Here is a 102500-nt window from a genome sequence, read left to right as displayed (position 1 = left end):
GGAATTTGGTAGAAAGAGGAAGAGAAGAGGAGAAAGATGAAAGAAGGAGGTGAAGAAGGAGAAGAAGGAGAAGAAGAAGAAGAAGAAGAAGAAGAAGAAGAAGAAGAAGAAGAAGAAGAAGATTGCCGAAAATTGCCGGATGATTTTGTCGACGGAAAGCGCTGATCAAGCAAATTTAGCAGCAGACCGAGATCTCAGAATGAGGTTATAATATTTCAGGCCTTCGCTTTATTATCATGAGGCTCAATTCAGTTTTATGGGTTGGAAGCTTACGTATCATAACTACTGTATCTTTATAACTTGTGTATCATTATGACTGTATCAAACTATAATTCGACTTACTATGAACTATTAGAATTGGTTGAATGGGGAGCATAGATGCTATCATTTTTTCTCCTTCTTCTTCTTCTTTTTCTTCATCTCCTTCTTCTTCTTCTTCTTCTTCTTCTTCTTCTTTTTCTTCTTCTTCACCTCCTGCCTTTTCCATCTTCTTCTGCCTTTTCTTCTTCTTCTTCTGCCTCCTTCTTCTTCGCCTCTTCTTATTCTTCTTCTCCTGCTTCTTCTTCTTCTCCTGCCTTCTTCTTCTTCATTTCTTTCTTCCTCTTCTTCTTCTTCTTCTCATTCTCATTCTTCTTCACCTCCTGCCTTTTCTATCTTCTTCTGCCTTTTCTTCTTCTTCTTCTGCCTTCTTCTTCTTCTCCTCTTCTTATTCTTCTTCTCCTGCTTCTTCTTCTTCTTCTTCTTCTTCTTCTTCTTCTTCTGCCTTCTTCTTCTCTTCTTCTTCTTCCTTTCCTTCCTTTTCTTCTTCTTCTTGCCTCTCTCCTCCTCCTCCCCCTCCTCTTCCTACTACTGTTTCTTCTTCTTCTCCTCCACCTTCTCATTCTCTTTCTTCTTCTTCTCACGCCTTCTCCTTCTTCTTCTTCTTCTCCTGCCTTTTTTCCTCTTCTTTTCTTCTTTTTCTCCTGTCTTCTTTAGTTTATTTTCCTCCTCCTTTTTCTTCATCTTCAATGCTGAGCTGATACAGGTTTATTGATGTAATATTTTTAGCTGTTAATTCTCGTTCAAAATAATCAATTATATCTTATTAAGCAATAAATGATATTTTCCAATAATTTCATAATGAATTTTCATAAAAAAGATCATTTTTCAATATCTCCATAATAAGGATAACATTTTTCTTCAATCAATTCATTATCAATTCTACATTGTTAAGAGACGATCTGGCAACAAAGCATAGCCAAAAAGAGATAACGCTATCCGGTTTGTTGAATGATAGACAAGGATAGCAATACCATTGCTAATCAAACACTGCCATTATAAGGTGGACCTCACTATATAGAAGAAAGAAGGTATAACAGCGTTGGGAATCCACTGCCTTATCACTGCCTTCTATAGGCGGTGGCTGATACAGGTTTATTTGAAGTAATACTAACTGTTCATTCTTGTTTACAATGATCAATAATATTTTATTCGTCAAAAACTATTTTTTTTTTAATGATTCAATAATGAATTTCTGTTTGAATATTCTCTAACTGATGATTATATAATTGAACTAGCCGTCAGGCTCGCTTCGCTCGCCATATCCGTCTTGCCAGGGGGCTTCGCCTCCTGGATCCCCGACTGGATCGTCCAAAAATGAGATCAGCAGGCTCGCTGGCATTTTCCATTTGTGAGACAATCATATGTTAGGACGATCCAGTCGGGGGTCCAGACTAAATGTCTGGCTAAACGGATATGGCGAGCGAAGCGAGCCTGACGGCTACTAATATAATATTCCCAGGAATAGCTCTGATTGAAGTAGCAATGCCCAATCAGTTTTCCGCGATAAATCCATTTCAATCTTCAACTTGGTGCCAACCTAACAAAGTCAACTCAACTTAATGCCAACCTGACAAAATTATTTTCTGGATCGTCCAAGAATGAGATCAGCTGGCTTGCTTCGCTCGCCTGCATTTTTCATTTGTAGGACAATCATATGCTAGGACGATCCAGTCGGCGGTCCAGACTAAACGACTGGTGAACGGATATGGCGAGCGAAGCGAGCCTGATGGCTAGTAATATAATATTCCCAGGAATAGCTCTGATTGAAGTAGCAGTGCCCAATCAGTTTTCCGCGATAAATGCATTTCAATCTTCAACTTGGTGCCAACCTAACAAAGTCAACTCAACTTAATGCCAACCTGACAAAATTTTCAATTTAGTTACCAGAACAACTGTTTCGAAGAGGTACTCTCTCTAGATTATAGTTCTATATCAAAATATGGTATGGCCTTTTTTAAATTATAATCAAGAGAATAAGAAGAACATACATGCTAAAAGACGAACTTCCAACTCTTAAAAACCACCCTTAGAGTTAAAATATTGCCAAAAGATTCCTTAGTGCGCCTCTAAAGGGCCAACTGAACATACCTACCAAATTTGAACGTTTTTGGTCCGGTTGATTTTTAGTTCTGCGAGTGAGTGAGTGAGTGAGTGAGTCAGTCAGTCAGTGAGTGAGTGCCATTTCGCTTTCATATATAGATATATCACTACTTTGTAGAGAGCAATCTGGCAACGTTAGGAGGTGGAAAATGATAACGCTATCCGCTATGTTGAATGATAGACAAGGATAGCAACAAATCAAATACTGTTATAACGTGGACCTCACTCACCATAGATTCAAGAGAAAAAATTATAAGGATGCAATAATTCAAAATGGAGTCATTACCAAAAGCCGCACCTCTAATCGAGAACCACTGATATTTGCACAAATGGAAGCAGACACTAGAAAGTCTGATCTCTGCATAATCCACGGGCCACCTCAGTCATTATATTAGCTGCTCTTGAATCCCTCGTGATTAGCCACGCAGTTAAATCCAACTAATTAACTGATCTCTGATTAGACTCGGATCCAGAAAAGCTTACAACTGCTAAATTTGCCAGGTATTATCCGTTGAACCCAGAGAGCATAGAATGTACATTCTCTATTATTGAACGAGCGTCAGCGAGTTCTCACTTTTGATTCACTAAAGACCAAGACCAAGGTCGTAGTCCATCTGTTTAAGAGTCAATAAGTAAAATAGTCAACAAACTTTAATGTGATAAAATTGAAGTTAATTCGATAGAAATAATTAATAAAATAGAATTTTAAAGGGTACTATAATTATAGTACCCTTTAAAATTCTATTTTACAGAAACAACAAAGTTGCCCCCTGAACTCATACATTTCAACGATAGAAATGAATAAATCAAAACGAATTAACAAATACACCCCATGTTCTACAGTAACTTCAGGAAAAAATCTGGTTTGGTGCACTCACACAACTTTCCTTGCCGTTATGAAAATAGATCACCTGACGCTAGTGTTCACGCGCATCTCGAGTCTACACTATTTAAAGATCTGAGCCAGCTGGTGACAGGACAATAACGCTGGAGACACACGAGGTCTGCTATCTCTTCATAGTGAATGATTTAATAGAATCAACAGTGTTGCCAACAGTTTGTAATTGAAATAATAACATTTTCTCAAATTTCGAACTTATTTAAATTTTAGGTGAAAATTTTACTGAACATAAATTGTAGATATTTTCATGCTCAATCTTTTTCACTTGTGATTTTTTGTTTAAATTGTATCTGAAGCCTGATCATTGGGAATCTAGAATAAAACTTTGCATTGATGGTGTGGAGCTCCTGGTATTTTTACAGATATGGGACTTGTGGCAGTTAATAGAGCTCATCAATATACTCTATTCGAGGTATGAATTTGATCAAAATCGTTGAAGTCGTTTTTGAGAAAATAACCCTGTTTTGACAACATATTCGCCATTTTAGCCGCCATCTTGAATTGCATTTGATCGAAATTGTTTGTGTCGAATCCTTATATTGTAAGGACCTCAAGTTCCTAATTTCAAGTCATTCCGTTAATTGGGAGATGAGATATCGTTTACACAGACGCACATACACTCATACACACACACACACACAAGCAATATTTTCCTTACCAATGGTAATAGGGCGAGGAAAGTAGAAATAGTCAACAAACTTAAATGTAATAGAACTAAAGTTAATTCGACAGAAATAATTTATAAAATATATTTATAGTACCCTTTAGAATTATATTTTATTAATACAAGAAAGTAGCCCCGAATTCATACATTTTAACGATAGAAATAAATATATTCAATACACCCCATGTTCTTTCCCTGGAGGAATTGCAAAAGCAAGAGTCAAACTCCTCTAAGCGAGCGAGAAGTGAAGAGGCATCACAGAGTCCAAAACAAGGAGAATGCATGGAATCCCGTGATCGTCAGGCAAAGAAGAAGGGGAAAAAGTCCAATGAAAAAACAGCAAAAACAGGATTCCTAACAAGAAATACTGATAAAACTAAAGAAGAAGACCGTCAAAACGAGCAATCGGAAGCAAAACGCGAGGAGGATTCAAGGTCAGAAGAAACAAAAAAAACAGGATGAATAGGAAAATGTGGAAACCAGGCTACCAACCAACAAAAACAAGAGGACAATATCTAAAGTAAGGAATTTAGGAAATAGTTATTCCCCAGAACGACTGGTCATCAAGGGGAATCAAGACCAAAACCTCCCAGGTTTAATTATAGGCACACTCAATGTAAGAGCACTCAAGACAGAAGATCGACTCATCGAACTAGAGGAAGCATTGAAGGAATCTAGCATTGTTATCCTTGGTATAGCAGAAGTAAGGAGACACTCCGAAAAAATAATTGAAAGGAGCAGTGGATTCATTTTCTACCATTTTGGTGAAACACCAGGTCATAAAGGTGTTGGATTCCTTGTTAGAAGGGAGTTGAAGACGAAAATCGTAGAGTTCAAAGGTATATCCGAAAGAATAGCATTGCTGAAGTTGAAAACTCAGGGAAAACTGTTACATATTTTTATTTATTTTTTTTTTAGTTATTTTTTTATTTAATTTATTTATTGTATAAAATACTATAATCATAATACAATATTATGACATTGGAGGTAAAAATATTTACCAAGTTTATGCTCCTACTTCAATGGCTGAGGAAGCTGAGCACGAATCATTTTACAATTCACTCACCGCAGCTCTAAGCAGGGAAAGAAACAATTGGAAACATATAACTTTGATTATTGGTGACTTCAACAGTCAGGTGGAAAAGCAGGAAGAGGGTGAGAGCCTTACAGTAGGGAAATATGGCTATGGGACAAGGAACGAAGCTGGACCAAGACTGGTGGATTTCTGTCAAGAGCAAGGATTAAGAATAGTTAATACATTCTTCAAGAAACGAGCTGGTAAGAAGTGGACTTGGATTTCACCAAATCAATTGTTTAAAGATGAAATAGATTATGTGCTGACTAGGCACAATGGAATTGTAAAGCAGTTTGAGGTTTCAGGGAGTCTGAAATTTTATACAGATCACAGACTCATATCCATTGAATTGACAAAAGATTGCTTCAAAAGGAGGCCAAAAAGAGAATGGAATGAAGAAGTAGTAGGGAATATTTTCAAAGCAAATGAACAAGGACAATTTGAATTAGAATTGCAGAATTGGCGTGAACAAAGAGGTGTATGTCTGCAAGAGAGCTACAATAGATTGGAAAGCATCATAAAAAATGCTTTTGAACCTATAATAAGTACAAAGATGAGGAAAATAACCAATGAAACTAAAGAATTGATTGTTGAGAGAGAAGAAATGAAGAAGAAAAAGAACAAAAGTTTCCATGAACGAATTGAGTTTAATACGCTTTGTAAATTAGCAAGATACCTTATTAGAAAGGATATTAGGACATTTGAAGACAGAATTATAAAAAATGTATTGGACACCAGTGGATCAACAAAGAAATTGAGGAAACAATTGTTTGACGGTGAAGAATGGAAAGTTGGAGTCAAAGATAGATGTGGCAGGATTGTAAGGAATAGGAAAAGTATTTCTGAAAATGCTACTGAATTCTTCAGAGAGCTATATCGGGACACATCTGAGAGCACTGTTGTATTGGAGCAGATTAATTTGCAGGAAGAAGTACCAACAATTGGAGAAAGTGACCTGAAGACAGTTGTAAGTACTTTGAAAAGCAATACCATGGCAGGAGGCGATAGGATAACAAACGAGATGCTGAAAGTACTGTACTCGATCTCTTCAGAAACAATAATCAGTCTGTTTGATAGAATCTTCAGTGAACATTCGGTACCTCAGCAGTGGAAAACATCAGACATAATTCTACTGTTCAAGAAAGGAGATCAATACGACATCAACAACTATCGACCAATAAGCATTTCATCTTGTTTCGGGAAACTCTTCATGAAAATGCTACAATATCGCCTACAACCAATTATGAATGAGCGTCAACCAGTCGAGCAGGCGGGATTTCCAAGTGCATTCTCAACGATTGACCATCTTCAAGCAGTTAGTCAACTCATAGAAAAATGTGAGCAATTCAATATAGGTGTCTACTTGGTTATACGTCCTTTATTGATTATAAAAAGGCATTTGATAGTTTGAAACATGCATTCCTATTCACGTCGCTTGAAATGATTCCAGCAACCTTCTTAAATATAATAAAGGACGTATCTAACAATAGTACAGCACGAGTAATATCAGATTCACCAGGAGAGATCTTCAGCGTGCAGAAAGGTGTGAAACAGGGTGACCCACTCTCGCCGTCTCTCTTCAATGCCGCTCTACAAAACATTTTTAGTGGTCTCAGGTGGGATAGGTGTGGTTTGAATATCCAAGGACAATATCTAAATCATTTACGTTTTGCGGATGACATTGTTCTCATCGCCAAATCTTCATTGGAACTAAAAATCATGATAACCAGCTTGGCTGCTGGAAGTGAGAAAGCGGGGCTCATTATAAATCCAGGGAAAACACATCTCATGACTAATAGGGAAACAGTAGACATAACACTTGATGGCTGTTCATTGAATTGGTCAACAGAGATTATTTATCTAGGACAACCGATTGCTTTCACTGACAGAACCGACAAAGAAGTGAAACGTAGGTGTGCAATTGCATGGAGGAAATATTGGTCATTGAAAAGTATTCTCAAGAATAAGGAGATTAGTACTGTTAAGAAGACACAGATATTAAAGACTTGTGTTTTTCCCGCGCTTATTTACGGCTCCCAAACCTGGGCGTTAAAGAAAGCAGTACTACAGAAAATAGCAAGAACTCAAACGGCGATGGAAAGAAGTATACTGAACGTAAGGAGGCTAGATAGAGTTAGGAATACATCCATCAAGGCGATAACAAAATTGGACGAAGTACTGAAGACTATCAAGACTCTGAAGTGGAAGTGGGCAGGTCACGTCGCTAGATTGGAGGATGGCAGGTGGACGAAGAGTCTAACTTCGTGGAAGCCCAGCTGGAAGGAGAAGGAAAATTGGACGACAGCGATTCAGATGGGAAGACGACATTGTGAAAGTGACTGGGGATAGGTGGGCAGTGTATGCAAAAGATAGAGATAGATGGAGGAACCTGGGAGAGGCCTATGTCCAATAGAGGACCTGGTTTCCACGAATAAAATGATAAGAACATTTTTGCATTTTCTTTTTATTTAATCTTGTATACTAATAATGGAGTTTGGACTATTTGAAAAAAGCTAGCTAATTCAGTAATGTTATTTAATATTTTCAGTTTAGCAAAGATGTTCATTCTTTCTACATATTATTTTGTATTATTGTATAGTGTTGGGAACCAATAAAGGCTTTTATTATTATTATTATTATTATAGTATTACAAATAAATAATATATAATATCTCGTGCTAAAATACCCCATTGGCGGCCTTCAATTTCAAGTAAGAGCTATCATTGGGAAGGCATAGGCATTGTTGGTCTATATCTCTTTAAGGTCTTTGTATAATTCTATAGTCTGATTTTTACTCTAATATTGGCGTATGGAGGAGGCTTTTTTCTCCTTTTATATTATCCTTGAAATGCAAAATTTCCAAAAACCCTGTACTGTATATACGTTGACGCTAAATTTAAAAACGAACATACCTGTCAAATTTCATGAAAATCTATTACCGCGTTTCGCCGTAAATGCGCAACATATAAACATTTAAGCATTAAGAGAAATGCCAAACCGTCGACTTGAATCTTAGACCTCACTTCGCTCGGTCAATAAAGTTATTGGAAAATTCAGGTCGGCATAGTTTATATTATAGGTCCACGTTATAATGACAGTATTCGATCAACATTGGTATTGCTATCCTTGTAGAAAGCAGTGAGAAAACAGAGAATCGGCAACGTTGCTCTCCTATCTTTCTCCACTGCCATTATAACATGGACCTCACTCTACTCAACTTCATCAAAAATCCGTCAATCATGTTAATCATATGACGTCACAAGGCAGGGAATCAGCATCACTGTTCTTCCATCTTACTCCACTGCCATTATAACGTGAACCGCACTATACTCAAACCAATCACGAATCTGCCAATCATGTCAATCATATGACGTCACAAGGCAGAGAATCGACATCACAGTTCCCCCATCTCACTCCACTGCCATTATAACGTGAACCTCACTATACTAGTAGTTCTGTGAACAGTAGACCTCACGCAGTATTCTCATCCACAAGTACCTGATTGAAACTATAGACCTTATGGAAAAACAGCAATAGACTAGCTTCTCCACACATCTGTGTAATCACTTGTCAGCTGAATTATGATGAATAATTCTATAGTCTGATTTTCACTCTAAATATTGTCGTATGGAGGAGGCTCCTTTTCCGTTTTATATTGTCCTTGAAATGCAAAATTTCCAAAAACCTTGTATATACGTCAACGCGCAATTAAAAAAGGAACATACCTGTCAAATTTCATGAAAATCTATCATCACATTTTGCTGTAAAACATTCAAAAATTCAAACGTTTAAACATTCAAGCATTCGAACGTTTAAACATTTAAACATTAAGAGAAATGCCAAACTGTCGACTTAAATCTTAGACCTCACTTCTCTCGGTCAACTAAACTCCATTGTAATACGTCAATCATATGACGTCACAAGGCAGAGAATCGGCATCACTGATCTCCCATCTTCCTCCACTGCCATTATAACGTGGACTTCACTATACTCAACCTCATCATGAATCCGTCAATCAAGTGACGTCATCGATTTATAGAATGTAGGTAATAGATTGATTAGCACACCCTCATGTCTTGTCTACTATATAAACCAGTTGAGGGATCCCTGTATATCGGATTGTGTTATATGGAGGCAATCATATTAACGAGGCAGTTTCCAACGATGATTGTCATTAACGTAATAAGCCAATTATAGTAATTAGATACTCAGCCATGCGAACTGTATTGCTATTATCTATTTTGGAAATTGTGGGTTGAGGGTGATTCAGGGGATTCAGTGGGGAAGATCTACTATAGTGGAGAGATTAGGGGAAATCTGGAAGCTCTGTTCGGGGGGTGAGTGGAAATGCAGTATAGAGTAGCATTGTTGGAGGGGTGGGTGATAATACACTGATCAGAAGAGGTTATTTATACAAAGCAATACAAAATTTTAGAACATTAGAAAATACTATTTCAAAATAAAATGCAATGCCAATTGAGTATTTGCATCTTGAGGTACTAAACCTGTTTGAGATGGTGATATAAAATCGATTACAAAACTATAGCGCTAAAATGTAGTTACTGAGGCCGACAGTCGCATATGAAGTGACACATATTACATGACAGTATCGATGATTTATCAATTTTAGCTTCGAAATATATTGTACAATATTATGATAATTATACAAGTCTACATGAGAATTCTAAAAAAGTATCTATATTCTCACATTCCATTACAAATCCCTTGACTTCTTTCAAAAACCTTGATCGTATCTTGCACTGCCTTATCTCCAAGGGCAGCAGGTTGTAGAACTTTGGAGCCAAATAAGAAAAAAATATCATGAAGTGACTTTTATTTGGTTTAGGTATACAAGCTTCGTATTCATTTCTCAAATTATTGTAGTTATTATTTATTATTTATGTATTGATTATTGTAATTATTTATTTATTTATCACATTGTGTGTAAATACATAACATGAGGAAAGGCACAACAGGCTCATGCCCAAAACTGTTCCATTTCCAATTTATACTATAGGCTACTGTCCAAATCAAAATGTTGCTTATGTCACTTTCACTTTTCAAAATACAATAACGCTCTTCAATACTCAGATAAACGAGTAAATTTTTAATCAAATAGGTACTATTAGAGTCTAAAATCATGAAAAAGTAGCTCACTAAATATTCTAAAAGTCGAAATTTCGAATGAAACTAGAAATTTTTGTGCTAAAAACTTCACACTTTATAGAAAACAACAGCTGTTTATCCCAATAAGAATATTCCTGGAGTAAAGATGATAGTTGGAAAACTATACATTAACTAGCCGTCAGGCTCGCTTTGCTCGCCATATCCATCTAGCCAGGGGGCTCTGCCCACTGGACCCCCGTAAAAAAAATGAGATCAGCGGGCTCGCTTCGCTCGCCATATCAGGCGATATAATATTTCCCAGGAATAGCTCTGATTGAAGTAGCAGTGCCCAATCAATTTTTCCGCGATAAATGCATTTCAATCTTCAACTTGGTGCCAACCTAACAAAGTCAACTCAACTTTATGCCAACCTGACAAAATTATTAATTCAGTTGCCAGTTAACAACTGTTTCGAAGAGGTACTCTATCTAGATTATTAATAGTTCTATAGTAACATATGATATGGAAATTTCAATTATAATTAAGAGATTGGGAGAAGAAGAATATACATGCTAAGAGACGAACTTTAAACCCTTAAAAACAACCCTTAGAGTTAAAATATTGCCAAAAGATTTCTTAGTGCGCCTCTAAAGGGCCAATTGAACATACCTACCAAATTTGAACGTTTCTGGTCCGGTAGATTTTTAGTTCTGCGAGTGAGTCAGTCAGTCAATCAGTCAGTCAGTCAGTGAGTGAGTGCCATTTGGCTTTTATATACATATATAGATTATTTTTTTATTCTTTATCACAAATGAAAATGAATTGCCAGGTCCTACAAGACCCATTGCATACTATCACTACATTATAATGGAAACAAATGAAAATTTAATGTATTCAAAACAGAGAATAGATATGTAGATGAGTAGATAACTTCTAGAAACAAAGAGTAGAACCTATTAAATGAATACAGAATATAAATAACATTACACCTGAAATTTCATCAATACTAAGTAAATAAAATGACTCAACTTTTCTAAACAGATACACATTATATAAGAAGAATATATAGACAAATATGAAAAGAATGGAAGGTACTTCAACTCAATGGTTAGTGGAAAATATAGATTTCATGCACATTACCGATAAAATGTACCGCCATTGTTGTAAGTAAAAAAATAATAAATAAAATCCAGGTTGAATTCGATTGCATAAAATTGTATCAACACAAATACCTGCATCTCTGTGCATCATCTCTCAATCATAGAATTTCCAAAATATTTATCAAAAACTTCAAAAAAATCACTCTCTCAATAGAGAAGTCATCTTAGGAAATATTAATTTCCCCCTTCGCAACTTAAAGAGAGGTTGAACAGACTATGAGATCGAGATATACAGTAGTAGTAGTTCTGTGAACAGTAGACCTCACGCAGTTCTCTTATCCACTAGTATCTGATGTCACCTGTTCTGAATGATTCAGTTGAATCATAATTTACTCTTAGAAACTGTTATTTGTTTTCTCCAAGATCAAAAACACACTTATGTTAATAAACACAGTTCACGTTTGAATTTGTATCCCTTATGATAATTTTCCCAGTTCCGTGATTATCTTTCCATCTGATAAGAATAGTTCTCAACTATTTTAAAATGATTTTTTTTCAATTGAGAATATTATAATTTCTTCAGCATCATTTAGTTAATTCAATCATTTCTCATTTCATCTTCAATCACCTATTGAATTTGTTTCTCAAATTTGATAATATTGATACTGATGGGCACGCATCATAAAAAATATTGAAACCCCACCTTAGACACGGCCAGACATCTGTGTAATGTATGCAATGAATACTCCACTTGTCAGCTGATTGATTATGAATAATTCTATAGTATGATTGATCCTATCTTCAAAGTAGATGATATCATAGAGAAACAATAGCATTAGTAGATATCCCATGGTATGGGGCGTTTATGTCGCAACTTTTACTGTTATCCCAAGCCGATAGTTCACGTAGTTCTTTCCCATGCAGCTGTGTGACGCTTGTAGTCTCTCAAATTGTGCCGTTCATACACTATCACCCCAACAAAACAGTAAAAAATGACAATAATCGACAGTAATCGGCTTGAGATAACAGTAAAAGTTGCGACATAAATCCCCTATACCATGGGATGGATATCTACTTACGCTATTGTTTCTCTATCATGATATATTATATAGTGATATGAAAGTATGAAGGAGTTTCTTTTCTTTTCATATCAACCTTAAAATGCAAAGTTTTAAAAAACCTTATGTATACATAGACGCGCAGTTGAAAAAGGAATATTTCTGTCAAATCTCATGGAATTCTATCAACGCGTTTGGCCGTAATCGCGTTACATACAGACAGACAAAAGAAAATCCGAGTTAAAACATAGACCTCACTACGTTCGGTCAATAATGAGGCTAAAACGTTTGGTTGAAAATAAGCCGAGTTATATGAATTGCCAATCAACATTACACTTATGGACATGGAAATCCAACATGGCCGCTCTACTGCCTAGCCTTAATGCACCCACTAGGTCTACAATCACTATTTGTGAATACAGCAGACAAACTTCAAACACAAACTAAAAGTTTCAAATAGAAAGGAAACTTCAAACAAGGTCTTACACAACAAACGGTTTCACATAACATTGATTATATATACGTCAACGACAAGTTTAAATCAACGAAGTTTAAATCAACGACAAGATTTAATCAACGACAAGTTTAAATCAACAAGTTTAAATCAACAAGTTTGAATTAACGACAATACACTCCCGTATTTGTTCCTATGGTCAAGCAATGTCTGCAATACCTCTGTATAGATACACATTCCTCTCATAGTGAGGTCCACGTTATAATAGCAGTATTTGATCAGCATTGGTATTGCTATCCTTGTCTATCATTCAACAGCGCAGATGGCGCTAACCTTTTCTAGCTCCATAATGCTACCAGATCGCTACTCAACAATGTAGAAATATAATTACATGAATATAATTCATTCTCAACCATGGGAATTTATTGTTCGTTTATTGAGAAATATATCCTCATGGTGGATGAAATACAGTATAATTGATTATTTCAACAAACAACACTCAGTCATGATTGCACAAAACCATGTTAAATTTTAACTGTGATTAATTGTGACGAGAACTGATCAGAAAAGCTTTCTTCTCGTTAAGCCTTCTCTGATTGGTTCTCGGGAATTCAATCATGATTGAAATTCAACCTTCCGGCAGTCGCGCTGTTGTAAAAATTACAACAGTGTCAGTTTTTTTTGCTGCACAAAACTATTGAATGGGGTGGTGTCAGTGAATGAGTCACCTATGCATTCCAAAACTTTCTCCTCATCACTCCACTGAGTTGCAGTATCAACCGAGCAATGGTTCAGTCTTTAGGTGCCATTTAGTCGCCACAGTGCATAAGTCGCACTATGCATAAGATAGGGAAATACTGTATACGGGGACTGTAAACTAACCAATAAGAAAGAATTGATGGCTTTGCTTGATGTACCTTATTAGGCTTTGAAATGGTGATCATTAAAATGTTCATAGGCATAAAAAAATCCGAGAAGATGGAGAGAATAATTAGGTATACAATTAATTAATATGTTTTGACAGTAAACAGAGTACATAACACTTGGAAAATTGGATGTTGTACAAAATACAACACGCGACTGCTCGTGTGATTGAGTAGGGCGCGACTACCGGAAGGTTAACAGGCTTCTGTGCAACTGAGCCATGATATTACATCAGATATACTGGTAACTTGAAAGTAGAGCTTTTTTGCCTGTGGTAGAACTCCTGAAGTTACCTGGTGGAGGACAACTTTTTATAGATAAGCTTTTTACACTTTTTTACTAGTGTGAGCTATCATCTATGGAGGGCAGTGGCAAGGAAGGGAATCGGCAATGCAGTTCCTTTATCTTCTTCCACTGCCATTATAACGTGGACCTCACTATATACTGTTGGAGTAAACATAGTACAGTGATACCTGTATATATAAAGGTGCTTACAGATTTACGCGCCGCGAACATGAGCAATTCACTTTTAATCAGCTGATAAGTTTTTTTGCAACTCTCACCAGCGGGAAAAGATTTTCTCTTTGCCCTGATGCCTAGATGTATGAGTAATTATGTTTATTTATTCATATTTTTAATGATATTATGTCATATTATAAAGATTTTGTGATATGTTTTGAATATTCTAATTATTGGCAATAAATGAAATTGATGCCAAGAATTTTATATGGGTATCTTACCGTTTCTGTGAAAATACAGATATAATCAGCTGATTAAAAGTGAATTGCTCATGTTCACGGCGTGTATATCTGTACGCACCTCTAGACATTAAACAAAACTGCTCCATATATTACAACTCAGCTACATAGCAGGGTACTACAGTAGGTATATTTTTGTTCAAACATGTTTGTACATGCATGTGGGCCAAACATGTGTGTTTTTGCAGACATTATGAGTTTAGGCTCTTGTGTGTGCGTGTGTGTGTGTGTGTGAATAAGAGTTTGCGTTTAGTATTAGTAGGATTGTAGTTAGGTTTAGGGGGGCGTGTAAAAGTGTATATATGTGCATAGTACACCACTAGTGACCCATTATGTACATAGTCTACATATAATATGTAAGTGTGTACATGTTCTATGTAAGAGTGTACTGGGGTTGTATGATGTGGGTGTAGCAAATAATCCCTGGACAAATGTTTGAAATAACTGCAAAAGCTTTAGTTACCTTGTCTGGGTATTTCTGCCACTCTCTCTCTTTCTTTCTCTCTCTCTCACTTTCTCTCTTTCTCCCTCTCTCTTTTTTTACAATACTTTTACAATATCTTCATTAATAAATAAATCCTTAGTTTAAATAACGAAATTAACGTTTTGGTAGAGAGTTAGTGGGGAGGATATTTTGAATATTCTTTCCGAAGAATGGACATTGATATGTCCAAAGCTCCGCCAATTTATGTAGATGCATAACAATATAATTATCTATAGTTATTATATTACAAATTACTTTTTCATATCATATACAGTTCAATAATTATTTTCTTAGTCTATATTATGTAGATTCATCTATAATTTTGCTGTATTGTAAGCTATTGTATATGAGTGTATAAGCCAGTATATATTGTAATCTACATAGATAAAGTACTCAATCAATCAATCAACCATTCAATCAATCAACCATTCAATCAATCTCTCTCTCTCTCTCTCTCTCTCTTTCTCTCCTGGTCGTGTGTTGATGGGGAGGATATTATTTTATATCCTTCTTAAAGAATCGTCAATTCTTTGTTGAAACACCGCCGATTTATGAAGTTACAATTTTATATTATCGCTATTCTAATTGCATTCAATCTTTATCCTCATTGATTAATCATCTATACTTTGTAAAATTCGTTGAATAATTAGCATTAACGTTATTTAATGTAAATTAGTGTATAAGCCAGTAGATATTGTAACATACATAAATAAATAAATCTAATCTGATCTAATCTCTCTTGGATTGATTCCGTGATAATCATGAATAAAGAAGTCCAATCTAATCTCTCTCTTTTTTTTTCTGTCATATAATCCCTCTCTCATCTGTTTTTTTCTATTCTTGTCATCCTCTTGCTTCTTTCCTATTGCTCACTTATTCACTCTCCCTTATTCTCCTTCATTTCTCCAGTATTTGCAACGATTGGTTCATAGGACAGGGTAAGCAATTCAAATACAGAACTTTTTGAACAGCTTTGCCGATTCTCTGCCTTGCCACTACCTTTCATAGAGGATAGCTGATACCAATGTATCTGATGTAATAATAACTGTAAACGTTATTAAAGTATCAATTAGGTACATTTTATTAGCCAAGAAAATAGTTTTTCCAATGATTTGATATTTAATTTTCATGATCGATAATTAATATTCTGTTTATTCTTTATATTTCTATATTGTGATAAACGAACCAGGAACGTTGCAAAACTAGAAAATAAAAGCGTTATCTCCTTTATCTCGCTACTATTGAAAAATATTATTTGCCAGCCCGTGAATCGAACAGGTCTTATAATTTTTGTATAGTAGCGCTCATCGAATTTCCATCTAGCTGTTTACCCTGTTGTCAATATTTGCAGTAGCTGAAGTCTTCGGGGTGAATTACAGCATTTGATTGGGATTTTCGTTTGATAATAATTATTAACTCATTAGCATTTGAATAATTGCAATATATATAGAATGTAATTGTTCTGATAATTATGTTAGTATTTCAGTTTGTTGTGTACAACTGTGTTGGTGTGTAAATCTTGTCACACACACATCGATTTTTGTTCGTACGATTTTTTACCGTCCTTATAAATTCTATCAAATTGAACAGATGATGTGGAAGAGATAAGTGTTTGTCAAGTTCCATTTGATCTTATAGAATTCTCAAGGACGGTAAAATATCGTACGAACAAAAATCGATGTGTGTGTAGCTAGCCCAACCACCGCACACACACATCGACTTTTGTTTGTACGATATTTTGCTGTCTCTATAAATTCTATTAGATTAGACAGATGTTGTTTGTCAAGTTCCATTTATTCAGATAGAATTCATAAGGAGGAAAAAAATCGTACGTCCAAAAATCGATGTGTTACTAGCTAGCCTAAAGACAGTTACACACATCATTTTTTTTTCCTACAGTTACCTTGAAAAGTGGCCATTGCTGCACTGATTACAGAACGCAAAGGATCACTTTTCCGCTCTAGTGCGGGAAAAATTTTTCTGCACTCCAGATTTGCAACATGGCAACGCAAAATACTTAGTAGGTTATATGGAGCAACAGTGCAGCAAAATCAAAATGAAGTTGGTAACAGTGACTGCTGTGGCTGCTATAGTGAGCAGAGGTGCAACCAAGCACAACGCGCTAATTATTATTCATTATATATTATAACCAAGGACAACGAGGACTTTAGGATTTTAGGATTAAGGTTTTTATCAATAATAAAATTACACAGAAAAACATTTGATGCATTTCAGGCAATTTCATCCATAATTACCCACTTTTCATATTCAATGGTAACTGTAGGAAAAACTTAATGTGAAATACGTGCACAAAGTTCCTCTGCCGCACTCAAGAAACCATTCCGCCCTCGCCTACGGCTCGGGCGTAAACGTTTCTTTCGGTGCAGCAAACTGTCACTTTGCGCACTAGTTGCACAAATAACTATTTCTTATGGTATTATGTTGTCCTTATAAATTCCATTGGATTGAAACGGATGATGTTTGTTAAGTTCCATCTAATCTGGTGGAATTCATAAGGACGGATTCATTTACGTCCAGAAATCGATGAATGTATAACTAGCCTAATACCCTCCGCACACATACATCGATTTTTGTTGGTACGGTATTTTGCCGACCTTATGATTCCATTAGATTGAACAGATGATTTCAAACAGATGATGTTTGTCAATTTCCGTTTAATCTGGTAGATTTCATAAAGACGTCAAAAAATCGTACAAACCAAAATCGATGTGTGTGAAGCTAGCCTTACCTTTGTGTTAGTGTTCGAGTGTTTGACTGCGTTGGTGTGTTAGTGTGTTAGTATCACAGTGTTAAAGTATGTGAGTGTGTGAGTGTAGTGCGCCCCAGTGATGGATTGTGAGAATACAGTTGGAGGTGAATACAGTTGGAGGTGAATACAGTTGCGAATACATTTTCACAGCTGTCTGTTGGAACGCCGTGTGCTGAGGATACAAAGCGGGTGACACATGTGTTGGGTTAAGAGTCGTTTCACACGGCTCAAGTCGCCTGTCACTGCTTTTCACGGCAAGTAAAACGGCTCAAAATAATGATATGTAGTCGAAATGTAAAGCTGTATGTTCATCTTCAGTATTCAAACTTTCGCCAGTTACAATTTGGTACTACAGTTTATGTGGTCCACGTTATAATTGTAATACTTGATTAACATTGGTGTTGTCGTTGTCATCGTTCTCTATAGCGCTCATCGAATTTCCATCTAGCTGTTAACCCTGTTGTCAATATTTGCAGTAGCAGAAGTCTTCGGGGTGCTTTACAGCATTTGATTCGGATTTTCGTTCAATAATAATGATTCATTCTATATTTAGATCCATTTTATAAAGGCAGTGTAAGCACAGCATATCAGCCAACTTGATTTTTCACCTTCATTAGTGGATAGCTGTGATTTTATTCTTCCCGTATATCTGCAATAATATTTTCTTTTATAATATTTAAAATTATTTTTTTGAATGATAGTTAATTATTCATTTATATAATGTGGATTCTTGTTGAATTTTTCTCTAATTTTTTTTCAAATGAAACTTTATATGATCTACAGTATATATATGTTGATTCCTCGTTAAAAATGATCAATCATTCATTCTTCATATTCATCAGGAAAATGTATATTCAAATAACCTTCAGGAACCTGCTTCCTGATATCAAACCCCAAAAACGTTCCTTACTCTCCCACACCCCTTAAAACCCCCTCCAGAACCCGTTAAAACACCTCGAAAACGCCGAAAATGCTCCCAAACCACCCTTTCAGCTCACTGCATTCAGACATCACGTGGTGATAAACGACTACAGAATACTCTTTACGTCATTGCGTCACATATGCCATGCTCACCCCCCACCACCCTACACCAATGTCGATTCAATGCCACGTTTGCTAAACGGTTTCGCTTTATTATCTCACTCACTTCTCCCCCACTCTCTCTTCCACATTCAAATCTCTCTTTCACACAATCAACCACTCTTGCTCATACATACTCTCTCTTACTCAAATACCCTCTCTTCCTGGAAGAGAGGACATGGAGTTCTAACTCCGCTCTTGATAAAGGAGATTATTCAGTCCAATTGAATTCTCTCTCCCTCTCTCTTTCCCTCATCAGTCTCTCTCTCCCTCAGTCTCAGAGGGCGCTTAAGCCCTCTCAGTCTCTCTCTCTGGATTTGGTAGATTTGGTAGAGAGTTAGTGGGGAGGATATTTTTAATATTCTTTCCGAAGATTGGACATTGATATGTCCAAAGCTCCGCCAATTCATGTAGATGCATAACAATATAATTATCTATAGTTATTATATTACAAATTGATTTCTCATATCATATACAGTTCAATAATTATTTTCTTAGTCTATATTTATGTAAATTCATCTATAATTTTGCTGAATTGTAACCTATTGTATATAAGTGTATAAGCCAGTATATATTGTAATCTACATAAATAAAGTACTCAATCAATCAATCAATCTCTCTCAGTCTCTCTCTATTCTCACATTCCTCTCCTACTATATTTATTCATAGAGAAACGATAGCATAAGTAGATATCCCATGGTATAGGGCGTTTATGTCGCAACTTCTACTGTTATCCCAAGCCGATAGTTCACGTAGTTCTTTCCTATGCAGCTGTGTGACGCTGGTAGTCTCTCAAATTGTGCCGTTCATACACTATCACCCCAACAGAACAGTAAAAATTGACAGTAATCGACAGTAATCAGCTTGAGATAACAGTAAAAGTTGCGACATAAATTCCCTATACCATGGGATATCTACTTACGCTATTGTCTCTCTATGATTTATTTTACATCTCTCAATTCCCCAACAAGCCTTTCTCAAAATTCACTCATAGTAGCTCTCTTCTCTCTTACGCTTTCTATCTCACTCTCTCTCTCTCTCTCACTCTCTCTCTCTCTCTCTCTCTCTCTCTCTCTCTCTCTCTCTCTCTCTCTCTCTCTCTCTCTCTCTCTCTCTCTCTCTCTCTCTCTCTCTCTCTCTTCTCAAATTAGGCAACAGAACAAGATTGATCTGTTGTTGGGGGATTGCAATGTAGGGATAAAATTGATTGGGGAAATGCATAGAAAGTGTCGGAATGTTATCGGATTGATCTAGAATTTTCGAGTTTTTCACGGGATGTGTTTATTGGACAAGATATAATATGAGAGAAGAGAATAAATCGATACTACAACATAATCCAATTCTAGATAGATATTTAATAGAAGCTGTATCATAACCATTGTCCATTACATTATTATCTATATCTTAATATATAGTTGGGTTCGTCACTTGTTAATGTTATGTCACGACTGTTTTACAAAGGAGTGATATTATTTATATCGTTCAATGCAATTCAGGCCTGGTTGCACGAAAGCCTAAAATTCAATTTTTGATTTGATTTTAATCTATCTCTAGCTTGACAATAGAATAGAATGACTTTTTAATGTCCACTCTACCACTTAACCACTTGAATTGGTGTTTTGGTTGAATTTAAACTGTGATCAACTTCACAACAACCAATATTAGAGAAGGCTAAAGTGAAAGAAATTGAGAAAATTAGAGGAATGGAGCAAGAGAATTAAATAAAGGAAGAGAAAGGAATAGAAGAAGAAAAATAAATGGAGAAAGGGAAATAGAGAGATAGATGAATAGAAAGAAAAATAAATCGTGAAAGAGAAGGAGAACGAAAATGAAAGAAATGGAGGAAGAGAAAGAGATAGAGAAATGTAGATAGTCTCATTAATCAAACACTCAACAGGGCCCAAAAAACTGACAGTCTTTTACCATAAAATGTAGGTGAGTTTCCTCCCAATTTCAAATATAATATCCCGTCCTCTTCAGAATTTTGAGATCTACAATTTTTATGATCACAGTTTTTTCGATAGAATAAGCCGTTTTTGAGTTATTCATAGTTCCAAAGTGATGATATAAAACTACATTTGAACTAGTTTAACCAGATGATCATCAATCGTATCGTAGATAAACACTGCACCTAAAAATTCTCCAGTTTGTTTTGAAGAGATTGACACCAGAAAAATCAGAATCGGTTGAGAAACAACAAAGTTACAACGATAAACGTAAACGCTTGCACGGACGTAAATCTGTTGAAACCAGACTGAGATGAAAATAGAGCTGAATAGGGCTCAAGAATTGGGGAAGCAACCGGCTGAAGAAACGAGAGGAGCGCTCACGCCACCTGGTGGCTCAAAATGCAACTAAACTTGACAAAAGGAGCCGGTTGTGGGACCGCTAGCGCTACCTACGGTTGAAAATGTAACTAAACTGCTTATCATAGAACATGGGCTCAGTTTTTATTGAATAACTTCTTTAAGGTTATCCTTATCGAAAAATGGCAAGAGAGACGAATTGTAGATAATGAATTTTCGAATCGATTGGATGTAGATTTCATTTTTTACAATCGTTGAGTAATTTATTACCGATTGCGAAAAAAATGACGGAAATAGATACCACTAATTCCTTGATATTCTTAGATGCAGGACTTTAGTTCTCATTGAATAACTTCATTAATCTTCATTGTATTGAAAAATGTTAGAAAATGAAATTTGTAGAAAATGAATTTTTCTATCATTTATCATAATGAAAATTGTTGAAACTCGATTCTGTGATTGACAAAAAATGTTCAAATATCAGAAACTGAATAGAATCGACACCTTTTCCTACTGTATTCCCAACCTTTTTCAATTGAAGAAGAAGGAGAAGAGGGAGAGGAACAAGGTAAAGAAAAAGAAAGAGAAGAAGAAGAAGAAGAAGAAGTAGAAGAAGAAGAATGAGAGGAAGGACACAAGCTGGCGACTTGCCAAGGGACCTTCAACCGTCACTTACTCTTGTACTTAGAACATCCCCAGCTCCTCAGCCATATATACTAAGGAACCCTATAATGGTCAACAGTGTTAACCAGTTCACTGGCTTTTCAAATTGTGACAGACATTCCGAGAGAAGAGTGCAATGCTTCACCAATTTATGTAGATGCATTACAATATTATATTATCTATAGTTATTATATTACAATTGCTTTTTCATATCATACACAGTTCAATAATTATTTTCTTAGTCTATATCATGTAAATTATAAGACAGTATATATTGTAATCTACATAAATAAAGTACTCAATCAATCAATCACAATCTCACTCTCACTCTATCCCTCTATATCCCTCTCACTCTATGTCTCTCTCTCACTTACTCTCTCACCCTCTCTCTCTCTCTCCTCTCTCTCTCTCTCTCTCTCTCTCTCTCTCTCTCTCTCTCTCTCTCTCTCTCTCTCTCTCTCTCTCTCTCGGTATTCTCTATGAGAAGTCTGTTGTCTCAGCAAATGACTGAAGCTGTCAATCGTTTTGCTGTTTAAGAGAGTGGAAGGAAGAATTGGAAGGAGAAGTGAGGAAGAATTCCAATTTCACCGTTTTTTTTGTTGGTTTGCTGTTTGTTAACATTATCCTTCTTGGAACATTTTCCTCAAAATGTGAAAATCGAGATAATGTTTCAAGATGTATCATTACTCACGGGATGTTGAGATTCAAATCTGAAGGGGAAAATGAAAATAGCTGAAAATTGATTTCAAGGATGTGTCCTTAATTTTCCAAATGCTGAAATTCATATATGGATGGTAAGGGATCAAGTGTTTTCGGATTTATAAGTTCAGTATAATTTTGGAAAAGATATCTTGTTTCGAGTTTTGTTCGAACTCAGAGAGTTTTCTCAGTACATTGAATCAATTACGAGGAAATGTATGTACTTGATTAGATGTAATTTAGCAAAAGAGAGAACATTTCATAAGGTGCGTGCAGATATACGCGCCGCGAACATGAGTGATTCATTTTAATCAGCTGATGCCAAGCTTTTTATAATTAACCGAGCGAAGTGAGGTCTAAGATTCAAGTCGACTGTTTGGCATTACTCTTAATGTTTAAATGTTTATATGTTTATATGTTTTGCATTAACGGCGAAACCCGGTAATAGATTTTCATGAAATTTGACAGGTATGTTCCTTTTTTAATTGCGCGTCGACGTATATACAAGGTTTTTGGAGATTTTGCATTTCAAGGATAATATAAAAGGAAAAAGGAGCCTCCTTCATACGCTAATATTAGAGTGAAAATCAGACTAATGAATTATTCATCATAAATCAGCTGACAAGTGATTACACAGATTTGTGGAGAAGCCAGTCTATTGCTGTATTTCCATAAGGTACTTGTGGATGAGAATACTGCGTGACGTCTACTGTTCACAGAACTACTAGTATCTGTATCTTACCGTTTCTGTAAAATATACAGATATAATCATCTGATTAAAAGTAAATTGCTCATGTTCGCGGCGCCTATATCTGTATGCACCTATACAAATCTAGAGTCTAGTGGTCTATGTGTGATGGAACGGTAAAGATTATGAGATGAGAACAATGATCTAGAATAAGTTCTTCTCCTTTCAAACAGGAATTAGGCTATTGCCTGGTCCAACTCACATCCAGCTTGTAATTAGAATAATAAAAAATAAACGTATAAGTTAATAACATCAATATAATCTAATAACATCACTTTCATTATAAGCACCACTATAATCTACTGTTTTTCAGATTATAAGTGATAATCATTGTCATCTTTTTCGTAGCCTGCATTATGTCTCTTTTGCATACCAGTTTATTCTTGAAAATTCTATAATGAGTTAAATGAGAGAATTGAGTGCAAATAATGGAGAAATGATCCACTAAATATTCTTTGAGCTATCACAACCAATTTCTTTCACAATGAGGGTAGCTGGGATTACTGATTTCTAATATTGTCCAAATATGAATACATAGTTTCATGCGTGTTGGATCAACATTTGAATCATTCAAATATTGGTTCAATGTACTTGCAAATTCCCAAGAGAAAATTGAAAATTGTCTTCATTAGTCTCAAATCTTAGAACAATTTGTGAAAATTGTCTTCGTTAATTTCAAATCTCATGAATGAGAATGATTGGAATTAAATAACATTCCATATTTACCACATCATGGAACAATTCTTATCCCTTAGCGTGTCAAACTATGGAAGAATATCATCCTTTTTCCCCGATAAAATGACAGCTCTTTGACATATTGACATCTCCCTGAGTTGCATGTTGGCAAGAATTCTATTATCTACCCCAATCTCAGCTTCTATCCACTCCTTGTACGATTTGGTGAGGGTTGTGGAAATCAATGAGAATGCACTGGTAATTCAGATTTTCTTGAAGAACCAAATCTACACTCACCTTGATTGTTTTAGTATTTATTAATTATTAATTCTACATTGTTAAAGATGTATTTATCAATGTTCATGGAAAGATGTATTTATTAATGTTTGTTTATTTATTCCAGGTAATGGAATTGGAATGAGAGACAATGACGACCATTTTCTCACAAGAAACAATATATAGCAGTGTTGAAAGGTAACACCATGAGAAAATCTAAAATTAGAATAGTTATTTGTGCAACTAGTGGGCGAAGTGACAGTTTGCTGCACCGAAAGAAACGTTTACACACGAGCCGTAGGCGAGAGCGGAATGGTTTCTTGAGTGCAGCAGAGGAACTTTTTCCTACAGTTACCATTGAATATGAAAAGTGGGTAATTATGGGTAAAATTCCCTGGAATCCATCAAAAGTTTCTCTGTGTAATATTATTATTGATAAAAACCTTAATTTATTTAAAATTGAATAATAATAATGTGGTAAATGAATGAAGGCGGCTGTGTGCTGAATGTTGTTGCTTTCGCTGTCATCCACTGTTGTCCACTGCCTCCATATTATTATAACGTGCACCACAACACTATACCACACTATACCACAGTTACCAACTAAATTTTGATTTTGCTGCACTGGTGCTCCATATAACCTACTAACTATTTTGTGTTGCCATGTTGCAAATCTGGAGTGCAGAAAAATCCCGCACTAGAGCTGAAAAGTGATTCTTTGAGTTCTGTAATCAGTGCAGGAATGGCCACTTTTCAAGGTAACTGTAGGAAACAACTTTTATGAAAACCTTTTATCATGGATCTTCGAATTGTTTGATGAAACTCAGGAATTTGAATCATTTACATATCAGCTCCATGATAATAAGTTATAAATAGTGTTTTTGTCTTTCCGGTCCCAAAATGTTATAGTTTTCCAATGTTTGGAATTTTCTAATTATTTGTAGTTAATTTAATTCTATTTAGGAGTATTTTTTCAATTGAAAATGATTTTTGTGTGTATGGATTGTGAATATATATAAAATAGATATTTTATAAAACACTAGATAGATATATAATACCTCTAGCTATATTTGGACTGTTGTATAAATTAGAATTGGAACCGTTTTGGGCGTACGTTAGCCTGTGGTACTTTTCTGTAAGTTGTATAATTCTCATTGATTGAATAAATGAATGAATGAATGAATGACCTGTACGAACTCGATCTCCCATTTCAATGTCGCATTGACGATTGAATCCCAACTCTTACTTACTTACTCCTCGACGCTACAGCTCATTCAGAGCCTTGACCTCCTTCAAAAAGCCTCTCCATTCGTCTCTATCGGCAGCCTTATGTCTCCATCCCCTGACACCCAGCTTCCAAATGTCGTCGTCCTCCACATCCTCCAGCCAACGCTTTCTTGGACGTCCTTTCCGCCCTATCCCTCCTGGGTTGTTTCTGGAGACCTTTTTTATAACTCTTGAGTCACTCATCCTCTCAACGTGTCCCAGCCAACTAGGAAATCCCAACCAACGTGTCCCTGCCAAGGCATACCTTCCAACTGGGAAGTCCCAGCCAACGTGTCCCAGCCAAATAGGATGTCCCAACCAACATGTCCCAGCCAACTGGGAAGTCCCAGTCAACGTGTCCCAGCAAACTAGGAAAGCCCAACCAACGTGTCCCAGCAAACTGGGAAGTCCCAGCCAATGTGTCCCAGCCAACTGGGATGTCCCAACCAACGTGTCCCAGCCAACTGGGAAGTCCCAGCCAACGTGTCCCAGTCAACTAGGAAGTCCCAACCAACGTGTCCCGGCAAACTGAGAAGTCCCAGCCAACGTGTCCCAGCCAACTGGGATGTCCCAGCCAACGTGTCCCAGCCAACTGGGAAGTCCCAGCCAACGTGTCCCAGCCAACTTGGAAGTCCCAGCCAACCTGTTCCAGCCAACTGGGATGTCCCAGCCAGCGTTACCCAACCAACTGAGATGTCCCAACCAACGTGTCCCAGCCAACTAGGATGTCCCAGTCTAGGTGTCCCAGCCAACTGGGCTGCCCCAGCCAACGTGTCCCAGCCAACTGGGAAGTCCCAGCCAATCTCAACCATGTGTCTCAGCCAAACGCCTCAGTTCAAGTCCCTACTCTATTCCCACAAGAACCACATAATTTTTTCATTCATTATCATTCCTATTTTGTAGTTTTTCATCCAATGAATGAATAAATAAAACATAAATTAAGAAGCACACCTACATTGAAATTCACCTTAATCTGTCAGTAATTCTCATATACTTAACATCAATGCTCCCCCTCCAATAATAAATGCTGACAGTGGATGTCACTATCGTGAGGTCCACGTTATAATGACAGTGTTTGATTAGCAATGGTATTGCTATCCTTGTCTATCATTTAACAAAGCGGATAGCGCTATCTCTTTCTTGCTTTGCTCTGTTGCCAGATCGCCTCTTACAATTCAGAATTTAAATTTAATTAACAAAATATTCCATCTCAATTATGAAAATCCATTATGGAATCATTGAAAAATATAATTTCCTGCTTATTAAAGTATAATTGATTATTTTGAACGTGAATGGACAGTTGATATTACATTAGTTAAGCTGTATTAGCCACCGTCCATAGAAGGTATTGACAAGACGGAGGATCGGCAACGTTGTTCTCTACTGCAATTATAACGTGGACCTCACTATAGACTAACTTGGTCTCTGCTTCCTTTGATAATAAATAATTGAGGGAAGAATTTTCATTTCTGAAAGTGTGCTGAAATAATAATGAGGAGTGAGAGATGACGGTTTGAGGTCCAGAAAAAAATCTTGAACCCTTTCTATGATGTTCGAAATGTTTTGAAAAGAAGGAGGAAGAGGGTGAGAGAAAGTAAGTATTCAATAGAGAAGGAGAATGTTTGAAGAGGATGTTTGATTTCATTCTAGAAAGAGAGAAAGAGGGTGAGAGAAAGTAAGTATTGAATAGAGGAGGAAAAAGGTGGAAGAAGATGTTTGAAATCTTTCTAGAGAGAAGGAAAAAGAGGGTGAGAGAAAGTTAGTATTGAAGAGAGAAGGAAAATGGTGGAAGAAGATGTTTGAAATCTTCCTAGAAAGAGAGAAAAAGAGGGTGAGAGGAAGTTAGTATTGAATAGAGAAGGAAAAAGGTTAAAAAAGATGTTTGAAATTCTTTCTAGAAAGAGAGAGAAAGGGTGTGAGAGAAATCTAGTATTTAATAGAGAAGGAGAATGCTTGGAAAGGATGTTTGATATCTTTCCAGATTGATTGATTGATTGAGTACTTTATTTATGTAGATTACAATATATACTGGCTTTAACACTTAATAGCTTACAATACAGTAAAATTATAGATGAATTTACATAATATAGACTAAGGAAATAATTATTGAACTGTATATGATATGAAAAAGCAATTTGTAATATAATAACTATAGATAATTATATTGTTATGCATCTACATAGATTGGCGGAGCTTTGGACATATCAATGTCCATTCTTCAGGAACAATATCAAAAATATCCTCCCCACTAACTCTCTACCGAAAGAAAGATGCATAGAAAGAGAGGGAAAGAGGGTAAGAGAAAGTTAGTACCTATCAAATAGAGAAGGAAAAATGTGAAAGAAGATGTTTGGAATCTTTCTAGAAAGAGTGTGAGAGAAAGTTGGTATCAAAAAGAGAAAGAAAAGGTATAAGGAGATTTTTGAAATCTTAAAAAGAGAAAGTTAGTTGAAAAGGATGTTCAATATCTTTCTAGAAAGAGATAGAGAGGGGATGAGTGAAAGTTTGTATTGAATATAGAAGGAAAATAGTGGAAAAAGATGTTTGAAATCTTTGTAGAGAGAGACAAAAAGAGGGTGAGAGAAAGTTGGTATTAAATAGAGAAAGAAAAGGTGAAAAAATATGGTTGGAATGTTTCTAGAAAAAGAGAGAAAGAGGGTGAGAGAAAGTTAATATTGAATAGAGAAGGAAAATAGTGGAAAAAGATGGTTAAAATCTCTCTAGAAAGAGTGTGAGAGAAAGTTAGTATTAAATAGAGAAAGAAAAGGTGAAAGAAGATGTTTGAAATCTTTCTAAAAAGAGAGAGAAAGAGGGTGAGAGAAAGTTAATATTGAATAGAGAAGGGAAATAGTGGAACAAGATGTTTGAAATCTCTTTAGAGAGAGGAAGGTGGAGGATATAAATAAATTAATGATAGAAAGAGGAATAGAAAGATGGGAAAAAGTATGGAAAAAAGTTGGTAATAAGGTTTCTGGCGAAGGTAGGTTGTTCTTTGAGCTTCACCTCTTCTCTATTTTGTGCTTCCTTTATAATTGGTCGTCGCTCCAACCTGTGCTGCTCATAATTAAGCTGGTGCTATTGAAGTTTAATTATTGCTGGCTTTGATGTAATTACCAGAGCAGTAATCAATGTTTTATGAGTTGCACAGAAGAAAGACAAACTGAGGGAGTTCAGATAATTTTTTAGTAATTTATTGAGGAGTCGCGTCCTTCTTCTGTAGTGAAGTCCAGAGTTATAATGGTAGTGGGGAAAGATGGGTGGATGGCGGTGCCGATTCTCTGCCTTGCCACTGCCTGCTATAGAGGATAGCTGATACCGGTATATATGATGCATTATTGACTGTTCATTCTTGTTTAAAATGGTCAACTATGTTAATATTTTATCGGTCAAAAATATGTAATTTCGAACGGTACAATGATGAATTGCATTGAATAATGTTATCTGTTCATTCTCGTTCAAAATAATCAATAATATTTACATTTTATTGGTGGAAATTATGTAATTTCGAACGGTACAATGATGAATTTCATTAAATAATGTTATCTGTTCATTCTTGTTCAAAATAATCAATAATGTTCATATTGAATGAAAAAGACTAAGAAATTGTCAAAAAACCACTGATTTATCGATAATTGGAAAGACCGGTTTCGGTTATTACACCATTGTCAATCTCTGATAAACAAGAATTTTTTGACAATTTCTTAGTCTTTTCCATTCAATATGAATAATTACCACAATATCAACTTCTCAACTACACAAATAATGTTCATATTTTTTGGTAAAAAAATATGCATTTTAGAATGATTCAATGATGAATTCTCATAATTCAGCTTGGATGTTTTGTTGATCAATCATATTTCCACATTGTTGAAAAACTATCAGGCAATGTAGGGGAGGTAGAGAAGGATAGCGCTATCTGCTTTGTCGAATGATAGACAAGGATAGCAACACCAATGCTAATCGAACGTGCCCATACTATACGTTTATTGATACTATGATGAAAACTCAAGATACAAACTAATATTTATTGATACAAGAATACTGTAACGAAAGAATCATTTATCTCTTTGAATTGATACATGAAAATCCACCCAAATGGGAACAGATTGATCCCTATTGTATGTATTGTATACCTTTTCCTATTGATACAAAGATAATATGGTATGGTTGCCATGACAAAATTGTAACACTTTTTTCGCCCCACTTGGATGTAATGAGCTGGTTTTCGTGCGTCATATGGAGGCCGAAAGTGATTGTTTTCTGACCAGGCCGGTAAAATTTTTACGGCCCTAGGGCTGTAAAATAACCTTGAAGTCAGCTGATTCTGATTTGATGTGAACATGTTTACAAAATAGTTTATGAAACGGAATCAGTTTATGCTTCTAGAATTGAATAAAGTTTTTGCAATAAGATACTATCATTTTATTTGGATGAATGAAATACAAATGAGATATTATAAACTATTCAAATTCAATTTTCAGAGTATAATAGAATCTAACCTCAAACCTCCTAGTAAAGCGTTTATCACGGAACATGGTGGATAAACGGAATCATTTTATGCTTCTAGAATTCAATAAAGTATTCTGTAATAATATACTATCATTTTATTTAAATGAATAAAATACAGATAAGATTATAAACTATTCAAATAATTCGATTTTCATAGAAGGATAGAACTTCTAACCTAAACTTCCATTGACATTCAGATCACATCGGATTGGCCGAATTTCAAGTGTGCCAAAACAGCTGATCAAAAACTTTTTCAAGTGTGATAAACCAGCTGATCAAAAACTTTTTCAAGTGTGATAAACCAGCTGATCAAAAACTTTTCATTATTTGTGTTATCATTCAATAATTAAAACATTTATATAATATCATCTTATTGTCATTTGGAAGAATAAAAAGTATAAACTCAACCTCTTACATAATTGAACATAATATTTTAGGTTATTTAGACAAATCAGAATAAAAAATAAAAATACTTGGACAATTTCTTGATATTCAGATTTGCTAGAGCTATGACCTTCCACTTTTGCTTTAGGAAGTGCTTATAATAGACAATGAGAATAATATTATTATTCTCATATATATATTGTTTATTTTTCTGTGTGGCGAAAAATTACGTTCTCACCATGAGCAAAAATGTTTTTCCGGCTCTCAATCTTTTCTAGTCCTCGGCCTACGGCCTCGGACTTGAAAACCGATTTCGAGCCAGAAAAGTCTCATTTTCGGCCCTAGGTGCGAAATATACTATTGTGTAGTTGAGAAGTTGATATTGTGGTAACTATTCATATTGAATGAAAAAGACTAAGAAATTGTCAAAAAAAACACTGATTTATTGATAATTAGAAAGACCGGTTTCGGTTATTACACCATTGTCAATCTCTGATAAACTAAAACCATAGAGAAACGATAGCGTAAATAGATATCCCATGGTATAGGGCGCTTGTGTCGCAACTTTTAATGTTATCCCAAGCCGATAGTTCACGTAGTTCTTTTTCCCATGCAGCTGTGTGACGCTGGTAGTCTCTCAAATTGTGCCGTTCATACACTCTCACCCCAACAACACAGTAAAATTTGACATTAATCGACAGTAATCGGCTTGAGGTAACAGTAAAAGTTGCGACATAAATTCCCTATACCATGGGATATCTACTTACGCTATCGTTTCTCTATGCTAAAACTAAATACAAGAGCAGCAGAATTTATACTAGTAGGCGAGTACTGCTATTGGTCGAGGGCATGAACGCCTGCCATTGGCCTAGCTAGACAGTCTCCTTCCCCTCAACGGTGTGACAAAATGGCGGCTTAAGCAACAGAATCGTCATGATAATAATACTCGCCTACTAGTATAAATTCTGCTGCTCTTGTATTTAGTTTTAGTTTATCAGAGATTGACAATGGTGTAACAACCGAAACCGGTCTTTCTAATTATCAATAAATCAGTGGTTTTTGACAATTTCTTAGTCTTTTTCATTCAATATGAATAATTACCACAATATCAACTTCTCAACTACACAAAAATGAAAAAAAATATTGAGGTCCACGTTATAATGGCAGGGGAGAAAGTTGGGAGAGCAACGTTGTCGATTGTCTGTTTTCTCACTGCTTTCTACAAGGATAGCGATACCAATGTTGATCGAATACAGTCACTATAACGTGGATCCATTATATACACTATGCCGACCAGAATTTTTCAATAACTTCATTGTACTTTATATGTTCATTTATACTTAGAGCAATCATCTCCGCGTAAAATTTATAAAAAGCCATAAATCACGCAACAATATTGATAAAGGCTGGATTACTTTAGGTTATTCGTACATCGTGTGCCTGAGCTAGGGAATTACACTCTCAATCCAGATTACTTGACTGTCCTGAACTCAGAGCATATGCGAGACAGTACAAAAGAATTCTAAATAGGTGCATTAGACAAGCTAAAATATTATACAACAGTAACAGAATACGTCAGGCTGATAACAAAACAAGAATGGCTTGGAAAATAGTTAAACAAGAGACACAAGTGGGAGGGAAAGAGTTGAAATTGTTAAAAGTATTCTTGTTAAGTAGTATAGTATTTTTCATTCAACAAAATTGTAGGGTGCTATAAATTTTCGGCTCTAAATTAATTGTCTAAATTCAATATTTTCTAAATTTGGCTCAGTGGTTTTGTGTTTTGTCTCGGTTTTGTATATGTTTGGACTTTTTATTAACATCAAAATGAACTTTATTCGGAAGTGAAAAGTGAAACTTCTAAGTATTGTGCTGACTATAACCTTAGTGTCCGGTTTCCCATTAGGGAAATTTGGACTATATACGGCGAGGTGGAACTACCCTGGGTCTCCCCACCATTCAAAGCCATACGCTGATAATAATAGTAGAAATACAAAGATAGAAATAGAAGATACGAAACTAATCTTCATTGATACAAGAGTACTGCAACAAAAGAAACGAATCTCTCCGAGTTTGATACACGGAAATTCGAGCAATATATTCCTAGGAACAGATAAATAAAATAAAGACCAATCTCAAATGATACAAACTGATCTCAAATGATACAAACTAATCTCTATTGATACAGGAATACTGTAACAAGAGAAACAAATCACTCTTTGAATATTGATACACGAGAATCCAACCAATATACTTCTGGGAACAGATAGATCACTATTGTATACATTGTATACCTATCTCTATTGATACAAGGATAAAAACAGAAGATACAGAACTAATCTTCATTGATACAAGAGTACTGCAACAAAAGAAACAAATCCAACCGAATTTGATACACGGAAATCCGAACAATATATTTTTTGGGAATAGATGAATACAATAAAGACCACTATCAAATTGATACAAAACTAATCTCTATTGATACAAAAGTACATCAACAAAAGCTACTGATCTCTTTAAATTGATACACGAGAATCCGAGCAATAAATCGTTACTGGGTATAAAAAATACAATATAGTTCAATCACAATTGATACAAGCAAATCTTTATTGATACAAGAGTTCTATAACAAAAGAAACTAATCTCTTGGAATTGATACACGAGAAACCAAGCAATATATCATTTCTGGGAATAAAAATAGTATATTTCGCACCTAGATCAGAAAATAAGATTTTTCCGGCTTGAAATCAGTTTTCAAGTCCGAGGCCGTAAGCCGAGTACTAGAAAAGATTGAGAGCCGGAAACACATTTTTGACCGTGGTGCGAACGCTATTTTTCGCCACACACAAAAATGAACAATTTATATATGAGAATAGTTGTTTACTAAGCACTTCCGAAAGCAGAAGTGGAAGGTGATAGCTCTAGCAAATCTTAGGTAATCTGAATATCAGGAAATTGTCCAAGTATTTTTATTTTCTATTCTGATTTGTCTAAATAACCTAAAAAATGATGTTCAATTATGTGGGAGGTTGAGTTTATACTTTTTTATTCTTTCAAATGACAATAAGATGATATTATTGTAAATGTTTTTATTATTGAATAATACACACAAATAATGAGAGGTTTTCTTATCAGATGTTTTTTGATCACCTTTATTAGCTCCATGTTAGCGGCTGGAAAGGGCTCTCTTTCCGGCCTAGGCCGGAGAGAGACCTGTTCTGACGTCAGACGAGAGTCGTCTGCAAACAATGTCTTTCAGATCTAGCCTACGTAGGGACTGGAAAACAGGTTGCTTTCTGTGCAGTGTGGCGAAAATACAATATAGTTCAATCACAAATGATACAAACTAATCTATATTGATACAACAGTAGAGCAACAGAAGAAAATAATCTCTCCGAATTGATACACGAATATCCGAGCAATATTTTTCTGGGAACAGATTTGATATCAATCAGAAATGTGAACATGACTAGAAATCCCCGATTTAGTGCGGCTTTTGCGGTGAGCTTTTCAAAACATTGAGACGAAAATAATTGGAGCTGTCCTTTTTGGTAGCTTGTTCTCTGGTAATTGGAACTGGATACTGGGATTCCACATTCGTGCACTTCGTGATTCATTCCAATTTTCGGGTTTGGTTGACAAATTTTAGAAGCTTCTATGGAACAGATTAATTTGTGATTGAGGATAGAGTTTCTTAGATTATACAGATTTGTAATTTTTTGAGATTTGAGAGTGCAAATCTCGGCTTTTGAGCAAATTTGTGATTTTTAGAAATTTCAGAACTCTCATATTTTATTGAGATTTGAGATTCCAGAACTCCGATTATAAACAGATTTTCAATTTTTGAAGATCATCTGAGATCGTAGAACTCTCGTATTTTTCTGAGATATGAGGTTTCAGATGAAGGAAGAGAGGAAACAGAAAATAGGGAGAGGTATATCAGAAGTTAAGGATCAGGAATGAGTAGGAGGAGCAGAAATGGCAGAAGAAGAAGAAGAAGAAGAAGAAGAAGAAGAAGTAGAAAGCACAGCATTATGAAGGAAAAAGGCCTCTCTCTTTGTAAAGTTGCTCACACAAGCTGAGCTACAGAAAGCTTTTGCTTTTGCACTTACATTACAACTCAGCTCACACTCTTTCTCTCTCTCTCTCTCTCTCCACAGCAATATAAACTCCACTTCTATTGTAATATAAACCCTTTCTATGTATAGGGTGCTACAACAGAAGTCAACTGTGTTCCAGAAACAGCAAGCTGAAAAAAAACGCGGCAGAAAATGACGGAGAAGAAGAGAGAGATTTGTGAGATTTTGCAGAAAGAGTTGGGGAATCTTAATTTGTGGGAAATATGGAGTGGATCAAGATACCAGAGATACCAATCATTCAAAATTTGTTTACAGATTTGCTTCAGTTGCACAGATTTGCGACATTTGCTCCAGTAGAGGAGATAATATTATATCTATCTATTATTTATGATTATATCTTGGACAAGTTTTGAGTATTATTACCTTAATAAGCATGTTTTAGGAAATCTCTATATTACTCTAGAGCTATCAATAATCTTCAGTCGATTATTATCCATCTACGAAGAATTTCAGTTTTTTAGTGAATTTACTAAATCATCACCTTATAGGATATCCTTATATACCTCTAGAGCTATTATTGACCGACAATTTTTACTTTCCTTGCCCTACTACCATAGGTAAGGAAAGTATTGCTTTCCAAAAAAAAAAAAATCTGGTGTGGCGCACTCACACAACTTTCCTTGCTCATATTTGAAACTACGATCAGACTTCTATATATGTATATATATATAATTGTTTTCAAAGTACTTTTTCTTTGTATGAATAATTGTGAAATTCGATGATTTTTTTAGTAGTCATTTTTTTAAAGTCGTCAAAACAGCTGTTTTACAGATGAAATATCTCGACTATGTGTTCTTTATATAAACTGCTCTACATACCTACTTCATGCACGAGAAGGAGGTTATTAAGTCCATTTCCCAAGGATGGGGTGGACCCCCATTGTTTTCCCAGAAAGGAGACTCCAGCCAGTTGATAGAGCTGATAAATAACTATTCATGGTTCAAATTTGAAGAAAATCGTTAAAGCCGTTTTCGAGAAAACGGTGAAAAACATAGTTTTCTAGTCATTATCCGCCATTTTTCTCAAAAATATTACGGATCTCATGGAATTTTCCCAAAAATGAGACTCATGCCAGTTGATTGTGTTCATGAATATCTATCCATGGTATGAATTTGAAAGAAATCGTTAAAGCCGTTTTCGAGAAAACGGTGAAAAACATGGATTTTTAGTCATTATCCGCCATTTTTCTCAAGAATATTACGGAGCTCCTGAAATTTTCTCAGAAATGAGACTCATGTCAGATGATAGGGCTTATGATTAGGGCATGAGGATCTGACAATAAGAAATTCAATAAAATTGAATTCAAAATGGCGGAAAAAATGGCGGATAATTACTAAAAAACCTTGTTTTTCACGGTTTACTCGATAACGGCTCTAACGATTTTCTTCAAATTTATACCACGGATAGCTATTTATAAGCCCTATCAACTGACATGAGTCTCATTTCTGGGAAAATTGCAGGAGCTGCGTAATATTGTTGTGAAAAATGGCGGATAATTACTAAAAAACCATGATATTCACGGTTTTCTCGAAAACGGCTCTAACGATTTTCTTTAATTTCATACTATGCATAGTTATTTATAAGCCCTATCAACTGACATGAGTCTCATTTCTGAGAAGATTGCAGGAGCTCCGTAATATACTTGAGAAAAATGGCGGATAATTACTAACAAAACCATGTTTTTCACGATTTTCTCAAAATAACTTGACCGATTTTTTTCAAATTCATACTCTGTATAGTTATTTATCAGCTCTATTAACTGGCATGATTCTCCTTCCTGGGAAACTAAGGGGGGGTCCACCCCATCCTTGAGAAATGGACTTTGTAACCTCCTTCTCGTGCATGAGGTAGGTAGGTAGCGCAGTTCATAAAAGGAGCACATAGTCGAGATATTTCATCTGTAGAACAGCTGTTTTGACGACTTTAAAAAAATGACGACTAAAAAAATCATCGAATTTCACAATTTACACAAAGGAAAAAGTACTCTGGAAACAATTATATATACACATATACAAAAGTCTGATCGTAGTTTCAAATATGAGCAAGGAAAGTTGTGTGAGTGTACCACACCAGATTTTTCTTCTTGGATTTTTGACTTAAAGCTTCATCAATTCAGCAAAAAAACTCCTTGTACTATCATGGCTAATATTCCTGATTCGCCCACTGTAAAGACGATAATTTATTTTGATGATATTTAATATTAATTTATTCATTCACATTTATACTACACGAATCAAATACTTGATCAGAAAATTATGAGGCATTTGCTTCAACAAAAAATCCCTTGCATAATAAAAGCTAACATGGGACTTCACCTACTGTGGGCACCATAATTTATATTGATTATATAATAAATATCGGGGACCGAGCTTCGCTCTGGAGTACAAAAGCATGAAATAGTATATTTCGCACCTAGGGCCGAAAATGAGATATTTCCGGCTCGAAATCGGTTTTTAAGACTTGAAGAGATTGAGAGAAGGAAAAACATTTTTGCCCGTGGTGCGAACGCTATTTTTCGCCACACAGAAAAATGAACAATATATATATGAGAATAATTGTTTATTGAGCACTTCCGAAAGCAAAAGTGGAAGGTCATAGCTCTAGCAAACCTGAGGTAATCTGAATATCAGGAAATTGTCCAAGTATTTTTATTTTTTATTCTGATATGTTTAAATAACCTAAAAGATTATGTTCAATTATGTGGGAAGTTGAGTTTATACTTTTTTATTCTTCCAAATGACAATAAGATGATATTATTATGAATGTTTTGTTTCTTGAATAATGAAAACAAAATGAAAAGTTTTTTGATCAGCTGTTTTAGCGCACTTGAAATTTGGACAATCTGGATGTCAACAATGCTTGTTATCGTCGACTGTGGAAGTTGAGGTTAGAAGTCCTATCCTACTCTGAAAATCGAATCTGAATAGTTTATAATATCTTATTTGTATTTCATTCATCCAAATAAAATGTTATTATCTTATTGCAGAATATTTTATTCAATTCTAGAAGCATAAACTGATTCCGTTTCATAAACGAGGAGTGTAAATGGTAAAGACCGTAAGTGCCAAAAATGTGAAAATCGAGATTTTTAGCTCAAAAGATAGTATGTGCCAAGGGTAGTAACCTGGTAACACTCCCAAGTGCCAGAAAAAATTAATGCAGTTTGGAGAGACGTCGGAAGGTAGCGCTAGTAGCGTATGTACCGGCTGACAGATCTGGTGAAGAACGTAAGTGCCGCCGCCATGCTTCCGTTTTCTATTAAAAATATAGAGGTTAGTTTGGCGCTCGGTGTCCATGCGTGCTAACATGTGACGCGTCGTGTTATTAATATTTTGCTGTGAGTTCTTTTGTTCAGTGAGTTCTTTTGTTGAGTGAGTTATTTTTTTTTTAAAAATGAGTGATTCTGCATCCCCGACAAAAACCAAACGAGTGAATAAGTCTCGAGCTAATAAATCTCGACAGCTTTGACGAATTAGAGGGCAGCCTTACACAACATCAACTGGTAGATTGGTTCCTGCAAAGATTCCTCCATCTCATCAACGAACGTGTAAATGTAAATTCGATTGTGGTAAACTATCCAGTGATTATAAACTAGAACTGTTTACAAAGTTTTACAAATTGGACCAAAAGGAGCAGGGAAATTATTTACTAAATCGACTAACACTGATAAACATAGGCAGGCGCCGTCATGGTACCTATGAAAGTCGATCTGACAGCAGGAGACAAACAACAGTTTCGTATACAATTCCAGATGAAACTGGCAATCATATTAGAGTTTGTTGCAAAACATTCCAAGATACATTTTCTGTTACTTCTCAACAAATAAAAAGTATTCAGAAAAAGAAGAAAATGGGTGAACTAGTGTACAATGATGAGCGGGGAAAAACAGAAGGTGCAAATAAACACACATTTAAATTTACTCATAACGAACGTAATTTGGTGAGAGACCATATAACTTCCTTCCCCAGAGAAGAAAGCCACTACTCAAGGAGAAAATCTTCGAAAGAATACTTGAACTACAATAAACTTTTCCTTTCTTTCAAAGAAAAATACCCAGATACCCGTGTTACTTACCGGTTCTACACAACAGTTTTTAAAAAAGATTTTAAAAATTTGTCATTCTCCAAACTAAAAACTGATACATGCAAAACGTGCGATAAATTGAATGTGTTAGTTAAAGCTTCATCCATCCCCATTGAGAAGCAAAAGGCTAGTGAAAACTTTGAACTCCATCTTAGGCGTGCTGAAAAAGCTTACGATCTGATGAAATATAACATTAAACAATCTCAATTACCAGGAAGTTCCATGTGTGCAGTTAACATTGATTAACAACAAGTACTGTTTGTTCCCACTCTTACTCATTCATCAATGTTTTATTCTCGACAGCTATCATGCTATAATCTTTGTCTTCATAATAATTCGAATAATGACAGCTACATGTGCATGTGGGATGAAAGTGTTTCTGGGAGAGGTGGTAGTGAAGTCGCCTCCTGCTTTTTTAAAGTAATGTCATCTGGTTTTATTACAAATAGGCATATTGTAGTATGGTGTGATAACTGTGCTGCTCAAAATAAAAACCGTATGATTTTGATGGCGGTTATTTTTTTAGTGGCTAAGGGATACTTCGATGTGATTGAGTTGAAGTATCTGATTTCTGGACACAGCTACATGAGCTGTGATAGGGACTTAGGTCTCATCGAAAAACGAAAACGAACAATGAAGGCAATGATTCCAAAACGATTGGAGAACATTGTGAAAACCGCTAGACCACAAAACCCTTTCAGAGTTATTGAGATGAGTGAAAATGATTTTTTTGACTTTGGTGCATTAGCCAAAGAGTTTATCAAAACTGATCACCTCAAACTGAGTAAAGTTTCTAATTTGCGGGTTCTTAGCATTCAACCAGGAACAGTTGAGATTAAATACTCCCATAATGAACTGGTTGAATGGAAAGCTTTCAAGGTGATTAGAAAGGGGAAGAAAATAAGTGGCTTGCCAATCAATACTGGACTTCCTCGGATTTTACAAGAAAGAAAACTGAGTGATGAAAAGAAGAAGGACCTACTATCTATGACAGAATTTTTGGAACCCAAATACAGAGACTTTTATAAAAATATTTGTGGTGTGAACCAATATAGTGCTGATTTAAGTGAGGATTCTGATTCTAATCAGTAGCCTCGATCAATACTACAGCCTCGATACAGACTATTGATCCCCTGCTTATTATGGACAGATTATTATTATTACGGACAGATTATTATTATTATTATGGATAGATTATTATTATTACGGACAGATTGTTACCTGATTACTACCACACACCTACAACTGATTACTATTGATGATGGATGGGTCGAAACTACAAAACACGTGTGAGTAGAAAAATTTGAATATTGAATGAAAATCTGTGTCTCCATGATAATTCAAATAATTTAAATAATTATATAATAACATAATAATTCAATTCTATCAGTATTACTTATTAGGTGTTCTTGTACCTCATTGCTTGCCAAACGGCACTTGCCAAAGTGGCACTTACGGTCTTTGCCATGTTACTTTTTTCTGCATCTGCCAAAAGTGTTTTTCAGCGCTCCTGAGAAATTGTGATTTTGGCACTTACGGTCTTTACCATTTTCACTCCTCTAAACCATTTTGTAAACACGTTCACATCAAATCAGAATCAGCTGACTTCAAGGTTATTTTACAGCCCTAGGGCCGTAAAACTTTTACCGGCCTGGTCAGAAAACAATCATTTTCGGCCTCCATATGACGCACGAAAACCAGCTTATTACATCCAAGTGGGGCGAAAAATTTATTAAGAGAGAAGAAATTATGATAGCATTCATAGTTCATACAGAAATGTTCCATCCAATCACAGTAAATTCAGATTAATTCTCAGAGGAATGCAAAAATTTCCCTCACAAAGGTCCAGTTGCACAAAAGCCGGTTAAGTTTCAATCCTGATCAATTTCACGTGAACCAAATCAGAGAAGACCATTTCAAAAAGATAGATCTACTGTAATTATCCAGGATTGAAAATAACCCGGCTTTTTTGCAACCGGCACTAAGTACCTGATTGAATGATTACAAAAGTTCAACAGCTGAGTCATAATTATTTTGACACAGTCCCACACACATGAACTCGCCCACTCACTTCCATCATCAACAGACAACGAAATAATTATTATCAGCTGTTTCACCAAGGATGAATAGTTATTATCCTTTTAATGTCCTTCAGCGAGTTTTCCCAGAGATGAGACCTAGTGCAATCGGATCTTTATATTATAAACTACTATGCTTTGAATTTCGTGAGAATCCTTAGAGCCATTTTCGAGATCCGGTGAAATACAATAGCATATTTCGCATCTAGAGCTCGAAATCGGTTTTCAAGTCCGAGGCCGTAGGCCGAGGACTAGAAAAGATTGAGAGCCGGAAAAACTCGCTCACTCACTTCCATCATCAACAGACAACGAAATAATTATCATCAGCTGTTTCATCAAGGATGAATAGTTATTATCCTTTCAATGTCCTTCAGCGAGTTTTCCCAGAGATGAGACCTAGTGCAATCGAATTTTTATGTTATAAACCTACTATGTTCTGAATTTAGTGAGAATCTTTAGATACGTTTTCGAGATCCGGTAAAATACAAACATCTAAGCATATAAACAGAAATTGCTCTTTCAATAGTACAGAATAGGACATTTATCACTACATAAGCTACTAGGCTTTGAGGCAGAGAATCGGCAAGGCTTTTCTCCTATAATACAGTATCGGAAGAGGAAAAAAACAGATAATAAGACATAAACATGAAAGATATATGTTTGATTGATACGTCATTTTATTGTATTTTTCCTTTAGGTCTACTTTTAATATAAATACATTTTTAATCTCAGTTCTTTTTTAAATTATCTTGTTTCGGCTTGAACTTGAAAATCGAATTATTTATTCATTTCCGCATTAGTAGCGGAGACATGTCATGGATAATAATTTGAAAGGGTACTCAGATATATTTTATATTTATATTTTTATTTGTGAAAGATATAACCTCAGAACAAGAGAAAACAGATTTTCAAAGAAGAGAACTCCTTATCAAGGTTGCAGGATACAGCAGAGCAATTGCGCTTTACTTAACAGCTTCATGAGTTCCGCACCAACATGCACGCTAGCACGCGCAACAGGAAATCCGTATTGGATAGCTAGGAGTGCAGTGCTGAGAACATTCTAGAATAATACGTTGCTGCTCTAAGAATTTTCTCCTCTCAGCTCTGAGGAGAGCTGAAATTAAAGCAGCTGTCCCCTGATAATGCACTTCGACCCTAAACGAACTAACTCGTTAGCTTTTTGTACATCATGAAATCTAGTGCACTTGGAACTTTAATACAAAAGGTCGAATCTTGTACTTTGTCCTTTGGTACCTACAGAGTAGGAGGTGCACAATTTTCCAAGTGTAGAAGACGTTTTGTTGTTTTGCGTAGAGAACTAGTCCCTTTTTTTTTACTTTCCTTGCCCTATTTATTTATTTTTTTCCTATTTTTTTTTTCAAATTCAAATTCATTTATTTGTCACAAAACAATACAGAATGATATCTACCCTATTACCATAGGTAAGGAAAGTATTGCTTTCCGAAAAAATTAAGGTGCCCCAATTTCTAAATTTCTATACGTTTCAAGGTCCCCTGAGTCCAAAAAAGTGGTTTTTGAGTATTGGTCTGTATTTGTGTGTGTGTGTGTGTGTGTGTGTGTGTGTGTGTGGTGTGTGTGTGTGTGTGTGTGTGTGTGTGTGTGTGTGTGTGTGTGTGTGTGTGTGTGTGTGTGTGTGTGTGTGTGTGTGTGTGTGTGTGTGTGTGTGTGTGTGTGTGTCTGTGTGTGTGTGTGTGTGAGTGTATGTGCGTATGTGTACACGATATCTCATCTCCCAATTAACGGAATGACTTGAAATTTGGAACTTTAGGTCCTTACAATATAAGGATCCGACACTAACAATTTCGATCAAATGCAATTCAAGATGACGGCTGAAATGGTGAAAATGTTGTCAAAAACAGGGTTTTTCGCGATTTTCTCAAAAACGGCTCCAACGATTTCGATTAAATTCATACCAAAAACAGTAATTGATAAGCTCTATCAACTGCCACAAGTCTCATATCTGTAAAAATTTCAGGAGCTCCGCCTCATCTATGCAAAGTTTGACTTTAGATTCTTAATTATCAATCTTCAAATACAACTTAAACAGAAAATTTTGAGTGGAATAGATTGAGCATGAGAATCTCTACAATTAATGTTCTGTAACATTTTCACCCAAAATCAAAAATAAACTCGAAAATCGAGAAAATGTGATTATCCAATTGCAAACTATTGGCAAATGTTGATTCTATTAAATGATTCACTATTGAGAAATAGCAGACCTCGTGTATCTCCAGCGTTATTACCCTGTCACCAGGTGTCTCTAATCTTTGAATAGTAGACTTGGGATGCGCAGGAACACTACCGTAGCGTCAGGTGATTAATTTTCATAACGGCAAGGAAAGTTGTGTGAGTGCGCCACACCAGATCTTTTTGTAGTTTGGATACTGATTGAATCTATGTTATGATGCAATCGTAACAATATTTTTTTCCGTTCAAGTAGGCTATTGATCTATCTGTTGTAACTCTGGTCTTCATAATACCCTGTAATTGACTTCTGTGTAAGGTGTAAGCTGGATAAGGGTGGAGGGACTAATAACGGTGTCAATGATAGTCTCAAACTTTGATGAAATTCTATTAACACCGTCGTGGGAGCTCGGAAATTGTTGATAGTTGCTGAAGAGTTTAATCTATTTTGCTGACAATATTATGGCTGTTTCAGAGGGAAATTGGCTCTATTTGATCGATGAAGTATGAGAAATTTCATGATAGAATAGAGCAAAATAGATATCGAGCAAAATTAAGTTATTAAATTTATTGTAAAATATCAAACTGCTGAGTTCAAAGGAGTATGAACAGGTCGGTCAGGTCTATCTATAGTTTTCAGCTCGCTATAGTGAGGTCCACGTTATAATGGCAGTAGAGAAAGAGTTGAGAAATACATTGCCGAACCTCTGTCTTGTCAATGCCTCCAATGACGATAGCTGATACCGGTTCATTGATGTAATATTACTTTTTGTGTAGTTGAGAAGTTGATATTGTGGTAATTATTCATATTGAATGAAAAAGACTAAGAGATTGTCAAAAAACCACTGATTCATTGATAATTAGAAAGATCGGTTTCGGTTATTACACCATTGTCAATCTCTGATAAACTAAAACTAAATACAAGAGCAGCAGAATTTATACTAGTAGGCGAGTACTGCTATTGGTCGAGGGCATGAACGCCTGCCATCGGCCTAGCTCCTCCCACAGTCTCCTCCCACTCAACGGTGTGACAAATGGCGGCTTGAGCAACAGATTTGATATATTGATAATAATTATTATTATCATGGCAATATATCAATATATTGATATATTGATAATAATTATTATTATCATGGGATAATAATTATTATTATCATGGCAAATCTGTTGCTTAATCTGAAGGAGGAGACTGTGGGAGGAGCTAGGCCAATGTCAGGCGTTCATGCCCTCGACCAATAGCAGTACTCGCCTACTAGTATAAATTCTGCTGCTCTTGTATTTAGTTTTAGTTTATCAGAGATTGACAATGGTGTAATAACCGAAACCGGTCTTTCTAATTATCAATAAATCAGTGGTTTTTTGACAATTTCTTAGTCTTTTTCATTCAAGATGTAATATTAACTGTTCATTCTCGATTAAAAAAATCAATTATATTTTATCAAGCAAGCAATTATATTTTTCAATGATTTCATAATGAATTTTCATTGTTTAGGATGAAATATTTTTCTTATCAAATATTATCTTATTCCTGATTATTCAAAGATTGAGAAAATTTCGCCGCTGAGACTCTGATTTCAGATTGTTTTCTTACTGATGATGATGGTTAACATCTGAACTATGAAAATTTTAGCATTTCGAAAGTAGGATCTGTAGATGGAATAATTGAATAGTAATCATTGGTAATACAAACTAATTGGTTATCACCAATCGAACTAACAATACAATAATAATAATAATAATATCGAGTAACCTGGCTGGCTCAGGTCTGGTGTCAGAGTTTTCAGGTCGCAACTGATCGATTTCAGGGCCTCTGACATGACCTAACGACTGCTTTTTAGGCAGCCGGGACCGACGACTTAAACTGTCCATCCGAAACACGGGAGTGGCCCGAGATAAATCTCTGCCCGGGCCGGGATTTGAACCCGGGTCTCTAAATCATAAAGCCCCAGCATCTGATCCACTCGACTACGGCCACTCCCAACAAGACAATGAGAAAAATAGACCGATTTTGATGAACAAGAAGAAGAAGAAGAAGAAGAAGAAGAAGGAGAAGAGAAGAAGAAGAAGAAGAAGAAGAAGAAGAAGAAGCAGAAGAAGAAGAAGTAGAAGCTAGATAGAGCTGGAGGAGGATAGGATGATGATATAGCTTCAACCCACAGAGGAACAGAGAACACTTAGTTGAGGTTGAAGGTGACTTGTTTGCAACTTTTGTTGACGACTGAATAATATTGTAAGTTACAGCTCTGTCGTCTGTCATATGCACAGATTCCCCTGCAAAACACCAAATGCCTACTTCTTCTCTGCTCGGCTAAGTTTGTCATGAATGTAATGTGTAATATGTATATATTATGTATATATGTATACTTTTATGTATATATGTATCACTTTGCTATGAATATTATGTATTCCTGTCTCACTTTCAAGTTTTGCTCACTCCATTTTCGTGACTGGCAGTATTGCCAAGTAGTTGGTTGCCTACGATTAAATTACATCTGCTTTAGTTGAATTGCACGGTCTTCTTTTTTTTCTTCTTCTTCTTCTTCTTCTTCATCTTCTTATCCTTCTTCTTCTTCTTCTTCTTCTTCTTCTTCTTCCTCTTTTCCTTCTAATTCTTCTTCTTCTTCTTCTTCTTCTTCTTCTTCTTCTTCTTCTTCTTCTTCTTCTTCTTCTTCTTCTTCTACTTCTTCAAAAATAACTAAAGTAGCAAAGGATAATCAGCAATTAAGTAAGAACGATCAGATTCATTTCAACCAACTTACCTATTCTTTCTCTTGTTCTTCTCCTTCTCCCTCTTCTATCTGCCCTTCTTCATCACCCTCCTTCTTTTTCTCATCAATATACAACCACTCATTGCTCACCTTTTCTTAATCTTCTTTCCCATCCCTTCTTCCTCTTCACCATCTTCCACTTCTACTACTTCTTTTTCCTATCATTTTTCCTCCCACTTCTCTCTCACCTTCTCCTACACGCTCTCCTTGTCTACCTACCTCTCTCTCCTTCTCCACAATCCTCTTCGTCTCATCCTTCTCTTCCATTCAAATCTTCTCACCCTTCTCTTCCCACTACATCTTCTCCTCCTTTTTCCATCTCCTCTCCTTATTCAACTTCTTTCCCATCTTCTCCCTCTTCTTTCACGTCCCCTTCTCATTCTCTTTCAACACCTCCTCCTCCTTGGATGATGTGGGATCATCTCATCCTTCTCTCGCCCTACATCTTCTTCTCCTTCTTCTATCTCTTCTCCTTATTCAACTTCTTCTCCATCTACTCCCTCTTCTTCTACTTGCCCTTCTCCTCCTTCTTCAACCCCTTCTCCTCTTTCTCCCACATCTTCTAATCCTTCTCTTCCTTCTACATCTCCTTCCCCTACTTCTCTCTCTTCTCCTTATTCAACTTCTTCCCTATTGTCTCCCTCTTCTTCTACATCATCTCATCCTTCTCTTCCTTCTACATCTCCTTTTCCTACTTCTCTCTCTTCTCCTTATTCAACTTTCTCCCTATTGTCTCCCTCTTCTTCTACATCATCTCATCCTTCTCTTCCTTCTACATCTTTTTCTCCTTCTTCTTCTTCTCCTCCTCCTGCCTGACCTCTTCCTTCACCTTCTTCTTTCCTCCTTCTGCCTGACCTCTTCCTCCACCTTCTCCTTCACCTTCTCTTCTCCTCTTATTCTTGCTTCTCTCTTCTCACTCTCCTGTTTCTCACTCTTCTTCAACCACACTCCTTCCTGCATCTCACTCTCTCTAGGGTTCTTCCAAACAAAGAGTAACAGAGTCTTCTTGTAGCATAACATATTGTGGAGAATAAACTTCTTGACATCAGCCCACGGGTATTTCAAGTCTGCCTTATCTTTACAATAATGACGTCCCAACGGCTATGATGTTTATTTGACTTGCAAAGTCAAATGTATGTATTTGATTCATGACTAACAGGTAAACCGTGCCTGGCAGCTTTCTATCCTGCTGACTCCTCTTAAGACGCCTGAAAAAACGCCCTATATGGTCTCGTCCTTAAACTGGAAGCACCTTAAGATACTATAGGAAAGCTCCAATCATTGCTTTTTGGAATCCTCATTGATTTGGAATCAGAATTTGGAAATTAATACACTTTGTGGAAATATTCAGGGACTGAAAATTTTGTGAAGTCGAGAACTACAAGACTTAGTTTCGGTTGCACTAACAGCCGGTTAAATTTTAATCGTGATTAATTCCACGAGAGCAATTCAGAGAAGCCGTCTTATCAGGAATGCCTCCTCTGATTGGTTCTCGTGAAATTAATAACAGTTCAATTCTAATCATAATTAATTGCATGAGAGTCAATTAGAGAAGCCGTCTTAAGAAGATGGCCTTCTCTGATTGGTTCTCGTGAAATTAATAACGGTTGAAATTTAACTGGCTGTTGTGCAACCGGGTCTTAACCGTTTTTGGAATTTGTGTGACCTCAAATTTGGGAGAGGATAGCACAAGGTTACCTTATTTTTTTTCTCCCTATCATTTCGATGATTTACTTATTGTATGAATATGAAAAAATTGATTGATTAATTGAGTACTTTATTTGAGTAGATTACAATATATAATAGCATATGCTAATATGATATGCACTCATATAAAATAGCTTACAATACAGCTGAATTGAAGATGGATTCACATAATATAGACTAAGAGAATAATTATTGAACTGTATATGATATGGAGAAATCAATTTGGAATAACTATAGATAATATTGTTATGCAACTACATAAATTGGCGGAGCTTTGGACATATCAAAATTTAACCGGCTGTTGTGTCACCCGGACTTAGCCTTTTTCGGACTATGTGTGACCTCAAATTTGGGAGAGGAATATCACAACGTTACCTCATTTTTGCTCTTCCTATCATTTCGAAGATGTACTTATTGTATGAATAGGAAAATATCGATTGATTAATTGAGTACTTTATTCAAGTAGATTACATTCTTAGATTTAAGTAGATTGCTTTCTCAATTATTTATTTATTTATTTATTCATATGCAAATACAATTCAGGTAAAAACAACAGGCATTTGCCCAAAACTGCTTCAAACCTTTATTTGGAATACACAGTCTAAAGGTTATGCTACTTACGTGACTTAAATGATAATTCGTACACAATTTTGAGTCCAAAAAATGTATCTACTACAATTTTGAATTTATTAGATTGATCAATTTCCGAATACGAATCCAAACAAAACTCTTCCTTCACAATTGCAAAAAAAATATTGAAAATTTCACTCAAAATTCACAAACTCATGTCAACATCAAAACATATGATCATAAATAGCCCACAATAGCATTATATACAATAGCTCACAATACAGCAAAGTTTTAGATGAATTCACATAATATAGACTAAAAAAATGATTATTGAACTGTATATGATATGAGAAATCAATTTGGAATAACTATAGATGATATTGTAAAATGCATCTACATAAATTGGCGAAGCTTTGGACATATTAATGTTCATTCTTCGGAAACGATATTCAAAATATCCTCCCACTAACTCTCTACCAAAAGTTGCAAAACCCACCAACTCTCTACAAAATTGCAGTGAGTTGAAGGATATAAATGGGAGAGAAATTGGAAGAACAGGTAGTGAGAACCGTGTTAAAGCAAGAATTACAATAAGAACAAGAAACATAGAAAATAATTATTATTGAACGAAAATCCCAATTAAATGCTGTAAATCACCCCGAAGACTTCTGCTACTGAAAATATTGACAACTACAGGGTAAACAGCTGGATGGAAAATCGATGTGCGCTACTATACAAAAATTTATCAAGCCTATTCGATTCCCGGGCTGACAAATAATTGACCGAGCGAAGTGAGGTCTAAGATTCAGGTCGACGGTTTTGCATTTCTCTTTATGATTATATATGTTCAAATGTTTATATATATATGTTGAAAAATTATTTGTCAGCCCGGCTTCAATTGGGATTCTTGTTTAATAATAAATATCGGGGGGCCGAGCTTCGCTCTGGAGTGTAAAAGCATAGAAAATTTGTATCGAAAGATTGACTTTATAGTTTATATTTATTCATTCAATTTCAGTCGTACAAATATTTTTACAGTTATATGAGGAGGCACAACAGGCTTATGCCCAAAACTGTCCCTTTTCAAATTCTTACTACAGTGCAAATCAAAATCTAGGTTAAGCTACTATCACTCATCAAAATAACAAATCATTCACACTTCAAAGAACAAACACATCATCAATTACAAATAGATATACTATGTATTCCATTTAGAATGATATACTATGTTTGCTACAATATTTGTGAATAAACTATGTAGGGTACACTAACAGCATTTATAGTTACTATTTTGGACTTTCTGTAGTGGACATCTTTTCTAAAAAAAGAGAAATGAACAAAAATGAGTTTTTTCTACAACTACGCGTAAAAAAAGAATTTACATACTCAATTCTCCTCGTAAAACAGCTTATTTCTGAGGAGAATCTACTTTTTCGCTCGCTCACCATCCGCGCATGTGCAGTAGATTTTCTTTACGCTCGCTTATCATTCGCGCATGCGCAGAAGAGTTTCTTTACACTCGCTAATCAGCTGATGATAAGCAGCTCTCCAAAAAGTCAGATCTTAATCTAAAAAGTCGGTAATTGTAACTCCGCCGATATAAGTAATTGAACAGGTTTGGGCAGTTGTAGAAAAAAATTTGTATGTAGTCTAATTCGCGCGTAATGCTTCTTTATCGCTCTTGCAAAATTATCACGCTCCGCTTTGCGTCGCGTGATAACTGTTTTGCGCGAGCGATAAAGTCGCGCATTACGCTCTTAATACATAAATAACTATTTTTTGCTGGATTATTTTTCTAAACGTGTGATCAGCTGAGGAATAACCCACACATAATGCACTCGCTCACTCACTTCCATTACAGTATCGACAGACGAAAAAAATTCCAGCTGTTTTTTTAAGGACGTATTTATCTTTTTGATGTCCTTCAGCGAGTTATCCCAGGGTTGAGACCTAGTGCAATCGAAGTTTCATATCATAAACGTACTTTGTTCCGAATTTCGTGAGAATCGTTTGAGCCGTTTTCAAGATCCTGCCACATACAGATAATATAAACATATAAACCGAATTTGCTCGTTTAATAGTATAGGATTATTCATTAAGCATTTGAACGAATTAAACTTCCAATTTATCTCTATCTGTAAGATAGGAAACGTGTAAGAACAAGAAGCACGAAAGAACAAGAAAGGGATAAAGTATAATGAGAGTAGAAAAAAATCCGAAGTGAGATAGAATTTCGGTACTCAAGACCGGAATCAAGGGCTGCTGCTGTCTAACTTTCTGGCGGAAACAAAAGTTAGGCGTCTCTAGTATCACGTTTCTAGCTTTTCAAAACTCACAGCTACTGGCTGACTCAAAGTCTAGCGCCCCTAATTAGTTCAACAACAGGGTATTGATTGCAAACATCTTGACTTTCATTCAAGGACTCATGATTTGACTTTAGATAGCATGTATTTTTATTTCACTTTAATATTTTTGAGAGCAGCTTTGGTGAGGTCCACGTTATAATAGCAGTAAATTAAGATAGGAGAACTGCGTTGCCGATTCTCCGCCTTGTCACTGCCATCAAGGGAAGACAGCTGATAACAAGCTAGTATTTTTGAATTCACTCGAGATAGCATGTTATTGAATATTTTTAGAGTATCTATACTGAAGTCCACGTTATAATAGCAGTGGAGAAAGATAGGGGAACAGCGTTGCCGATTTTCCGCCATCTCACTGTCCTCACGTTCCCAGTTCGTTCCTTAACAATTTAGGAATATAATCAATCAACAAAATATTCAATATCTATGTTAGAAAGTTATCATTCAACAATCAATTAATAATATAATTCCTTGACGCATAAAATGGAAGTGATTATTTTAAACATGAATAAACCGTTAATATTGGCTACATCATAATGAGGGTATCCAATACCTCTTATACCTATAACCCTATTGAAGGGTTGTCCAATAGTCAAGTCAAAGAGTATTCTGGAGGATTTTTCTTTATCAATAACTCAAGAGAGGTATAAGTATGATATGGAGAGATGAAACTATGCCTCAAGATTGGAACATAGGTATAATATGTCCTATTTATAAAAAAGGCGATAAACTGGACTGTAATAACTATCGTGGGATAACTCTTCTCAGTGTAGCTTATAAAGTCTTATCAAGTATTCTTAACAATAGAATTAAGGCCTACACAGAGCAAGTGCTTGGAGAATATCAATGCGGATTCCGGCCAGAAAGGGCAACAGCAGATCAAATCTTTACAATCCGGCAAATCGCAGAAAAATTTTATGAGCATGACCTGGATTTACATATTTTATTTATGACTTCAGCAAGCCTTCGATAGCATAGTGAGAAGTGAGCTATGGAAAACATTGGAGCAATACGCCTTACCAAAAAAGCTCATTAATCTAGCAAAAATGACAATGAGTAGGACTGCAGCAATGGTCAAAATTGGTAATAGAAGGAGCAGCAGTTTTGAATTTAACACAGGTGTCAAACAAGGCGATGGACTATCTGCAATCCTATTCAATATTGCATTACATAGAGCTATTGAAGGATTAGACAGGGGAAATATTTTCCACCGAATGTATCAGGTATGTGCATATGCGGACGATGTAGCAATAATTGCAAGAAGGAAAGATGTCCTACAGAACGTATTTGTTGCTAGAAAGAGAGGCGAATAAGATTGGCTTGATAGTGAATGAAGAAAACGCGGTACATGAAAATATCAAGTAGTCAAGCAAGAAGGTTCCACAAAACCTCCGAATTGGAAATAAAATCTTCAAGGTGTAAGGAACTTCAGCTACTTGGGGGTTGAACTAAATAACGAGAACAAGATGGGTTACAGCATAAAGCAAAGAGTATTGGCTGGAAATAGAGCATACTTCAGTAACATGAAACTTTTGAAGAACAGGCTCATATGTAGAAACACGAAACTTAAAATATATGAGAGCCTAATTCGACCTGTTGTAACGTACGGCTGTGAATCTTGGACGTTAACAAAAAAGACAAAAACCATTTAGGCGTTTTTGAAAGGAAAATCCTAAGAAAGATTTATGGTCCAGTTAAAGAAGGAGAGGAGTGGAGGAGAAGAACTAATTCAGAGCTCGAGGCATTGATGAAAGGCCGAAATATTGTAAAATTTATAAAGGCACAGCGGCTAAGATGGTTGGACATATCTGTAGAATGAACGAAAACAGAATGCCTAAATAATATTCAAGGAGAGGCTACATTCAAGAAGAAAGATAGGAAGGCCGAGAATAAGATGGGAAGATGAAGTGAGAGACGATCTCCAAAAAATGGGATATAGAGGATGGAGACAATTAACAGAGGACCGAGAAGCGTGGAGAGCTGTAGTGGAGGCGGCCAAAACTCATATTGGGCTGTAGTGCTAAAGAAGAAGAAGAAGGTATATAAAACTCAAATTCGAACTTACTCGTATAATACTGATGGAAGACGCAACATTATGAATATCTAGCTGGGCTTACATAATCATTTCAAAGGCAAATTTATTGGAATCTTCTCTAAGTTTCAAAGATAATATGCTGTTGATAAGGTTCAATCATTATTGATAATGAAAAGCCCATTCATTTATTAATACATTTCTCAGAATCTGTTTTGATCTCTCTGATATAATTATGATTTCCAGAGGAAGTCTTTGAGGTATATCATTCTTATCTCAACTTTATCAGCTTCAAGAGCACTTTTTCCAATGATTCAATGAGATCCAATGATTGTATTTTCTCATTCAAGCTAGAAAATACATGAAATACTCCAGGCTATGTCAGTACAATAATATTTTTGAACACAGAAAATACACATGGTGGATAAAAATACATATTGATCAAATGGAAACTCTCCTAGACCATTCATCATGAATTTGGTAGTAAAATAGAGAAACTTTTTGTGTAGTTGGGAAGTTCATATATTTGTAATTATTCATATTGAATGAAAAAGACTGAGAAATTGTCAAAAAAAACCACTGATTTATTGATAATTAGAAAGACCGGTTTCGGTTATTTTCAAATTAACCGGTCTTTCTAATTATCAATAAATCAGTGGTTTTTTTGACAATTTCTTAGTCTTTTTCATTCAATCATAGAGAAACAATAGTGTAAGTAGATATCCCATGGTATAGGGCGTTTATGTCGCAACTTTTACTGTTATCTCAAGCCGATTACTGTTTTGACCGGGTAAGAGTGTATAAACGGCACAATATGAGAGACTACCAGCGTCACACAGCTTCACGGGAAAGAACTACGTGGGCTATCGGTTTGAGATAACAGTGAAAGTTGCGACCTAAACGCCCTATACCATGGGATATCTACTTATGCTATTGTTTCTCTATGGTAGTATTATTTTATTTATCATGATTTGTGAGTAGTCATTGACGGTCATTTCATTTATCTTCAACCATCGTCATCATCATCATCAAAATCATGATTTCTTAGTAGTCATTGACAATCACATCTTCAACCATCATCGAAATCATCACTTCCATGCAAGCTTGTAGCTTAAATGTCCACCATCCTCAGAAAAAAATACTAGTAAAACTTTTCAAGATCTCCCATTTGAGATAGCATCCTGTAATTACCAATGTATCCCCTTCAAAGTAACGCTTGCCAACGTTTTCTACCAGAAAACACTTCTTTCAAGTGAGATCTTATCTGCTATCGTTCACACTTGAAGCTCTGGCCCAAAACCATCAATCAATCAATCAATCAATCAATGTCAAATGATTGAACACTCCGCCAAATATCGGTCTGATTGCCAGTATGGGGGAACCCCAAAATAAAACCTCAATACTGGATACATCAATCTTCACTTTGAATCATCTATCCATGATAATAATAAGGAACGAACTGGCTTGAACCATAGAGAAACAATAGCGTGAGTAGATATCCCATGGTAAAGGGCGTTTATGTCACAACTTTTACTGTTATCCCAAGCCGATAGTTCACATAGTTCTTTCCTATGCAGCTGTGTGACGCTGGTAGTCTCTCAATTTGTGCCGTTCATACACTATCACCCCAGCAAAAACAGTAAAAATTGACAATAATCGACAGTAATCGGCTTGAGATAACAGTAAACGTTGCGACATAAATTCCCTATACCATGGGATATCTACGCTATTGTTTCTCTATGCTTGAACACATAGGGGATAGGAAATTCTCGAATGACGCATCATCACGTCTCAACTACTCAACTGATTAACTTGAAATTTGCATATAGATTCTTGATTAACCGAGGATGGTTATAGGCGTATTCTGAATAGATTCCTCCTCCTCCTCCTCCTACTCCTCCTCCTCCTCATCCTCCTCTTCCACCCACACCTCTTCCTATTTTGGTAGGGAGTTAGTGGGAAGGATACTTCGAATATTCTTCCCGAAGAATGGACATTGATATGTCCAAAGCTCCGCCAATTTATGTAGATGCATAACAATATTATCTACTTTATCTATAGTTATTACAAATTGCTTTTTTCATATCATATACAGCTCAATAATTATTATCTTAATTTATATTTTGTGAATTCATCTATAATTTTGCTGTATTGTAAGCTATTGTATATAAGTGTATAAGCCAGTATATATTGTAATTTACTTGAATGAAGTACCCAATCAATCAAACAACCTCTTCTTCTTCTTGTACTTGAAGCATTCAGTATGTCAAATTATCAGTTTGTCAAGTTTCTAATCAGACTCTTGCGGAGCACGGGTTACCTGCAAGTATATAATAAATATCATATAATATCTACCACTTTTTTTACAAAACATCACCTCCAAAAAAGCATAGAAAGTTTATTCTCAAAACCTTGATAATTTATCCTGAAAAAAGTAATTTTAAATGTAAATTGAAAAAGTTAGTTATTATTAAAAAGTTATTTTAAGTGTGAATAGGATAGAGGAATCTTATCCCAGGTATTGTATTCCGCAACTCAGAATCAGAATTTTGAAGTTCCTTAACCCTGGAGAGACAAACTGGGGTGTTTCACACCCCAGGGATTTTTTTTCTGTTCTGCAGTTGACAATATCAAACAGATGGGAATTTATGCCCAGTCTAAATTGGGTTTGTATTATTGTCAACTACTCTCCACCACTTCCAGTCAGTAATAGCATTCTACAAGGTCACCAGTTCATCTTGTTCTTCGTTTGGGGTGTCTAACACCCCAGAGTGTCTTTTACGTAGGACTTTCATCAAACACTTTTATTACAAAGATTTACTTGTATTGTCACTACGAATGTGGTATGGGATGATGGATCAGATTGGAATAAATGCTATGATTCTCTACAACTTGAGATTCAAAACAATAAAATGGAGAGACGTGATTTTTTGATGAAGTTGTCATTGGCAATGATCAAGCCATTCGTTCGAACCGGATTAGGAGCTCCAATACTTAGGCGGAACATATGTACTTCTAAAATTAGTATAAATATTGATAAGCAGTGCTTTACTTTTGATTTCTGTATGCACTTGGAACAAAAATGATTGAGAAATGATGAAGTATAGTCTAAGTACTTGTTTTTTCCATATTTTTCAAAGAAAAATGCAAAATTAAATTGGGGTGTTCAACACCCCAGTGTGTCTACTGTGTTAGCATGAAGTAAGTGTGTCTCTGTAGGGTTGAAATATTAATTTGAAACACAGTGTCTGAACCACAACAAAGTTGATGGTTCTGTTCCATTATTCTTTAGTTTATCAGCAAATTCCAGCCTCTCACGATGATTAAATAATAATTATCAAGCATTATCTGCGAATAAAACTTGAAAATTAGCAAAGAGCATTACGGAGATTTGTATGCGGTTTTATTAAGAAGTAAAAATGTACGTTTGAGTTGGAAAAAACGTTGATAAAAAATGTGAAAAAGTTGAGAATATAGGCATTTGTCTTAAATAAGCTGAGGCTTTGAATTTGTCTGGCAACATAATTAGGCTTCCGTGCATTCCATTATGGCGGGGATTAGGGCGCGGTTATCAGGGATTTCCCTGCTAGGCTGTTTCGAGGGAAAGAAAAACATAAAATGAGGGAAAGATGTAAGAGGGTGAGTGAGATGGGATGATGTATTAGAAGGAGACAAAGTATGGGAGTGAGGGTGAAGAAAATGAAGGAGAGATGTGATTCGAAATTGAATCTCATATAAAAGCGAAATGGCACTCACTCACTGACTGACTGACTGACTTACTCACTCGCAGAACTAAAAATCTACCGGACCAAAAACGTTCAAATTTGGTAGGTATGTTCAGTTGGCCCTTTAGAGGCGCACTAAGAAATCTTTTGGCAATATTTTTAATATAAGGGTGGGTTTAAAGTTCGTCTTTTAGCATCTACTTATTCTCTTTATTATTATTGAACAATTTCCATACCATATGTTGATATAGAACTATAATCTGGATAGTACCTCTTCAAAACCGTTGTTAACTGGTTACTAAATCAATGAAAGGTTGGCATTAAGTTGAGTTGACTTTGTTAGGTTGGCACCAAGTTGAAGATTTAAATGCATTTATCCATGACCTCCTAAATATCAATTTATCCAATTAGCCAAAATTAGCGTTTTCTCAGCTTTTCTGCGTTTCCTCACCTCTTTCAATAATTGATGGAAATATATTTTAAAAAATTCAGTACACAGGTTTAGCTGAGGTGGAAGAATTTTGTTCGCCAAAGATACGCCGATATAATAGCAGGTGTTTTTCGAGATCAAATTGACAAATCATAATACGATCACATTCGGTACAGAGGTTCCGCTAAGGTCGGAACATGCAGGCGAGCGAAGCGAGTCGAATTTCGAGCTTATTTTTTATTTTAGGTGAAAATGTTACTGAACATCAATTGTAGAGATTCTCATGCTCAATATTTGCCACTCGAAATTTTTTGTTTAAATTGTATCTGAAGCCTGATAATTGAGAATCTAAAATCAAACTTTGCATAGATGGGGCGGAGCTCCTCGAATTTTTACAGATATGGGACTTATGGCAGTTGATAGAGCTTATCAATGACTATTCTAGGTATAAATTTGATCATAATCATTGGAGCCGTTTTCGAGAAAATCACGAAAAACCCTGTTTTTGACAACATTTTTGCCATTTAAGCCGCCATCTTGAATCGCATTCGATCGAAATTGTTCATGTCGGATCATCATATTGTAAGGACTTCACGTTTCAAATTTCAAGTCATTCCGTTAATTGGGAGATGAGATATTGTGAACACACACACACACACACACCACACACACACACACCACACCACACACACACACACACACACACACACAACACCACACACACACACACACCACACCACACACACACACACACACCACACACACACACACACAACACACACACACACACACACACACACCACACACACACACACCCACACACCACACACACACACCACACACACACACACCACACACACACACACACCACACACACACCACACACACACACACACACACACACACACACACACACACACACACACACACACACAAAGACCAATACCCAAAAACCACTCTATTGAACTCAGGGAACCTTGAAACGTATAGGAATTTAGATATTGGAGTACCTTAATTTTTTTCGGAAAGCAATACTTTCCTTACCTATGGTAATAGGGCAAGGAAAGTAGAAACAGTAATGATACAAGAATAATTCAATCCCGAATAAAGCAGAAAAGAAGAAAAAAATACAAAAGCTCACCCTTTAAGGTTTTGTTCGATACATTTTGCCGATGACACTATCCATATATGAACACATATGTGTTTACGTGTGTTCACACATGTTCAACCCACTTGTTCTGTCGTTAAAGACTGGCTTTAAGTACTGTACTGGAAAATCTTATGTTTAATAGAATTTCAAAAGATAATGATTATGATCAAAGATTATCAGGTTACCAACTATTGATTTCCAAAGTGTACAGACAAAGAGAGAAAGAAAGTGCTGGAAAGATGAAAAATAAGTAGAAGAGAAGAAAAAGTGCATCAAGAGGAGGAGAAGAGAAGAAGAAAGAGGTGTAGAAGAACGAGAAGATGTAGGAGAAGGATGAGAAGGGGATTGAGGAGATGATGATGATGAAGAAGAGAGAGAAAGATGGGAAAAAGTGGTAGAAGGTAATTGTGGTGAATTGGGGAGAGTTAGAGGAAGAGTGAGGAGAAGAAGGAGAGGAAGGAGAAGGATGATAGGAAGAAGAAGGAGTGGAAGTGAATGACGGTGGTGAGGAAGAAGGGATAGGAGGGAAGATTGAAGAAGTGGAGCAATGAGTAGTTGGAGAGGGAAGAGAAGAAGAAGAAGGGCAGGTAGGAATGGAAGAGGAAAAAGAAGAAGAAGAAGAAGAAGAAGAAGAAGAAGAAGAAGAAGAAGAATATGAAGAAGATGAAGTGGACGAAAATGGAGACAAATAAAAAAGGACAAATTTATAAGAGAGTATGAAATCCTCAGCACTGCAGCCCTCCTAATGTAGGCAGCTTCTAATGTCAAGCTCATTTCTGTATAGGCCTACACCTCTCCTCCTCCCACCATCATTTATTCTCCAACCCTCTTCTCCATCAATTTACTCCCTCTACCACCTTTCTCACCGACAACCATTTTCCTCCATTACCCTATTCTTTATCATCACTTTCCATTAGTTAATTAGAAAATTGCCTGCCAACGCCTCTGCTGAGTTGAGATTCTACTTCTTCTTCCTCTCCTTCTTCCTACTTTCTCTTTTTCTCTTTCTTCTCTTTCTTCTTCTTCTCCTTTTTCTTCTTCCTATTCTCCTTCTTATCTTCTCCCTCATCTTCTTCTTCCACTTCTTTTTCTTCTTCTTCTTTCCCTTCACTCACCCTCTCTCTTCCTCTTTCTTCTTATTCCTCCCCTTCTCCTTCTTCTTCTTCTTCCACTAATACTTTTTATTCTTCTAATTCTCAGTCAGCATTGATGTATGGAAATCATCCATGTTATATACTATGGTAAATACTGCCAGTAATATAATGCATCTCACCATAGGAGGCTCGAAATTTCGTTATTAGATTATAATGCTTGCTTTCTGGCTCACTCCTGCTTTTCACCGTTGTTTATCTCCTTCTCTGTCGCTCTTTCTTTGGCTCATTCGCTTATTCTCTCTTCCTCTCTTGCCATTCATACCACTCAGCCAACCACTTTCCTACCACTTAATCATGCCTAATATCTTATCATCAGTCACATTTTCCTCTCTTTCTCTCTCTCTCTCTCTCTCTCTCTCTCTCACAGAGCAAAGCAACTAACCACTGAAGATAATTTATACGAATTATCATAGTTGATTTTTCAGCCTCAATATCTAGTCACCAGTGAAATAAGAACTTTTTATAACTTCTCCTTAGCGGTTCGTTGCTTTGCTTAAATTTTAAAAAAATTTGGTAGAGAGTTAGTGGGGAGGATATTTTTAATATTCTTTCCGAAGAATGGACATTGATATGTCCAAAGCTCCGCCAATTTATGTAGATGCATAACAATATGATTATTATCTATAGTTATTATATTACAAACTGCTTTTTCATATCATAATACAGTTCAATAATTATTTTCTTAGTCTATATTATGTAAATTCATCTATAATTAATTTTGCTGTATTGTAAGCTATTGTATATAAGTGTATAAGCCAGTATATATTGTAATCCACATAGATAAGTACTCAATCAATCAATCAATCAATCTCTCACACACACACTCTCTCTCTCTCACACACACACACTCACTCTCTCTCTCTCTATCTTTATTCAATCCCTCTTCCTTTCATTTTTCATTTCTTCAGCTTCTGTGATTCATTCTTAATCACATACCTCGTCCAGTTAATAATCTTGATAATTTTTCTATTAATAAGTTCCTGGTATTTGAATATCATCGATGAATTTTCACTTTCCTTGTACTATTAGCATCGGTAAGGAAAGTATTGCACTCCGAAAAAAATTAAGTTACCCCAATTTCTAAATTTCTATACGTTTCAAGGTCCCCTGAGTCCAAAAAAGTGGTTTTTGGGTATTGGTCTGTGTGTGGTGTGTGTGTGTGTGTGTGTGTGTGTGTGTGTTGTGTGTGTGTATGAGCGTATGTGCGTCTGTGTACACGATATCTCATCTCCCAATCAACGGAATGACTTGAAATTTGGAACTTAAGGTCCTTACACTATAAGGATCCTACACGAACAATTTCGATCAAATGCGATTCAAGATGGCGGCTAAAATGGCGAAAATGATGTCAAGAGAAGGGGATTTCGATTGAAGTTATACCTGAAATAGTCATCGATAAGCTCTATCAACGGCCACAAGTCCCATATCTCTAAAAATTTCAGGAGCTCCGCCCCATCTATGCGAAGTTTCATTTTAGATTCTCAATTATCAGGCTTCAGATACAATTTAAACAACAAATTTCGAGTGGAAAAGATTGAGCATGAAAATCTATTCAATTAATGTACAGTAACATTTTCACTCAAAATTGAAAATAAGCTCGAAATTCGAGAAAATGTGATTATCCAATTGCAAACTGTTGGCAAATGTTGATTCTATTAAATGATTCACTATGAAGAGATAGCAGACCTCGTGTGTCTCCAGCGTTATTGTCCTGTCACCAGCTGTCTCAGATCTTCGTTTATAAGTGGACTTGAGATGCGCGGGAACACTAGCGTCAGATGATCATAACGGCAAGGAAAGTTGTGTGAGTGCGCCACACCAGACTTTTGGGTTTAATCAACCAAGTTTATTCAAGGAGATATGCAATTTGATACATGGTGTTATTTTTATTGAGGTCGATTCATACTTGAGTTGGAATAAACATACAGATACTCATCATTTCATTTTTCTCATTTATTCACACAATCACAGAGTTTATATATATATAAAAGCGAAATGGCACTCACTGACTGACTGACTGACTCACTCACTCACAGAACTAAAAATCTACCGGACCAAATCTGGTAGGTATGTTCAGTTGGCCCTTTAGAGGCGCACTAAGAAATCTTTTGACAATATTTCAACTCTAAGGGTGGTTTTTAAGGTTTGAAAGTTTGTCTTTTAGCATGTATATTCTTCTTATTCTCTTGATTATAATTGAAAAATGTCCATACCAAAGAACTATAATCTAGATAGAGTACCTCTTCGAAACAGTTGTTAACAGGTAACTAAATTAATAATTTTGTCAGGTTGGCATTAAGTTGAGTTGACTTTGTTAGGTTGACACCAAGTTGAAGATTGAAATGCATTTATCGCGGAAAAATCGATTGGGCACTGCTATTCCTGGGAATATTATATTACTAGCCGTCAGGCTCGCTTCGCTTGCCATATCCGTTTAGCCAGACGTTCAGTCTAGACCCTTGACTGGATCGTCCCAACATATGATCGTCCTACAAATGAAAAATGAAGGCGAGCGAAGCGAGCCAGCTGATCTCATTCTTGGAGGATCCAGTCGGGGATCCAGGGGGCGGAGCCCCCTGCCTAGACGGATATGGCGAGCGAAGCGAGCCTGACGGTTAGTCAATTGATAAATTTGAATTGAATTAATAATATTAATAAATTTATTGAAAGAGAATCAACCGGATTTTCCAAAAAAAGTTTCTTACTCCTCCTCTTCTTAATCCTCCTCTTCCTCCTTCTCGTCTTCCTCCTCATCCTCCTTCTTCCTCTCCTCCTCCTCTTCTTAATCCTCCTCTTCCTCCTTCTCGTCTTCCTCCTCATCCTCCTTCTTCCTCTCCTCCTCCTCTTCTTAATCCTCCTCTTCCTCCTTCTCGTCTTCCTCCTCATCCTCCTTCTTCCTCTCCTCCTCCTCTTCTTAATCCTCCTCTTCCTCCTTCTCGTCTTCCTCCTCATCCTCCTCCTCCTTCTCCTCCTCCTCCTCCTCCTCCTCCAACCAATTTGACACAGAGCAATTCGTTTGAATTGCAAAAGTGTGTCTAACCAGATTTAGTGTTGTAAAGTGTAATTCATTTGATTCTGTCAGTATTCAATAAGGATAGCGTTGATGCTCTTCATTCAATTCACACTGACACAAGTTTATCTCACTTTGGGGACTTTCTACAACTGATCTCCCAGTTGTCACTGTTATTCAAATGGAGAGCATCGAAGTTATCCATAAGGATTACTGATTGATTGATTGATTGATTGAGTACTTTATTTATGTAGATTACAATATATACTGGCTTATACACTTATATACAATAGCTTACAATACAGCAAAGTTATGGATGAATCTACATAATATAGACTAAGAAAATAACTATTGAACTGTATATGATATGAACAAGCAATTTGTAATATAATAACTATAGATAATCATATTGTTATGCATCTACATAAATTGGCGGAGCTTTGGACTGACAGATCTTGATGAATTTAGACTTCACTCAGTTGAATTCTCAGTTGTCAGTATGGGATAAATTAGAGCTGAATTGGAGTTATCCATGAGGATTACTGACAGATCTTCATGAATTTAGACTTCTCTCAGTTGACTCCTAGTTTGTCAGTATAGGATAAATTAGAGCTGAATTGGAGTTATCCATGAGGCTCACTGACAAATTGATGTGGATTTGTCTGTAGAGAGACTTTTCCCAGTTGACTTGCCTGGGCATTTGGCGCACAAATCAATGGCTGCCTGTGAGCCACGGGTGGGACACATAGCTGTGACCCATTTCACTTTGGTGGGCATGACCCAGGGGTGGGACACAGTGGTTCACAGGCCTAAACTCATTATCTTATTCGACTCGTACCGACTGATTCGAAAATCTTATTAACTGGATAAATTACAAGCGGCTCTGTAGTGGGTTGTCTCAGTCTCTTCTCTCTCTCTCTCTCTCACTTCCTCTTCCTTCTCATTCTTCTACTCCTTCTCCTGCTTTTCCTTCTCCTTCTTCTTCAAATTCTTCTACTCATCACTCACACACTCTCTCTCTTTTACACACTCTCTTCCTTCTTCTTCTGCTTCTTCTTCTTCTTCTTCTACTTCTTCTACTTCCTCTTCTACTTCTTCTACCTCTTCACTATCTCTCATTTCCTCTCTCTTCTTATTCTTCTCCTCCTTCTTATCATTTTTCTCGTTGTTGTTGTTGTTCTTCTTCTTCTTCATTATCTTTCTCCACTCCTTCTCACTCTTTCTTTATTTTTCTTCATATTATTCTCCTCCTTCTCCTTTTCTTTTTTCTTGTTCTTCATCTTCTTATTCTCTTTCTTCATCCCATTCTTCTTCTGCTCCTTCTTCTACCTCTTCATCTACGCCTCCTCCTTCCACTTTATCCTCATCTTCTCCTTCTTTTTCTGCTTCTCCTTCTCTTTTCATTGATTGATTGTAATCTACATTAATAAAGTACTCAATCAATCTCCCTTCTCTTTTTCTCCTTCTTCTTCTACATCTTCTGCATCCTCTTCTCCTTCATCCTCCTCTTATTCCTCACCTCCTTCTCCATTCTCATCTCCTACTTATCTTCATCTTCTCTTTTCATTGATTGATTGTAATCTACATTAATAAAGTACTCAATCAATCTCCCTTCTCTTTTTCTCCTTCTTCTCTACATCTTCTGCATCCTCTTCTCCTTCATCCTCCTCTTATTCCTCACCTCCTTCTCCATTCTCATCTCCTACTTATCTTCATCTTCTTCTTTTCATTCTCCTTCTTGCTTTTCCTTCCTCCTCCTCCTGCTCATTTATCTCCTCCTCCTCATTCTCATTCTCCAACCCCTCATCATCACACACCTTCTCTTACCCTCTTCCCAATTTGCTTTACTTCTCGCCTCTCTGTCTCTCTCCTACTACCAGAATTAATCTCTTCTCCCCTTTCACACCAACATTTTCTGTACAACACGACAAAGTTTCATCCAACTTTTGCACTGAATTGTCTCTAATTCAGTCTAATCATTATCTTTCTCTCACTTTTGAATCAAACTTATACCATTCAATTCTTTCCCATTTTTACTTGTTACTCCCACATTTTAATTTCCATCACACATGTTTCATGACTGATTTAATTGGTGCACCATAAGATGGGAGAAGTCCAATAAATAGTCTATGGTGCCTCCAGTAGTGTTTCAATAATATGAAGAAGACGTGTGCTGTATTCTTGATAAAATGCAATGAACGGTTCTATATCTGTTCCATCTTTATTAAATTATGTGAGATGGATTTGCTGGAGCACTGAAGATATTAAGTCATCAAAATCTTAGACCAAACCAGAGGAAACTCATAAAATTGTACGACTAAACGTATTTGAATTTGAATTTCTGTTTCCAGATAATAATGATATTCGTATGACTTCTATTGATGAGGAGTCCCTAATGTCAGATCATATTATATGAATAGAGAATGAAGGAGAATAGAACAAGAAAGAGAGGAAGAAGAATATCAACATATCAGAAAAAAGGAAAATAGGATTAGAAGGAGAAAAAATTAGTGAGGAGTATGACAGACGGTTAGGGAAATCGTTGTTTGACATGGGTCGGGTGATGTATTGGTTTGAGCTGTATCACTCCCTCACACACTATCTCTCTCTCTCAATCCCTCTCTCACTGTCTCTCAATCACTCTCTCTCTCACGCTCTTTTTCATGAGCTATATCACTGCTCACAAAATTCCAAGTTAATCCAATTTTTCTTCTCTTAACGCAGCTGCTATTTTGCTTCAGTCAACTTTTATCTGAGTTTTCATCCTTTTCTTCCTCACTCTCTCACACTTTCTCTCTCCCACTCTCTCTCCCAGTCTCTCATCCAATACAATTATCGCTTCTCTCCCTGTTGAAAGGGTAACTGTTCAATCTTTACTCAACGAAAATTATTGAATTGAGTCACATGGATCGCATTCAATTGATGTGAATATTTTATTTTCATTGGAATGTTACCTTTTTTGATCCACATCTACTGTTTAATCTGATGACAATTATATAACATTGTATTGCTTGAACCAGCCTGAAATTATTGGATCATCGTTGGTTCAATTGAAGAATTAATTTGTACGGAAAATGAGAAGGAAATGAAACAATATTATGAGCATTGTCATAGTCAATAAATGAACAATAAATGATTGATACAGTAAATGATATCGAACAATAAATAGAAGATAAACAATAAATGATTATCATAGTCAATTATCTATTCCAAATTCAAATTATTTTTATTGCATGAAAAATTACAAACAATGGTGTACACATCACAAATTTGTAATGATTTTATTATAATACCTACTTAACTAATCTTAGACACTAACAACTAGAGTAGATATGAGACAATATTGACAAAATTGAAATACAGTCATACAAAAATTGTGAAGAAAAAAATCATGCTCCTCCTCCACGAAGGCTGTAGCCTGTGTGTGGAAAGGAGTCTGGTTTTTATGAGAAAAGTATGATAATTTGTAGCATAAGGTAAGGTTAGTTTTTATAGATGAATAAATATTGTAATATCTGGTAAGTTACCTGCGGTATTGTACTAGAGTAGTTGAGCTTCTCTATTTTTAGAGAAAAAAATAATATAAGTAGATGAATAATTGCTTAAAAAAAAACAAATAATTCAATTGAATAACAAATTGGTACATACATGCAGTAAATAAACTAGAGTAGTATGAATTTATGTTTAGATAAATTTTGAAAAATATTACTAAATGAAGAATAGCTTGAAAAAGTTGCCCCAATCATTCTAGATGAAATATGATATTCAAAGAGAATAATAATTATGGTAAATAGTTGAAGTAGAAGTCAGTTCATATATATATTCAGTCAAAACATTTCAAATTCAATTTCAAAACTTTATTGTTTCTTCCAAAACCAATTCATTCGAAAATTTCACTTGAACAGCAAAAATACAAGAAACCAATCACCTGCAAGGAAAATCCTGTGCGCAGGTGAGAGTTGCCAACATTACATTAACAAAAAATAATAAGAAATTCAATATCATGAAATGAAATGAAAGAGATGAAGAAGTGAGAAGAATGTTTAACATTGGAACAACACATTGAAAATTATTGAAAAATGGAGAATTCGTATTATAAGAACAGAAAATTCCCCATCAATCGAGAACTTTTCATCATATAACAATGCATTATTACAAGAATTACTATAGCAAATTCACTCAAATTCAGGACCAGAGAATTCCCTGTGACAAGGAACCATTACACAAATTTAATTTCAAAACGAATTCAAAATATGAGAGAGAAATAGCAAAAGGTTATCATATTTTCCCTCTCCTCACTGTTTTCATAATGTAACTTATACATCACTTATTACTCATTACTTATAATGTACTTATTGTTTAAATGGATAAAGATTGTATAATGAATGAATTAATAAGATATTGTGTTTTTGTTAGACTTGTCCATATCAAATTTCTGTGATGTATAAATTTTTTGGCAAATAAAATTTCTGAAACGAATTTTGATTATGAATCAAATTTCATTCCCCTTCCATTTACGAAATGGCAAATAAGTATTAACATTTAGGAATAAGAATGAGAACAACGAGAGCATTTATTTATTTGTGCTTACTCAGCCAGCTGTGGGTGAGCACCCAGCCAGTGCGAGGCATTGGTAGAGGGGAGAAATCATTTTCTCCTTATTCAGTTGCCAGCAAGCAGCCCTAGGTTTAACAACTACTCCACGATGTGATTATTCACTTCAAAGTTTCTTTCTTCCTATTTTGTTGAGTGATTTTGAATTTTTCGACATATGAAGATATTTGTATATAAGCTATACTCAAACCCTCTATTCAAGCGGTCCATGTTTGTGGCAAACTAATTTACTACTGACTATGGAAGAACGATCCTTGTTAATGCCAAATCAATCCACAATTATGAATAGGGGACAAGGGACTCCAAGTGCATCATACGAGGAACAGGTTAAAACGGACATGGAGGATAGGAAATAATTGCCAAGCTGTGTTTTCTTTCAAGCAATTATGTAACATCTTTACCAAATACTCTGTGACGTAACTCGGTACCGAGGTAATGTGACGATCAAATTATATTTTTCGGATTTGAGATTCATGAAAGACTTAAACAAATAAATGGGCCCATCATCAATTTAGAATAAGGATATTGTCATGTATATGGAATTTTGTAAAGTGGTAATCCTTTTTTTATAATGAATTGAAACATTCATTGTGTTTGATTGAATTTCTCCTGAATTCATCCCATTAGATGAGAATACCGAATAATTAGTAATAGGGTTTCCTTATTACTGATTATCAATAATTTATAAATTATTTCAATATTTTTAGAAAATCGTTGTCTTAACAAAATTTTTTTTAATTCAAAATTTCTTCTCAAAACCCATACGACAGCGATTTCATTTCAAATTTCAAATAAAGAATGAATGAATCAAATCCATAGAAAAACTATGAAACTGAAACATAAGGTTTCCGTAGCAAATGTAGCAGAGCTGCATGAATTATTGGAAGCTATACCGAGACCAGGAGTAATATAAACCCAGTGCAGAGCAGATTAAAGCATAGCGGTTGAGCCATTCTTATCAGCAACGCGGCTGTCAAAGCCTTTTGTCGAGAGGCGCTGAGTCGGCAAAATTGGTAATTGATAGACCAATCAACACTCTGTTAATTTCCCCTCTAAATGCACCAACCATCTCCACAAATTAATCTCTACTGCTCGACATTTTCATGATGTATCACATGAGGTTTTATTATGGTTTTGGGACTTATTTTCTCCCCTTCACTACTGTAAAATCATAGCGAGAAGAAAGTTTGAGAAGATATGCCATGGTAAAGGGTGTTTATGTTGCAAATATTATAGTCAACTCAATCCGATAGTTTTTCTCTTTTGTGGAGCTATGTGACGATGATAGTTTCTCATACTGTGCCGTTCTCACACTCTCACCCCAAAAAAAAACAGCAATAATAGACAGTAGTAAGTTTAATCGGCTTTGAGACAAGAAGTTGACTTAGAATTTGGAACATAACGACCTACGAACTACGAACAAACGACCTATACCATGGGATATCTTCTTGAAATTTTTCAAGATTTTAATCAGAAAAGGATTTTTCTAATTACATTTTCTGTGATGTATACTATTTTTCTTTGAAATTGTAATTGTTTTGATTGACAAAATAAATTTGAATTTGAAATCCGTTTCCCCACTTTAAGGGCCGTTTGCACAGTATAGATTGCTAAACTCGATTAAGTTAATCGAGTTTAAGTTAATCTGAAAGTTTAAACTTGAATCGATTTTCTCAGTGCATCTACTAATCCATTCTAAGTTAAACTAGTTTAGCGTTAAATTGGTAGTAGAATGTCATCGTTTAATATCAGGAAGGCTGATTTTTACAGGAAATTTGTTTACAAACCATCAGTAAATTGAGGTTATGTAGCTACTATTTTAGTATTTTCTTGTTTTTGTTCAAAATCCACAGAGCTGTTAGTAAGCTGTACGGTTATAAAAGTGAAAAGCGATCAAGAAATTCTTTGAAAAATTATGTTTGGATCGCTCCAGAAGATATATTTTAGATTGTAAGATAAAGAAGTTACTTATTTTGTTACGCTTGAATCTACTACGGTCTTCCTCGTTTATTAGAAATCTCTCGAAAGCAATATAACTTAGTTATGTGTTATTAAAAACATGTTTTCTAATCGAAGACCACTGTTAAAAATTGTCTCAATTTCTATCAAGTGGTTTATTCAATCATAATACTAAATTGGCAGTTACTGTACTCAAGCAAAACCGTTAAAAAAATTCTCTATCCCAGAATTTTAAATTATTTGTTTTTGCCCAATTTTTCTCAGTTTCATAATTTCTCTGCTGTCATCTATATCGATTGCATTAAAAACTTCTATCAATTCCTCCATTACAATTATTTTTGAATTCAAATAATGATTCACTTTAACCTGAATAAACCTAATATATACCTAAAATAACCTAAATAATAATTTACCTAATTAATTATTGATAATAATTATCGTCTACAGAAGCATTAAAAACAACTGTCGAAAAATAATTCACTATCAGCTGTTTCCCCATCAAATCTTTACAGATGTCAAGTTAAATCCAAATTATTTGGTTTAAACCTCCTGCTTTGGAGGTTTTAACTTTCCCAGAGTTTAAACTCAATACAGAGTTTTAACTGATACTGTGCAAACGGAATTTTAGTTTAAACCAAAAAAAATCCAGTTTTGGTCAAGCTTTAGCCTAAACTTACACTGTGCAAACAGCCCTAACTACCATAGTGAGTCATTTTCATGATGTATCACATGAAGTGTTATGTATTTAGAAAATATTTTCTCATCTTCTCCATTGTGTAGTATCAATTCTTCTACGTCTATAGTCAGGTCTGCGTTATACTGGCAGTATTAGACTGAATTAGTTTTGCCATCCTTGTTTATCATTCGACAAAGCAGATAGCGCTATCCTCTTCCAGCTCTGTCAATGAGAGCACCATTGATGTTAATAGAATACTGCCATTGTAATGTGGACCACACAATAGCAATCACTATCAGTTATTCTTAAGAATATGGATGAATTGAGATAGATGAGTGTTGTATTGGAACAATTTTTTCCCCTGTTTTATCCCCATGGACAAAATTTTGTCCACAATATTGTAGACAAAGAAATAGTGTGTATGTCAGAGTGAGATATATTGAAAGAGATTTCTCCCTTGGGCAATCATATTTAATGTCCTAAGAGTTCCATGATTTTTTCTGTATTGGAAGAACCTTTTCACTTCTACACAATATGAAAAGGGAAAAATGTGTGTGAGTGAGACAGAGACTGAGTGAATTGAGAGAGAGAGAGAGAGAGAGAGAGAGAGAGAGAGAGAGAGAGAGAGAGAGAGAGAGAGATAGAGAGAGAGAGAGTGAGAAATAAGATGAGATAAGATAAGATATTTATTGACAATTGTTACTAGGCTCTTGCCTATGGTAACATTTACAAAAATTGACATATAGAGTATTTACAATAATTACACATTACAATGTCTAGTATTTTGACATGAAATTAACAGAAATAGAGATGGGAATGGAGATTGATTGATTGATTGAGTACTCTATTTATGTAGATTACAATATATACTGGCTTATACACTTATATACAATAGCTTACAATACAGCAAAATTATACATGAATTTACATAATATAGACTAAGAAAATAATTATTGAACTGTATATGATATGAAAAAGCAATTTGTAATATAATAACTATAGATAATAATTATATTGTTATGCATCTACATAAATTGGTGGAGCTTTGGACATATCAATGTCCATTCTTCGGAAAGAATATTAAAAATATCCTCCCCACTAACTCTCTACCAAAGAGAGAGAGAGAAAGAGAGACAGAAAGAGTAAGATAGATTGAGAAAGACAAAGAACAACAGAGCTGAAACTCCCCCCCAAAAAAACTTCACAAAATCACCCACACGTCACCAAAAGTTGTGACAATATTAAAATATGATAGAAGTTAGCACCCTGCACCCCCTCACAGCATGTTACCATTCAAAAATAATTAATTAGTCGAAAACTTTGCTACAACACAGAGCAAGGTGTGTAAAAGTGCAAGGGTATGCACATATGGGTCCCACCCCCGACGCCATTTAGGGGACTAATGACATCCATTCATAACTTATGACGCTGTCAGTCTATGACAGGTTAGAGGTGACATTTTGGGACTCTGAATATGTTAGTATGTATTTGTGTCTGTGTGTATGTGTGTGTATTTGTGAGGTATTAGAGACTGTGCAACACTTTGGGACTGTGCATATGTTAGTATATTATGTGTGTGAGATTAGTATATAAGTGTGAGTGTATCAGTGTATATGTGAGGATGTGAGGACATGTGGATGTGTGAGTATGTGAACTTCAACCTTCATTAATTAAGTGTCGTTAGTCGAGCATATCGAGCTATTAATCAATCACTGGGGTGCTGGTACTGTATTTAGCGGCATCTTTTCATTTAGTGGGTGCTGTTCTCTAACGGATGATTGCTATACTTGAAAATTAATTTGGGATAAAAATAGAAGGAAATTCTTCTTCTTCTTCTTGCCTTCATGAATTAGGCTTTTGCCTAAGGAAATTATACATTCATATTATTTATATAGTGTTACTAGTTTATTAATGGTATGTAGTGAATAGTATCAATGATAGTATGAGTATACTAGTACTAGTAGTTCTGCGAACAGTAGACCTTGCTCATGAATAGCCTACAACTTTCAAAATAATGAGAAGGGCCATTAAGAAAGTACAGTAGACTATATTGTGAAGATTTATCCATGTCATCTATTATTTTCTCCATTGAAAGTGCTAAAGACATTGTCTCCAGGGACACCAGACTAATAAATGTCTCTCAAGGAGGTAACTTCATATTGTCCTCATATTTACAATATTGCAACTTTTCTAACAATCAATATTATGAGAAATCGGTCAACTGATAGAAAAATGGAATATGCAGTTGACAATTTAGACAATGAATCGTCTCACAGACGATAGAGAGACGGAAAATGTTTCTAAATAAGATGGGTTTGTTGGTGACAATGACAGGAGGTTGCTAATAATGTTTTTCATGAAAAGAGGATTCAATGTTATGGCGGCTTGTTATGCCTATCCAGAATGTTTATGCTCACAAGTCGGTTTCCGATCTCATACTAAAACGAAAACAAGAGCTAACTAACTAAGCTGTAATGTCTCCGGCCGGTTCGGTAGGTCTAGAAACTATTCATCTATGAAACAGGGAAATATAGTGTTGAAAAGGGAAGAAATGGTGCTATCAAGTGAGAAGTTTTGTTCAATTAATAAATACAGTATGATTTTGAGTGGCTCAGACGTTTCAAGGTTTAGCCTACCGCTGACAGCTCTATCGATAGCATTCCAACGATACAATTCATTCAAAACAGCAAATTTTAGAGCGGCACAATTTATATTAAAACCGGAGGTCTTATCAAAAATCGTTACACATACGTTTCTGTGCCTTGTTTCAAAGAACTTGTATACCAAATTTCATCCAGATCGGACAATAACTGGGACTGTAACTGCGGTACAAACAAACAAACAGACAAAAGTCGATCGAGTCGAAACTAAGACCTCAGCTTAGCTTCGGTCAATGATCTATGGTATGATTCACTCTCGATAAAATTGTTGGCATTGATAATAGGGGCATAATCTACATTATTTCAAACGTTTATATTCCTGAACACTAGAGAAGAGGATTTGATAGGGCGCCTGTTGCTGAATAAGAGTTCTGGTATTTACAGTTGATATTAAGATTCTTGAGTGGGCTGAACATTCGAAAGCTCAGATAGATGAAGTTATAAGAAGGAAAACAATAGTAAAGAAATGCAATATTATGGAAGGAGGAGAGAAGATCAAAGTGGAGAATCTTTCTGAAACAAAAGTAATAATGGATAGCCATTTTTTTTTGTTTGTGATAAATCAAAATTGGATTCATTGGAATTGATAACAAACTGTTGACTCATTCGGATTGCACATGCAATGGAGTTGGACTAGACATAATGGACACAGTCGGATGTATTTGTGGGTTGCAGCATTTGAACCCATGGGTAAGAATGTCTACAACTCTGCATAAGTCCGTTTGTTGCTGCGTGCGTTCAAAATTGGTTTGATATCTTGTTTGTCATTGGACAAATCATATATATATATCTTTTTCCAGCTCCGAAACGTTGCCAAATCGTTTGTTGTCCATAGATAATTATAATAAACTATCGAAATATTCAAACACATAGTTTATTATTAAATTATATTATAATCATGACGATAAATAACCTACATAATATTTGGACGATTTGTGACAAAATCAGGAAATTGAAGAAGTTTTGGGCAATAGCCTGTTTTTTCTTTTCCGACTATTGTATTGTTCGCTCTATCTAATAAATAAATAAAAATATGATTGATATATTGAAATAATAAATTGAATGGTTATAATACAACAAGATTGAAAAATTATTAAAATTATATTCGTTATACCAGGTTGACTTGAATCATGCTCTTTCCTTTAGAAGGCAGTGGAAAACTGAGACTCGATAACCTGAGTCCAATCATTTCTACTGATTTCATACGGATAACTTGATCAATTTTCTCCCAAAACTAACCCATCTTCCGTCTCTCTCTGTTGCAGGTGGAGCTCCCAATGCCCCGCGGCTGGCCAGGGGGCAGACTTGGGGCCAGTAGGGAGACAGGGGCGGAAGGGGCGGATGCAACATGAGTGCAAGTGCAGTGTGCATCGGCCGGTGCATTTTGTGCATGCATGATGCAACTGCAGGCGCTCTCTCTTCTCCTCACCCTCTCTCTTGCACTGCTGCTAGTGGTCACTCCCGCCAATCCGGCACCAGATTGGACCGATTGCCCCTCCTCCTGTCGGTGCAAGTGGACTCAAGGTAACCCAATTCAGTCATTCATTCAAAGATACGTCATTATTCATAGAGACCTACACCTTAGAAATTATTTCTCTCCTGAATCTGCTACTTCAAATTAGAAAATAAGTCACTTTGGTAACAAACTGGTATGCAACACAAATAAGCACTATAAAATTCAACATTACTTTAATCACATTCAGGCCTGGTTTCTAGGACATTTAATGCAAATTTGATGGATCATTCTGTATGTTGAATGGTTCAAGAGATTCATTAAAGCTCATTATACGCCATCACAATCCAAACGGGGATAGATTAGTTGCTGATTTGGACCTGGAATGTAACAAATCAATGGAGAATTGTAAAAAAAGCGACCTCACCTCCATGTAGTCATAGATTAGCTAATAGATGGTGTACCAGTATATGGGAAATATTTTGAAATTTTGTGTGAAATATTTTGTGTGCTAGTTACACACACATTGATTTTAAACGTACGATAAAAGTTCAAACGAAATTTTATTGAAGGACCAAATTTTGAAGTAGCGTTCAGACCTGTCGATTTTAAATCCTGAACGCACGTTTTCAATTACTTGTTTTAGCTGCTTGTCAGCTAGTTGGTATTTGGTAGTAGAGCTAAACGTTCACTGGACCTTCCAATAAAATTCGATGTGTATGAATCGGTTCTTGATAACGTTAATATCAATATAGTAGCCTACTTCCTCAATCTTTAAAATCTCCATCAACTGTACTTTATCATCTGAATTTGTAATAATATTATCAGATTCGTGTTATCTTGAAATGAACTGAATTACACCATAGAGAAAATATAGAATAAGAAGATATCCCATGTTTGCTTTTGCACACAAAAACACACGTTTGCATACGTCTGCAGGCTGATAGAAGAGGATTTATCTTGATATGTTCAAAAGTTGCAACGCACACAGACGTTCTTCTAACTCAATATTATTGCTCAATTCTGTACGCAGACGTTTGATATTTTCTTCAATACGTTTGTCTGTTGATGTGTGCCTTTTTAAACTCTATGATCCTCCCTCAATCATAATTTTTTTCTCTGTTTCCGCAGGTAAAAAATCGGCACTATGCAAAGACGCCGGTTTCACCGCGATTCCTGGTTCACTGGATTCCGACATGCAGGTCCTCGATTTAGCCGGCAACCGGATTCCCTACCTCATGCAGGATGCTTTCAAAAGTGTGGGACTTCTCAACCTCCAACGAATCTTTCTCAAGAACGCTGGTGTAATAGAGTTACATCGAGACGCTTTCAGAGACTTAAAAATCTTGGTGGAGGTGGATTTGTCTGATAATTTGATAAAAACTGTGCATCAAGACACTTTCTCGGGGAACGATAGATTGAGGGTTTTGTATTTGAACGGGAATCCAATAAGTGAGTTGAGAGTGAACCAGTTCCCAGTGTTGCCACATTTACGGACGCTAGACCTCTCACACTGTGCGCTAAAACTGATCCACCGCGAAGCCTTCGTACATCTGGCAGCGTTGGAGACGTTGACCTTGAACGACAACCGGTTGCAACTAGTTTCGGAAACCGTTTTCTTGCCAACGGGCCGGTTAAAAACGTTAAAACTGGATGGGAATCCTTGGAAATGTAGTTGTGAGTTGAGGGGATTCCGGAACTGGTTGCTGGAGTCGAATTTGTACTCTGAACCGTTGAGCTGCCAGCAACCGGAAGTGCTGAAAGGCCGGAAGTGGGAGGAAGTGGTGGGGATGGAGTTCGCCTGTGCACCGGAAGTCACCCTGCAGGAGAGTATGGTGCAGGAGGAGCCTGGAGGGAATGTTACGTTTCGGTGAGTTTTCCAGAGAATTTTCTATCGATTTTCAATCAAGTTTGACTGAGATTTCAAACTTAGTAGTTGTTTTAATGGAACATTGTAATCTTTGATCAATTTCAAATTTAGCTGATTTATTCCACTTTCCATAACCAATTGTTCGTGAATAATTTATTTCTTGTACTTTTTTTGACGGCACTACTATAAAGTTTGATTGTAGTGCCGTAAAGAATAGTTCAAGAAAACTAATTTCAATCCAGGATGATGAGGACTGATATGTTTCGATAATAATTCCAGTTATCTATTGATTCTTAACCTGGAGTGGTCTATCTTGGAATTTCTGATGGTCTCCAAACAATATCCCACATTCTTACTCTTCATTGTAAGAATCTGAAGGTTCCCACATACTTATGTGCCACGAAAAATGCGCATTCCACTCTTTAACAGCTGATTCTATGCTTATCATCTTTATCTCACCGATTTGTGTACAAAATGTTATATGATATAATATAAGCTTAGCACCAGCTGATGAGAGTGCTCGTGGCAATCAAGTCTGTACACACCTTACCGCTGTCTTGTCAATGCCTTCTATAGACTGTAGCTGATACAGGTTTATTGATGTAATATTAACTGTTCATTCTCGTTTAAAATGATCAATAATATTTTATAGAAAGAAAGTATACTTTTCAATAATTACATAATGAATTTTCATAATTAAGATGGATTATTTTGTAAATGAATTATCAATTCTTTATTGTTATAAGACAATCTGGCAACAGAGCAAAGCGAGAAAGAGATACCGCTATCCGATTTGTTGAATGATAGACAAGGATAGCAATACCATTGCTGATCAAACACTGCAAATTATAACGTGAACACTATAGGCCTTTATCATTCAAAATCGGATCTTAACTCTTCATGACAGGTATGGTCCCAACTTGACAATTTCATCTACAGATATTCTGAAATAAATAAAATTATTTTATTTCCTTTCTCTCCACAGGTGTCGTATCAAAGGCGATCCCGAACCAACCGTCTCCTGGCTATTCAACGGTCGATCACTTGGCAACGCTACCTCTCCCGTATCATCCCATCCTTCTTCCGTATCATCTCAACACCATTCAAACACATTACAAGGGGACACTTCTGTATCATCCCACTCCTCTTCCGTATCAAGCAACGCGTTGCAAATGGATGGTTCCGTATCAAGCCACGCACTACAAGTGGACGACCTAGTATTAGTGACCATTGACGAGGAAGAGGGGGAAATAGTCGGTGAAAAGTGGAGCACTTTGACAATGCTGAATGTCACAGATTTGGATGCTGGAGAATATACATGTGCAGCTATCAACCTCAGAGGCCGGGCTACCGCTAATGTTTCACTTATTCTGCCTGAGGTCAGTTGGTTTCTAATAATTTATTGTCAAATAATTCTTTTATTTGATTTTTATTGATAAATTAACCTTCTGGCAGTCGCGCTGTTGTAAAAAGTACAAAAGTGTCAGTTTTTCTGCTGCACAAAACTATTGAATGGGGTGGTGTCAGTGAATGAGTCACCAATGTATTCCAAAATTTTCTCTCCATCACACCAATGAGTTGCAGCATAGAGAAACAATAGCATAAGTAGATATCCCATGGCATAGGGCGTTTATGTCGCAACTTTTACTGTTATCTCAAGCCTATAGTCCATGTATTTCTTTCCCGTGAAGCTTTATGACGCTGGTATTCTCTCATATTGTTCCGTTCAACAATAATCGACAGTAATCGGCTTGAGATAACAGTAAAAGTTGCGACATAAACACCCTATACCATGGGATATCTACTTATGCTATTGTTTCTCTATGGTTGCAGTATCAACCGAGCAATGGTTCAGTCTTTAGGTGCCATTTAGTCGCCACAGTGAATAAGTCGCACTGTGCATAAGATAGGGAAAGACTACACGGGGACTGTAAAAGAACCAATAACACAGAATTGATGGCTTTGCTTGATGTACCTTATTAGGCTATGAAATGGTAATCATCCAAATGTTCATAGGAAAAAGTAATCATACAATTAATTGATATGTTTCGACAGAGTACATAACACTTGGAAAACTGGATGTTGTAAGAAATACAACACGTGACAGCCAGTATCATGGCGATTCTGTTGCTTAAGCCGCCATTTTGTCACACCGTTGAGGGGGGGAGACTGTCTAGCTAGGCCAATGGCAGGCGTTCATGCCCTCGACCAATAGCAGTACTTGCCTACCAGTATAGATTCTGCTGCTCTTGTATTTAGTTTTATTTTATCAGAGATTGACAATGGTGTAATAACCGAAACCGGTCTTTCTAATTATCAATAAATCAGTGGTTTCTTGACAATTTCTTAGTCTTTTTCATTCAATTTATATTACTCGTAGCTATGGATAGACAGGCACTTCTGTAGGTTGTTGGAGAAGTACGGTGCTGATATGGTACTTCTACTATTTACAAAGTGATGTATGACGTTGGAAAAGCCAGTAAGGGCCGAAGCACACGAGGTGTTTCTTCAGACGAGTCGGCACGACACGACAGGACAGAGAGCCCTCCGATTGGCTGATTCTTGATAACACCCTGAGGAACACCTTGTGAGTTTCAGCCCCAAAATATTATAATATTTGGTGAAAACATAATGAGATCTTGAAATCATAATAGCCTGGGGCACGTTGATTTCCAGTATAACTTGTTCAATTATACATTCCACAAGTAGTAGGTAGTCTGTTTGCAATTGGAAAAATTGAAAATCGGCTCTATTTTGAGTTTCCGAAAATCAGAATTCACATATGATTATTATCTAACGAAAATCCTAAATAAATGCTGTAAATCACCCCGAAGACTTCTGCTACTGCAGACATTGACAACAGGGTTAACAGCTAGATGGAAATTCGATGAGAACTACTATCCAAAAATTATTTGCCAGCCCGGGAATCGTACCCGGTACCTCCCAATTGCTAGTCAGGAATGCTTACCGTTACACCAAACTGACAATCTCTGGATAGCAGCTCCCATTTTATACGAAGCCATAGCGGCCAACCAGTTTACAGATGGAATTACATAGAGAATGCATTTATTCAAATGCTACTTAATATATCATTATTATTTAACGAAAATCCTAAATAAATGCTGTAAATCACCCCGAAGACTTCTGCTACTGCAAACATTGATAACAGGGTTAACAGCTAGATGGGAATTCGATGAGAACTACTATCCAAAGATTATTTGCCAGCCCGGGAATCGAACCCGGTACCTCCCAATTGCTAGTCAGGAATGCTTACCCTTACACCAAACTGACAATCACTGGATAGCAGCTCCCATTTACAGCATTTATTAAGGATCTCCGTTAAATAATAATTAACTATTCAATATTAAATAACATTTAACATTTAATTAACATTAACATTTTTCTTAATATTAATTAGCATTTGAATAAATGCATTCTATATTTAATTCCATCTGTAAAGAGAATTCACATAATTTTTTTGAATCTCTATTGCCAAGATGTGGGGGTGGAGCAGAATGCTTTGTCGATTAGTAGACAAGGATACCAATACCAATGTTGATAAAATACTACCATATTATAACTACACTATTACCTAGATTAGATTCATCTCAAGAAATGGGTTGATTATAATCGATGGTCAGTTGATAACTAATTGAAAATTATAATAATAGATGATAAAAATGTATTGAGAAAAATATGTATTTCTTGTTGATTAGTTCAAATAATGGAGCTGATAAGAATAAACTTTGAAATTCTCAGTTTTTGAGTGGAAATGAACTAAATTTCATATGAGTGAAATCATAACCATATTTCGGACTCTTGAAATATCATCTTAATTTGGGGGAGAAATAGTACACGGAGTAGGCCTATCTTCAGTTTTTCTCTCAAACTCTGTGCTTTCTTGTAGAAATAGTAAATGAATGAAGTACTCATTATGTTCTCTTTTCCTTCTCGATAGGTAATAACAGCGACGACACTGTCTAAGAGGGAGCCCTGGTTGAAGGTAGCGGTGTGGGCTGGAGCGGCTGTTAGCATGCTGCTAATGTCGAGTCTGCTGCTCATTTGCCTCGCGTGTCGTGTGCGTCGCAAAGCTATGCTGCGAGGCAAAAAAGGTGCTGCAAGGTGAGGCTTGATTCGTTGAACATCAATAATTTCATGATAATTGAATATTTTTGATATTGATTACTTTGATCAAATAATTAAATTTATACTTAAATAATTTTGATATTGATGACTTTGATCCAATAATTGAATTTATCATCCAATGATTTTGATATTTGATCCAATATACTTTTATACTTTGATCCAATCATTTTTATTCATCATCGAAAATTATTGAATCCATCAATCACATAATTAATTGGCATCCACTGATCAATACACATAATCAATCAATAATAAATTGATATGTTAGCAATCATTGATCAATAATTGAGTTAGTAGTGTGAATGTTGATGTTGTGGAACTTTTCCATAATTGAATAGACTCAGAACGCTGATGATGTGTGAGCACACACGAAAGCATGCTCCTGTAAAATATTAATTTTTATTCAATTAAAGTGAATTTTTGACAACGTTCTAAGTCTATTCAATGATCAATAATTATTGTATTTTTCGCATATCAACTTATCTATTGAGATTATAATGTGCCTCGTCACTACCATAGATAAACAATAGCGTAATATCTTACGCTATTGTTTATCTATGTCTCTACAAAAGAAAGTTGCATTTGGAGGGATCTGAGCAAGCATTTTTACAAGCACACGAACTTTGTCGCTTGCCTTAGGCAGCTGGGTTTAATTCTTGGGCAATCATTCTTCCCTGAGGATGAAACTTTAGATCTTCCGCACCTTGTAGATCATCTCAATTATAAATAAATATCGGGGACCGAGCTCCGCTCTGGAGTACAAAAGCATAAAAAGTTTATCACGAGAGAAGAAATTATAATAACGTTTATAACATTCATACAGGAATTTTCTTATCTAATCACAGTGAATTGAGATTAATTCCCAGGGGAATGCGAAAATTTCCCTCACAAAGGCTCACTTGCACAGAAGCGGTTAAATTTTAATCCTGATTAACATCACGTAGAACCAAATCCCAGAAGACCATTTCAAAAAGATGGATCTACTGGAATTAATCAGGATTGAAAATATCACAGGTTTTTGCAACTGGTACTGAGTTCCTGATTGAATGATTACAAAAGTTCAACAGCTGAGTCATAATTTTGACACAGTTCCACACACATGAATTCGCTCTCTCACTTCCATCACCAACAGACGACGAAATTATTATTACCAGCTGTTTCTACAAGGATGAGTAATAATTATCCTTTTAATGTCCTTTAGCGATTTTTCCCGGGATGAGACCTAGTGCAATCGAATCTTTATATTATAAACCTACTATGGTCTGAATTCCGTGAGAATCGTTAGAGCCGTTTTCGAGATCCGGGTGAAATACAAACATATAAACATCTAAACATCTGAACATATAAACAGAAGTTGCTCGTTTAATAGTATATGATTATAAAAAATCTCATCTCAAAGTTTTCTCAGTTATAACAAATCTCCAACTCACACTTCAATCATGCTGATAGTAAAACATTATAAAATTGCAAACCAGAAACTGGTTGAAAGACTGCTAGAAAGTATGATTATTATTACTGTATATTCAAACAGTTACGGAATTTATAAAACAAAATTATGGTACCCTTTAGAATTAATGAAATAATAAAACAAGAATAGAACTAGAGTACTATAATTCTATTTTACAAATACAAGACAGTAGCCCTGAGTTCATACAATTTAAAAAGATATGAAATTATAAAAATATTATTCTGATTGCAGGAGACAAATGAAGGGCTCAGCGTCGTTCAGTGACCAGGACAAGCGTCTACTGGACGTCAGTATTACCACCACAACTGATGGACGAGCCGCCACTACAGGCAGCTGCGACGGTCTCTCTCAGCAGGACATGGAGATGATGGAGACCAGTATGCACAGTTTGCCGCTCGAGGTAAGGATGTCACCTAAACTATTGCTCTGAATATAATTAGAATGAAGTAGAATATTTTGGTTATTTGTAATCAGATACGAACATACAATATAAATATTGGTGAATAAGGAGCAGAGAGGAAGAGGAGGAAGAGGAGTAGGATGAAACAGGAAAAGAAGAAGAAGAAGAAAAAGGAGAAGAAGGAGAAGAAGAAGAAGAGGAAGAAGAAGAAGAAAAAGAAGAAGAAGGAGGAGAAGAAGGAGAAGAAGAAGAAGAAGAAGAAGAAGAAGAAGAAGAAGAAGGAGGAGGAGGAGAAGAAGGAGAAGAAGAAGAAGAAGAAGAAGAAGAAGGAGGAGAAGAAGAAGAGGAAGAAAAAGAAGAAGAAGAAGAAGAAGAAAAAGAAGAAGAAGGAGGAGGAGTAGGAGAAGAAGGAGGAGGAGGATAATAAGAAGAAGAGGAAGAAGAAGAGAAGAAGAAGAAGAAGAAGAAGATTGTGAGGAAGAGGGTGACAATGAAGATGAAGAAAAAGTCAATTTAATCGATTGAGAATTGAACCAATTCTTGGGCCTGAATTGAGAAGGAAAGTACAAAGAATAAGGGCCAAGCCACATGGGGCGTTTTCCAGAAAAGTATGCAGGGCAGGAAGCTCTTCACTTCGCTGATTGTGTTGGTGTTCGGAGATCGGCTGATAATCAGCCAATGGGAAAGCTTTCTACACTGCGACTCGTCTGAAAAACGCTTCATATGGTTTGATCATAGGTGAGATGAGAATACAAATTATTGTGCTTGGATACATAGCCCAACTGACAACCCAGCTATAACTGAGATTCCTGGGCAAATAATCTTTCAATTGTTTCTCAATTATCACTTATTTGTCTTCATTGATTTATCATTATTCCTTCAATGCTCTTAAACTCAACCAAGATGAAATGTTCCCACTCAGCTTACCATTCTATATCAGTGCTGGTCGAGGATTTGAAAGTATTTGTATTACTACTCGATGGTAATGAAACTCTATGAGCACACTCTCATTTCTCCTTTCATCTCATTTCTATACTTAGTATAAATCATTCTGTATTTCACTGTTTGTGTAGGAAACCAGATATAATAAGCTGAACATCAGCTAATGAGAAGCGAAATCCACGTGTTTGTGGCACATAAGTTTGTTTTCACCTTTAGAGCCTTGATCTTGATTTTTGATATGACAATATTTACAATCTTATGAGCATAGGCCCACAAAAGCCAGTTGAATATTCATCATGATCTATCATTTTGAGAGAACAAATCAGAGAAGGATTTTTCGAAACAAAGACTTCTCTGATTGGTTCTCATGGAATTAATCATTATTAAAATTTCAATGCTTTTTGTGCAACAGGCACCTACTTGTTTGATCACATTTCATGGAATATTCCCATTTTACTCATCATATATCATGTGATCAATACACTATATTTTATGTTGTCAATTCAAAGTTTCCTTTAATTTTTGTTGCAGGTTTGTGACCAACCCAGTTCACATAACCATCGAGAGCCACAGTGGGGCAACCAGCACCCTAGGCGCTCATCCACCCACCAGTATAGAACCGGTTGTCTTCCCGCCTCCACCAGAATTCTCAGGCAACTCCACTCTGCCAGCCACCGCCTATGGCAACATCTTCATATCCGTCTCTGTGGGACAAGATGGCGGCCCTGTCGAACCTCCTCGCTACCCTGACCTCCTAGATCTACCACACCGCAAGAGCAAAAGTGTGGGAACTGACACGTCAGCATATTTCCCGACTCTGTCAACTAGTGCAACGGAGTCATCAACATATTTCACAACGTTGCCTCCTAGGTCAGCAACCGAGTTTGCAACGTTGCAAAATGGGGTCAGTGACCAGGCACAGTTCTTCACAACATTACCCCGCCAGGCAACGTTGCCAAACGGTGCAGCGACAGATCCCCAACCAGTTTACGGTCCTGGCTTCACAGAGTTACCACGTTCTGCTACCACCTTTGCAACATTACCCCGTCAACCATCCTCCAAAGTCCTCCCCCCCACAAAGACCATCAAGAAGGTCGACCAGTGCATATCCACCACCACTCCTAAGCTTCCACCCCACTACGACAACATGGGACCTCGTGTGACCGCGAAAGGTAGTTGTTCCACTTTGTCGCTACCTGACGCCACCAACAGTTTGTCGACACAGACTTTGGAACTGTCCTCACAGACTGAGGAGGAGGAGGATATCCTGCCTCCACCTCCTCCACCACCCCTTTGTTCGCCGCTGACTGTTGAGTATGTCTCCCTATGAGACACAGTGTGAACGTTAAGCAGGAACTGCAAAAGTGTCAGAGAAGCATCAGTAACGAGTAGTGTGTAAAATATTGTTCACTTTCTAAAAGTGGACACACAACTCTGTGATTGCTGATGGTGAGGAGTGATTGGATGTATCTTGTTGTATCAAATGTGATGCTATCTGTTGAGTTTAATGATTCAAATGCATGAATTTTATTTCATTTGATTTCATTTTTTCATAGACGATAGAAACAATGCAGGTAAAAACAACAGGACATAGAATAGAATTATAGTATCCTTTGAAATAAATAACATAAGAATTCAGGGCTACTCTCTTGTATTTATAAAATAGAATAATATGGTACACTTTAAAATTAATAAAATAGTAAAACAAGAATACAAATTGTAATGTAACCAATAGTTTCAGTGATCACACCATCGTCAGGTTCTAAAAATAGATCTCCTAGAAATGTTTACTTATATAATGTTACAATTTCTATTCTTGTTTTATTATTTCATTTATTTCAAATGGTCCTATAATTCGACTTTTTCAATCCAAATTCAATTCCACAAACAACAAATTAATGCAAATTGAATGAAAAAGACTAAGAAATTGTCAAAAACCACAGATTTATTGATAATTAGGAAGACCGGTTCCGGTTATTACACCATTGTCAATCTCTGTTAAAGTTTATCAGTTTGATGGTGTAATAACCTAAACCGGTCTTTCTAAGTATCAATGAATCTGTGGTTTTTATCAACTCTGATAAACTTTAACAGAGATTGACAATGGTGTAATAACCGAAACCGGTCTTTCTGAGTATCGATAAATCTGTGGTTTTTTGACAATTTCTTACTCTTTTTCATTCAATATGAATAATTACCACAGTATCAACTTCTCAACCACACAAAAAAAATTTATGCAGAAGCAAGATGTGATGCAAATACTAACAACAATACTGTTGGAATACAATATGAAGTGGATGAGAAATTCTTCTTTTTGATATATTGTTTGAGTAATTGTTCAACTACCTATCCCAACAACATAGTTTTTCCTATATCATCTATCATATTCTGTCCAGTATATCTGGAACATCAAGAATTGATGTGATTCAAGTACATGATAGCATATTTTTGCTGGCAACTATTGATATCATTACTTGGAGAAAATAAAAAAGGACTTTTGATTCAAGAGCTGTCAAAGTTAACAATCATGTTATAATTCTAAGATGGGACAAGATGGATATTATCAGTTGGAAAAGAGAATGGACTTTTGAATAGCTGTAAAAGATAGCATGATATCTACGATGGATGAGAACCAACATAGCATCTGTAAAAGATAATCAACAATTCAATAATTCACAGAATATTCAATAATTCAATAAAATCAATAACTCACAGATAGCATGGCATCAAAAGATACATTCCAAATCATGTAAAATGCACTGAAAAAGGCCTACAAGACGTTCAACATAAGTTCTAATGTAATGTAATTAACTGTACATTGATAGTCATAAGTGAATAGAATTGCATAATCTTCCAAAGAACTATATTTTGCTCTGTGTGATCAAGGATGGGTGTTCGAAATGATGGAAAATGATTGTTATTCCAGAAAATTGTTCTTTTTTCTACCTGACCAAAGATTTATTTACTAAGTATATTATAATCTTGTTTTATGAAGTATAGAGGAGAGCTAGATGATTTCTAATAAATATGTCGATAACTTCAACTGAAAATAATGTGTATTTTATTTCTATCATCTCAGATCATGAAGCTTGTTAGTTTAAACTTTTGCTAAGTTATTCTCTTTAATGGAGGATCTATAATACATGATGGAGAATAAAATTCCAGAAATTGAATCCATCTTATATTTAGAATCCATCTTAAGACTAGATGATTTCTGATGAATATGTCGATAACTTCAACTGAAAAAATGTGTGTTTCATTTCTCTCATCTCAGATCATGAAGCTTGTTAGTTTGAACCTTTACCATGTTTTTCTTTTGAATAAAGGATCTATAAGACACGATGAAGAATGAAATAACCGAAATTGAATCCGTCATGTATTTTTAAAACGGATATTAAGAAGAAAAATCTTATTGCTAATTTGAAAACAATAGAATTGATTAGATTCCTCTCAACTATCATTTCAACTCTTTCGAATGAAGGATCTTTAAGACACGATGGAGAATAAGATTGCGGAAATGAATCAATCATATTTTTTTGAAACAGTTATGAAGGAGAAAAAACTTATTGCTAGTTTGAAAACAATAGAATTGATTAGACTTCTCTCAACTATCATTTCAACTCCTCCTCACTTCATTCCCTCATGAAAGAATTTCATTGATGAGAAACATTTTTGAGAGACTGTATTCTCTTCATATGGTATACAAAATATGGTGTATAGATAGAAAGAAAACTAAAAATCTCATTACCCTTTTTGAATTATCCAATTTGAAACCGGAACAGGTGTGTACGCCTGATCTTGGAAGAAAGAAGAAGAAGAAGAAGAAGAAGAAGAAGAAGAAGAAGAAGAAGAAGAAGAAGAAGAAGAAGAAGAGAAGAAGAGAAGAAGAAGAAGAAGAGAAGAAGAAGAAGAAGAAAAAGAAAAGAAGAAGAAGAAGAAGAAGAAGAAGAAGAAGAAGAAGAAGAAGAAGAAGAAGAAGAAGAAGAAGAAGAAGAAGAAGAAGGAGAAGAAGAAGTAGAAGAAGAAGAAGAAGTAGAAGAAGAAGAAGAAGAAGAAGAGAAGAAGAGGAAGAAGAGAAGAAGAAGAAGAAGAATTATTCAATCACTAATAAAATAATTCAAAAAGGGTACTAAGATTTTCTATTTCTCTCTCTATTCATATCACAAATAACCCCTATACAGAAAAGAGATAAGGAGTATAGACTTCATAATTCTCCACAGCTTTTAATATTGTTAAGCATTCTATTTGAATGATAAAATTAGTTGATCATTTGTTGTTTCAATTTTTAATTCTCATTTGTTGATTGGAATTTGTAACAAGAGTGAATTCTATCTTTATTCAACCATTCATTTCGCTTGTTATGATGCAATCCCCTCAATAATGTATTATAGATATATGATTTGTAACAAATTTATAATCATGTGTTCTTCAATTCATATGCTTGCTACTAATAATTGATTCTAAATCATCATTCTAATGCGAGAGTGAAGTTTATTTGATGTAAGGATGGAAAGTATGTATGAAATTGGAGTAATATGTAATAATTTTATAAAACTTATAATAGTTATCGATTCTGACAAGTAATCTAGAATACATAACTGACGATCAATTTTCTTTGTAATGTAATAACACTATAGATCATGAATTGTAATCCTGAAATTTCTCGTTTTCTATTGTCAATTGTATACTGTGTGAAATATGTTGTTATTGATGACTGCTCTATGTTGAAATCTTTAAATAGACTAATCTTATGCGAAATAATTACAATCATTTCCAGTTACTATTTTGATCAGTCACATCATTGGAATGTTTCTAGAACTTTGCGAATTAATCACAACAAATTCGTTGTGATTTGAAATATAATCAAATTGAGAAAATACTACTTGTTTATTGATGCTCTTTGGAGTACACATTGTTTTTTCCTAATTCTAAATAATTCAATGATTGAGAAATAGTTATCTTATCTCTAGAATTATGATAATAATTCTATTTAAAAGCCATTACCTTATACCCCACGGCCTAAACTACCTTTTACATTTTTCTACCTGCAATAATGAAAAAGAAAGGTGCCTATGATTTGTGTTATGGAGAAAAGATAGCATAACATACTTTCTTATATTATATTTTCTCTATGGTTGTGTATTCTTCACTGAAAAAATTGAGATTATTTTTGATAGAGCTTAATTGTCATATCATCTGTTTCATTCATCGTTCTTTATACTTTGTCTGTACTTCTATTATATTCTTGAAATGAATACATTATTGTTATATTTTTTGTTTCCTTAATCGTTGTTGATACTTTGTGTGTACTTTGATACTTATTTACTTATACTATTATAATTGTGAATTGAATATTTCAATAAACAATAACTATCTTCACAGCATTTGACAATAGAAAACCCAGTCTGTAAATTCATAAATCTCTAACAAGGAAATAATATATCACAATTCCGCGTTTATGATTGTAAAGAGTTATATCATCATTTTGTATAGAAATACTAGAGGTTTTTATTGGAATAAACTTTTAAACTATATGGCTTTGGTATTTTTCATCTTGCACGAAATTACCTTGTACAATCTTTACTATATTGTTAGGCTATGTCATATCATATGTATCAATGCATGGATACTTTGAAAGTATACATATATCCAAAAAATCTGGTGTGGCGCACTCACACAACTTTCCTTGCCGTTATGAGAATTAATCACCTGACGCTAGTGTTCACGCGCATCTTAAGTCTACTTATAAACAAAAATCTGAGCCAGCCTGTGACAGGACAATAACGCTGGAGACATAAGAGGTCTGCTATCTCTTCATAGTGAATCATTTAATAGAATCAACAGTATGTTGCCAACAGTTTGCAATAGAATAATCACATTTTCTCGAATTTCGAGCTTATTTTCAATTTTAGTTGGAAATTTTACAAGACATCAACTGTAGAGATTTTCATGCTCAATCTTTTTCACTCAAATTTTCTTGTTTGAATTGTATCTGAAGCCTGATAATTGGGAATATGAAATCAACCTTTCATAGACAAGGTGGAGCTCCTGTGATTTTTACAGATATGGGACTTGTGGCAGTTGATACAGCTTATCAATGACTATTCTTGGTATAAATTTTAATTTGAATCGTTGGAGCCGTTTTCGAGAAAATCGCGAAAAACCCTGTTTTTGACAACATTTTCTCCATTTTAGCCGCCATCTTGAATTGCATTTGATCGAAATTGTTCGTGTCGGATCCTTAAGTTATTGTGAGGACATTAAGTTCCAAAATTTCAAGTCATTCCGTTGATTGGAAGATGAGATATTGTGTACACAGACGCACATACACTTATACTTTTACCCTAGTTATATTACTCGAGTTATATTGGATTATATTTCAGCTCAAATTACTACAAGTCATTGAATATAGGCTAATACTTCCTCTGTACGAGGCTGTGAAACTATGAGGCTTATTCCAAATGAATTATACATTTATCTATCGAATACGAATCCTAAAATTACATTCCCGAATACATAATACATTGTCCAGATACAAATCCAGCGATCCGTTACAAATACACCGCATTATTGCCCATTGGAGGTTTCCCATATTGTCGATAAATTATTCCCGCTAACCGATTCCAATTTCTTGGCCTTTTCAATTAACCTACAAAATCCCTGCAACACTTTATGAAAAGCCGCCCTAACTTAGTTACGTAAACCCAGCCCTTTGTAGGCTAAAACACAGCAATATTTATTACGATGCAATGTTGGTTTCCTATAGGTAGCTGTCCTCTATAGAAAGCAGTGGAAAGGCAGAGAATCGGCAACGTTGTTCTTCTATCTTCCTTTACTGTAATTATAACGTGGACCTCACTAACACAACAATATTTATTAAAACTTTCATTAAAACAATATTATTGAAACTTTCGGATTTTTTAATGTTATATTTCCGGCTCTTATCAACCCTTCGAAATTCAAAATTCATCAGTCATTATCTCGAATACGTATTCTCTGAGTGTTAATCTTTGGTGAAAACAGAAATTTTAAACTTAACCTCACTTTGGACTATCTATGAATTGAAGAAGTTTTGGGCAATTGCCTGTTTCTCTTTCCAAATATCGTGTTTGTGACTGTTCTAATAAATAAATAAATAAATAGCAATGTAGGCTTCCCATAGGTAGCTATACTCTATAGAAGGCAGTAGCAAAGCGAAGAATCGGCAACGTTGTTCCCCTATCTTCCTTCACTGCCAATATAAGGTGGACCTCACTATAAAGCTAAAACAATATTTATTACATAGCAATTTTGGTTTCCTCTGGTGAGAACCACGTTATAATGGCAGTGGAGGGAGATGGGAGAGCATCGTTGCCAATTCTCTGCTTTGCCACTGCCTTCTATAGAGGATAGCTGATACCTGTGATGTATCATTATTTATTAATCATTTATTTATCACATTGTGTAGAAATACTTAACATGAGGAAAGGCACAACAGGCTCATGCCCAAAACTGTCCCATTTCCAATTTATACTATACTGTCCAAATCAAAATGTTGGTTATGTCACTTTCACTTTTCAAAATACAATTTACGCTCTTCAATACTCAGATTAACGAGCGAATTTCGAATCAAATATATACCATTAGAGCCTAGATTTAAAAAAATCAAGACCAGTAACTTTATATTCATACTTTCATCACGGTATATAGAAGAAGACGGTAGGTGTCACGCGCATGTTTGTGCTAAATTTCCGGTGTAGCTGACGTCATTATATATCCAATCATCTGTTTTTAACAAAAGTTTCATAAATATTGCCAATAGATGTTGAAAACCTCGGTTGGTGGCGATGACGCAATCTAGCTGGCTGGCCACTGCGCACACATTTCGTGGCCTCTACCGTTTTCATCTAAATACCGTGACTTTCATATGAATCTAGAAATTTTCGAGCTAAAAACTTCACACTACAGAAAACCACAGCTGTTTATAATGTGCTGAGTATTCGATTAGCATTGGTGTTGCTAGTTATCCTTGTCCATCACTCGGCAAACCAGATTGCACTATCCTTTTCTAACTCAGAAACGTTGCTAGATTGTTCTCCACCAATGTAGAGATATGATTAATCAAGAAAATACGAGTCTCAATAATCATAATTCATTATTCAATCATTGAAGAATATGTTTTCTTAACAAATAAAATATAATTTATTATTTTAAACAAGAATGGACAGTTGATGTTACATCAGATATACCGGTATCAGTCATCCTCTATAGTAGCATAGAGAAACATTAGCGTAAGTAGATATCCCTTGGGTATAGGGCGTTTATGTCGCAACTTTTACTGTTATCTCAAGCCGATTACTGTCGATTATTGTCAATTTTCACTGTTTTGTTGGGGTGATGGTGTATGAACGGCACAATTTGAGAGACTACCAGCGTCACACAGCTGCATAAGAAAGAACTACGTGAACAAACTATCGACTTGGGATAACAGTGAAAGTTGCGACATAAACGCCCTATACCATGGGACATCTACTTACGCTATTGTTTCTCTATGATAATATAATACAAACATATATTTCATGGGTTGATCGAATTTCTGGTTGAGGTATTGAATTCAGCAGACTCAATGACAGACACCTCTATTATGTTTCCTCATCTGAGCTTAGACCTTCTATCCTATTTCAAATGTAAGTTATTGAAATGGAGAAACTTTCCATGTTATTAAAATGGAGTTACTTTCACACTCTAGGGAGTTTTTCTGTTTTTTCGTCCCGAGAGCTATCGTTTCTCTATGATAGTAGGCAATGGCAAGGCAGAGAATCGGCAACGCAGTTCTTTATATCCTTCTCCACTGCCATTACAACGTGAACCTCAATCTAGCTACACGTAAAACAGAACAATATTTATTATGTAACAATTTAGGCTTCCCATAATAAACTGGGTTAAGCGAATATTTTCAGTTGGAAAAACCCCTGGATGGGGTGGAAACACGTGCCAATAAATCGTAAGCTACGTAAGCTGAGTTGAACGGTTTCCCGCCTATTTTCAAGAAGGGTTACGCCATTGGTCAGGGAGGTGAAAAAGCGCGCGAAAACGGTTTTGGCGGGAGGGTTCGAAATAAATTGCACCCCCGGGGTTGTAGTAGCCTACAGCCTTTCCCCCCTTTTGGGGTCGTGAAAAGGGGTTTGTTTCCCTCCCCCCCACCATTAATGTCGCTAAAGGGGGTTTGTTTCCCCCCTGTATAACTGTAAAACAAAAGGGGAATTTAATAACATCGCCTGCAATATCGGGGGTTGAGGGGTGAAATGGAATTACCAGGCAAATATAAACAAAGCTGTAGGGTTTCTGTTACCCTGGTGCTTGTTGTGTAATATGGGTGAATTTAATCCAGGTGAGATATGCTGGGTTTTGGGTACCGATTGGGACTTACCACAGAGTGGTAGAGAGGTATATAATTTATTATAGAAGGTTGTACATAAATTCATCAATGATAATGATTATCATAACTCCATTAATTTCATCCATTTGGGATAAGAAGTGGTTTGACCTGAATCAAAGATGAGGAGGTATTTTGTAGAGGTATAACTTTGGGTGTTTTATTTATTTATTTGTGGATATAATTACAAATCATATAAATCAATTTGATTGGGAAAGAATAACAGGTGTTCATCGTGGAAGCTACAGCTTCCTTACTTATAACTATTTGAATTGAATGGAAAAGACTGAGAAATTGTCAAAAAACCACTGATTTATCGATAATTAGAAAAACCGGTTTCGGTTATTACACCATTGTCAATCTCTGATAAACTAAAACTAAATACAAGAGCAGCAGAATTTATACTAGTAGGCGAGTACTGCTATTGGTCGAGGGCATGAACGCCTGCCATTGGCCTAGCTAGACAGTCTCCTCCCCCTCAACGGTGTGACAAAATGGCGGCTTAAGCAACAGAATCGCCATGATAATAAAATTTACTTTTAGTACAAAATAAGAACCAAGAAAACAAGTGTGAAAGATAATAAAACAAATATTTAAATGGAAAAACTATTGACTAATGTATGCTTACAATTTTATGATAAAACTAAATTCGTAGTGTTGTATTGGTTGAAATGAATCTGGTCATTTAAATCAGTGGTTTTTTTGACAATTTCTTAGTCTTTTTCATTCAATATGAATAATTATCACAATATCAACTTCTCAACTACACAAAAAGTGAAACTATTTAAATCTTCTATACTAATACGATGAAGGGAAGATATCCCATGGCATAGGGCGTTTAGGTTCCAATTTTCAATCTTAACTCAAGCCGATAGTCCTAGTATTTATTTTTTGTGAAGCTGTGACGCTGGTAGTCTCTTATACTGTGCTGTTCTTACACTCTCACCCAACCATAACAGTAATAATTTACAGTAGTCGACAGTAATCGGCTTGAGTTAACAAAAAAATCTGGTGTGGCGCACTCACACAACTTTCCTTGCCGTTATGAAAATTGATCACCTGACGCTAGTGTTCCCGCGCATCTCAAGTCTACTATTCAAAGATTTGAGCCAGCTGGTGACAGGGCAATAACGCTGGAGACACACATGAGGTCTGCTATCTCTTCATAGTGAATGATTTAAAAGAATCAACAATAATTTGCAATAGAATAATCACATTTTCTCGAATTTAATTTATTTTCAATTTTAGGTGGAAATGTTACTGAACCTTAATTGTAGAGATTTTTATGCTCAATCTTGTCCACTTGATTTTTTTTGTTTCAATTGTATCTGAAGCCTGATGATTGGGGAATCTATCTGCATTGATGGAGCGGAGCTCCTGAAATTTTTACAGATATGGGACTTGTGGCAGTTGATAGAGCTTATCGATGACTATTTTAGGTATGAATTTGATCAAAATCGTTGGAGCCGTTTTCGAGAAAAACCCTGTTTTTGACAACATTTCCGCCATTTTAGCCGCCATCCTGAATTGCATTTGATCGAAATTGTTCGTGTCGGATCCTTATAGTGTAAGGACCTTAAGTTCAAAATTTCAAGTCATTCCGTTAATTGGGAGATGAGATATCGTGTACACCGACGCACATACACTCATACACACACACACACACACACACACACACACACACACACCACACACACACACACACACACACACACACACCACACCACACACACCACACACACACAGACCAATACCCAAAAACCACTTTTTTGGACTCAGCGGACCTCGAAACGTATAGAAATTTAGAAATTGGGGTACCTTAATTTTTTTCGAAAAGCAATACTTTCCTTACCGGTAATAGGGCAAGGAAAGTAATAATTTACAGTAGTCGGCAGTAGTCGGCTTAAATTAACAAAAAAATGGTTTGCGATTTGCAACATAGACGACTAATACCATGAGACATCTTCTTATGTTAAATGTCCTCTTTGTTCCGAGTTGATTGATTCAAATAGATTGTTAGGACAGAACTGTAGAGCTTGAATAAGATATGAATGATTAACACTATACGGGCCTTCCAATTAGACATCTCAGAGCCCAACATACACTCCTGTTACATTATTTGCTATTTAGCGTCTCATCTGACATAGCAACATATCTAAATACCAAAGCAAATACTGCCAATCACATGTTTGAAGGGTCACTATCATGTTACCCTGCATCTATTAGACCTCCTACACCCTTTTAGACCCCCTCACCCCCTAGATCCCTCCTAGACCCCTCTTGACCACCTATACTCCCTTCTAGACACCCCCTATACCCTTTAAAACCCCCTATACGCTTCCAAACCCCCAAGGATCCTCAAGGACCTTAATGAACCATACTAGACCCTCCTGTACCCCGCAATAACCAACCCCACAATCATACAGTCATTTGATTATCTACTCAGCATGCGTCTGAGAGATCGTATTGCACTACCTTAGTGAGGTCCACGTTATAATGGTAGTGGAGAAAGATAGGAGGATAGTGTTGCCGATTCTCTGCCTTGCCACTGCATTCTATCAGAGGGGAAAGAATACTTTGAGAGAGAATATATACAGGAATCCATGAGAAAATATGGAAAATTGAGTATGGAGTTTCACAGAGAGAGGAATAATATTCTACATAGAATAAATAGAGAGATAGATGGAGAAAGGAATACTCGAGGAATATACATAACTAGCCGTCAGGCTCGCTTCGCTCGCCATATCCGTGTAGTCAGGGGGCTCCACCCCCTGGACCCCCGACTGGATCGTCCAAGAATGAGATAAGCAGGCTCGCTTCGCTCGCCTGCATTTTCATTTGAGCATGCTTCATTCCATCAGAAAGTCAAAGTACTGAGAAAACGCGGAAAAGCTGAGAAAAACGTTGATTTTGGGCGTATCTTTGATGAAATATTATAGTCACCTCATCACGCAATTTTTAGACCCTAGCTAAACCTCTGTACCAATTTGAACATTTTCTGTCTATTGAGTTACTTGACGAAAAAACTGAGAAAAACGTTTGAAAAACCGCTAATTTTGAGCGTATCTTTGGCTATATTTCAAATTCCTTCTAACACAACATTATTACACCCTAGCTTAGCTCCTGTACTAAATTTGAACAATTTCTATTCATTTGTTCTCGATAAATCTGAAAAAAAGCAAAAAAAAACCGCTGGAAAAATGCTAATTTTGGGCGTATCTTTGACGTTATTCCAAATTCCTTCCAACACAACATCATCACTTCCTAACTGAGCTTCTGTACTATATTTGAACATTTTCTGTTCATTTGTTCTTGATAAAGCTGAGAAAACGCTAAAAAAACGCCGGAAAAACGCAGATTTTGGGCGTATCTTTGGATTTTTTTTTTAAATCCGTCCTTAGTGCGCCTCTAAAGGGCCATCTGAACATACCTACCAAATTTGAACGTTTTTGGTCCAGTAGATTTTTAGTTTTGCGAGTGAGTGAGTCAGTCAGTGAGTGAGTGCCACTTCGCTTTTATATATATATAAATGAGAAGGATATTCGTTTGACACTGCCTCCTATTGAGCATAGCTGATACCGTGAGGTCCACGTTATAATGACAGTGGAGAAAGATAACAGGATAGCGTTGCCGATTCTTTGCCTTGCCACTGCATTCTATCATATGGGAAAGAATACTTTGAGAAAGAATATATAGAGGAATTCATGGAGTATAGGAGAAAATATAGAAAATTGAGTATGAAGATTCATAGTAAGAGGAATAATTCTACAAAGAATATGTAGAGAAATAGATAGAAAAAGGGATACTCTAGGAATATACAATAATGAGAAGGATATTCGTTTGACACTGTCTCCTATTGAGCATAGCTGATACAGGTATGTCTGATGTAATATCAACGGTTCATTGTTGTTTTAAATCCTATTGTATTAAGCGAGCAATTTCTTTATTCATATATCTGGTTATTTTTATATCTGGTTATTTATGTTTTACAGATCTATAAAACGGCTCTAACGATTTTCACGGAATTTGGAACATAGTAGGTTTATGATATAAAGATTCGATTGCACTAGGTCTCATTCTTTGGAAAACTCGCTGAACGACATTGAAAGGATAATTCATCCTTGGAAAACAGATGATAATTTCGTCATCTCTCGAAAACAGAAGATGCGTGTGCCTGTGTGGGTGAGAGACAGAATTATTTCCAGCTGTGTAATCATAATCAATCAGCGAGAAATTTTATCTAGTTAGACAATATTTTAATCGATTCGATCAACATCTAGAACCTTAAATAATAAACCCTAATAACAACATCTTAAATAATAAATAAATAAATAAATAAACATAATCTGTTTTTGTTGACATGGCAAGATAATCCTCCTAGACTAGGGTATATCATAATTTTCAAATTTGATCATCATTTGACAATTCCAAGTGATTAGTGAGTGTTATTTTGTTATTCAATTTGGCTTGTATATAATCTAAATATTATTAATTTTTTGTTCCAAATGTTTGAACAGAAAACTGAACCTGAATTCAAGTGTATGAAACATAACCTATTTTCTAGACTATTATAGTGTACTAGCCGTCGGCTCTCTTCGCTCGCCATATCCGTCTAGCCAGGGGCCTCCGCCCCCTGGACCCCCGACTGGATCGTCCAGGAATGAGATCAGCAGGCGAGCGAAGCTTTTTATCATATGTTAGAACAATCCAGTCGGGGTCCAGACTAAACGTCTGGCTAAACGGATATGGCGAGCGAAGCGAGCCTGACGGCTAGTAATATAATATTCCCAGGATTGAAGTAGCAGTGCCCAATCAATTTTTCCCGATAAATGCATTTGAATCTTCAACTTGGTGCCAACCTAACAAAGTCAACTCAACTTAATGCCAACCTGACAAATTATTAATTTAGTTGCCAGTTAACAACTGTTTCGAAGAGGTACTCTATCTAGATTATAGTTCTATAGTAACATATGATATGGAAATTTCAATTATAATTAAGAGATTGGGAGAAGAAGAATATACATGCTAAAACGAACTTTAAACCCTTAAAAACAACCCTTAGAGTTAAAATATTGCCAAAAGATTTCTTAGTGCGCCTCTAAAGGGCCAACTGAACATACCTACCAATTTGAATGTTTTGGTCCGTTTGATTTTAGTTATGCGAGTGAGTGAGTGATGTGAGTGAGTGAGTCAGTGCCATTTCGCTTTTATATATATAGATAAATCATAATTCGGGAATGAAACAGTTTTGTGCTGTGCATGTTAGTACTTCCCCAATCATTTTAAAGAATTGTGCTCCGTTTATCAAAAGTCAATAAATAAATAACGAGCAAAGCTCGGGGCCCCAATATTATTTATAATTTGTAGATTCGATAAAAAAGTAATATATAGGCTCGTAATAAAACTATCTTTATTCTTCAAGAGTATATTTTCTAATGATTAATTCTCATAATTGAGATGGAATATCCTATCAATAGATTATTTGTCTATATCGTTTAATTGTAGCAACACCAATTATGACCAAATACTGATGCCATTATAACGTGGACCTCATTATAGCTGTGTAATCACTTCTATCAGCACAGATATATCGATACGATTATTCCGATACAGATATATCGTTCCATGAATATCGGAACGATATAATACAGGTGTATCATATTGCCATATCGAGACTCAAGAGTGGATTACATAGAAATAAGGTATATATGTCGAGATCTCCTGTGAAACCAGTCATATACCTAATTATATGTATTGAGAATGTGTATAAATGATGTCTAGATCACGTGTGAATAGATAGTATACTGTAATATGACCCTGAGTATATGAATCAACGTTGTTGTACGGCTGGAGTATGTTGATATGAGTAGTTTCAAGTGACTATTATCTACGGATTGGCAGACGTATCTTATGACAGAATTAGTTGCTCTAAGGGAGTCTCAAGGTATTGGTTTTGACTGACGAAACTGTATCCAGGCTTAGAGAAGGATTATATTAGATTACGTCTCTTAGTTCAAGTCTCTATTAAATTTAATTGAAAAAATGTTTTATTGGCAGAGTATAAAACTACAACATCTTAGAAATACATAATAAAAGCAATACAAATTTTACAACATGAGAAAATACTATTACAAAATAAAATGCAATGCCAATTGAATATTTGCATCTCGATGTACTAAACCTGTTTGAGATGGTGATTTAAAATTGATTACGAAACTAAAGCGCTAAAGTGTAGTTACTGGATGTATTACAATAATTATCATATTATCATCTATATTTATTCATTTAACAATGACAGAAAAACTCAATTATAAAATGATTGGACACGGAAAACAGGTTTATAGCCCTTACTATTCCATCTCCAAATTTCGATTGCTTTTATTAGTCCAAAAGAGGCCATGGTATCAGACTGTGTTTCACTTCAGCAGTTTTAATAGTATCTCACGTCACAAGGACGGGAAGGGGCCTTTTGCAGGAGAGAATGATGTTTCTAGTAGAGGCGTTAGCCGAGACTAGAGTTTCATTCGAGCACTGCAAAAGACATTCACGTCCAAGTAGCATACCCTATTTTTGTCATAGTAATCTAAAGAAGAATAATTGAGAAATAGAAAACATTACCTGCTTCTGTGACGTTACTACATGCATTCTATAAACATAACCTTGTTCACAAATTCCGAATCAGGAATCTCGTAGAAGTTGACAAAACTTCCACCTGGAGCGTTGAAGGTGTTTTTTTTTGTAGCAGTTTTGCTGTTCCTATTTCGGAACTAGGAAACATAATCGACCGTGAAGAAAACATTATGGTTTCAATACAGTAGAGTATGCTGTAATGAGAATCATATGTTTATTTGTTCTGCAAAGAGCTGTTTACCGGCTTGATTTCATGCATGGAAAACAGCTAAGATTGAATGACTGTGAGAGAAACACAATGATGTGTGTCTATGATGTAATGTTAATAATGATGATGTAAATGAATATTGAAAATGTTGCATTAGATGTTACTAAGTATGAACTGGATGATTATTGTACACTATCACTTTTCTGTTATAAAATATGAAGACCAGCAAACAAAAATCTTCAATAAATGAATATTCATTCACTTACTGTGATCTTCCGGCAGGTTCACAACCTTCATGGGGGGCGCGACAGTCGAGACCGACGACATTCGAGGCTTGCGACAGTAGAGGACTGTTTTACAGTCCTCTACGGTCGTAGGCCTTGACTGTCGGGAGTGTACGAAAATTGAAGAGTCCTCTACTGTCGCCTAACGCAGGCGACATTCGAGGCCTCTTTTTCAGGAGTCCTCTACCGTCGCTGGCCTCGATTGTCGCAGGTCTCTTTCGTCGCTGGTCTCTACTGTCGCAGGACTCTTCTGTCGTTTGCCTCGTTTGACATCGACCCCCTTCATGGTTGAAAATCTTCATAGACGGAAACAGGGAGTGAATAAATTAATTATTTATTGAAGGAATTTGAATGATAGTCGTTCTATTTGGAAAAAATAAAGTGACTTAATAGTGATCAATCGTGATGGAAAACAACATTAAAGAATGATTAATGCCTCACTCATTCTCTCTCACTCTTCCTCTCTCTCTCTCTCACACTCCCTTTATCACTCCCCCTCTCACACTCACATCCTCTCACTCTCTCTAATTCTCTATCTCTACCTTTTGGTAGAGAGTTAGTGGGAAGAATACTTTTAATATTCTTTCCAAAGAATGGACATTGATATGTCCAAATCACCGCCAATTTATGTAGATGCATAACAATATAATTATTATCTATAGTTATTATATTACAAATTACTTTTTCATATCATATACAGCTCAATAATTATTTTCCCAATTTATATTTTGTAAATTCATCCATAATGTTGCTGTATTGTAAGCTATTGTATATAAGTGTATAAGCCAGTATAATATATATTGTATCTACGTAAAAAACGTACTCAATCAATCAATCAATCACCCTCTCACACACTCTTGGTACACACTTATTGGTAAGAGTTAGTGGGGAGGATATTTTTTAATATACTTTCCAAGAATGGACATGGATATGTCCAAAGCTCCGCCAATTTATGTAGATGCATAACAATATAATTATCTATAGTTATTATATTACAAATTACTTTTTCATATCATATACAGTTCATATTATTTTTCTTAGTCTATATTATGTAAATTCATCCATAATTTTGCTGTATTGTAAGCTATTGTATATAAGTGTATAATGCCAGTTTTAAACTAAAATTGTAATCTACATAAATAAAGTACATAAAATCACATAAATCAATCAATCAATCAATCTCACTCACACTCTACCACTCCAACTCTCACACTTTTTCACTCTCTCTTACTTACTCTCTGTACCTCTCACATTCCCTCTCTTCCTCTCACTCACTCTCACATTCCTTCTCACTCCACTCTCTCCCTCTCTCTTGTAACAGCACCCAGTATGAATGTGCACCCCCATAAGCGCAATTCAAAAGCGATAAATTTCAATTAAAGCGCCCTTCACTCGACACACGCAAAGTCTTAACCCCCCTTTGCATCCTTCGAGGGAACCTCAGCCCTTAGAAACCCCCCTTGCACCCTGGAAGGAAACCCCAGATTCCATAGTGAGGTCCACGTTATAGTGGCAGTATTTAATTAACATTGATGTTGCTATCCTTATCTATCATTCAACAAAGCAGATAGCGCTTTCCTTCTATACCTCTGTAAGGTTGCCTGATAGTTTCTAAATATAATGTAGACATATAATAAATGAAAAGAATTTTCAAACTAAATCATGAAAATCCATTATTTACTCGTAGAAAACTATATTGTCTTGATTAATAAAATATAATTGATCATTTTCAACAAGAATAAACAGTATTACATCAGATGTACCGGTATCAGCTATCCTCTAGAGAAGGCAGTGGCAAGGCAGAGAATCAACGAAGCTGTTCTCCTATCTTTCTCCACTGCCATTATAACGTGGACCTCACTATGGAAAACACCCTCAAGGGATCTAAACCGCGAGCAGGCTGTGATAATAGGGTGGGTGGAATTATATTGTCACACCCTCTTCTTCTTCTTCTTCTTCTTCTTCTTCTTCTTCTCCTTCATCCTCATCATCTCCTTCTTCCGTCTTTCTCCTCTTCACCTCTCTTCACTCTTCTTCCTCTACCTCATCAAAAACTTGTAGTACCCTTCTATCATGAAATTTTCAAAACTTAAAAACATTTCAACGATTAGTTCCGACCTACTTTGGCCATTTTCGAGTTGAATGTTTCGAATTTTCAAAATGTTTCAATAAAAGTTTACTTCAAGTTTCCATTGTTTTTATTAATTTGAATAAAGGAGCCCAGATAAGTGAAGCGATTAAAATCATTGGATGCCTTTCTATTTTTCATATCATACTATCCCTAAGGAACAATGGCAATTAACTTCATACTTTCCTCGCAAGGGAAGAGGGAGAGAGAGTTTGTTGGAGAGAGAGAAGATTGATTGAGTACTTTATTGATGTAGATTACATATATACTGGCTTATTCACTTATATACAATAGCTTACAATACAGCAAAATTATGGATGAATTTACATAATATAAACTAAGAAAATTATTATTGAACTGTATATGATATGAAAAAGCAATTTGTGATAACTATAGATAATATTGTTATGCATCTACTAAATTAGCGGAGCTCTGGACATATCAATGTCCATTCTTCAGAAAGAATATTAAAAATATCCTTCCCACTAACTCTCTACCAAAACGTTCATTTCATTAATTAAACTAAGGATTCATTTATTAATGGAAATATTGTAAAACTTTCAATTATATGAATATTTAAGAGAAAAAAAAAGAAAATTGATAAAGTAAAATACTTATATAGGTATATAAGATCAAATTATTGATTAATAAAATGAAGTAGGCTGAAGTAAATCAGGGTTATCAACTTTCAGTAATATCATAGAGAACAATAGCGTAAGTAGATATCCCAGGGTATAGGGATTTATGTCGCAACTTTTCCTGTTATCTCAAGCCGATTACTGTCGATTATTGTTGATATTTACTGTTTTGTTGGAGTGATAGTGTATGAATGGCACAATTTGAGAGATTACCAGCGTCACACAGCTTCACGGGAAAGAACTACGTGAACTATCGGCTTGGGATACAGTAAGAGTTTGCGACATAAACTTCGAATATTCTTTCCAAAGATGGACATTGATATGTCCAAAGCTCCGCCAATTTATGCAGATGCATTACAATATTATCTATAGTTATTCCAAATTGCTTTTATTTCATACTAGCCGTCAGGCTCGCTTCGCTCGCCATATCCGTCTAGCCAGGGGGCTCCGCCCCCTGGACCCCCGACTGGAATCGTCCAAGAATGAGATCAGCAGGCTCGCTTCGCTCGCCTGCATTTTTTCATTTTTATCATATTATATTAGGACAATCCAGTCGGGGGTCCAGACTAAACGTCTGGCTAACATATATGGCGAGCGAAGCGAGCCACGGCTAGTAATATAATATTCCCAGGATTGAAGTAGCAGTGCCCAATCAATTTTTCCGCGATAAATGCATTTAAATCTTCAACTTGTGCCAACTTAACAAAATCAACTCAACTTAATGCCAACCTGACAAAATTATTAATTTAGTTGCCAGTTAACAACTGTTTCGAAGAGGTACTCTATCTAGATTATAGTTCTATAGTAACATATGATATGGAAATTTCAATTCTAATTTAGAGATTGGGAGAAGAAGAATATACATGCTAAAAGACAAACTTTAAACCCTTAAAAACAACCCTTAGAGTTGAAATATTGCCAAAAGATTTCTTTGCGCCTCTAAAGGGCCAACTGAACATACCTACCAAATTTGAACATTTTTGGTCCGGTAGATTTTTAGTTATGCGAGTGAGTGAGTGAGTGAGTGAGTGAGTGAGTGAGTCAGTCAGTGAGTGAGTGCCATTTCGCTTTTATATATATAGATCATTGTACAGTCCAATATTATTTTCTCAGTTTATGTTATGTGAATTCATCTAAAACTTTGCTGTATTGTAAGCTATTGTATAAGTTTATGAGCCAGTATATATGTAATCTACATAAATAAAGTACTTAATCAATCAAATCCACATTTTCTTTCCTCACTCTCACTCTCTCTCCCTTTCTTCTCACACACACTC

General features: G+C 35.8%; 1 protein-coding gene across 1 annotated transcript; it reads left to right on the top strand.

Annotated features, from left to right (window-relative positions):
• The first annotated feature begins 24293 nt into the window (after positions 1–24293).
• LOC111058077 (leucine-rich repeat-containing protein 24) lies at positions 24294–83553 on the top strand. The gene is given in 8 exon segments (XM_039438557.1): positions 24294–24360; positions 72907–73165; positions 74226–74964; positions 75950–76343; positions 78923–79086; positions 80810–80978; positions 82452–82463; positions 82465–83553. Coding segments are annotated over 7 exon segments (2394 nt in total). The 5' UTR covers positions 24294–24360; positions 72907–73035; the 3' UTR covers positions 83251–83553.
• The last annotated feature ends 18947 nt before the right edge of the window (positions 83554–102500 follow it).

The sequence above is a fragment of the Nilaparvata lugens genome, chromosome 12, assembly GCF_014356525.2.
Source record: "Nilaparvata lugens isolate BPH chromosome 12, ASM1435652v1, whole genome shotgun sequence".
Classification (NCBI taxonomy): domain Eukaryota; kingdom Metazoa; phylum Arthropoda; class Insecta; order Hemiptera; family Delphacidae; genus Nilaparvata; species Nilaparvata lugens.
This window is presented reverse-complemented; position numbering and strand designations above follow the sequence as displayed.